General features: G+C 40.0%; 2 protein-coding genes and 3 long non-coding RNA genes across 7 annotated transcripts in view; 3 read left to right on the forward strand and 2 right to left on the reverse strand.

Annotated features, from left to right (window-relative positions):
* Nucleotides 1–6,590, forward strand: part of LOC145449099 (uncharacterized) — a 134,657-nt gene extending 128,067 nt beyond the window's left edge. Inside the window, exons 11-14 of one of the 2 annotated variants that reach the window (XM_080327573.1) lie at nt 5,490–5,578; nt 5,646–5,817; nt 5,878–5,963; nt 6,212–6,590. In XM_080327573.1, the coding sequence (XP_080183699.1) occupies nt 5,490–5,578; nt 5,646–5,817; nt 5,878–5,963; nt 6,212–6,291 (427 nt within the window). In that variant the 3' untranslated portion in view covers nt 6,292–6,590. The remainder of the gene's footprint in view (nt 1–5,489; nt 5,579–5,645; nt 5,818–5,877; nt 5,964–6,211) is intronic. The other variant, XM_080327572.1, reaches the window with a different exon arrangement.
* Nucleotides 6,591–31,285: 24,695 nt separating this feature from the next.
* On the reverse strand, nt 31,286–102,221 carry LOC145449103 (uncharacterized). Of its 2 annotated transcripts, XM_080327576.1 has the most exons (10): nt 101,991–102,219; nt 86,917–87,267; nt 86,000–86,185; nt 82,529–82,695; nt 71,775–71,910; nt 71,591–71,701; nt 58,005–58,093; nt 57,847–57,943; nt 52,807–52,953; nt 31,286–31,705 (listed from the first exon to the last, which is right to left on the reverse strand). In XM_080327576.1, the coding sequence occupies exons 1-10, from the start codon at nt 102,130–102,132 to the stop codon at nt 31,680–31,682; spliced, it is 1,452 nt and encodes a 483-aa protein (XP_080183702.1). In that variant the 5' UTR covers nt 102,133–102,219; the 3' UTR covers nt 31,286–31,679. The 2 variants fall into 2 exon arrangements, 1 of the variants encoding a protein (XP_080183702.1); XR_013918135.1 differs by lacking the exon at nt 31,286–31,705 and having other exon boundaries at nt 52,920–52,953; nt 58,010–58,093; nt 101,991–102,221.
* On the forward strand, nt 68,568–70,309 carry LOC145449125 (uncharacterized). Its single transcript, XR_013918141.1, has 2 exons — nt 68,568–69,608; nt 70,076–70,309. It is a non-coding gene; the product is annotated as an uncharacterized LOC145449125 (long non-coding RNA).
* Nucleotides 77,653–89,993, forward strand: LOC145449129 (uncharacterized). Its single transcript, XR_013918145.1, has 2 exons — nt 77,653–77,857; nt 89,519–89,993. It is a non-coding gene; the product is annotated as an uncharacterized LOC145449129 (long non-coding RNA).
* LOC145449131 (uncharacterized) lies at nt 89,169–93,760 on the reverse strand. The gene is made up of 2 exons (XR_013918147.1): nt 92,637–93,760; nt 89,169–90,768 (listed from the first exon to the last, which is right to left on the reverse strand). It is a non-coding gene; the product is annotated as an uncharacterized LOC145449131 (long non-coding RNA).
* Nucleotides 102,222–140,577: the final 38,356 nt, after the last annotated feature.

The raw sequence follows: 140,577 nt of genomic DNA on the forward strand, positions 1-140,577 counted from the left end.
CGACATAGATTGAGTTACCAAAGACTGAGCGGAACAATACTTATCGGTGATTGAGGTCTGTTGCTTTGTCTTTGGTTGCTTCTCCGGCTGCTTGAAGCTAGACCTCTTCAGAGTGTCCATAGTCGCCAATTCTGTTGCAATGAACTCAAACATTAGATCGGACGAAGCTATGGGCTGATTTTACGCATCCAACGCTCGGGTAATTTCTGAGGTAGCTGCGATTCCAATATCTGAGTGAACATTTGATCCCAGGTGATATTATTCTGAGTCAGTATGGACCTCTTAGCATTAGCCCGGTCTAGCATACCTCGTACTTTGTCGAGTTCGAAATCTACCCGGTTCCCTTCAAGCAGATCTTTAATGTGACTGCGAACGATTGCTTGCGTCCTGCCGAATCGTTTCAGTACCGCAGCAATCGCCGGCTCATAGTTAGTCGCATTAGACGGAAAGCCGTTTTGAACTCCAGACGCCGATCCCTTCATAGCAGCCTTCAAATAAGTCATTTTGTAAAATTTACTGACCGATGGGTTGTTATGAACAAGTGGTTCGAACGCTTCCCAGAATGAAGGGAAGGAAAGTATGTCGCCATAAAACGAGGGCGGATTCACACCGTTTGGTAGACTTCCAGCTGTCTTGTCAGCTTCGTCAATCGCCTTCAATTTCGATAGCTTTGACCTGGCTTGAGAAATGTTGGTTAAATAGAGTTGAGTAGCATCTTTCAAACCGTTAATAATCTCGGTCTTCAAGTCACCATCTTCCAATAGATCAATTTTGCCATCTACGTAGGATTTCAAATCCGTCATGGACGTCTCGACCGATTTCACGAACACCTCAATTTCTTCGATAGAGTTTGAAGTCGTGTACTTGAGTTCCAGTGCCTGCAATAGTTCGAGAAGATCTTTATTCATTCGCTTAAATCGCTTACCGATGACACTGGGCAGATCGGAGTGCCCGTTAGAGCTGGCTTTGTCCGCTTCTTGGCGCATTGTTTCCAGCTGAAGGAAGAATCTCTTCTTGGCTGCTTCTTGCTGAATGAGGAACCTTTTCTCCGCGGCCTCTTGCTGTTGCTTCATTAGTGTAAACATCATCATAAGGTCGCTGGGCTTATCGGTCTGTGTAGAAAATGGATCGGGCGAAGTCCCGCATTGATCTAGCAACGGTGAATCTGGCGGTTGCGTTCTAGATGTCTCCAAATTGTCGCTTACACTCGCGAGCTTTCTTCAGTCTTTCCGATAGCTCGGCCTTGTTCCCAGTGGTTGGCAGTTCGAGAGCAGCAAGTTCGATACGCATCTCTTCCACAGTCATCTTGGTGACAGTCTTGAACGAAGGAGCTAATCGAACTTTCTCGTCGGTCGGAGAGTGTTGAAGCGGCATTCTGATACTAATCGTTTGTCTTCAAAGATCAGGGCAGTTAATGGTGATTGCTGAATAGGTGCAATCGAAAGCCCTCTGACGATGAAACAAACCAAATCTCCGTTGAATAATACGGATTGGATTACTTTGACTTGCTTTTGTAATAGAAGCAAGCGTTGTAAATTGCAGCTGTTATAAATTGTTTCTGCGCGGCACGCGAAATGTTCGTGTGGCGACTACAGGCGCAGAAGCCTGTCTAATCTTGACGGTCGGTAACGCCGGTATAAATCAAACACAGTCCTTTACTACAATGATTGAATATATAATGGCACAAAGTAGGCAAGGGCAGAGTAAACGTAGGATTTATAACAATGCTTGACCGCAAATCTTCCAACCGTCCTTACACAAAGTAACCAACAAAACAGTTCTACCTATTGAATATATAGGAAAAGAAAAACGCGAGTGATAATGACGATTACACCAATCAGTACTTAAATAGAAATACACAAGAAACAAGGTAATGTCGTACGCACGCGCTAACATCCGGAGCCGCAGCTGGGGCAGCTTAAAATTTACGACTGCTCCAAAGCCCTGGTTTGACAGCCCTTCTATAATGTTAGGCCGGTGCATTTATGTGGCTGTGTGTTTCAACCAAGACCGAAACAACATTTTGCAGCCCCAAACCGCCCCCCCCCCCAAAAAAAAACACCGATCTTGGACCCACCATCGGGTAACCGATGTTACTTCTAGGGTGGTTAAATTTGTTGAATGAATTACGTCAATAGTATTGGTATTCTTCCCAGTGCTGGGGCAACTCGAGTCAACATTTCTCAGATGACATGAAGTTCCTCGATTCACTTTGCAAAATTAACTTGACTTGGACTTGACTCAGCGATTCAAAATATGGATTGGCTTGTGTTGTGACTTGCAGCAAAATTTTCGGGTCAATTTCAAGTCATCAGGTATTCGCAGACATGTCATTCCTCGGTTATTCCACCCATGTATGGGTTTTTCAAGCATCATCTGGGTATCTGTTTTTTTAACCTTGAGATCTGGGATATCGCAACATCATGTCCGTCGGATCAATTTTCCGTTCAAAAATTAATTGTCAGTAGTAATGTCGTAAAATGCGCTTACTTCAGTACACCATTGTCGATGGATTTAGCTGTTATTGTAGCGACGGAGTCTTGAGAGACCATGTTTCACTACTAAAATGAGAGGCTGTGCGATGCGTAGGAGCTTCATTGAATACTGACTGCCACGTCGCAGATGTTAGTTCATCTAGTGCCACTCATTGGAACTGTAGTCACACAATTAAACACGATTTGAGACTTTAATGTTTGTATCACTCCAAGAAATTCGTTCTATATCAATAAATAACATGAAACTGTAGAGTATATTGCACATGGGTAGACGAGGTGTTTTGCCGACTAATATATCATATTGTTTTTTTATTTTCACCCTCAACAAGTTGGTACGAGGAATTCTTCATTAGCACATCCAAATATACCCTGAAAATACGCGAATATCGCCCTCGGAGATGGGGAATGGCATTGTTTTGAGTATCGACACTGTGCTTCTATTGTTTTATAGCAATGCGCCGAGTGGAAAACAATATATTTTGGTGTGATATGAGAGACAAATCTACTGTATGAACTATGGGAATTTTAGTGTCGATGTCTGAAACTGACATCTATGACTGTGTGACTATAATTAATGACTGCCAGTTTCCAATTTCATCCGAACATCTACTGAACATACACGTTCCACTAGGGCACTAGATGCAGGAATTGACAAGCATTTTTGAACCACACTGAAGAACATTGAATACTCATTCTTTCTAGACGCCTAAAAATGAAAATATTCGTCGCCTTCAAATCTACACGTGAGCTTATCAGTCTCTTGACCATCTGAGTCATTTCATTGGCTCTAATTGAACTTTGCTTCAATTGTTTGCTTGTATAATTGAAAAGTCTTGAGTACTTTGATTGCGGAGGATCTATTACCTCTCCATCACTGGTTGATTTTGTACAATGCATTGTTAGTACCATTTTCTGTTCTTTTTACGGCGACATATCTGATATCAGACAAGTGCAACGAAAGCAGTGGTGACAAATAGCGATGTCGGCAGAATTCGTCAGATGCGTTGATCTAGCCATTATGATTCGCAAATTTCTTCATCTTCAAGTCATATAAGATAAGCCGAGTCAATGACTTGGGTCGAGTCATGCGTAATGACTCGAGTACAAGTCGAGTCAATCCAAATATTGACTCGAGTCGAGTCGAGTCATTTTCCCATTTCAAGAGATTTACTCGCGGCCTATTTTGAAAGCTGATCACGTTCAACATTTTCGTTATCCACAGAACAAGGGTGATAAACGATTCCCAGGTTGAGAACCGATGTCTTTGACTAAAGTATCCGAACGGCCTTTACCGTTCTCTTTTAATTGCGATTATAATACGACTCATTTCAATAAATCATGGTCAATTTTGTTTATTTCTGATGGTTTATTTTGGCGAGGAAGGATTATCTACATTTAAATCAATAAAAAGTAGGCTTCACTAAATCGCGCGCAGCGCTAAGAATCATTTCAAGTAGCGTATATTTGCGCAAAAATATGTTAATATTCCACCACATGACTTACTTTACAGTCGCTGAAGCATAAACACTGCAAATCGCTCAAAGAGTACAGTACACCGTCATATTCAATATGCCAATGGTAGCTACCAGAGGTGGTCAGTAACGAAGTACTTCTAATTTTTGAAGTACTTAAATTAGTTTTTTTTCTACTCACACTACTTTTTAAGTAGTTATGAGCTTAGACTACTTCTACTTCTACTTGACAGTTTTCAGTTTTGTAGGCAAAAGTAAGCATAAAATACCTACTTACTTACTTTCTGGTGAACCACCATTCCTACTTCTACTTGAGCAGAAATTCCGGCGTTACTTCTACTTCTACTTGAGTAGCAACGGTGACTAATTTGACCACCTCTGTTTATAATTCACTATACCCCTTTGGTGTCGACTTGAATTTTGTAACGACGTATTTATTCGATACAAAATAATGGATCAGTGTCGACGCCATAGTCTGCAATGTACAGTATACGCTCCTACCAATCTGCATGGTTACTATGCCGGGTCGGTGGACAACTGGACCGCCATTGCACATAACATAGCGTTGTGATACGTCTAGAATTTCCCGGGTATATCCAGCATTTCAGTGTTCAAGTTGCTCTCGGTAGGAAATCCTATAATCCATAAAAAAAAACTTTTCGAATTCAATATAATTCACTGCCTTCTATACATGTATTTAGACCAATCATATGTCATCTTTCCAGAAGAAAATTGAACAGTCCTCTGACGTAGCTCGGAAATGCCGAAGAGTCATCTTTTTACGCATTTCGAATTAGTTGCTTATGACTCCGAGACGAATTTTAGTCAGGACGTTGTATTTATTTCAATACCTAACTGTTGCCATGAAGGTTCTGAAAGCTACATTCAGTTTTCTCGGCAATTAGAGACACTGCTTGCCTAAGCCCAACCACTGGGAGTTGCGCATCTATCCTTTGGTTAGTTATCTATGTATAGTATAACGCTTCACTCGCACACCTCACTAGCACCACGCGAGCGAAGGAGCAGAGCGGAGAAAGAAACAAAGCTGCGAGTAAATTCCGATACATTGTTGTCGGCGCATCTGTGAAACAGGCAATAATCAAATTGTGTATAATGCGTACGCATCCGTCAAGATAGGGTAATAGTGAAGCGTCCGGTATTTTGACCGGTACGTCCTGTAGGTTCAATCGCCAGCCGGATCAGAGTAAAAACCAAACTATTGATGCCAAAGTTATGTATTCCGTCCTCGTTCAGCAGCATATGCACATCAGGTACTCATGGTATATGCATATGCAGTATGCACAGATCCTGTCTTTGTTTATCATGAGTCGGTGTGCATGCCGCAAAAACATAAACGACAAAATACATAGCGTCCTCTCCTTTTCTCTCCACAACGGAGATCAAACAAGCATTTCGCACTGAGGAAATAAATTGGTAACCCTCTTTAAGCATGATATTACCTTCCTTTTTGACCTCACAATATAGATATTTATCGTGCATTACAGAGCATTACGATTTACAGGGAAAATGAATTACCTATTACGAAGGAAATGCAAGACAATGTTGCTGCTGCTATTATTTCAAGCGTGAAGGACCTTGATATTTTCAACGGTTCGGCATTATTACTCCCGGCGAAGTAGACTTTGTTATAATATTTATATATACTCATTTTAAAAAGAATTTGGCGGAAGTGATGGATTGGTTGTGCCTGTAACATTCGACAAAGGAGATGAGGATACAATAATGAATATGGTTCCTGAAGCAGTACGCAGCAAAGTTGAAGCGGGATATTTGCAATTACGAGCATTTAATCAGGCAGGATACCCAAATGCATTCTGCCCGGGAGTCAAGTACTATAATTACATAAATTCAATCTCCTGTTGTGCATAACCATTCATTTGCAAATTCAGATTGGACACCTACTTTGCAGAATACGTGTGCATTGGCGGAATATCGAACAACATGTCGACAACGGGGACATGTGGAGATTTTGCAGGTGCATGTTTCCTTCTTATTCAATAACTCAATGCGGTTCCTTCTCCGGAGGTACACAGAGAGACACTTCGAAGTCCAGAATATCAGAATAACCGAATCATTGCATTCAAATGTTTATAATTGGTCATAAATTTTTCAAGCAGATACATTTCCAGTGTAACCGTAAGATACCAAGACGCTGATTTCACTCTGCATAAGTATATACAAACTAATCTTGACATTATCAGATATGGACTTTTATTTTCCAAGGCTGGAATGGAAAAGAAACAAGCGGTTATCGGCATTCCGATGAAGATATAAACACGCCTATACTGATTTTCTATCGCTGACAGAGAGGCAGATGTGATAAAGTGATCTCCAGCATTGGCATTTTGTGAATCTATTTCAAGGCACCGAATGGATCAATGAAGTTTTTTATATTCATATTCGTAACCAGTGTATCGATATAAAAATTTCTTGTTATACCGTATTATGCTCATAATATTCAAATCAAATCAATTTATTGATAATAATTTCATATCAATAAATCACAAGACTTCGATACAATGAAAGATAGGAAGGTGTCGAAACGATTTGGAGTAGTCTTTGAAATCAGACAGCCGCTAGCTTATGGGCTATGTAAAAAAGGAGGCATGCACACTGATTGAAAAGTAGTAAAAGAAGATAATATAAAAGGACAGCTGATAAAAAATGGTGGCATTTGTCAGATTGCGAGATCGATATGTCAGCTCGTGTTCCGGTGAACTGGATGGTTAGATAGTATTGATTCAGCAGATATTCTTTCTATTTTGACTTGAATGTATCGTGCTCGATGACTGTCGGATAGCCGGCTGGATACTGTTCTACAAATCAGGTTCGGCATATTTGATAAAGCGATGATTTTTTGTCGACCATATGATAGTTGGACGAGATGGACGCACGTGTGTCGTCATTATAGTAAGGGAAACTTATGAAAATCTGTGAACTATATTGTTACCAATAAATTTCTTCACCAATATGTTTGTTAAGGTGTGTAATAACATGTGGTAAAATGTTGAAGTTCAACTCTTGTGGGAAACCCCCAAAAAAAGTTGTTAAATTTTACGAATTAAAAAATAAAATAAATAAAATATAAAAAAATCTTTATCGCCTGTAAGTAACTTAGGACGGGTTTAATACTGGTTTTCCATGATTCTCAATTGATTGTTAACACTTATATTTCAATGAAAGCTCTGCTTAGTGGAAAACGCCACACCCACTTTTATATTTATGCGCAAAATAGCCTATATTTCGCATAGCTTGTTCAGTGCTCACTGAAGAGGTAGCCTATTTGTCATGCACAATATCAGACATTTCAACAGGCATTGCCTATGCCTTCATCGGACTCAACATCACCGTGACTGCAAATTTTGCGTTATAAGGCCTTTACATAGTCCACAGGCCGAAATGCATGTATCCTCATTCTTCTTGCTGCTGTATATTCGGTCGCTGCAATCTTTATGACAACTACATCTTGTAAACTGCGATAGCTCATCAGGAGCCAACGATTCCAGTATTGGAACTGGCTCATATCCCTGCACGTTTATTGTCCATCCGTAATCGCTGGGGTTCGAAGACGTGTTCTGTATAAGAATCCGATCCCGGGTCTGCACGTACTCGCGGAGTGAACGTTGCGCACTGTGCAGCTGCACCCTCTGTTAGAGGTGTCTCTGGTTTGATCACTCCTGCAGCAGTCTTCCTTGAGAACATGTTGTATCTTTTGGCGAACTGCAGTAACCATCGAAGCCTAGATACTGCACGTAGCTTGGGTAATTGTAGGCAATTCCCTGTCATGTCTGACGTTGTTCCCACTTCACCATGTACAGAAGCCATCCACCATCAATTATGAGGGTACAGCTTGGTTGGCTAGTCAAGTCAAGTCGGTCAGTTTAAGGCCTACAAGGTTGTATTTAAAATTTGGCCATGGTAGCCTTGTTCATCTTCTGATCTTTGTTGCTGAACAGGGACAGCGGGAAAGGAGTGAACTCATACTGCAACCTTGTCGCAACATCCATATCCCGCTGGGTGAAAATGACCAACTTCAGTGAGTTGATGTGAATGTTCTACTAGTAAATCTTAGGACATTTACTTCGCGATGACAGGACTTTCACCTTTGACATGACAACCACGGTAAACGTCACTGACGTTCCATCGAAATTGATCTGCATGGCCAACGGCCATCCTAACTTCAGCAGCTTCCTCAGCATTTCAACTACGTCATCACCCGCGCGTAGGCCTACTTTTGAATCCAGTTGAGAAATACACTAGCAAGCTGTTTTATCTATCGTTGACGAATGGCTTCTTTTCCTTAAACCACTTTAGGACAAGTTAAATGGTCCCTGCATCTCGCTTCATCTGTGTCTTGGTAAGGTCTCTGTCAACGGGTACAAGTCTGCTGGCGTCCTCCTCCATTCGCCGGTTGACATCTGACTGAGAGTGAGCACCCAACATCTGTGACCAGAAAAGCTGTTGCTCATTCTTCCTCTGCTCGGTTCGCCAACGTGGTTCCCGTGGGCGGCAGACGTTCTAATGCAGTGGTTCTCAAACTGGGGGTGGGGTTCGTGGAAGCATATGAGGGGAGGCGCGAAGCCACCTGAGAGAAATGATTTTCTTGAAATCGGAATGAGTTAAATTTGTGCTGAAACTTTCAAGTCTCAATAATGGCAATAATCGTGATTGGGCCTATATTTAGATTTGAAATGTCATTATTCCGCCGTACCATCCATGTACTGATACTAGATTTTGAGTGATACCCAACCTTGCACTACTATGAAAATGTCCCTGAATGAAGTGTAACTGGTAAATACGTGAAGCTGCCATTGATTTTTGATTTAGGTTGTGGTCAGGTCTGTTCGAGTTACGCTCAAGTGGGGTAACAGAAGAGGTTACGCACCAAAATGGCTAAAATATCTATGTGCTACATGTTATCATTGCACATGGTTATGTTTAAAAATTATTTAATGTATTTAACTGGAACTCCATAGATATTTGAGAAATGTGTCAACAGCCACAATACCTCTCGTGCCACCAAACAATGCATTGGGATTGCAAATATTCTGGTTGCTCTTTTTAATATTTTTCGTTAGGAGGATAAGATGGGGGATTTTTACTATCATCTAAGGGCGTGTTGAAACAGCTTGAGAACCACTGATGATGGCCTGAAGGTGTGAAGCATCTTGGTAACAATGCAGGACCGATTCCCATTGTGGTGTGGAAGTCACGCGGTTCTGAAAAAGACTTTAGGCATATCTACCATGTAGTGGTATCCACCCAGAGTGCAGGTGTTCTTCCTCGTTTTACGAATCGATTGAACGTTTCATCAAACCTTCGCTCAAATACTCGCACTACTGGGTCACAGTGTCTGGCTTACATTTCTCCATCAGTCACCTTTTCCATGAATGACTTTATGTCACCACGCTTATCCTCAGTTAAGGCAATTTCCATGGTATGTTGATAGATATAGCTGCATCGATGAGGAGGTGAGGAGGGATTGCCTTGTCAAAACGTCCTCCAGCCATGATGGGGATGGTTGTTGTGCTTCCAGCATAGATCAAATGGATCACATCTATTAGCCCAGAATATTCCATGTTGTCACCAATTGGTCCAAGATAAGATTTGAATAGGTGAAAACTACTCAACCTTGGAATGACGGGTAAATTTGTCTGCTTCATTTTATATATAGTCTTCAGTCGAATCGGAAAAATGACGGTCACTATAGCTACCCAACGCGTTGTGTGCACTCTTTAAGACTGGCGAAGAAGGTTTTGAGGTGATCAGGGTCTCATTCAATAACTGGAATGAACTCGATCTGTGTCCGCTGTTATGCATCATTAGCTTTGATTCTCTTCATCCAGCCATTCCAGTTGGAATGTTGAAACTCAAGATCGTAGGCTTTAATGACCCAAACCGAACCTCATAGTGTGTTACCTGGATAGATGAGAGGCTGATCCAAGCTGATCCATGAGCCAAGGATCGGAAATTATGGTGAAATAGCGATCGGAAATTATGGTGAATCATAATTCAGTAACAATCGACAATGAACTCACACATAGCCGTGCTGGGTTCATAGTCGCTTTTTTACTTCGGTACAATTGCGTCTATCTTATTAAACGGATTGATACAAAAATACAGTTTTGTCCCTTTATCCATTGCTTAGTACTGTATTTGAGGAATTACTGTACTGGTTTTAAGTATATATATTTGTGTTTTACCGAGTATTACAGTATACAGAATTTGTTGAATCGTTCGGTATCGAATTACTGAATGGTGTACTTATGACGGTATAACTATGTGCCATCAATGCCATTACTTTTACATATATTTCCACAAAACAGTCTGTGGTAAAATGCTAATTTTAACAATCAATTGAGAATCATGAAAAACCAATATTAAACCCATCCTTAGTTACTTATAGCCGATAAAAAAAAAAATTCAATTTTTTAAATTTATTTTATTTTTTCAAATTTGTCAAATTTAACAGCCTTTTTTCTGGGTTTCCCACAAGAGTTGAACTTCAACATTTTAACACATGTTATAAGAGACCTTGAAAGACATATTGGTGAAGAAATTGTATGGTAACAATATAGTTCACAGATTTGTGAAATATTTCATAAAATGCCCTTACTATTATGCACTTTTGATACCGAGGCAAAGAAGTCATTGAAGTAATCGGGGCAATGGCCGCAATGGCACGTATACATAGATTTGGCAATTTCTACTTTCCGCACATCTTCTATGTTTTGGACCGAATCTTTTGAGCAGTGATGTGTTGGACACATATCCTGGTCCCTTTGGGGTCCTAGCTATGATGCGGGGGACATGATGTTGTAGTTTTTGCAGCGGCTACAATGCAGTTTTACTGGCAGAATGGACATTACCAAGAATGGCCAATGCAAAGAATTTAACTTAGTGAGACGGACGTTGTCGGCATTTATACCCGAGAATCGACACCGGATGTGGCAACGCCATGATGCACGTATACACGATCCGTGCATATGCATGACATGCCTGCATTACATACCTTGCTTGGTAATGTCGAGTCTCAGTAATGTCATTCTCGGTAATGGTTTTCTTGGTATTGACCGGACATCAATATCAGACATCAATGTCGGACATCAATATCAGAAGCAGACTTGCTGTAATCGCGATTAGTAATCGTAATCGATTACGACGATTACAGCATTTTCAAGTAATGGTAATCGCAATCGACTACATTCGATTAAAATCCGAAGTAATCGTAATCGATTATTTCACATATCTAATCAATTTTTTTTTCTGAAAGAACGATTACATTTTACTTGTAAAAGGACTATGACAACTAACCATTCGTGGACAAGGAAGAGTGCGCCATTATTAGGGCTGGGCCAAATGATTCGAGTACTCGGATCTAAATCGAGTCGAGTAGCAAAAGACGATTTTTTCGAGTACTGAAATTATACGTTCTTCTCCACTGAAAGTTATTTTATCGACGAAAATTATGGTTTCGATACCATTTTCCACCGTGGAAGTGTTGAAACCTTGATTGACCGTATCGCAGCATACGGAAAATGTAGTACAAAGCTACGAACGTTATTGGAAATTACACATTTCCGAGGTCATGATCATCCTACGACATTGTCACAAAGTGAAATGAAATCGATAGGGTCGAAATAATACCAAATTATCTTTAATGTGATGGAAAAGAGACATTATATTCTTTGTGGTGACATGAACGGAATATATTTGAGGCTTGGCATATTATATACTGTTATTACGTCATAATGAGCGATATTCGAATATTCGACTCGACTCGACTCGAAGCATTATACAGGATTCAGAATCGAATCACTCGGGTACTCGATTTTGCCCAGCCCTTGTTATTATATCAGGTTATTGATAGCAAAAACGTAGGATTTTCCAACTCCCCTGCTCATTATTACGTCACGAGTATTCGCTTTGCTCGTCATTGCTTAACTTATTATCAAAAAACCGTAAATATATATTCGATATACAATGTACATGTAGTATAGTGCCATTCTTAGAACCACGCCGTCAGGGATATCTATAAGGAATTGTAGATATCCCGAGATCCACGCATGTCATTACTGGTAATGGCAGCTCGCAATATCTGTATCAAGTAGACTGCTGGTAATAGGTATGCGTATGTTGTTTGTCCAGCTGCTAGAAACATTATTCTCATATGACCCTACTTTGAACGAGAAACAATCATTATTTCGCAATTCTTTACTCAACATTTGGATCTGCCACCACAGTCAGCTACACCAGTGGTTCTCAATTTTTTAACCTCGCGGGTCGGTAGAACGTAAATACAAATGTTGCGGACCGGTTAACTTTCAAAAATCAAAATATACTGTAAATTTATTTACGACAAATGTATGTGGCTCAAATGTAATATTAGAAACCATATTTAGGGCTGCCTGCTGATAAGATATATTCATAAATGCTGGTTCTATTGAAGTTTCTGCAAGGCGAAGCTCGAGACGTCCTGGTAGAAGTCACTAATTTGATTGTAAGATTGTCCGGTATAGGCCTACTTTGATGAAATGCGACTTTGCTGTTTGCTATGGTCATTATTATATTACCAAGTTTCGCTTAATTTCAATGTGGGAATTTAACGTAAATTGTAAAGTGTCCGAAGCTTTCACCTATAACTTTTCGGAAACAGTTTTATTGAGCATTTGCAGCATTGAGACGTTGGCCTACTCCCAAAGTAAACTATGAACTCTTGCTATTACGACAGTCTGGAGAAAAATGCGTACCAAACTTCTAAATCATTTCAAAATTCGATGTTTTATTTCTCTAATTATTGGACAAGCATCCAACTGCTTCCTCTGACCGGCGGTTGGGAATCGCTGATCTACACGATATTAGCGTCGGCTCTGGCCACAATCAGTATTGATCAGAGTTGGATCAATTTCAATATTTTAATTCAAATTACAATGACAATACAATTACTTCCTTGCATGTATCAATTACATTACAATCACAATTACGCAATGCTAAAAATATCAAATTACAATTACAATTATTGGTAAACATGTATTAATTACAATTATAATTACAATTACTTTTAAACAGGTAATTGATTCAGTAAAGAGGTGTTCTTTGACAACCGCAGCGACGTTACACGTAATTGACAACAATCTCAAGCTATTCATGTTTCGTTCCTGATATGTAGAATACCCTTTACTTAAAAAATATCGAACGTATTCGAACTATTCCTAATCATGAGTACTGAAAACTACAAGCAAAGAAAAATGTTTCAAGCGACTTTTAAGAACCAAAGGTTTGAGCGACTAACAGCGAATAGGCTACAGGACAGTCAATGAAATGTAATCATACGATTAGGCTACTCAGAGCTGAGTCAGGAATATGAAATCTAATTGGTTAGGCGTCAGCGATAAGGAAAATACCGATAAGGTGCGTGAAATTAAAATAAATGCAAAAAGAAAGAACCTCCTGATAACTAGGAATTACAATATTTTAGGTCGCATTTACATTTTCACTTGCTCGGAAACTGTTAAATTGGATTTGATAAACATTAGGGTGCGAAAAGTTTCTGGCCCCAGTAAATTTGGCCAACATTGGAGGTAAGATTGGGATAACATCTCTACAAATGCGTGTTCAAGTTTGATGAAGCCTTGGTTGGAAACTTGAATTCATTTTGCTATTGTTGCAACAAGCCCCGGTACTGGTCAGGGATTAAAAAAACTTTGACCGTGGTGTAGGAAATGGTTCAGCACAGGTTTCAGAAGAGTTTATTTGCTATTCCTTAATTTTTGGAAAATTGGGATTTAGTTTAGCCCACTGGTTCTCTAACTTTTTTAGACACGTCCGCCTATATGAAAGTGAATATTTCGTGCCCCTCTTATCATCATAGCTCACAATGAAACCAGAAAGTTAGCAATCCTTACATATAGTTTGATGGTATGGAAGGTTATGACTGTTGGTGAGAGAATTCTCCAATACGAAATTCAGACTATACACCGAGTAATAACCATAAAACGGAGGTGAATCGGGCCAAGCGCGGAAAAGATTTCAGTTCACTGGAGCGTCGTGCCCCGTTCATATGCTTTCACGCCACCCAAAGGGGCACGTCCGCAGTTTGAGAACCACTGGTTCAGCCTATATTGTAATTCACAAAGTTTTCTGTTGCTACTGAAGTATGGGAAACAGTTTAGCGTGACTGAATTATCTAGTTATAACGCAGCACGCATAGACCACCTACGTAAATAGGCTAATTATTACACGTGGTGACTGTTTACTAAGGCCTTTAGGCCACTCGTCGTCATCCTAGTCCGTACCGGATTTTTACTGGTGCGACGAAAAAATGATTAATCAAATTATTATTTTACGTTGTGATTGTCAGGTTTCCATGAAAATGTAGTTGAGATTGTAATTGAGCAAAATTTTGATCAAATTGCAATTACAATTACAATTACACAAAATAGAAATGCTTCAATTATAATTACGAATACAATTACATGAAAAATGTGATTAATTACATTCAGCTCAATTACAAATTACAATTGATCCAACTCTGGTATTGATACAGCACTTCGCCAGCTCTTCCCCCTAACGTTGGTCTTGGACTCCCATAGGGTGATCATTCAAACTTCTGATTCATGATTGAATTTCGTCAATAACATTGGTAATTGAAAGTAATACTATTCAATTTTATCCTCTCTCAGTCCACGTGCTCAGATTTACCGGTAGAGCTAAGGGACGTGGTGAATTCGATCATCTATTCTAGAGCACGTCGTTAATAATTCTAACATATTCGGGCGTGCCCGTTGTTATTATTACTTCGCTGCATGTTATTAATTCGTGACCTCTCGTCTGCTAAAGGATATTGGAGATGTCCAAACGTACCAGACTAGGCTTAAAGAAAAACTTCTTTCGTGACACGCAAACATTAATCGTCATTTCCTCACGTGCGCATCATTTCCTCTGTGGGTATCCTTAGGTGGCATTTGTACTGTGGTCTAAGATTGCCATGACAGTACTATTCCTCACGTCCATTCAGTGCGGCTACGGACAATGGACATACTTAGATATAAAGTTTCGGCCATAGTCTATCTTTGTGGAGTAGGGGATGGGTATTATACTAGGGCTGCCATACGTCCGGAATTTCCCGAACATGTCCAGAATTTCACTGAAAAATCTGCGTCCGGGAGGAATTTCTAAAATATGCCGAAATGTCCGGAATTTTGAAGGCTTGAAGCAGGCTCAAAGGTTTTTCGTAAATCAACATAAACAATATCATTTTCAAGCAGATTTATGCTATTCAAAATTGTTCTTCGCGCCTCCCGCGAGTTAATGCAACGTATAATGATATTAGTATGGGCTCCTGGCACCACCCTCGCCAAAAATGCAATCAAAATAAATATAAATAACCATCATTTACTGAAATAAGCAGAGGTGGTCAAAGTAGTCAAGACATCTACTCAAGTAGAAGTAAAAGTAGCGACGAAAATATCTACTCAAGTACGAGTAGAAGAACTTTCTCCATAAGCAACCTAAAACTACTTGAAGTAGAAGTAGAATTGACTGACTTTAAAAGTACTCAAGTAAGTAAGTAGTTATGAAAACGATCCTAATTCGTTCACATGCATACCAGCAGGTATCCAATTTTCGATAGCATAAGTATTCGTGGACATCATGGGATGAAAATGATAGTATTGATATGGAAATGCGATGCTAGTCCTCTGTTTTCTCGAACAGCACGTTTTAGAAAATAGCATGGTATGGCGCCATTCCCCATATAATAAGGCCCATAGTTTAGTCGAAGAGCAATACGGAGAAGTTGTATAAGATACGGTGTATACACTTTGCGCGATTAGTAAACGTTAATAAAACATATGGTGGACCGTAAAAATGCAATATTGTGTAGCTTTATTTCCAGAAATTAAAGGCAATAATTACTACACTTGCTTTTATGCTTCAACATGTATGTTATCCACACAAAAGAACTGATAATAATTATAACTCAAAGTATATGATACTGGGAATTGAAAATGAATTATAAATACCACTTCTAAAAGGAGAGCATGTATTTCATGTTTTTAGTCCAAAAAGATTCAAAGGTGGTATGCTAAAACAGCTCTAAAACTAAAAAAAGTCAGAGTCCACTTTTCCAGATTTGGACATGCGATGGATATGCTAGATCACGATATGACAAGTAAATGCTAGATTGCGAAATATCAGTTTCAAACTTTATGATGAGCCATATATACTGTGATGAATTATTTGATATGGACAAAGGGCGGCAATGTGGTGTGAACGGAACCACGCCAACCCTCTACCTAAATTATATTCACCGATACGTTCGTGAAATCATAGTGGTCACTCCGTATCCAGCAATGCGCGCGAAGCGCGACAAAAATTCTGGGCTTTACTAAACTTTTTTGAAAATTTAATGTTGATATACTCCGTGAAAACAGCCCCGAAATTCCTCATACTATCTTCCAGATTGGAAGATTAACTACTTCTACTTGACAAACTGAAAATAGCGAAAAGTAAGTAAGTAGCTCACAAAATATTACGAAGTAGAAGTAGAAGTAGCGAAAATCGGATCTACTTGAGTAAGTACCGGAAGTAGAGGAAAACTACTTGAGTACTTCGAAAAAGTAGAAGTACTTCGTTACTGACCACCTCTGGAAATAAGTCTGATTATAATCGCAATTATAAGCTAACGGGTAATTCCTAGAGTTAGTTAAGGCCGATTGGATGCTTCAATCACATACAGTGGTTCTATAGAATGTAAACGTGGAATGGACTTCGCCCTCCAAGTCTGAATTATCGGCATTGTCCGAACAGTCGAAGAGCCGCAATTGATCATTGTTTTGCGGTCATCCGATTGTTCTGAACAATGCAGATTTCAGATGTCGACGGTGATTTTTCATCTGAGTGCGGATGGCTGAATATATTTTGATTGATATTTTCGGAATCAATGCGACAGTAGCTCTCGATCAAGACCAGATTCAGTAAATTCTGAGATCTGGAAGACAACTTTTGGATTGCCAGAAATCCTACAGTAGCTGCCGTAAAATAAGTCTGAGTCAAGCTTCAGCGAAGTGGAACGAAGCTGCGAAATCGGTCGTTGCCATTCCATGTTTATTTTCTATGGTGGTTCCAAATCTTGGGGTCGTCCGCCTTTATCTGGAGATCGCGATGATGTTGGACGTAATCAGCTTCCTGGGCCTTGAGTAAGTGTGGGCAAGCTGAATATTTTTAGTAATCAGCTTAGCAAGTTTTGAGCTTTGCCACGGAACATTTTCGTCGCGAGCACCGGATGTGCAACCTGCTGGTGCATTTTATAGTAGCCTAATATATCGATAAATCAATATTAATGACAGAATTCATACATAAAATTTAACAGCCAAATGCATATAGTAAGTGCCCAACAAGTTACATCGACTATCCTATGGTGGGCCAAGATCAGTGCTTTTTGGGCAAAAGGGGGGGGGGGGGATGTTGTCTCGAACTTGATTAAAACACATAAACAGATAGCCGCACTGACCTAATTGTATAGCAGGGCTGTAAAACACAATCCTGACAGGCCAGATGATTTCATCCGGCCCGTGGATGAATCTATTGCAAACCCTAGCAAGTATCAATCACCAGAGCTCACATTACAGATGGCCGAATTCGTGACCTATGTTCCACTTCATTCCTGTATAGTGTATACAGTCGAAGGACAATGCTTTGCTAGTGTGACGTCATATTGACGGTCACTGTGTTACACCTCATTTTAAAATCCGCTAGTGGACGCTAAAGAGTGTCCGCAATTTGCTTCACAAAAATATGGCCACCCTATATTATACATATTGAAACCAAGATATTTAGCGACCCTAAATCGGAAGCGCGAAGAACATTTTCAAGTAAAATATATCTCCTAAATATAATACTCTATAATTAGGCTGATTTACTAAATAATTGTTGTCGGACCACCTTCGAGCTTTCCTCTCCAAATTGTGGATTTGGAGTACGGTAGTTACGGCCCAGGCTGGAATATAAATCGTTATGTGAGATAAATCTCCAGCTTGAGCAATCGGTATATTGTGACGTAACACACAAATGACGTGAAATTCAAAATGATAATTGTTCTCTCATGAGGCCTTCGCATTGCTATTGTCATATTGTCTTCGAATATGCCTGCAAAGATAAATTCTTAGAAACAAAATAAATATGACCGTGAGTAATGGTGATTACTAGGGCGGTTTTTTTTGACCTAAAAAAAAGTAAATTTTGACCTAAAAATTCAAAATTTTGACTTTTTTTGACCTAAAAAAACTGAATTTTGACCAAATTTTGACCTAACGTATGCAAATTAGGTGTGTTCCCAAATAATGTCAAAATTGTACCAGTTATCTACATTTCCGGTTGTAACTGGCTGTCCCAACGTAGTAGTTTGGCCTGAAAAAACACTTTTGGCTTAGAAACAGGCAACTTTGTACATATAAAAAACAATATTTTACCGAAATCTGGCTCTATGAAGAATTCCAGTGGTTGCAATACGTATTATGGTGGAAATAATTTTAAAAAATTGTAGTACAACGAGAGATACTTTCCTATATTCTTGGGTAAAAAGTGCATGTCCTTACTTGCCAAGGACGTTCAACAGCAGCAGTTGTTGCCTTACAACACTCAAGTTGTGCAATGTGCATACACTACTGGTGACGCACCATGTTGCTTCATTCTGACAATGTTGTCTATTACAATTTTTCATCATGCGCTTCTCAATATAAGAATGATGCCCCAGTTAGGATATTGCGGTACGTTGACCATTGACCGTTGATGATTCAGTATGAGCAGACAATGCGCCGTTTACAACAGTAGGCCTATAAAGTAGACTACAAGCTGTAAAATATCAAATGATACGTTCACAGACAGTGCAAAATCTACGATACAAACGAAATAAAGACGTCAAAAAAATTTTGACTTTATGAACAATTTTGACAAATTTTGACCTAACGCTACAATTTTGACAAAATTTTGACAAATTTTGACATGTCAAAAAAAACCGCCCTAGTGATTACTTTTCCAATGTAATCGTAATCGACTACTTCCCGATTTTGCAATCGTGTGAATAAGAAGTAATCGTAATCGCAATCGAATACATTCATGAAGTAATCACCCAATGTCTAGATGTAACTCAGGATTGTAATGACTCGAGCAGACATGGGGTGATTACTTCATGAATGTCATCGATTGCGATTACGATTACTTGTGAATCCCGCGATTACGATTACGATTACGATTACAGCAAAATCAGGAAGTAGTCGATTACGATTACGATTACATTTCAAAAGTAATCACGATTACTCACGATTACATTTGTTTTGCTTCTTAGAGAACTAACTTCAGAAGACATATTGGAAGACAATATAAGGCTTGCGATGAAAAGGTCAAATGAGATAACAACTTTCTTTATATATCATACGTCATTTGCTTGTTACGTCATAATACACCTATTGCGCCCAACTCTATGCAGGACTATTCGTCGCACCCAACGATTTGCATTCTTGTCAGGTCCGTAACTGCAACACCCCAAACTCCCCAATAGGACCGGAAGCGAGCTCTAAGGGGACTCAAAAGTATTTCGTAAATCAACATAAATTAATTTAGAGTATTTTCAAGAGAGTTTATTAACTTGAAAACTTTCTTCGAGCTTCGGGATATAATGTCTATAAATAGCTTGATTTTGAAATGCATACCTCTCTCCCTCATGAAAAAAAGCCTGCATAATTTATAGGAATAGGCATTTCGGTGTCAGTAGCCGCGCTCTGTGGGCGTGACGAATAGTCGGGTCCTTCCAATCTGAGCCCCAACAATGCAAATGCCAACCGGGACACCCACAGATGAGTGAATACATAAGAATTTGTGTGTGCGTCTCAAGAATGTTTTTTTTTAAATCTGTTACGTTTGGGCGACTACAGTATCTTTTGATTATATAAAAGACCGGAGGTCACGAATTAACAACATACAATAAAGTAATTATAACAACATACCAGGTGCTATAGTTATGAATTACGTGCCCCAGCTCTACCGGTAAATCTGAATGAATAGCAATATAATGCAATTACCAATATTATTAACGAAATTAAGTCATCAGCTTGAAAACTGACCATCCTATGGGGCCCCAATACCAAGGGTTGTAATGACTCGAGTCACGATTTTTTGGTGACTAGACTTTACTTAAGTCATATTTTCAAATGCGTAAATTGACTCGTCTCGAGTCAATTTTTGTATTGACTCGGCATGTCCTCGATTCATTTGCATGAATCGAACCAAGTCATATGACTCGATACTAGAATGGCCAAGACAGACATTCCATGTAACTTCGAAGAATAGTAAAGTTACCACATTATTTGTATTTCGTCTCTCAGTTCTGATACTTGGAAATATAGGGCCGTAAACTGTGAAAACTGATGAAGATTACTATATTATGGAGGCGAGCCATTCTATATCACTCGAGCAGAGTTAAAAAAAGATGGTTAAACCGGATTGACCTGAAAACTGATCTGTGAACATAACGACTTGGACTCGGACTCAAACACTATGGCTCGGACTAGAACCTATGCTAGCTGACTTGGACTCGGATTTGACTCGGGGGTGGATTGATAATGACTTGACTTGACTCGAGTCAAAACTATAAAAGTGAGATTGACATTGTGACTTGGTTACAACCCTACCAATACCAACGTTTGGAGTGGAGGACGAATTGCTATTTTGGTCCTGATTGTACTTACAACCCACGCTAACATAGTGTATAACCGGATGGCTATTATGGCGACAGGTATAAATGTCGAGTGAAGAATTGTGAAATAACGATTAGCGCCCGTTTCAAGTAGAGTCATATGAGAATAAAATAAAGTGAACTCGAAATTCTACCATCACTTAATACAGATACTGCTGGCTGCCGTTACGAGAAACGGCAAGGAACGTCTCAGTTACGATATATATGAGCAGCTGTTGGTTTTAACCGTCGTAATGCTTTATTTGACGAGTACAAAATTTCAAATCTTGGTCCGGTGTGCGTACAATACATACGTATACTACATAGATAGGCCTGCTGCTCGCCAACCAGCAACGGTCAAACTGCGTTTAACGAAACATCACCAAACAGCAATACATAAATTATTATTTGAAACTAGGCGGAGTGGTGATTATTATCTTACGGCGAGGTAGTGGCGTGTGGTGTGTATTGAAAACCTGATATGCAGCATGGCTTACACCAGTGGTTCCCAACCTGTGGTACGCGTACCACTGGTGGTACGCGAAGGTCTTCCAGGTGGTACGCGAGTAGAATCTGTGTTTTTTTCGACCGAAGGGAGTTATTAGTTAAGGTGGGGTTTAACACAAAGATTGTTCTCCAATGAACTTCAGGCTTAGCCTATCGTCCTCGTACTCGACTCTAGCTTCTCACGCTATTCCCCAGCTGCTAATATTCCCTTCTACGTGGGAGTGCGAGCAAGGATTTTCATCTCTGATGACTAGGGCGGTTTTTTTTTGACATGTCAAAATTTGTCAAAATTTTGTCAAAATTGTAGCGTTAGGTCAAAATTTGTCAAAATTGTTCATAAAGTCAAAATTTTTTTGACGTCTTTATTTCGTTTGTATCGTAGATTTTGCACTGTCTGTGAACGTATCATTTGATATTTTACAGCTTGTAGTCTACTTTATAGGCCTACTGTTGTAAACGGCGCATTGTCTGCTCATACTGAATCATCAACGGTCAATGGTCAACGTACCGCAATATCCTAACTGGGGCATCATTCTTATATTGAGAAGCGCATGATGAAAAATTGTAATAGACAACATTGTCAGAATGAAGCAACATGGTGCGTCACCAGTAGTGTATGCACATTGCACAACTTGAGTGTTGTAAGGCAACAACTGCTGCTGTTGAACGTCCTTGGCAAGTAAGGACATGCACTTTTTACCCAAGAATATAGGAAAGTATCTCTCGTTGTACTACAATTTTTTAAAATTATTTCCACCATAATACGTATTGCAACCACTGGAATTCTTCATAGAGCCAGATTTCGGTAAAATATTGTTTTTTATATGTACAAAGTTGCCTGTTTCTAAGCCAAAAGTGTTTTTTTCAGGCCAAACTACTACGTTGGGACAGCCAGTTACAACCGGAAATGTAGATAACTGGTACAATTTTGACATTATTTGGGAAAACACCTAATTTGCATACGTTAGGTCAAAATTTGGTCAAAATTCAGTTTTTTTAGGTCAAAAAAAGTCAAAATTTTGAATTTTTAGGTCAAAATTTACTTTTTTTTAGGTCAAAAAAAAACCGCCCTACTGATGACTATCAAGTCGAAGAAACGAAACCGACTTGTTGCGCCCATGCATGACTTTCGATGCGCTGTGAGCAAACATATGTCACGCATCGACCAGCTAGTGCAGTGGTTCTCAAACTGGGGGGCGTGAAAGCATCTGAAGGTGGGCGCGAAGCTGCAGCCAAATGAATTTTTTTTTCGCGTTACGCGCGATTTACCTCCAATTCATTGTTTTTGCTCTGCTTATAGTCCTAATTACATATTTAAGAATTCTCTTATCAACTGCCATAACCTTCCATGCCATCAAATTATTCGTTGGGTTTGCTAGCATTCTGGTTGCATTTTCTGATATAACGATAAGGGCGGCGCGAAAGTTTTCACTATCATAAACGGGGGCGTACCTAAAAAAGTTTGAGGACCGCTGAGCTAGTGGAAAACAAGCAAATGCAGCCATCGCATTAACAACAATTGACGCTTGTTTTTGCTGTCATTTCATTAGGTTGTTCTTCTTGTGACTGGTAGTGATAAAGCCTAGTTTAATTTAGTTTAATAGAATTTGCTATTACGCTTCGTATACGTCAAATGCGTCATTATGACGTCATACACGACGGAAACATTTTTTGACCGCCTTCAGCGCGCGTAACTTATGTAGGTGGTACGCGAGCACTGCATAAAACCTCGAAATGGTACGTGGGTGAAAAAAAGGTTGGGAACCACTGGCTTACACTGTTCTAACAATCACAAAACAATGTAAAACGAATATATATTTACTACGCGTGGATACTTGTTACGCAAGGGCGAGCAAAGCTAATACTTTTGACGTAATAATGAGCAGTGGTGTTTGACAATCACTCGTTTGCGCTACCAATAACCTGGTATAATATCTCTTTCTTGTTCACGAATGTTCGGTTATGTCATATTCATTGTACAAATAAAAAGTAATCGTTCTCTCACCAAGAAATCGATTAGATATGTGAAGTAGTCGATTACAATTACGATTACTTTGGATTTTTTTTAATGTAATCGATTGCGATTACGACTACTTGAAAATGTTGTAATCGTCGTAATCGATTACGATTACTAATCGCGATTACCCCATGTCTGAATATGACCCATGTATCTTCCACAGGTATTCATCGCGCTACTACCCCATAAAGCAGTGGTTCTTAACCTGGAGGTAATTACCCCGAAAGGGGTAATTTAGCAATTTTTTGGGGTAATTCACATTGACGTTTTCTATATACTTATAATGATGTCCTGAATTATTTTCGAGCGTAAATATGAATGTAGGCTAACATATATTTTTGTGAGCTTCTAAATATTTCGTTTCTCTTAACACACCATGCCTGCTGTGACATCATAGTAACAATTAGTGATTATGAATATAGTTTAGTACAATGTAAGTCCAATTTATTTTGTGGTAGTGCGGATCATATATCGTTGCGCATGCTGACACATTGAAAGACAACAAGGGGCGTCTCAGTTTAGCTTAACACCTATATAATGCAGTAACAATATCGTATAAATTACTGTTAGTATTGAAAGTGTAGTGGTGGTCTAGTCGAGTCAGTAAAATTAAGTCTGAAATCATCAAAATGCTTTCGAAGAAGCGATGAGAAAATTTGGAACACTTTTGGGCTCGCCTTCAAAATGAATAACCAATATTTATCATAATGGCATTGATCTTTCTGATTGAATTTCCTTCAGCTTATTGTTGTGAAGTAGGATTTTCTGAAATGGTATCTATCAAAACGAAATAAGTTGCCGATTGACAATTACATGAGAGATGCCGTCCATTATCCTCTCCTTTGTCCAGATTTGACCACTGGATAACACAGCAACACAGCATCAACCTTCGCATAGACTTGATTTTTTTAACAGGCATTTCATTGTACATTATGAGGTCATCTTAGTGCTGTTTTACAATTACTAGAGTGTAAGTTGTAATTTATTATTTTTTGAAAAGGGGTAATTGAATCCCCTCATTCTCTTGTTGGTGGTAACGATATCAAAATGGTTAAGAACCACTGCCATAAAGGATGATGCACGTTAAAATGTACCAGTATTACGAATTTTGCTGTACATCCACTGAAACATCGTTGTAGGAGTGATGTTGAGATTTTTTGTTAGGAGGAATGTACACGTTCATTATTGTAACTGTAAGGCCTTGACTTGATATGATCTGGGACTCGATTGGCTGTACACTTTCTGTTGTCATTTCGGAAAATGGGATTCGCGACTTGATAAACATGCATAGGTCACCGCCGTGGATATTTCTGTCCTTTACCAGAATGACATAACCCGGTATTTTTGGAGAGTATTTTGGTACCAGATGGGCCTCTTGTAAAGCAATAATATCTGGCTTGCTATACAAGTCTAGAATGTACTTTTAGAGTTCGTCCATTTTCCTATAGATCCCTCTGCAATTCCACTGCATTATATTTAACATGATGAATTCGCTAAGTCTGATATGCTCCAATCCATGACTGGCACAAAATCTGCGTGTTCGTTGTTGTATGCTGTTGTGAGTTCTCGTTGCAGTGTTGGGATGACTCGAGTCATAACTTGACTCGAGTCAGACTCGAGTCAATTTTTTCGTATGACTTGACTTGACTCGAGTCACATTGCAAAAATGACTCGACTTGACTTGACTCGACGTTTCATAAATGCGGATTGATCGTGACTAGAAGCAAAATTTACGAGTCAATTTCAAGTCATCAAGTAATCGATGTCGACTAAATCGCTGTATCTTGTTTACGTTCGAATTGTTAAAGATACGCTGGTGTGACGTGTGAGAGCAATCAATCATTCAATGATTATGCGTTGTACCGCCCCTCGATTGTTATATCACAAATAAATTGATCGCAACCGCAGTTGTCGCAGCTTTGCTCACAGTTCTTAATAGGGCTCACCTTATCATGCAACCCTCTTGTATATGTTTATAATTGTATAGCATGGATAAGTACGTGGGTATAGGTTTCGTATTTTATCATGTGTTTTGGCGGATAATTCTAGACTGGGACTACCGCTACTTGCGTAGTTTAGCAGTTCTACGTATGAGTGATCGATACAGCGCCTTTATTGTGTGTATAAATGAACTCCTCATTCGTTTTTCGATTCGGAATAAAGAGGGACTCCATCTGTCTTTAAAAACAGCATAATGCAATGACTTATCAATCATGTCTCGTACTTTGAAAATTCAACTTGACTCGACTAGTGACTTGACTCGTGACTTGACTTGACTTGACTCGACTTGACTCAAGTCACCTCCAAAAATCGAGTGACTTGACTTGACTCGAGTCACCTTTGAAAATCGATTGACTTGACTTGACTCGAGTCTAGATGTCCAATGACTCGAAATGACTCGTGACTCGAAGGTAGTGACTTGATCCCAACACTGTACTAGTTGTGATGAAATCGATCGATTTGCCGTGCTTTCTGTATTTGACGCGGCTGTATTTGATGTCGATCGATTTGGGGTGTTTTCTGTAAATGACGAAGCTGCATGTATTGGGTAGAAACATACCGAGAAAAGATTCTGCGGACTTGGCCACAATAGATATTATTTTTCTTTCTGTCCATTCATTCTTGCAGATGACTGCACTTTTTGTCACGTCTGCATGCTATAAATTGGAAGGATTCTCTTGTGGCAATGGAGATGTAGCCAGCGGCTATCGTGTTACTGTGTTTTTGTGTCTTTGGGAGCATTATTAGTCGTGTGTCCATCTCTCCTTGGTGTGATGGCTGCGGGCATTGGTACTGCGCTGTTTCCTGCAGGTGTCGAGTTTTGATGATGAAGGCTAATTGCAGCGCGGCGCGGCAGCGTCGGGAATTCATCATATGATTGAGTGTTTGGCGGCATTTGTGTTGAAGTGTATTGTTGTCTGGCTTTTCAGTAACCTCTTCCCTGCTGTGTGATCATCGAGTTAATTTTCCCTTCCTGTCGGCAACGCACACAACCGCCGTAACCCGCAGAGTGTTTCTCACCACAACTCATACATCTTGGCTCTTTGTCGCAATTCTCGTATTTGTGCTGTTCTCCGCATCTAGTGTATAGGGTCGCCATACGTCCGGAATTTCCCGGACATGTCTGGAGTTTCACTGTCAAAACAGCGTCCGGAGAAATTTCTAAAATAAACCTAAATGTCCATAATTTTGAAGGTAAGTAAGCTCAAATTTTCCTGTAAATCAACATACACACTACTACTTTTGGGAATATTTATGCTACTTGAAATTTTTCGTGATGAAAATAGCATTCATTTACAAAAATAAATCTAATTATAATCGCAACTATACATGATAACGGTGTATTCATAGAGTAGGTCTAGGCCAGTGGTTCTCAACCTGCCCCCCCTCCTTGCAGGGCGCGGGAGGCTCTCAGGGGGTGCGCGAGAAATTGACAAATTCTATATGAATTGTGACTAAACATGTGTTCCACAACCATTCTGAGAAGACGGTTGTTGACGATGAAACGTATTTCGTATTTAAAAAATCTTGCAGTCGCGCTCAACGGAGTATAATTTGATTTCAAATTCATTTGAGCAAATTTTTGATAATATTTATAGATTTAGAGCACTTCCCACGTGTAAGTCATGCATTACTTCATAACTTTAGCAGTAGCATAAAGCTCAGTGCGCTTGGTAGCTGTTGGTAATAGCAGGCGAACTGCACTGCCTAAGACTGACTTAGATGCAATGCCCGGTTTCGCCCTCAATTGGGCTATCCTAAATCAACACAATTAAATTCAATTTCAAAACTGATCAAATTTAGCATGGCAGGACAGAACGACGCCGTGCACTCTGTAGTCAGTACCAGCATAGGATCAGTCGCAGTGCAGCCTACCTTGAAATAAATTGACGTCCTGTTCAATGTTTCTTGTTAATTTCAAACAAGTTTGGGGGAAATTCGTCAGAAATGTAAAAGACTCAACAACTGGAATGCAGATTAAAACTTGGCGTAAGATATACCATATGTATACTATGCTACTATACTAGTATCGTGCTCTTTTTGACATGACGATAAGTGCTGAGGGGCGCAATTTTTTCACGATCGCTAAGGGTGGCGCATGTCCAAAAAGGTTGAGAACCGCTGGCTAGGCCGTTCGGATATTTTAGTTAAAGATAGGGGTTCTAAACCTGTGGGTTGTGCGCTTTTCTTCTGGGGTTCGCAGCGATTTTAAACGTAATCAGCTTCCAAAATTGGCCGCGAGTAAGTCTGGGCAAATATGCCGAACCGAAATTATTAGTAATCAGCTTATGAAATGTGGAGCAGGGCTACGGAACATTCTCAAATTGGAAATGGAGTTGCGACCATAAAAGGTTGGAAACCACTGGATGTGCGGTGTTTATGTAGCTTAGTGGTGCAGTGCGCACCGGCATTAGGCTGATAAATGATCTTGTCGATGTGACATTATCGAATGCAGGCTAAACATGGAATGGCAACGACCAATTTTGCAGCTTCGTTTCGCTTCGCTCAGACTAGATTCAGAATTGTTTTGCGTAAGCGACTGTAGGATTGCTGGCAATCCAAAAGTTATTTTCTAGAGCAGGGGTTCTCAACTTCGCATGTACAACGGGCCGCATTTTACCCGCAAAAGACGCTGCGGGCCGCAAAACATTATTACCATGCATTTGTGAGCTTCCATCAAATTTAGGCTACTGGAGCCTATTTATTAGTCCTATACGGGCGTCTAGTCCATTTTTATGCATTTCAAATCATTAATGGACAGTAGGGCTGTTCAAAAATAGCTTTTTTTCCTGAATCTTGCTGGTTACGTGATTGAATCGTTAGGTTGCCTCAAAAAACGACGCACACCAAATTTTAATTCATTCCAACCAATAATCACGGATTTCGTACAGTTTGAAAATTTTGAATTCACCCAAAGATGCAAAAAAAAATTTCTGTCCGATTTTTCTGTCAACCCCATGAAATTGTTGCGCTGTCTTCAAAGACGATGCAAAACAAATTTGACCCAATTTCAACCAGTAGAAGCGGAGTTATTTGAGTTTTTCGATGATAATTCCTGGATTATCCACCGATCAAGGAAAGGGTGCGACAGTAGCTTTGGATCAAGAACAGATTGAGTAAATTCTGCGCTCTTTAAAATAACTTTTCGACTGCCAGTAATCCTACTGTCACTTACGCAAAACAATTCTGAATCCTGCCTCAGCGAAGCGGGACGAAGCTGCAGATTCGGTCGTTGCCATTCTATGTTAACATGCGATAGTGATATAAACACGACCTAACGATGTACAATTACGCTCCTTGCATTTTCGAAGTCATCATCCTCCACCAACTCTTCCACTAACTCTGATCATGTAGGCGGAGAGAGGATCAAAATTATATATTAATATAGGGAAGAACCATAATTCATTCAAATCATTTAATTAACTTGCAATATTACTGAAACAACAGATTCTCCTTGGCACCGATTCAGATTTTATTCGATTCGTTTCAACGGGAAAAATATTACATTCCGATAAACTTGATCGAGACCGGATAAACTGGTAACGGGTGCACAAATATCGAACGTCAAACCATTGGCTATTTGGTACAAATCTGATTTCTATTGATCAGGTCGTGATATGCGCCCATATTACTGCAGTTACAGTTGAATAATTATCGCACATTTGAAGATTGAATTCAGCGGTGAGGCTTAATGTTAACGAGTACAGTGACAGTGGTAAAACGCCGCATCAGAATTTTATTGCTGTACACAGCAATGGCATGGAGTAAAATGCGTTCTAGTGTAACTATGATGTTATCGACAATTGTCAAGTATTCATTATGGCGTCACAAGCCGGCACGGCGGTACCGATGTCTGCATTGCTGCATCCGATATTAGTGATGCCTGACAGACTCTAGATTACTATAGATAACTAACCTACGGGTAGATTAGTAATCTATATAGACCAGGGGGCTACCATTCGGCTATAGGGTCACATGCAATTGACGAACGAGTGCGTGGTCCACTAGCCGCGTCAAGCGCGTAAAATGTTAAAAGTTTATAAATACACTAGGTCAATAATATTATTACATGAGTATATCGCGGATCTACTGTATACCGCGCGCTGGGCTCAGTTTGTAAGGACGGGAATATTCGGCATCTGGACATATCAATATTGAAGGTTTCCACTGATAAGCGACAATCATTTTGTGTCTACATTTCATCGTCGACGATCCTTTTGCGAGCGCAAATGCGAAAAGACTTTCTCTCGTAATTGAGCATATAGTTAGACTCAAACGGGTTAGTTTTTTTTCATTTTCAGGTGGCGTAGGCTACCAAACAAGAAATCGTAGGACAATTAAACACGCGATGCGTAAAGAAAGATTTTACTACTATTTTAGGTTATTGTAATGTACGACGATTATTAAAAATGTGACTGGACCCCGGATCTGCCAATGGGTAGGAAATGATAATTTACTCATCAACATCCCAAGTGTCGCGTCCAGACTAATCAAATTTTTGGTTGGCCTTGCAAGTTCACAGTCTGAGCAATTCATTTTCGATAATATATAATAAATTTAGGAAATTACCTCGAAGGCCAATCAATACCTTCTCGCGTGCCACATATGGCCCACGGGTAGCGAGATAGCGCAGTGGTATAATTTACGGCTGCAACACTCATGGGTTGCGGGTTAGAGTCGGACCGAGGTCGACTTCAGAATTCTTATACCGAAAGCTTGGAGGTTTATCTAGGCTCCCCATCGCCGACCTCCCTACTACGGTAGTGAATTGAAAAGCCCAGACTGAAAGTGAGCCGTGCTATAAGTCGGCAGCAGAGACCACGATGGGGACGCATGGGAGTGAGAGACAATGAGAGACGTTCCCAACAAGACAAAAAGCAAAGACCAATGGCCTTTATGAAATTCATGTCATGGAGCACAAGGCCTAGAAAGGCGATAAGCTCCACTGTGTTGTGCCTATCGATACAATACAATAAAATCTAGGCTCCTTCTCGCCGTATCATCCGCGTAAGCAGTGTCTTACAAAAAGCGGTCCGTGGGTTGGCCACTCCTGATATAGACAGACCCATTCGACAGCTTTCAGAGCCGCAAGCGGAGCAGTGGTAATAATGCGTCTCCAGAGAGCTAGAGCCGGAGCTAATCTATGATAGAAGATAGCTCCGGAACCGGAGTTGGAGCAATTCAACATTTACGGCTGCTCCAAAGCCCTGGCTGTAACTAGGAACCACCAACCACAGCTTCGTAGTGTGTTAATCACAATATTCAATACAAACCTGCGAGGTCTTAATGTCATGTTTCTTTTGTTGCAGTATATCCTGCATCCTGTACCGTGTGATCTACTGTTTTTACAGTTCACGAAAAATAGATACTCGTACATGAATATCATCGGAGTTTTTAGAATCGGATCACTGTCCTTTCAAAAGTCCGGCCCAGCAGTCGGATCGAAGTCGGACCAGAGAATTAAAAACAGGATTGTTTGTCTTCACTTTTCATTAGGTCAGGATATATCAAATATCCAATTTTACATCTGACAATATCTCGCTGCAACGATTTTCATTGAAGCAACAACACATCTTATGCAAGCATATTGCAGACTTGGACAACTAGATTATTCCAGTTGTACAATTCCACTAACTTAGAGCGAAATGCCGGTAAACTAATTTGTAAAATCTTTATATGCTCTATTTTTAATTCTTATCTAACTTATTGCTTTCCTGAAAATGCCTCTTTGTCCCCGGCATTTTGCAGCAAGCTAACAAGAATATCCCTCTCGGGCAGGGAAATCAAGCGCCAATCCGCCATCTCATCACTTACATCATACAGTCAGTAGTTATTATGACGAAAAGTACCCATACTGGCATAGGTAGGAAGCGTAGCTAATCGATAAGACTCACCGGTGTTGCTGAAGACCGAATATCCTCTGGCGGCATATAGAAATGCTGAATATGCACTGAAGAAATATTTCTTCTTGAATTACTATTTACTACTCCCTCTTGTACAGAAACAAACGTATACAGACCTACACCTTTTTGACACCCGGTTTCCTCGTTTCGTTTTATTAGAATATTTATTGAAAATGACAATTCGAAATAACTACGCAGTCAGGTATATTTGCTGACCAAAACCTACTTATAGGAGCACGATAAACACAATAAAGTATAACGATATCAAAGTGAAATCACCAATGTCATAAAATTAACCGTACGATTGCGTGCGGTTCTTAAAACAAAATGTTTCATAAGCGATCGAAAGTTCTTCGATTTTATTCGCTTTTTAGATAACGAGTAAATGCATAGTATATCTTCTTGGTCAATTAAAGTGCGTCGAGCGTGTTGGGTCTGGTTTCTGCTAGAGAAATTGAAACTTGCGATATAAAGGCAAATATGTGACCTAATTGGGAATTTCACATCTTGGTCGACGCTGACGAATGGGAATCATGAGGTTGTCAACGCGGAATGGCCTGTAATCGGAAATCAAAAGATGCAATAGACGCAATCAGTGAAGGAACATTTCATAATGAACAATGTTACCTCTAAGCAACACGCGTGCGCGGCCACGAACCGCACAGAAAAATCTGTGTCGCACAAAAGAATAAAATCGAAGTGATGACGTTTTATTAGTAGTTACGCACTGATGTCCAAGAGACCGCGCAGTGAGTTGGTGAGTACGCGAAGACTCGTGAACATTAGAGGGAACATCGATAATGAATATAACATTTGAGATAGCATTTATATCAACATTGATATGAATATTGGGGTACTGTGTATCCAAGCTTCTTCGTTATCCAGCTTAGCTAGCCATAGTATCTTTCTACAATCGACAGTGTGTGTCTATACATATAAGTAGGTAGAAGGAAATGTTTTTCCAGGCAATGACAATGATCTTCCTTATCGGACCAACGTCCATTCTCATTGCTAATCTCTTACTCAATGTAGTGTATACCATGGCGTGTCGACTATAGATAACTGATCTTCGGGGATTAGATACCTATGTTTTGATGCCGCCTGTATCACAAACGTTATCTTGGTTTTAGGACACAGTGGAAATTATGTTGCTTTCAGAGGCGCCAGATTCCTGCCGAAACCGCCTATTTGAAAAAATCCTGTTTGGCCTCCAAACCGGTCACTGTCGCCTGGCGGCACACCTATTCAAAATAGGCTGCGCCGACTCCCCCCTTTGTAATGTGTGTTACGTCCCCGACACGGTTGACCACATACTCTTGCATTGCGAAAAATATGACTTTCACCGAACATTTCTTGCCGACGCATGTACTACGCTCAATGTACCGTTTACTTTAACCAATTTACTTACTATGCGGCAATTATTTACGCCGGTCGCCGAGTTTATTATTTCATGTAACTTGTATATATAGTTTGAAAGTTTATATAGTTTGAAATTTAACCCTATGTCCCAGAGCACGAAAACTAGATCCTTGATGACATATTTTGTCCGTGGTGCACAAGGCCGGAAACGGCGACACGCGCCACTTAAAACTCCTCATAAATAATAATAATAATAATAATGTTGCTTTCTTAGCTACGCTAATCAGTGCACTAAAAACATCTGGCCCTCTTCCCCTGCTGTGGAGATGTAGCGGGTAGGTCGTCAGTCTATCTTGTTTTTATTTATAGATTTTCCGTAACTTTTTTTAGTTTCGTTATTTTAGTATTATGTCAATTATTTACACAGTTTTATGCCAATGGTTTATTTACCTTTCGTTTTTTCGTTTTGCTGTTCTTTCTTTCTTTAAGAACAACGGCAACAATTTGACAGTTAAGTTTCCGGAAAAATTTCGACAGGGGTAGGCAGAATATATGATTTATCCATAGGGGTCCTTGGTAACAAAAAGGTTGGGAACCTCTCATTTAACTGTTGGTCAAGGACTTGTTGGCTCATTTTGGAGAAGAATGGGATGGAGTTAACATGTGTTCAGCTTGCGATATCGGTCTATAATGATTCTCGAGGAAACTGCTGCGATAGCTCAGAAATTTTGAATGGTACTTCCTGCAAGATGTTTACAAATAGTGCAATGTAAATAATAGCAGGGGGTTTCGGGGGTCGCGTTTAAGAACCTCTGAATTAGATGGTGTTCTGGTAACCTTGAGCCTCGATTAGTATTTAGAATTTCCTATCCGTTGCAGCTTTGTTCATCCACATTTCGATAAGACCAGGGGAGGCCAATAGGGTTATGACTAGAGCCCGACCGATATTGGATTTCTGAGCCGATACCGATAACACCGATATCCAGTACCTCCACCGATAACCTCGATATATTCAGCCGATATTCAAAATGTATGGAATCTAGCTCAAGGCCCATATTTAACACCTCAGAGCATTTATTTCAACAACTTTACAGCCATTGATATGCTTGAACATGAAGTAAATGATCTAGGGGCTATAAAAATATATCAAAAGCACCAATCCAGCAGTTGCAGATTACAGTTCACGAAGCACAATTTCTCGGCGCTTTCTCCAAGGAGTGAACTTCTGTGGTCTCTCATAAATGATGTATATAGTACTAAACACAGTGAGCAGTCTTTCACTTGGTACCTAGTGGCACAGCAAGGATTGGAAATCTTTCTTCATTTCGGTTCCACCGCTCCCTTGCAGGGGATCTTTCCTTCAATGGTTTCACCAAATATTGATATTCTTCTGGCAGAGCACCTGGAGCCTTCAGCACATCATCAACAAATAGCTGAAGAGAAAGTTGAAAACAACTCAAATTGTCCATGTCTGCAACTGCTCCACCCATCCCCCTTGGGCCTTGACCATGACCAGCATTTCAACAATCAATTGATCAATATTTTACGCTCTCTTGTCAGAATTGGCCAATGTCATCATGGAATCAAAAATGTTCGGATCTGTTATTGGCTTTACTCCACCTTTGCTTGATTTTCTTGCCCTCTATGCTCGCATATTTCCTATCATGGTGGCCCCGCAGGTCTCAGCCCTCAGTCAGAGTGTCAGACGACTTCATACATTACTGGTATAATTAGCTCTGTTGGTACCGAACCAATAGCACTATCTTCAGAGAAACGTTTCGACGCGACGCTTTTCTCTATCATCACGAGGGCCAGTCCAGCATGATTGAAGTTCTCATTTCTCTTACTGATTGAAATCTTCCGCAGACAACTATCCATCCAGGATCCAGCTGCTCTCTGTCTTTGGTGATCGATTGATTACTGCAGGGGGATTCCCACGAAGTCAGCGGGGCATAACGGTGATTAGTTATCTACAATATTTTTCAGATAGGAACGCCTACTGCCCTCTATGCAGCATGCACTATATGCAGCTTGGCCATTTATTTTTATAATTTACCACCCTCACGTCTTCTATCGACTTCTCTGACTCCCTGCCACCATGTTGTGACGTCACGAAAAAGGCCGATATTTTTTTACCTTCAATGGTCGATACCGATATTTCTCTCCAAGCGTGATATCGACTCGATATTATCGGCGAGCCGATAATCGGTCGGGCTCTAGTTATGACTGGAAAAAATTTTGCTTGTAGCAGGAATTAATGAAGATTTTGGTATAAATTACCAAAATTATAATTATTTTGTTCAAATCGTGAAAAATGTCCCGCACAAACTAACTTCAACTTTCGACAGTGGTCCAAATATAGAAACAATTTACAATTGAAAGGTTATTCTTTGCTACAAATTTAATCATCAAATATTTGTCCTTTTGCACTTCTGGTAAAGTTATTCCATCAATTTGACTTTCCTTTCAGTAATTATGTGAGTGCCAGAGAGATCTACAACGGACTTATCCGACTTCCAATGGTGTTGTAAGGCACTTTATTGCTGCAGGACATTCGAGCTCAAAGATGGCAGCAAATATTCTTTGTTGTATTTTAGAGTCCGACCGATAATGGATTTTGGGTCGATACCGATAAAACAGAAGTCTCACACCTTGACCGATAACACCGAAACATTCAACCGATGCTCAAAAGAAGTCGATTATATCTTAATAATGACATTTTCAAAGCATCAGTGCATTTATCTGAACAGCTTTACAACCATTGTTAAACTTGAACATGAAATAAACCAAAACACCTGTAAAGTGTAAGCCAGGGGTGTCAAAGTCAAGTTAGGTCTCGAGATGGATTCAAAAGTTTTGATCGCTCGCGGGTCGGACCAGTCAAATGATTCCAATAACAGCAACTCGTCACCCCTCCCCCCAAAAAAACATTGGTCTTGGGTCCCCCATAGGGTGATAACCGGCCTTCTGGGGGCTTAGTAGTAGTGAGGGTAACTGGATTTCGTGCCAGCCCTGAGGCTATTTACGTTTGTCGCTCTCCACTAGATTATCGCGATGCGTATTTAGCACTATGTATCAGATATTCTAATGTTTTATGAATTTCAATACCGATTTTCCATGTGTATTCAACAATATGTATTGATAATAACTTGCTTCCAAGGGATGAATAAATTCCGAGACTTGATAATAACTTGGTTTCGAGAAATAAATATAATTCAGATTATACATAAGTTTCGAAAACTATGATATCTATGCAAGACGTCGCCCTAATTGCCACGCCCATTTTCATGCCCTAAGGGTCCATTTTGTAAAAGTGATTAAATTCCGAGACTTGATAATAACTTGCTTTCGAGAAATAATAACATTCAGATTATACATGAATTTGGAAAACTATGATGTCTATGCAAGACTATATTCGCCAGATATTATATTATGTGTGTTTAGGACTGTGTATTTTCGCGGATAATATGATCTCTCAGATAGCACTCATCAGCGTTGAACTAGGCGTGGTTTTTATGATGATATATTAAAATTCTACGCACATTTCGCGCGATAAACATAATATTAATCCCTAGTAACGTAGTCAAACGCATAACGTAATTTACGTAAAATCGGTAGTGCTCTGCGAAACATTCGGTGCCGGCCATTTAGGCGCCTATGGAATATCATATATATATGTCGATATTTCGATGTTTTCGGTCAGCACAATGGCATTTCTTTTCGGCTAAGTTCTTCTCGCTGCTGATCGTTCTGGCACATTTCTCGGAGTCGCTGTTAATTGGCCTATAACTTCAAATGATGCGACAATGGCCGACGCCGAGTTGTCCATTTCTATGAATCATGCGTATTTCTGTTGGGGGAAGGGTACCCAATAATCAATAAATTTGTTCATAGGTAAACGCGCGCAGCGCAAAGTTTTTTTGAAAAAGTTGCATAAATCTCCGAAAAAAATTATATAATTTATGTTAATTCACGAAATAATTTTGGGCCCCCTTCGAGCTTGGGTGCCCCAATTGGAGTGTTTGGGGTGCGGCAGGTATGGTCCTCCTTCCAATTCGATACCGTCGTTTTCCACTATAATTGCATTATTATCAACGCTATGCATAATAGTATTTTATATTATATCACGGATTGTGCGGGCTCTATTGGAGCAACACAGTCAATTACAAACAATGGAATTGCCAAAATTCGATGATTGGCCGATTAAATGCACATATATACCACTGAATCAGGGTCTCTAACGACTATATAAGTTATAATATTTCTAGATTCCTTCTGTATTAATCATAATGCATCGTTGGCCCTACGTATTCGTGGTGAGGAACCCTAGAGATTGTAAACACGGGCGTTGGAAATGTTTCATTTTTCTTTTATATCACCTGACCAATTCACCATTCAAGTTTCTCTAGAGCAGTGGTTCCCAACCTGTGGTACGCGTACCACTAGTGGTACGCGAAGGTCTGTCAGGTGGTACGCGAGTAGATTCCGTTTTTGCGGTCGGATTGAAGGGAGTAATGATTTCAGGTGCGGTTGATTTTGAGTTTTTTGACGCCGTCGTCGTCGTGGTAAGGCACGTCGTGGCAAACGTCAAAGAAACGAAACCGACTCATGCATGACTTTCGATGCGCTGTGAGCATAGTGTCCTATATGGTGTGGACACAAGAAAATCTCACGGCTCAGTGAAATTGGTGTACGTCACACTTTCTATTTGGCTAAAGGCAATTTGACCGGATTGCCGAGCGTCAAATTTGATAAACTGGTATTAATCGATAACTACCGCGGTACCGATTGCGAAAATATATAATTTATTCTGTACGTGGCGCTGGAAACCCCCAAAATCAGCCTCGAATGTTGCGTAATGGAGTTTAGTATTGTGACGCAACGACGTCGTCTGAGCAGCTCAGGATCAAGTGCGTACGAGAGTGAGAGTGTGAATGCTTAATCGGGTGCGCAACAAATGGCCAATACGCTTGAGGTTTGCGCTGCTTCTCACCTGCTACCATTGTTGCGTAACAATATCCAACTCCGTTACAATGCAACATTCGAGGCTGATATTGCGGGGTTCCAGGACCACGAGCAGAATAAAATTTGAAATGTTTTAATGAGTACCGCAGTAGCTTTCGATTGATTTCCGTTTTATCAAAGTTTGCGCTCGGCAATCTGGTCAAAAATGACAGTCTAATTACCTTTAGCCAAATAGAAAGTTTGACGTAGACCAATTTCACTGAGCCCTGAGATTTGCTTGTGTCCACACCATAATTTACAGGACACTATGCTATGAGCTAACGTATTGCACGCATCGACCAGCTAGTGGAAAATAAGCAAATGCAGCCATTGCATTTTGGGTTTGTCAATGTTATTTCATTATGATGTTCTTGTGACTGGTGGTGAAAAAACAATTCCATGCATCTCATCAACCCTGGCTGATAATGCCTAGTTTATTGGAATTTCTTATTACTCCTCGCATAGGTCCAATAAGTGATTATGACGTCATAAATTGTGAATTTGAGGTAGGTGGTACGCGAGCACTGCATAAAACCTCGAAATAGTACGTGGGTGGGAAAAGGTTGGGAACCACTGCTCTGGAGACCGGCGCTGGGGCCTTTTGGGTCAGAGTAAGGTAAACAGAAGTGCAACCAAAGATATTTGAATTATATTCTTCGTGTAGCTCCGTGTATTTTACAACGGTGTGCAATGGTTTTGAATTGTAATTTCCGCCTCTGTGACTAGTATAATTTGGTCCATTTTTCCAGAAAACTCCTAACTCAGTTTGCACTTTTTTCCCTTCCCGCAATGTAATGTCAATGTCACCGACTCGTTCCTGATCGCTATTTATGTTAGAACCCAACCCTGACTGCATCTGGTTATGATGTAGTTTATGAGTATGCTCGACATAACTGTCTTGAGGGATTATTTAGTAGTTACGTGAAAGGATTTATTACTATAAATCTCAATTTCTGTTAGAAATGTGGTGGATTAAACAATAATTTTCATTTTGCTCAGAATGGCCCGGCGGGCCGCGTGATATGGTCTGGCGAGCCGGATAAGGCCCTAGGGCCGTATGTTTGACACCCCTGGTTTAAACAAAAACCTCCCGCAAAAAAATTTCCCAGTTTTCACTGCATGAAGGATAGGCTTTCTTTTGTAGATACAAACTATATAATATGTATATCGAGTAATTCGAATTTAACTGACACAATTCCAATTGCGAAGATTTAAAATAGTATTTTGGTAAATTATGATTGCCCAGATTGAATTAATCCTGTCGCGTTCTTGTTCACAGTCAATAATAAATATTTATTAAATATTTATTCATTTCGATTTTAGATGCAGACTGTATATATCATATAATTTTAATTGGTCTGATGCATATCGAACTGAATATTCGAATAGACGGAAGTAGAACAACTGAAGCTATTTTCGGCGGTCTAGAAAACCGATTAGAGGCATATGATGCATGGGAAAATTTGAAAATGTCATATCATATGGGACATAGCATCTATTGATACTGGACGGCGGAATGGCTTTGTTGTGAAACTGCAACATGCAATGATGGGCAATGGTTTTGGTGTACCAGAACATGCCAACATTATGTTATTGAGTCTTGAAGCATATATCAGACTTCTTCAATCCCACGTCTTAAACAAATCCAACTCTCAGCTCCAAATTTGGAGGTCAATTGGTAAAGCACAACGAAAACAATCCACCAAGCCAGAAATTCAGATGAAAATATTAGAAAACCGAGGATGGACGAATGGTTTTAAGTTTATTTTTGAGCTGTGCATAGCATGCCGCTCTTTCAAAGAAAACAGTAGAATACCACTAATCAAATGGCATAAACTCCACGGTCTGCGCAATGTGAGATGGAGCTCGTACTTTCAAATCCCCAGATAGAAAGTAATTCGGCAGATATCATGCCTATTCATCCCAAATGCGTGTCAGGAAGCCTGGTACTCTAAACAGATGTCGAAAAATGGAATATAGTAGAGCGCGGCCGATTATCGGTTTGCCGATAATATCGAGACGACATCACACTTTGAAATAATTACACTGGTCTACAAATTTCAAAAAAATATTTACGCCCAAATTTTTAATGATTTACTTAGGCTAATTTTAGGTTGCTGAATCCGATTATGTGCTCATAATTTCTCTATCACGTCAGATTTTTTCGGTATGAATTTTTTCTCATTTTAATAAATTAATCACATTTCGGCTATCGTTAGTGACATTACGGTGATCGTACAGCAGCAACAGATCAAATACTGTCATTGAAATTATCTATCATGAAACCTGGGTGGTTGTAGTATAGAAGGAAAGAGTTTTCGGTGAACTCGAATCCAGTGGTTTTCTATCTTCCTTCAACCAAGAGCTGTTTTCGACCTTAAAATTACACTGGTCAACAAATTTCAAAAAAGAAAAATTGCCTAAAAAACTTTAATGATTGATTAAGGCTAATTTTAGGTTTCTGAGTCCGATTATGCGCTCATAATTTCTCTATCACGTCAAATGTTCTCGGCATGTGTTTTTCTCATTTTCATAAATTGATCAAATTTCGGCTTTCGTTAGTGACATTACGGTGAACGTACAAAAGCATTAGATCAAATATTGTTATTGAAATCATGTATAATTATGAAACCTGGGTTGTTATAGAGCAGAATAAGTGAGTTTTCGGTGAGCTTGAATCCAGTGGTTCTCCCTTCTTTCAATCAGGACCTCTTTTCGGCCCATAAAATTATATGTGGACGCAACCATTTTTAGTCGGTAGCAGTTATCGCCTTTGTGTACCACTCATCGTAGCGATTTTAATTAGTAGCTCCATACTCAATATAGTTCGGCACGTTATCTTTATACATCTGTCCTGCTGACTTAATCGAACAATGCATTTTTGACAGTACACTGCTCTTTCGTCAGACGTAAAAGTTTGCAAACAATAAACATTATATTGTTAATATATTATGTAGAGGAGAGTTGTTCACTCAGGCACATGACTCAAATTTTTTGCCCTTTAAGCTTGTTTTGAAACATTAACATGCAGGCAGAGGCGTTCAAAGTAGTCAAGAAAGCTACTCAAGTAGAAGTAGAAGTAGCGACGAAAAAATCTACTCAAGTACGAGTAGAAGTACTTCTTTGATAAGCAACCTATAACTACTTGAATTAGAAGTAGAATTGATCGACTTTATATCTACTCAAGTAAGTAAATAGTTGTGAAAACGATCGTCATTCGTTCGCACGAATTGTCAAAAGCTGCAAATTGAGATATGCGAAAGTTGCAGATTGCATCATATTGATCGACAGCATAACCACTCGTCCGCATCATGGGATGACAATGATAGCATTGATCTGGAAATGCGATACTGATCCTCTGTTTACTCGAACAGCCCGTTTTTTATAAAATATCATGATATGGCGCCCTCCCCCTCATTATAAGGCCCGTAGTTTAGTCGAAGAACAATATAGAAAAGTTGAATCGGTTTTCGTGTAAACATTTACGCGGTTAGTAAACGTTACTAAAAATATGGTTGATCGTAAAAATGTCATATTGTGTAGCTTTATTTCCGAAAATCGTATTTCATGTTTTTTATCGAGACAATTTTAACGATGGTCTGCTAAAACAGGTCTACACGCAAAAAAAATCAGAGCCCGCTTTTCCAGATTATGATACGCCATGGACTGCTAGATTACGATATGATGGGTAAATGCTAGATTGCAAAACGGTAGTTTCAAACGTTATGATGGGCCATATATACTGTCATGAATTAGGTCGTATGGGCGACAATGCGGTGCGAAAGGGGCTACACAACCTGCTACCTAAATAATATTCACTTTCGTGAAAACATATTTGTAACTCAATATCTACTTTGTGTGAAGCGCGACGGAAATTCTGTGTTTGACTTAAATTCTCTTCAAACTGAAAGTTAGAACTCTGTGAAAACAGCCCGAGAATTCCCCAGTTTTTATTTCTATTTGGAGAGTTACACTACTTCTACTTGACAAACTGAAAACAGCGAAAAGTAAGTGAGTAGCTAACAAAATATCACGAAGTGGAAGTAGAAGTAGCGAAAATTCTATCTACTCGAGTAAGTACCAGAGGTAGAGGAAACTACTTGAGTACTTCGAAAAAGTAGAAGAAGTACTTCGTTACTGACCACCTCTGCATACAGGATATCTGCTTGTCCAGAGAGAAACGTGCTTATCACGATAACTTGAAAGAATTTTCTCCACCTGTACTTATGATGCTAGTTTTGCTCCAGTTTCCATATACTGTGACCTTTTATCGGAATCGAGGAAAGCTGTTTCTGAACTGTTATTCTTTTAGTTTTTGATCATGATATGAAGGGCTTCCTTTGCATTGTCAATGACAGACAGCCAGATGAATGGAGACTGCTTGTTCACAGCTCAACACGAAACCAGAAGTGCGTGCGTCGTGGTATACTCACAATTCAAAAAATATATATATTGGTTCCAGGACAGTCGATCCGTCTCGCCATAGGACATACTGTGGCCTACACCAACTTGGATGTTTTATATGCTGGAACAGAGCCAGATAAGAGCATTGGTTAATTTCCAGTGATGTTAATAATTGATTCCGGGGCTTTGTGTTTCTGTCTCGCATGAATAAACGCCAGGTCTACAGATAAAATTTTATACATTTTTGGCGGTTTCTGATTTGCCGTAATGCTTTTTTAAAACCAGAGTAGTTGGCGGCGTTGCTACTCAAGTAGAACAAGTAACGGCTTATATTTCTACTCAATTACAAGTAGACGTACTAATTTCTAAGACCAGTCAAAAGTGCTTCAAGTGAAAGACGAAACGAAAGGTCTCCGAAGTACTCAAAGTCAGTCAGTCTAAGTATATTTGGTTAGGGAGGTGCTCGCATTCAGCAGTTAGTCGGAGGTGGCTACATCCGAATTAGCAAAATGAATCTTCTCGGCGAATGCAAAGTGTCTAAAATGACACTGCACATTGCAAGAATATTCGGAAATATATTCAGTTACTAGGGATGGTGTGAGCCTCTGAAAGGTTCAGGTTCGTGTGAACGCGAACCTTTTTGAAACGTTCTGTGTGATCGCGAAATAGTCCTGTAGAATTTGCGCTCAACCTAGAAAAAATTCTTATAAAGACGTATTATATACCGTTGGAAAGATAATTTTATCAGCTTTTCAATGATGGGTTTTGTCATTTTTTTTACCTTGGGGAAAAAAAGTTATGACCAAAAACGTTCCAGGGGGTAAAGCACTATTTTGTCTGACATTAAAATACAATTATAAACTAAAACACGACACCTTCGTAACAGAATACAACACCATAACTTGGAATATCACTCTCAGTAAAGCAAACTAACAATCGAACAGCAAAAAAAATGAAATATAACTTTATTAAGAGGTATTTATCATAAGTTAAGGGGGCAAAAATTGACCGAGACGGAGATAACACTGATTTACGAATTTTGAAAATAAAATAGCGTCAAAAATTTTAATGATTGATTTAGGCTAATTTATGGTTGCTGACTCCGATTCTGTGCTTAATTTCTCGGTCACGTCAGATTTTTCTGTATTAATTTTTCTCATTTTCATAAATTAATCAAATTTCAGCTTTCGTTAGTGACATCACGGTAAGCATACAATAGCAACAGATCAAATATTGGTATTGAAATCATCTATCATGAAACCTGGGTTGTTGTAATACACAATGAGTGAGTTTTTCGGTGAACTTGAATACAGTGATTCTCTATCATCGTCCAATCAGAAGCTCTTTTCGACCCATACATTTACACTGGTGAACAAATACCAAATACCATACTTGAATAGAGGCAGATATGTTTTTAAATGGTATCGAGGCTTTTTGTTTGTGTTTTGCAATATTAAACGCCAGTTCTAAAAAGCTTTGCATTTTCGGCGGTTTCTGATTTGCCGTAATATTTTTACTATGAACTTGAGCAGTGGTTCTCAACCTTTTTGTATTCTCGGACCCCTTTTGGACCCCCCCGCCCCCCAAGTTTTAGTTCAAATTGAGCTCAAATATCGTACAATCGTCATCTGTCTTGTGCAACTGATAACTGTATGCTAGTGATAAACAGCAACAGAATTACTTTTCTTGAAAATAACAGCATTCTATTTATGTAGAAATTGGGTTGACTTTTATTATTTCAAAGCTAATTATTCAACTGCATTCATTTTTTGAAATACGTGGCCGTGTCTTTAAAATATGCACTTTCGATTTCATATCAACGAGTGCTGAAAATCCATTTAGACAAAGAAAGACGGTGGCGAATGTAATAATAAGGCATAACGGTTCCAACGACACATTTGGGTATGATCGCAACAATGATGACACCAAAATTGACAAACAATTTTTTTATTGAACATATAACGTCAAGCCTGTTAATTTATATCTAGCAGCTCATCTTGAAGTTATTAGTGAAATGGTTATGTAGGCCTATATCACAGGAGAAAACGGATTTTTGCGAACATTTCAAAGTCTCCGTGATTGACTTTACGTATCAAACCATTTATTTTTTACCCAATGCCCAGCAAAACACCTCTATACAGTCGAATATTTGTATCAGTGGGCTATTGGCAATTTAGCAACTAAAATGAGTCCACACAGCAAGATATTCAATCTCAGACAGCCATCCTGTTGATGTGAGTTATACTGTAATGAAGCAAAACTGCCTCGTGATTTTCCTAATTTGAAAAATATAAATTAGCTTATCAACCATTTTGTAAATTCGCTTCGCTTCGTGAACCCCCTGGAAATGCTTCACGGACCTCCAGGGGTCAGGGGTCCGCGGACCCCTGGTTGAGAACCACTGAACTATAGTTTGTAGTGATTGGCGTTGCTACTCAAGTAGCACAAGTAACTCCCTATATTTTCTACTCAATTAACAGTATAAGTAGTAATTTTTAGGACACGTGAAAACTACTTCAAGTGGCAGAAATATCTAAGGGGGAGGGTGGTCGCATACTTTCGACAGTTATTCGGAGGTGGCTACATACGAAATCGTCACATGTATCTTCTCGGGCAACGCAGAATGTTTATAATGACACAATACCCATTGGTATAACATTTGAAAATATATTCAGTTACCGCGCTTTAGGGACTGTTAAGTCTACTACATTCATGAAATCATTTGAAGCCAACATCGTCGCGGAGCGGAGCTTTGTTTGGGATACATTCGTGTTAAAATTAATAATGTGGGCAGATATCTCCATGACATTCCCAGTTGATTTACTAGACACACAAAGCACTAAAACAAAACCCAATGCAATTAATTTCCCGTATTGCCAATCACAAATGGGAATTCGGATTGCGTACATCTGGTTCGAAGCACATGGTATGAACCCTTCCCCGATGACTGTTATAACAACCTTGATTTGACCCCGAATATACCACATGCAATTAATATATATATATATGCGATTGAAGCGCAAAATATTTCCAATGGTAAAATCTCAACAGGAAAACAGCGACCGGACTTTGACCTCTTACCAGGACCGTAACTGCCGCACCCCAAATCGTCCAATTGGGGGTCCCGAAATTATGTCGGTGAATGAACATAAATTATTTATACATCACTTATCGACAATTTATACAACTCTTTTCAAATTTTTTTCGCGCTGGTCGCGATTTCATGTTGCCAAATTTTTGATTATTTAGTACCCTTCCCCCACGAAAAAAGCATGATTTATAGAAAATAAAAAATAGGCATTTTGGCGTCGACCATTACCACGCCGCGATGCTCGAAAACATACGAAGTATTTGCCAATATGGTACTCTGAAAAGTGTGCCAATAGATCGCCTGCGATAAAACCTTAGCCGAAAAGGATTGCCCTTATGTCGACCGGGAACTTCGAAATAAATATAAGCCTATCTAATTTTCCATAGCTGCCTAGATGGCTCGTGTCTAATTATTCTATCGTGGCAATCTGAACCCAACAGGTCAAATAACATTTCTCAGAGAGAAAATATTTGCCAGAGAAGAAATACGAATTTTCGATAAAGCCTCCACAAACGTTTCTTGGATCTCGCATGGTTTCTCAATAAATTACGGCATGGTGTGTGGATGTACTGTAGGTCTTATGGCCATTTTCTTAATTTTTCTGAAAAGTTGTGATCAGCGTTTCACAATTCAGTTTCAAAGCATGACCAATTATAGTGTCTAAAGTAGGGTTTCATTTAAAACAAACGGTGTTTTGAAACACTTTTTTTTAAACATATTTTAAACGAAAGCGTTATTAAAAAACAAAATTGTATTTTTTTTCAAGTTATAAAATTATGCCATAATTGTGAATTGTGTAAATACTTTCCAAAAACATGTTGTATGAGCACACGGACAATTACCACCAAATTTAGCCGACGTATATCGTTGGGATGGTTGGAACCCTAAAAAATAGTCGGTTCAACAGTTGTAGTACAGATATTTTGTCAAAGGGGCTATATTTACCCTATATTTTCAACGGTATCCATATACCATCCATATATCCATTATGACGTCACAATTCAATATTCATGACGTCATGGCTTAAAAACAAAAAACCAATGAAAAACATGTTTTAAATTAGGGCCTTGTTTTAAGTATGTTTATTTTTAATTGATTTTTGTTTTAAATGCAACCCTAGTCTAAAAAGTGTGTGGTATACTATCACTCTCGCAGAAATGAGCTCCCGAATGACACAGTGAATCTCCAGTACGATAGCCTTTTCTACACTAACACAAACTGCTGGTTTCTTTTTTGACTAAGCACTATCTAAAAAACAAGCAAGGTAAATGAAACAGACTATAGTAAGTAAACAATAACATAATGAAGTTATAACGGACAACGACAGCTCTACTTGCGCCCCCCCCCCCATCCCCTGTCTTGCTCAGTCTTACTCCCTGAATCAGATATATAATTCTATTTTATTTTCATATATTCCTTTTGCATATATATCCTGCTTTATATCCTGCTTTTCTGTTGATAATTCATTACTTTCTTGCACTTTGTTCATGTTTATGTCAATTTTTTCCCTAATTTCAATTTCTACCCCTTCGCACGTTTTTGGTCATAACTTTTTTCCCTCGACGTAAAAAAAATGACAAAACCTATCATTGAAAAGCTGATAAAATTACCTTTCCAACGGTATATCATACGTCTTTATAAGAAATAACAGAATGAAGTTATAACGAACAACGACAGCTCCACTGGTGCTCCCCTCCCCCAACGTCCCCCCCACCCCGTCTTGCTCACTCTTTCTCCCTGAAACAGATATATCATTCTACTGTCATTTTCATTTATAGCTTTTGCATATATATCCTGCTTTATATCCTGCTTTTCTGTTGATAATTCATTACTTTCTAGCCCTTTGTTCATGTTTATGTCAATTTTTTCCCTAATTTCAATTTCTACCCCTTCGCACGTTTTTGGTCATAACTTTTTTCCCTCGACGTAAAAAAAATGACAAAACCTATCATTGAAAAGCTGATAAAATTACCTTTCCAACGGTATATCATACGTCTTTATAAGAAATAACAGAATGAAGTTATAACGAACAACGACAGCTCTACTGGTGCCCCCCCCTCCCCCAACGTCCCCCCACCCCGTCTTGCTCACTCTTTCTCCCTGAAACAGATATATCATTCTACTGTCCTTTTCATTTATAGCTTCTGCATATATATCCTGCTTTATATCCTGCTTTTCTGTTGATAATTCATTACTTTCTAGCCCTTTGTTCATGTTTATGTCAATTTTTTCCCTAATTTCAATTTTTACCCCTTCGCACGTTTTTGGTCATAACTTTTTTCCCTCAACGTAAAAAAAATGACAAAACCTATCATTGAAAAGCTGATAAAATTACCTTTCCAACGGTATATCATACGTCTTTATAAGAAATAACCGAATGAAGTTATAACGAACAACGACAGCTCTACTGGTGCCCCCCTCCCCCAACGTCCCCCCCACCCCGCCTTGCTCACTCTTTCTCCCTGAAACAGATATATCATTCTACTGTCATTTTCATTTATAGCTTCTGCATCTATATCCTGCTCTTCTGTTGATAATTCATTAGTTTCTAGCCTTTTGTTCATATGTTTATGTCAATTTTTTCCCTAATTTCAATTTCTACCCCTTCGCACGTTTTTGGTCATAACTTTTTTTCCCCAAAGTGAAAAAAATGACAAAACCTATCATTGAAAAGCTGATAAAATTACCTTTCCAACGGTACATCATACGTCTTTATAAGAATTTTTTCTAGGTTGACCCATTTTTAGACCAAATTCTACAGTACTAAAAGTGAACCTCATGACGTATATTGCTAATTTCAACCCAACTTTCCAGTGAAGTGATAGCCTACATTAATGTACGTACACGATAGGCCTACCTAGCGACGACTCGGGTCACATTGTGCCTCAATGCTGAAGTACAAATTGACGCTCTAAACGTCACCAAATGTATCAACTTGGGCAATCAAATGATACAAGAATCCCATAACATCAATATCTTCCGTCGCTTTGCCAACAATATCGACGAGGACTTGCAATTGACTATAAGCTTATGCCTTAACGGTCTAGGCCAGACCGGACATTGTATTCGACGTCTGAGTATTGCTACGCTGATATTGATCAGATTGTAAAACGGGTTTCTATACTTGCTACCGATATTACCCCATTAAAAATTCATACAGCAGTAGCCAACACCCCAATCGCATAGATTTGGTTTTAATGGTGCAATATAGATATGATATCAAGATTGACCCCTGTATGCCAGCTAGATTTTTTTACATCAGAAAACGATATCAATTCATTGATTGGTTGAATAAGCATCATTCGGTGACTACTCGCATCTCGCATGTAGCGTATTTCGCTCTTGGTGTTGTGTGATTGCAGGTCAAGCTCACAGCAGACAATCACGAAATATTCGAGCAAACTTTTGTAACAAGCACGTACAATCTTTCAGATTGTCAAGGCGCATGCTCGTATAGTGTTGATTTATATTATGCTACCAGCGCCACGCATATATAGTGACCCGCAGTTGAAATGCAATAAATTACAACCAAAGATGTGATAATGCAGTGAAAAGTGTAACATACGAAAAAGGTTCACAGTTAAGAACCTACCAAAGTTCGTTTGTGAACGTGAACCTCTAAATTTCCTAGGTTCACACACAGAACGCGAACGTGAACCTAACGTTCAGACCATCTATATCAGTTACCATTCTTCAGGGGCAATGTCACGCAGCTCGAATGATAATGAAACACATGAGAGTGGTACAATCTTTTGCTTAAACTGCTTTCTACTTTTCAAAATCCAGATTGCAAAATTAAATAAATTATCCAAAATACTGTTCAGGTAGAAGTAGAAGTAGTCTGAAAACATATCAACTTTAGTAATTACTGCAAGTAGGTTTAATCTACTTGAGTACCCCGAAAAAGTAGGTAAAATCAACATTTACAGTATCTCCAAAACGTGACGTGATAGAACAAAAATAACGCCATATTCGAATTCAGCGCCCCTAAATTAGTTAAAATTGACCCAATGGAATCCTGGTGCAAAAATAGTGCTGACCATTGTTGTCTGTATCGGTCATTGGAGGTGAAAAATCATTGGAAATTTTAGTACCATGACAACATGGTGGTAAGAAGCCAGAAAACTATATTCTTTGACTGCTAGACTGGAAATATTGATATATTTGTTATAGCTTACACCAGGGGTGTCAAACGCGGCCTGCGGGTCTTATCCGGCCCGCCAGACCATATCACGCGGCCCGCGGGGCCATTCTGGGCAAATTGAAAATTATTGTTTAATCCAGCACATTTCTATCACAAGTTGTGATTTTTAGTAATAAATCCTTTCACGTAACTACTAAATAATCTCTCAAGACAGTTATGTCGAGCATACTCATTGACTACATTATAACCAGATGTTGGCAGGGTTGAGTTCTAACATAAATAACGATCAGGAACAAGTCGGTGACATTGACATTACGTTCTGGAAAGGGAAAAAAGTGCAAACTGAGTTAAGAGTTTTCTGGGAAAATGGACCAAATTATAGTAGTCACATAGGCGGAAATTACAATTCGAAACCATTGCACACCGTTGTAAAATACATGGAGCTACACGAAGAATATAATTCAAATATCTTTGATTGCACTTCACTTCTGTTTACCTTACGCTGATCCAAAAGGCCCCAGCGCCGGTCTTCAGAGAAACTTGAATGGTGAATTGGTCAGGTGATATAAAAAAAATGAAAAAATTCCAACGCCCGTGTTTACAATCTCTAGGGTTCCTCACCGCGAATACGTAGGGCCAACGATGCATTATGAATAATACAGAAGGAATGTAGAAATATTACAACTTATATCGTCGTTAGAGACCCTGATTTAGTGGTATACATGTGCATTTAATCGGCCGATCATCCAATTTTGTCAATTCCATTGTTTGTAATTGACTGTGTTGCTCCAATAGAGACCGCACGATTCGTGATATAATATAAAATACTATTATGCATTGTGTTGATAATAATGCAATTCCAGTGGAAAACGACGGTATCGAATTGGAAGCAGGACCATACCTGCCGCACCCATAACCCCTCAATTGAGGGCCCGAGCTCGAAGGGGGCCCAAAATTATTTCGTGAATTAACATAAATTATAGAGGATTTTTCTTCGGAGATTTATGCAACTTTTTCAAAAAAATTTTGCACTGCGCGCGTTTTACTGTTGACAAATTTATTTATCATTGGGTACCCTTCCCCCAACAAAATTACGCATGATTCATAGAAATGGCCTATAACTCCAAATTTCTTGGTGCGTCATGGTGCGACAATGGTCGACGCTGAAGTATCCAAGTACAAAGCGACTCCGAGAAGTGTGCCAGAACGATCAGCAGCGAGAAGACCTTAGCCGAAAAGGAATGCCATTGTGCTGACCGAAAACATCGAAATATCTACATATATATTGGATTTTCCCTAAGTGCCTAAATGGCCGGCGCCGAATGTTCCTGTCCTGGCGATCTGAGCCCTACAGGAGAAATGCCATCCCGCAGGGAAAAATTATTTGCCAGTAAAGAAATATCAATTTGAAATCGTATGCGTCCTGTAATTCAGTACGTTTTTACGATTTCAATTTCGTTTGACGTAGCAGATATAGAAGGTCACGAAATAGTATCACGTAACGAAGTCATTATACCATCCGAAAGTGTTTATTTACTATATAGGGACCCTACCTTTTCCACCACACCTCACTCAGCACCACCGGTAAATCTGATCACGTGAGCAGAGAGAGGATAAAAAACTGATACCAGCACATATGCAATTCCCGATCATATCGACTGAATCGTGAATTATAGAATTTTTTCCGCTTCGCGCGAGTAGGCTAGGGTTGGACACGTCCAGAATTTCCCGGAGATGTCCGGAATTTCACTGTTCAAAATAGCGTCCGGGAGGAATTTCTAAAATATGCCAAATGTCCGGAATTTTGAAAACTTGACGTAGGCTCATAATTTTTTCACAAATCAACATAAAAACATTATTTTTGGGAACATTTATGCTGATGCATGATATTTTTCTTCGCGCTATGCACGATTTACTATCGCATTTATTGGTTTCAATGGCGACTACCACCCTCGCAAAAACTGCAATAAAATATAAATAAAAACACCGTCCATTTACTGGAATAAGCCTAATTGTAATTGCAATTATAGAAGTGCGGTATACTCCTAGAGATCGTTAAGGCTGTGTAAATGCTTTATTCAAAGATAGTGGCTCCAGACGTGGGGGTCGTTTGCCTTTATTCGGGGGTTCGCGAATATGTTGAACGTAGTCAGCTCGTGAGTAAGTCTGGGCAAAGGTGCTGAGTTCTTTTAGCAATCAACTCGTCAAATTTTGATCCGGGTAACGAAACATTTTCACATTGGAGATGGACCCGCGACCATAAAAGGTTTGAATCCACTGGATGTGGGGTGTTTATAAAGCTCCGTGGTGCGCACCGGCATAAGGCTGATGAACAATCTTATCGGTGGGACATGAACATGAACATGAATTAACGATGTACAATTACGTTGTTCCCTTAATTTTTGAACTCGTCATCCTCTACCAGCTCTACGGCTAACTCTGATCATAGTAGTAACTATATTGTAATATATGAAACAACCAATATTCTTGACAGACTTCATTCAAAAAATTGAACGACCAGCTGTATATAGAAACCAGATTCATATAGGAAGCCCCCCTCCCCAGAAGTTGTATCGATTACCCAATGTTGGGCTCAAAATCATTGTTTATTTGGGCGAAAAATGTGGTTTCGGTCCCGGTTACACAACACACTGCCACATACTCCTGAACCGGATCGTGACCACCTCTGGTCTATGAGCAAAGCTTTGCTACTATGACGTCATAACTCATTTTGAAATCCACTAGTGGGCGCTAAAGATTGTCCAGAATTTGGGTCTCAAAAATATGGTAACCCTAGAGTAGGCTAACTAAAATGACTGACCAAACAGTACATGAAATGTACCTGATAAGTAGCGGCAAAATGCACATAGGCTAAGGAGGATCTGGGGGACTAAGTCCCCAAGAAGGCCGGTTATCACCCTATGAGGGACCCAAGACCAACGATTTTTTGGGGGGTGACGAGTTGTTGTTACGGTCCTGATTGGAAGTAACACATTGGAATCATTTGACTGGTCCGGCCCGCGAGCGATCAAAACTTTTAAACCCGGCCCGCGACCTAACTTGAGTTTGACACTTTCTGTTTAAACAGTTGTTGTTTGTTATAAACTATTTCCAAGTTTCAAATATGTGTGTTTTAAAATGATTTTTGTTCCAAATGCAGTTTTATTTGTATCAGACCAAATTCAATATTTGGGCAGGTAGAGACAGTATAGAATCGAATTTCGAAAGGATTTCGAAACGATGCAGACGAATGACTGCTAATAACCAGACAATACAATCTATAAGAATCCGATTTTCCACGGATTTTATTGATCAATTGATGCAAATTGAGCAGAAAAGGGAAGACTCAATACCAAAACTTTGTACCGTGATCACGTCTTACCATGGTCAGGATTGGATATTCTGGGTCCACATGGTCCATTGAATGGGTCTGACACTTGGAGGAGAATATCTAGCCCTAAAGCAGAGGCTGTAAATGTCATTTCGCTCCGCAACCAAGATCAGCGTCGTAAATGCATAGCATGTTATATTTTAGTCCTACCGCAGATATTTAATCTCATTTAATTTCAGCTAATACAGCGCCATGGGTTACTCAATAAAATAAATTTATTGTGGTGTGCAAGCAAGTACGAGAATACGATCATGAGACTGATTACTTTTGATGCGCCGTTCCCACACCAAGCATCCGATGAGTATGATCAGCAGAAGACCAGCCACTACAGAAAGTGAAGATAGTAACATTACTTCACTTTCCCCCGCTTCTTTCGCTATCCACCGCGCTGTAGTAGGAATCGCTGTCGTACCTGGAACACATTATGTCAGATGTATGTTTGATACAGATATGGGTTATTGCTACTGTCATATGCTCCCTTCAGTCATATATTGAAATGGATCTTGGTATTCCATAATTAGAAACTCCAAACTATATGCATATTGCTCTATAAACAATAGGGTTGTTCAAAAATAACTTTTTTTCCTGAATCTTGCTGGCTACGTAATTAAATCTTTAGGTAGCCTTAAAAACGACGCACACCAAATTTGAATTCATTCCAATCTATAATCGAGGATTTCGTAAAGTTTGAAAATTTTTAATTTGCCCAAAAATGCAAAAAAAAAAATTCAAATTTTTCTGCCAACCCCATGAAATTGATGCGCTGTCTTCAAAAACGATGCCAAACAAATTTGACTCAATTCCAAGCCGTGGAAACGGAGTTATTTGAGTTTTTCGAGCATAATTCTTGGATTATCCACCGATCAAGGATAAGGCAAGAAAAATTCAAAATTCAAAATTCAAATTCAAAATTTTCAAACTGTACGAAATCCGCGATTATTGGTTGGAATAAATTCAAATTTGGTGTGCGTCGTTTTTTAAGGTAACCTAACGATTTAATCACGCAGCCAGCAAGATTCAGGAAAAAAGTTATTTTTGAACAGCCCTAACAAACAAATTTACTGCAAATGGTACGATGGCGATATCAAGGAAATATGTATGCGATAAAAATGATGCAAACCCCTGAACGGTTCTGGTTTGTGTGAAGGGGAACCTTTAAAAGGTTCTATGTGCACGCGAACCTGAACACGAACCTGTGACATCACGTGACGTTATTTGGCTAATTCCAACCTTACATTTCCGTAAAATGATATATTATTGTGCCCAACACCTGATGACAACTCATGTCGCATTACGCCATAGTGCTTAAGTTCAGGCTGACTTTTTGAGCATCACCAAAGGTATCAAATGCTATATCAACTCCATAAAATATATATCTTTCGTCCTTCTGCCAACAATTTCGACAAGGACTAGCAAGGGCAGATTGTTTGTTTGTTTGTGGTATTCATGGTGTTTGTCGACTACATTTGTCATTTAGACCAGATCGACTTTCTTTATTTTGATTCCGTAGCTACCGACTTGTAGCATGGCCCACTTCCAGGCTTTTTAAAACACTGCTTACGCTGATGAGACGGCGAGTAAAAGAACATAAACATAGGTTATACCGGACAATGAATTCTTAAGGTGTCAGCTACATTCATATTTATCAGACTGATAAAAACGGTTTCTACACTTGCTACCCTACAGATGTCACTTCGAAACAAGCTATACAGCAGCCAGCATTCGAATCGGACGGATATAGTTTTCATGATACTATAAAAATATCATATCAAGATATATAGAACCCTACGTCTGCTAGACCAGTGGCTCTAAACCACCGGTCCGTGGCAAGTTTACTGCGGGTCAGCCGAATATATTAAACCAGTGCTTCTCAACCGATTGGTCGCGACGACGTTTTAAATGTTACATATGCGTATTCAATTTTTCAAATATTCCAATCACCTTATATTCTCAAGCTTAGAAAAGTAAATGTACATTGTACATTCTCCTCCTCCTCCTCCAAATTAAATTGTTTTGCACCCATAGGCGCCACAAGCCACGTTGCCGTGCTCACAGAAATTCATGAGCCAGATATTCGTCACGGTCATATTGATTGGTTCGAGAAATCTGTGCGTTATTGTGCATGCGAGAGATTGAACTTTATTCTTTCCTCTAAAGTGTTCCCGAACATTGATCGGGAAATGCAGCAAACCGGCCCGATTTGACATTATAATCAGAAAACAATTGCAGCATCGCAAGTTCCTTATAACCTCTTTGTGTTCTACGTAATACACAAATTGCTGATTGGATACGCACTTACTCGCCTGTTGTTGTTTGTGATATTCTGGGTGTTTTTCTACTGCAATGGTCATTTACACCAGGCCGATATTTTTTATTATGATTGAGCATCTGCTGACTTGGAGCACGTTCCACTTTCAGACTTTTTTAAAACACAGCTTAAGGAGATCGGATGGCGAGGAGCCTAGATAATACTTTCACGTAGGATCGCATTTAAAACAAAAGGTGTTTTAATATTTAAAACACTTTGTTTAAAACAGCCCTTTTAACGAAAATTGTGTTTTTTTTAAGTTGTAAAATTATGCCATAACTGTGTAAATACTTTCCAAAAAACATGTTGTATGAGCTTACGGACAATTACCACCCGCTTTAGCCGACGCATATTAATATGGGATGGTTGGAGCCCTCAAAATAGTCGGTTCAACAGTTATAGTACATATATTTCGTCAAAGGAGCTATTTTTACCCTATATTTTCAATTGTCAGTGTCAATCCATTATGACGACACAGTTGAATATTCGTGACGTCATGGTTAAAAAGACACACGAAAAAAAACAATAAAAAACATGTTTTTAATTATGGCTTCGTTTTGAACATGTTTGTTTTTAATTGATTTTTGTTTTAAATGCAACCTTACTTTTACGTGTGTAATCATCTTTTACATGCAGAACCTTACCTGCCGCACCCCAACACCCAATTAGTGCATCGAGATCGAAGAGGGGCCAAAATTATCTCATTAATCATCATAAATTTTGGAGTATTTCTTTGGAGAAAATATTAAACTTCTTTCAAAATTCATTCGCGTCAGGCGCGATTTGACATCATTCGATGTCTTGGTTTATATAGGGTACTCATCTTCCTAATAAAATTCCTTCCCTGTCGAAAAGGATCGAAACCTTCGGCCGAATTTTCCATTGACTATATGGGCGCCTACGTGGCTGTCGCAAAAAATTCAAAGTGGTATATGCAATTGCCAATATCATTAACCCAGTGGTTCCCAACCTTTTTCCACCCACGTACCACTTCGAGGTTTTAAGTGGTGCTCGCGTACCACCTACATAATTTACGCACGCCGTAGGCGGTCAAAATTTTTTCACCGTTTATGACATCATACTCACGTATTTGAGCTATGTGAGGTGTAATAACTAGGGCGAGTTTTTTACTTAAAAATCGGAGGATTTTGCCCTAAAAAAACTAGATTTTGATCAATTTTTGACATCATGTACGCAAATTAGGTGTTTTCGCATATAATGTTATATTCATTTCTGGTAGGGAGTGGGACTGTCTGTCCTTACGAAAAAGGGTTTTTGACCTAAAAACTGACAAATTTTGACATGAAAAAACTTTATTTTAACAATATCTGGCCCAGTAGTTACACCACGTATTATGGTAGAGTAAATTAAAATTTGTTGTAGTACAACGAAATATACTTTCTTAGATTCTCGGGTAGAAAGTGTTTGTCCTTACTAAGTAGCTTGCCAAGAATGGAGAAATAGCGTTTAACAGCAGTAGTTGTTGGCTGGCAACACTGAATCTGTGCGTACACTGCTGGTGACACAACATGCTGCTTCATACTGTCAATGTTGTCATGCATCACAATTTTTCATCATGCGCTTTTTGATAAAATAACCATGCAATGTCAAGCAGTCTTGCTTCAGTTAGGATATTGCGGTACGTTGAGTATAACACCATATCAATTGTCAACCTAATTGTTTCGTTTAACAGTTTATGATCCACGATGAGCAGACAATGGGCCGCTTACAACGGTAGGCCTATGAAGTGGGTACAAGCTGGAAAATATCAAATCTACGATACAAACGAAATGGAGGTGTCCAAAAAATTTTGACTTTGTAAACAATTTTGACAACTTTATGACTTAACGCTCAATTTTATAAAGCAAAATCGCCCTAGTAATAACAAATTATATTAAAACTAGGCAATAATCAGCCCGGGGTGATGAGATGCATGGAATTGTTTTTTCACCACTAGTCAAAAACATTCAAAAAATTCAAAATCAACCCAACTGAACTAATAACTTCCTTCGGTCGAAAAAAAACTGATTGTACTCGCGTACCACCTGGAAGACCCTCGCGTACCACTAGTGGTACGCGTACCACAGGTTGGGAACCACTGCATTAACCGAATGCCATCATGAATTCGGCAAAATATTCACGCTAGGCGAGACCAGATAACTGTTATGCCACGAAAACTGGTGCCCACGAGCAGCGGTTTAAACGTTAGTCGCGAAAACGCCTCTGGTGTGTCGCGCAATGAAATTTGGATGAAAAGTGGGTCGCGAACTGAAAAAGGTTGAGAAGCACTCTATCAAACTGTTATCTCCCAAGTTGCACGTTTTTCCAATAATATAATTAGATAAATGAAACACCGAATTTTCATTTGGTTTCGAAATTTGGAATGTATTTTTCTGCGTGGTGTCGTAATACAGACTTCATGGTGGACTTAACGCGTGTCACAATGCTGCATGAAACGGTTTAAAACCATCCTGCAACTCGATTAGGAACAGTTGAATGTGAAAGTTATAGGAAGTATAAATAAATTCGGTAAGTTTCGATAGTACAATGTATCGGTAGAATATAGCCTATCAAAGAGCTAACTCGCATATCTTTCAAAAGAAACCGAACAATCTGGCTCAGGTTTAGAGGTGTATAACAGCACTTTATTAGAACCACTTACAACACGTGTAATATAGAAAAGGTAGCAATAAATGAAGTACATTCCATATTTACATAATTTTTATTTGAAGAGCTTCTTGATGGTACCTAACTTCAATATACAATTGAATAGTATCTTCATATTGAAATAAACCCGAATATTTTCGGCTGACACTCGTCAGGGGTAATCGTCAGCAATTAGTAGAGAATTGGAAAGAACATTGTATATCAACAATCGGGTGGTTTGCCAACCTCCAAATTTCTGGGATTCACACACCGAACGCGTACGTGAACCTCACGTTCACACCGTCCCTAGTATGCGCTATTCTATATGTAGGCTAATACAGCGAACGCTACCTGTGATAGTCGCATCGTCCTCGCAAGGCACCACAGCATAATACTCTACAATTGTATCATGATTTGTCCTCAATGTGAAGTTTCCGCGTTCAGTGATCTAAATGCATATGTGTAGACTTGACACTTTGGCATTTTCGAAATCAACAATTCAAGCTTACGTTACCACGAGGTGTGATCATTTGTCCCGACACGCCATAACTTATTTCACAGCATTCGATCACGTCTGCAGCAATTATTTCATTTTCACCTAGCGCAGAGAGTAAATTTGCAAGTAAAATATGCGGTTCACTTTGTTTCGATATTGATAATCAGATAATCTTTATAACACTTTGTCAACAGTACTATATACATTGTTGATTTGTATTTGGAGGCTTTCCAAGCAAGGGCATGCAGGGCAACCCATCATGAGCAAGATGCGAAATACTTTACCAGAGTCAAAGATTTTATTGATACAAGCGTTGCGCTAGTAATCGGGTGCCGACTGGGGGCTTCAGAAATGACATTTTTTCTCAAATCGCACTGGTTACTTGATCGAATTGATAGGTTACCTAATTTAAGCCTACACACCAAATTTGGTTGATCTGATGATCCCCAGAAGGGCCTCGACGAAAATTCTCGATCAGGAAATGGATACCAAAGGGAGACTCATTAAGGTTGGTCTAAAATTTGGTGAAACTACGCTAGATATAGTAAACTATTACGGACATAACAATAAGACAAAAAAGAAAAACCAGATAAGACACCTGGCCACAGCCAACCAACCCACAGACACAGAAATAAAGAATCGAGATTATTCAGATCGATTATGAACACGATAGATGTTAAAGACACCTTCAGGGAATCCAATGTGGACAAGAAGGAATTCATCCACTTTTATAATAGTGGGAAATCCAGATTGGACAGACTTTATGTATCAAGAGAAATAGCAGCAACCTATTGCAAATACAGAATTTATGTATCAAGAGAAATAACAGCAACCTCTTGCAAATACATCCCTTGCATATTATCTGATCATGATGCGGTAATGGCAACGATATCCATAGGGGTAAACACAGAAAAAAAAGATTTGAAAAAACAATGTGCAGATCTACCACACAGACGAATTCGCGAACGAACTCCAAAAGAAATGGGATAGGTGGGCAACACTCTACCCCATCATATACCCCACCAGGGTAGAAGGGTGGGAAGTCATAAAGATGAGAATTAAACAACTTGTGATAAAACATACAAGGAAAGCCACAGCTGAAAAAAGGAAACAGATACAGAAACAAGAGATAAAATTACCGAGGAAAAGAGAAAACGTCACAAAACATAACCACTCCAGCATACCTTACAGAAAGGAAAAAAAGATCCTCTAGCTAGAAGATGAAGGAGGATGAACTCAAAAAACTGAGAAAAGAGGCAAAGGTAGAAAAAGACACACTGCTAAATAACAACAAATACACATTCTGTAAAGCCCTTCAGGAAAGGAGAGAAATGGCGTCAATACACGAGCTGAACACCCCCACGGGGTGCACCACCACAGATAAAGAAGAAATAAGAGGCCTAATAGAAACATTCTATGAGGACCTGTATAGCAGGAAAGAAACGAACAAAACGACAGCAGATGAATACCTCAGCTACCAAAATAGAGCCCTCACAGCCGAGCAACGTCCAAAAATAGATCGAAAGATCGAAATGGATGAACTTAGGCTAGCAATCCTCCAACAGAAAAAAAAAACGAACCCTGGGAGAGGATGGTTTATGCTCAGAACTGTACATGATTAACATCGACATGGTGGTGGATGAATGCTCGAAACTTTCAATAAAATATATGAAACGCAGAACATCACCCCGAGCCTAGCAAGGGCAGTACTCAAGATAATCTATAAAAAAAAAGGCGACAAAAAGGACATCCAAAACTACAGACCAGTGAGCCTTCCCAACACGGACTACAAAATTCTTGCAAAAATCCTGACGAATCGACAGAAGCGAGAACTGCCAGATATCACCCACGGAAATCAAAACGCCAACCCGCCCAAAACCATAGGGCAACTGAACCTCCTGATAAGAGAAATAACCTCTGAAATGAGAGAGAAGGAAAGAGGAGCGATCCTCTCCATAGACTTCAGAAAAGCCTATGACTCCATAGACCATGAATTCCTGAAAAGAACGATGGAGGCAGCAGGTCTAGGGAAAAACTTATGTAAATTATTTGAAAAGATATATGAACTCGGAGAGGCTAACATTTCGGTTGGGGGAAGAGTGGGGAAGAACATCAAGATAAAAGGGGAATAAAGCAGGGGGATCCCATCTCGATGTACCTCTTCACAATCGCGACAGAACTCCTGCTGCAATGGCTAGACCAAGACCTGACAGGCTTCAAGCTACCTGGCATGAGAAAAGCGATCACTGCACCGTCCGATGCGGATGACGTCAACATAACGCTGGCGAGACAGGAAGAAACAAATGAGGCGATTGACATAATGTCGAAATTCGGAGAAGCGAGCACCCTAAGAATAAACAAAGAAAAAAGCAAGGGAATAAACTTCCAAACGAGTGAAAACAACCCACCCAAACCAATATTCAATTGGTAGAAGAGCTGACGATCATGGGGCATATAGTAGAAAGAAACACCCCAAATAAGAAAAAACACTGGAAAGAACCAATGAAAAAGACGAAAAAGCTAGTAAATGAGATCCAGCAAATCCAACTCAAAAGGTAAGAGAAAATCATCCTAGTAACGACTAACATACTACCATTGTTCACCTACCCAGCAGCCATAACAAAGATGCCAGGCGAAACAAGAGGCGAACTAAGATATGCACTCACCAACCTGATCTTCCGAAAGGACAGAAGAGCTGACTATAACAAGATAATTCAGAGACAGGAAACGGGAGGAAGACAGCTGATCGACATACCCACAATAACGGATATGATCTTTATAAAGCCGGCAATCGAATATATGAAGAAAAAAAAACAAGCGAACACAAATGGGGACTGGGAAAGAAGGATAGACCACCAGCCAGCATTCACCCTGAAAAGATATGGGACGCAAAGAACATCAAATACCAGGCCACACATCTTGCAGCCACATTCACTTTGGAGAAATAATAAACAAAATAATGGAAGAATTGGTATAGAAAAGAGACACATTGCAATGGAAGAAACAAGAAACGATACATTGACATAATAAAAAAGCGACACAGCAGGGAAATAGACGAAATGAAAGGGCCTAACTGGGAGAATATACATCACCCAACCCTTACATCAAGACAGAGATATCTGAATTGGATGGTAGCAAACCAAATGCTACCAACAAATGACAGAGTGCAAGCAGCTGGGATGATCAACAGGATGGAATGCGAACTGTGCTCGAGCCATACGGAAACACACGCCCAACTCTTCATGAAATGCGAACAAACAGCCAGAGTGATACGGAAGATAATAGACGCGTGGAGTACGGTGACAACCCAGAAAACCCAGCCAGCAGAAATAAGAACGATATTCAACATGGATCCGGAAGGAAACATACCATGCTCAGGAGGTGGCACTGATGAAAATGATCACAATGTACAAGAAAGCCACCTGGATGGCAAGGAACAAAATAAAGTACGAAGGAAGGAAATTGGGATACAAGTGGATAGAAAAATCGGTGAAACAGAGACAGAGAACAAGAACAAGACTCCAAGGATAAGACCACTTGGAAGAAATCCTAAACATCATCATGAGGAAGATATAATCCAGACAAACAAAAGAAAAGAACGAACTAGGAACCTACCCTCAGCTCGCTCGTGCATAGCCTATAGTAGGATATGCATGGCGAGATGTAGCGGATACGTAAATGTTGGCTTAAATTAGGTAACCTAACAATTATATCAAGCAGCCAGTACGATTTGGGAAAAAAGTCAATTTTGAAGACCTCTAGTGCCGACCGAACAATGGTCGGTCACATGCAAGCGCGGTTGATTGACAGCTCACAATTTAAGATTAACCCTTCCGTAATCCATACCAACAACAAAAGGAGGACTGTATAATGCTCGTCGCTCAGTCACTTTTCGTCAAAATGGAGCCGAGCAGGACCCGATAAAAATGAGCATAACTCTTTAGTGCTGGCATGTTTCAGATAGGCCTAATCATAATTATCAATAAGGACGCAAACCCGACAGACAAGGTAGCTTCCAACAGATTAGTTCAAGCCGTAGCGGAATACGTCACTTTCTCTACTGGAAGATAGTTTTCTGGCCACTTGAATTAATAAAAAGGGAAGAAACACTGATGAGAAAAAGTGGTACTTTTCAATGTTCCCCATAAGCCTCAACACACCGAATAGAATTTTGCCCTATACTGGCGACAGACTGATCGACGGTATTTTGCGGCAGTCAGAGCGTCCGTCCTTCAGGAAGTGTCTATAATATTAATAATTCATAACCCTGATCTTCATTATGCATAATATGACTTTATAGGTGGGCAAAATCTGCCTGCATCTCGGCTGCATACATGGGGTAATCGTGATTTGTAATCGTAATCAATAACGACGATTACAGCATATTCAAGTAATCGTTATCGATTACTTCGAATATCTTATCGATTTCTTTGTACAACGGACAAAGAATCGAAAATTTGTACTCGTCCAGTAAAACGTGACGATTTCCTCATTGAAGCACTAGAAGTCCACGGCTTCTAATATAATTCAGAATGGAGCTGTTCTTCGCCTTTACTCGCAACGGTGGCTCGCATTGACTGTATTTCAGTGGATTGTGAGCAATAGGCATACGTATGCTCATTGTGCAACTACGAAAATCATTACACTGTTCAACTAATATTTTTAGGCAGACAAGTTGAGAGTGGTTTTGGAGGTTCTGAAGATCGCGGATGCTGAATACGACCTTATTTTTTCAAATAGGCTCTGATTTTGGAGATAGTTCATGCAGCTATTTTGACTAAAATCTCAAATTTTCGCTGTATAGGAGGGATAAAAAAAGGTCCGTCGTATTATACAATTCAGAAATTAAATCTAATTGTTATTTGTGCACACTGTAGACCAGGGGTTTCAAACTCAAATTGCGTCGCGTGCCGGATTCAAACTTTCAAATCGCTCGCGGGCCGGACCAGTTAATAACTCCATAATGTTACCGCATCCCCTTGCTTTTCATTTGAATACTTATTATCACGCACGTATACATTATTATCATAATAGCATATATTATATTGTATCCCGGATCATAGTGGGTTTTATTCTAGCTGCAGTTTTTCTCAACTATTTCCCGTCACATACCACTAATTTGTTTTTCTCTACACGACGTACCACCTGAATTACATATGTTACTTAAATGTACCGGTGTTTATAGGTTATTCGTGTTAGTACTACAACACATCACCCACACACCACATCATTTAATGAAATATATGTAACTGCTTCCAGATGCTCGTAATTCTGGAGTGTGGGTATGACATTAATCACAACACTCTTCATGTACCACCTGAAAAGCTCACGCGTAGCACTGGCGCAGTGGTTCTCAACCGGTGTGCCGCGGCACAATAGTGTGCCATTTACGTAGCGCAAGTGTGCTACGAGAGATGTCGTCGAAATTTTGAAATTAGGCAAAAAATTATACTAGTCCATAGCAAACGATCAACAATCTAAATCGGGCTCGATGTGAAGTTTGTACATTCGACAAATCAAAATTGCTGTCATGCCCGCATCCAATATCACACCCTGCGAATTCGCTTTACCCGAGATATCGCGTGCCTTGAAGGCTGATTTCAGTTTATCACGTCCGGGAGCAAGTGAGGAGCAGGGCAAACCACAAGCGTATTAGCCATTATTTTCGCAATCAGTACCGCGGCAGCTTTCGATTGATGTCCGCTTTATCAAATTAAATGCTCGGCTAGCTGGTCTAAAAATACCGTCAAATTGCCTTTGATCAAATAAAAAGTGTGACGTAGCCTACACCATATCACTGAGCCGTGAGATTTGCTTGTGTTCACTTCACATCATATAGGACACTATTTATGGTCAAACAAATCTTATGAAATAGGAACTATAAGTGCAACTCGAAGTTTTTGTAACGTCGTAAATCGCTAGTAAATAAAAGTGATCCCTTTACTTTGGTCTGAATACACCATGATTTTTGTAATCCAGAAGGAACGATTAACATACAAAAAATATTGAGAACCACTCTGCTAGTGTGCCGTGAACTATTTTTCATTTTCAAAGCGTGCCGCGAGGTCAAAAAGGTAGACTACCACAGTTTTAGAACCTCTCTCTAGCTCTAGCAACTAGCAAAACATTTATTCGCGAACAATACAATAAGGTAGAAATACAATGGTTGGCCGATTGATTACGACTATTAACCTCTAAAAGAGTGATACTATCGACGATATTTGTTGGCCATTTCCGCGCTACCTTAACTAGCCCTGCGTACGCTTTGTGAGGAATACAAGAGATTTAATTGCAACCGCGGACGTTGGAATTTGATTTATGATTATTAAATCGCAGGTTTATCCGTAGTCCGGGGACCTGCTGAGTCGGAAGTGACGGAGCAGTGTGACCACAGATATTTGAATTCTATTTTTGTGTATTTATTATATTTTCCGTGTAAACTGCATATCACGGTTCCGCATAGGCGTTTTGTCTTATGTGAATAACTGTTTTATGTTCCATTACTCACTGAAACTCCGAACTTATAGTGCACATTTTTGCCTTCTCGAAATTGGTTGTCAATATCACCAACTTGTTCCTAGTGGCAACAAAAGTGAAATCACCATACCGCGGTCGGATGTTTATAATCTGGACTATGAGCATTGCACATGCTCGACATTTGCTGCTTTAAGGAATTATTTAATGGATGTATCTCCTATAAAACATCTTAAGTTTAGATTCAAAACATCTGTTCCGCATGCGCTGGATATTATAAGCAATCTACTCAGAATTAATTCGCGGGCCGGATGAAACGGTGTGGCGGGCTGTAAGTTTGACACCCCGTCTGCAGACTGTTTAAAATCATAACACGGCAACATCATTCGATTTTAGGGGTATACGTATTACACGTATTAGATTTATCCATGTTGAAGGCTTTCACGGTTATCATGTAGCCCAGTGGTTCTCAACCTTTTTGATTTCCCAGCACCCTTTGGAAATGGAAAGGGGTTCACGGCACACCATCACAGTGGTTCTGAAATTTTTTAACTTATGGCATCTGCAAACTACCCGAATACTCATTGGTACCCAGTAGTAACGCTGACTAATGTGATCACCTCTGCAGTCAATCCAAAATGTTTCTCTGCTTCCTTTCATTTGAAATAAACTTTTCCATTTTAATATTTCTATAAGAAAACTTTTGTGCGTATACCTCCATCATATAGCTTACTTGGCCGTGATAGAAGGTCGTCGTTTTCTTCGGGCCAGAATATCGTCACTTCGTGATTACAAGAAACAGGACAGGCTGCCCGTAGATACTATTCCATAAGATTTGTTTGACAAGAAATCTGCCCACTGACGCATTGGGTTGAAGAGGTCAAGCACGATCGCCGCTAACGAATTCGGAGACGTAGAGGTGTAGGGTTCTAGGGCAGTGCTCTTCAACCTTTTTCGGCGTGGTACACCCTTTTAACGTTTGCTCAAAACTCGTACACCCCTGTTCATTAGGGGTCTTCAAAAATGACTTTTTTTTCTCAAATCGTACTGGCTACTTGATAAAATTGTTAGGTTACCTAACTTAAGCCTACACACCAAATTTGGTTCAATTCCAACCGATAGCCGCATTGCTACGGGAGAAGAAAGTTTCTATTTATTATATAAAATAAATAACGAAAAATTTGAAATTTTTCTGTTCCCCCATGAAAGTATTAGGTTGTCTATAAAAACGATGTTCTTCAAATTTGGTTCAATTCCGACCAGTAGAAGAGGAGTTATTGCCGTCAAAAAATTTGGATTTGAATAAAATAGTATTTGGTCACAGAGTCTATTCGCAGCCAATTAAGCCGCCCGCCACGCAAATTGGAATTTATTTCGTGTCAGCCCCCAAACAGCATGACATTACGAACGATAATCAACCTAAATGTAACAGTATTGGGGAGATAGTAGGTAAAGTTACTGCTGCAGAAGCGGTAATTCAGATCAGCGATGATAGCAGGCGCACCAGCCTACTGCGTATCAGGCCTGCCCCACACCACACACAGTCGATAGTAGCACTTGGGCTGCAAAAGATGTCAGTAACCCCAGATCGTATGCCGCTATACACAGTCTATTGTCGCTAATTTGCATCACCAATAACAAAATACTAAATTGCAAATGTATGGCGAAATATTGGACATAAAATCGGCATTTTAAAACAAAAGGTTTTCGATTTCAACATGGAAGCTGTTGCGACCCTGGCTGGCTACGTCACTTCATTTATGTGCATTGCGGTATTTATTAACGTCGGGTAAGAAGTACCGATTCAAGAAGTCTGAGCTATCGCGGCGGTTTCCTCAAAAATCACTAAAAGACATATGACTAGCTGAAAACATGTTTGTTAACTGCATACTTTCCAACACCAAACGGATCCATTGGTCTATTGCCGACGGCTAAATAAATAGGAGAAATATTTGCTTATGACATCACAATCAAGCGGTGTACAGTTTACACTTGAGATAACATCGTACCATATTGCTCATTAACCTGTGCGTCAACCTGTACTGGTCCATAAACCTGCCTTTGTGATAGCTAGCCATCGGCTCATTGTAATTCGGATCTGGTACACCCCTGTACACCCCATCCGAGTGGTACACCCTTTGCAAATTCTGGTACACCCCAGGGTGTACGACAACCCCGGTTGAAGAGCACTGTTCTAGGGTATACCAGGCCATACAATGTATTTTCACACAGATCGTGTATCATGCGTGAGGATATGATAGCCATGCGTCAATAGTTCTACTGGCAGCCACCCGCAGTTTAATTATACTTCCAACAAACCAAGATTATAACCTAAGCGGCGAAGAGGTTTGTTGACTGATATATTTTGATCCACCTTACTTCTCCATACTTCTATTCGTCGACAGTGACACAACGTTGTGCAAGTTCTACAAGCCTATATTTTAACGGAAGTGCCGGCACGATAATCGCAATGTGGATTGCCATGTTTGTAATTCAAATATGTAAACGCGAACATCAATTCCAAAGGAGTTCATTTCTCGCTGGTAATTGGGGAGACAATGAGGATTAGAAAACTGTATTGTCATACAGGATCTGCCATGTCTCCTCTTCTCTACGATCAATCAACGTATTGTGCAAAACTGAATTCAGCCTTCAAGTCACGCGATATGTCCGGTAAAGCGAATTTGGGGGGTATTGATTGCGGGCTTAACATCAATTTTGATTTGTCAAATGTACAAACTTCACATCAAGTTCCATTTTGATTATTGATCATTTGCTTTCGACTAGAATTATTTTGCGCATACTTTTAAAATTCCCCAAAATCGCTCGCGGCACAATCGCGAGACGTAAATGGCACACCGGCTGAGAACCACTGATGTAGCCTATACAGAAACATCAATCTAGTATATGAGTATCTGTATAATAGTCAGCTTTACGTCATATAAAGTATCTATTGTAAATTCGAAGTGCTCACATGGAATACAGTAATAATAATTTATCTTAAAATAAAATTGTTTCTTATGTGATTTGCGCTAGTCATCAATAGAGGGGATTTTCTCGAAAGGTTCCAGCAATAGTCTGCGATAGTATGTCAATCTTATTTTCCACGAAATCTTTTTTTTTATGTATTGGTGGAACCTTTTCCCTTGCTCCTCACTGTCATAACCAAGATGACCAGAAAATATATCAAGATCGCTGAATTGCTGTGCAGATGTAATTCAGGCAATTCCTCTCTGCGTTTAGTGCTTTGCCGAACTCCATCATTAAGCCAACTTCAATAAATTTTATGTACTGTGGAAAAGAAATTCCATCTCTGGGTATACCAAATACCCATTAATTACACAGCTGTTCCAACTTAAAGACTGGTTCATTCTAACCAGTTTTTTCTACGCCAGTGCCGGATTCTTGCACCTCTGTCTCACACACATAAAAACAGGGATGCTCGTTTACCCACATTACTGGCCCAACAGAAAATTGACCATTTAAAAGTCAACAGAGAGGAACTGTAAATAAGTAATGTATAGGTATTTCCAACAACAAATTTACATCACTCCATACTTTTATTTGGTCTTGGTAGAACGACCAATTGGTATAGGAGAAAATATATTTCCTTATTGCAAAAGTACAATTTTTAAGGCTTGGCTGACCGCTCTTTTGACAAACATAGATCATGCACCAGGTCAAGTTTAGATTGAATAAATAACTTAGGACCACATGAAAATTCTTCATGTAGTCAATTAGCTATTTATGCGCAGTATAAAGCTGCGATTCACTTCCTACCACGTAAAATATTTGGTGGTAAATGCATTAATTTAAGCTTATTTAGGGGTATAAGTATCTTCAAAAGTAGAGTCAATCTGGTAAAGATAATGTTATATACGCAATCAGCAATTTTGAAAGCCCCGAAAAACATTCCTGGAGGTTAAGCCATTTTTTTTTTCATTTTGTTGGCCAGTGTTATTCGTTATGGCAGAATTTGGTGTCCCGTCATCTTATTCGCATACGGCCCGACTTGAAACTATCGCTAATCATTTCTTCACTCAGCATTTTAATCTGTCATCCGTACTCATCCACTTTTACACCATGTTATCGTGGATCATAGCTACACACAAAAAAATCTGGTAGATTTACAAAGAAATTTCTGTAAATTTTACAACGAATTACCGGTCGCAGCCAATAGCAGCGTGTAGCTTGTCATTTTACATTTTGATATGTAATATTACATTAATTTAGCTGCTAAGTCAAGTTACCAGAATTTCTTCGCAAGGTTACTGACAGTTACTCGCTACGGCATTTTACCAAGCTATTGGCAAAATTGATTAGCTTCCAAGCCCCAGCAACCAGTGGATACGTGGAAGTGCATGTCACTGTGATATCATTCTCGTTGCGATTTGACCTGATTCAACCTCGTTTGCGAGACTGGATTAGGTCACACGGAACTGGTTGACCCTAGTACCAATTTCGGTATAGTGCATAGTTGGGTGCAAGAAGCAGCTGACAATGTAGTTACACCATGGACATTATATTATAAGGCTATGGCTACACGGTCGGTCTCGGCGGTTAGATTTGTTGTAACAGATAGGGCTAATGAGTTACAAAAATCAGTTTAGGATATATAATCTTATCCCTGAAACTAGAAATATCAGCACAGCAGCAGGCTCAGTTGACCATTTCTTAATGGTGGACACGGCGACCTATAATAGGTTACCTTAGGTTGCGCGTTGCGGGTTTTTCTGAGATTCGTAGTAAACAACCAACAATCAACTGTGACATCACAAATAGCGTCCGGTCAGGTAAGTAAGTAGGGAACCACACGTGGAGCAATAAATATCAATATATACGAAATTAGATGCAAAAGAAAGGGACTATAGGTGCTGATAGATGTTTCTGTATGAAAAACCAACCTGGATTGAACATTATAACGTGGACAGTAAATATTATTGGTGGCATATGTGAGCGGATGAATATCACTTATTTCAAAGTCGTCTGCTTGTCGAGCCGAGTAGCCGACTGGTCGGCCATTAATATTAAGCTTTGGGCATGCAAAGGCTGAGGGTGCGAAGCTTGTGACTTGTGATTGAAGAAAGTAGAGACTTTCGTTGAAGATTCTCAGGACTGATGAATGGGATGCGCATCGTAAAAGGTACAGTAGCCTACTGTATAGTATTAGTTACCGTGAATATCGACGACTGTGCACACCACCCGGATGACTTTGGTTTTATGATTTAAATATTTCAGTCGCCCCATTCTCAGTTCTATTTTGGGATATTAGTCGACTTGTATAATGACCTGCGACACCACATACTCTGCCGCGGAGTAGTTGAAACTGTTAGCTTGTTATTGACATTTATCGGGTCATAGCTTAGATATGTTTTCATCCACTGCTCGATGTTTGGCTCACATGCCGCATCAAATGAGGCACCTTTTCTTTCAATACATTGATCATTCTGCTATATCATGTCAAATGAGGAGTCGTCAACTCACATGTACCAGTACCGGTACTTCAAAACTTGTTATATTTTTGTTAGCCTATTTGTCTTCGTCTTTATAAGTCATGTCTAGGTTAACAACTTGGCTTAGTATAGCGACTTACGCATGAATTATTTTTAGTGGAACTGCAAGATACTAGTCACACAGAAGGAATGAAGACGAGAAAAAGAAACAATTGGAAGTTCATCCGGCGTTGGAATTAATTCACCTTTTCTTAGGACAACTCGTGCTATATTTGCCTGCCTCCTATACAGGAATTATACCTCCAGCAGCAATACTTTTTCATCGTGAATCATGAATGAATATACAGTTGTCCTAATGTCGTCTTGAGAGCGTGAAGAAACTTTTGCGGTATTGGATAGGTATGGATGTAGGCTGAGACGTGAATTTACAAGCTGGCATGTAATCTGATTTACAAGGACAGCATGTAGGGTTGTAGATAGGTAGGTAGGTAAGGCGGTAAAATTACAGTCTCGGTGGTAAATGTACAGAAGAAAATGTAGATTGAATATACCAGAGGTGACTGTAACATTACAGTCTGGCATGTAAAGTTAGATCATCGGACGGTTGTAAGTTGAATTTACATTGAGTGACGGTAATCTTATATTACGGCGAAGTGGCTGGCCACCCTGTTTCCAGACATTTCGCGGTAAATCGAGGTAAATTTTTTTTTCAGTGTATAATGAATTTCAGGGGTGAGAAATCGTCAGCGATAAAGTAGGACAATGCAGATATTGTGACGTAACAAGAATATGGTATTACATTTACAAATAAAACTGTTCTCTCATGAGTAGGGCAGTTTTTTTGGACATGTCAGAAAAAGTCAAAATTCTAGCGTTAGGTCCAAAAAATTTTGCAACCGGCATTTCGTTCGCATCGTAGATGTTAACACTGTCGGTAAACTATTTATTCGGCAGTTTACATCGTGTAGCCTACTTTATAGGCCCACCGTTGTAGTCGGCCCATCGTCTGCTCATTGTGAATAGAATAGTATATTTATATTGAAATGAACCCGAAAATATTCGGGTTCATTTCGGTATGAAGGCTTTCTCATCACAATCGTTACATTGTGTGACGAAATGTGTTCAAGGCCCGAGTTCTAATGAGCAAAATTAATGTTATCTTGCGAAATCGCGATTACTTATTCATTCAATCGTAATTGTAATCGACTACTTAAGGAATTGACTGTAATCGTAATCGTAATCGCGTCATTCAGAAGTAGTCGTATTCGATGAAATTATCTAATTGACCCAACCTCCAGGAATTGTTGGGATATACTAATTGTGACTTCGGATTGTATCGTTCAACTTCACTTCAACGCCCCGTAATAATTTCGATGCATGCTATTTAAAATTTTAAATACAATGAATTGCGTCGTCCTACAGGCTTCGCTGTAGTATTTCTCCGCTATCGCGAAAAGCGTATACTGGGTTGCCTGGCATGCAGGTTTCGCTAAACGCCGGATAGGAAAGTCCATATCGGTTGAAGCCGCTTAGAGACAAATAAAGTTTTAGGGATCTATCGCTAAATACAATTGTAGTTCTGATAATAAATGCAAATTAACAATATTGTAATTTTGAATACGCAAGTCTGAGCTGGAGCGAAAATGAGGATATTTAATTTATCAATGTCTACCGTCGAATAAAGTTGACGAATATCCTATTTCGGGAGGATTTGAGTAGAATCTTATAGAACCATTTGGAAACGAACACAGAGATTCAACGCCTTTCGGAGGATACGGTCCAACTGAAAATAAATAATAATTTCTTAATCAAATTAGAAACCACAACAATGACAATGAAGATGTACGTGTACTTACATGAAATATTAAGGGTGGAAGTTGACAAATAGCTGGACGTAGACTTGGGAAAGTAATTCGTGAAGTTGTTCTCGAAATAGCAAGATACATTTGCTCCATTAAGTTCAGGGTGAATCCGTATTATAGGAGTGTTTATCTGAATATAAGTGAAATTGCGATGGCGGTTCGGAGATCCGTGAGCGTGAATGTGACATGTAACGCGTATAACAATAATAGCAGTAAATTCCAAGATTAATAGCAGTGGCTATCAACCGGTGTGCCACTGTTTTGCCGATTGGACTGCACAGGGGCGCAGCTTGAAAATGTAATAAATATAATCGACGTATTCCAAAAATTGAGGAATCCGAGTTATGACTGTGGCATTACGGGTAGTTCTATTAGTTTTACCCAATCAGGACACGGAATGTAACCTGTGATAAAATGAACAGGTAGGAGGATGTCGAAACGACCAAGTAGGGACTCTCAATCTGACACACCCTCAACCTAATGCCTGTAGTGTATTAGTGCAGGCTTATTGCGTCCATGGCTCTAACAAATTCACGGCATTCCGAGTCACTTCAAGTCCACTCAAATCATTTTCATTTTGCCATCGAGTTAGCCCGAGTTTGAGTAATTCTAAGAAAGGTCGCGTCTAAGTCCAACTCACAAATTTCAGTCACAAATCGTCTAAGGGTCCGGTTTTGTCATCATGAATTGGAAATGTGGCGAAATAGTGAATCTTCCACTGCATGGTATAGCGCAGGGGTCGCCAACTCAAAACGAGTCGCGGGACACTTTTCAAAATTCGTGAAGGCCGCGGGCCGCAAGACTTCAATATCGAGATAAAAATAGGCAACGCAGTTTAGCAACCACGTTTTGATAACTCTGCGACAGTACAACGCTGTCTACATTGTCCAATTGCCCATCATATCGGCTTACTATGCGCTCAGAAATCGTGAGTAGTCAAGTCATGTTATGAATAAGCACAGGAACCCGTATTCAAGTCGCTCGAAGCGCGAAGATTTTTCTCTTATTCATGACTGAATTTCGTCGTTTATATCAGTATATAGTTTCACATATTACTATCAAATATTTATCCTTTCCCAGCCCATTTGATCAGATTCACCGGTAGAGTTGATGCAGGGGTGTCTTCGAAAATTTAAGGAAGTTAGTAATTCTGTGCTGCATCTTTGGGTGGACCAATTGTTGTAAGTCCGCTTTGTTGCATGCTGTTATTTCTCGACCTCCCATCAGGATTGTCGGTACAGTGGAAATATATTGGATTCGCCAAACGTAGGCATACCGGAAACAAATTTCCTTCGTGATGAAAACACGCTTTCAAATTGGCATTTCTTTATGGGGCGCAGCATTTTCCTCTGCTGTTCGCATCTGTACTGTGGGGTTCGGATTACAAAGGACACAACTATATTAAAATAAAAAATCGACTCGCGTTGAACCGCGCGTGTCTCGAAGAAAATGTAAAGAATAATTCAAACCTCTCATTAATTAGGGAGCCAATTCGTGAATTCAATTTGCATATTGACGGCCGCACGATTTTTTTTCTACTGCCGATATTGGGGTTACCTAGACACGGACACGGTACTTTCTGGAAAACTATCTTCTAGTAAATCTAGGTCTTTTGGGGAGCCTGAAGTTGTTTTCGAAGCGTGTCGGTCTTGGCAGTGGTGGGCCATTGCACGTCAAGGCAATATGTTCAGCCCATTCATATCAGCAAATTCTCCCTCCGTGGAATAATATTACCATCACCTAGTAAGAAATAGCGTTATTGGGCACAGGAGAATGGCTTACTTCGAACAAAAAACAGCAATATGTTTAAACTGAAATCAACTTCAGCATTTCAAAATGCTTTACTAAGCGTTCTTCTGAAATTTAAAAATCAGGTCGCGGGCCGCGTGTTGGTGACCCCTGGTATAGCGTTTGCAATTGATGTGATAGTGAAGTTTGATGAATAGTTTAAGGCAGCGGTTCTCAATCGGGGGTCCGCGAAGCATTTTCAGGGGGTCCGCGAGACTTCCGAATTTGCAAAATGGAAATTTTTAAATTTTTTGAATTAGAGAAATCACTATGAATCTTCGCTTCAAACTGCTAATGCTTCAGTAACTACATCAATAAAATGGCGGCATAGGAATAAATATCCTACTGTCTAAACCAGAGCTGTCTAACTAAAATTACGTCGCGGGCCGGATTCAAACCTTCCAAATGCTCGCGGGCCGCACGCTTAGCTTTTCACTTGAATGCTTTATCATCAAGCATATATATATAATAGTATAGTACAGTTGTATCACGGATCATAGCCTGGGTTTTATTCTAGCAAGTATTGCAACACCTTTATTCGCGACCATTGGAATTGACGATGATGATTATCTGGTTGAATACACTCATGAACCGCTGCTAACACAGTGGCGGTAACGACGCTACAAGTTCACTTACTTCTATGCTCCCTTTGCTTAATTCGTAATCTGGCGTTAGCCGTGTGTATGTGCTGTGAAAAATACAGGAGCTTAAACTGTAAACGCGGACTTTGGAATTTGTTGTATTCTTGTTAAATCACGATCATCGCGACCGCCGACCGTGCACTGATATTTGATATATATTTTTGTGTGAATAGTATATCATCCATATAAAGTTCATATCACAGCCCAGCATTGTCGTTTTCGCTTCTGTGAATATAATTACTTTTTAACACATTTTCCCATAAAACTCAGCTCACCGTGCACTTTTTGCCTTTCCGAAATTGAGGATAAATGTCACCGATTTGTTCCTAGTGGTAGCAAGTCAGTCAAAACACCGTAGTCAGATCATTCTGATGTGACCTATGAAAATACTCGACATTTGCTGTATTGAGGGAATATTTAACAGAAGTATTTTCTTCAAAACAAATCAACATTTGTGACAAATGTGCTGGATAATGCAAGTATTTTTCAATCTACTCAGAATGGCTTCGCGGGCCGGATAAAATCATCCGTCGGACCGTATGTTTGACACCCCAGGTGTAAACTCATTTTAATTAGCATATTCCTAATAGAATACTGCGGCAAACATATTGCTGTTTATAGATGTTTTGTTGAGGTTTGTTGAAAATAGTTTTTTTAAATAATCTGTATCAAAAAATGTATCAATACTTCATCACGGAATCCATTTTCTCCTGTGATATACATAACCACTATTTCAGAATATATTGAAGATGAGCTTCTATATAGAAATGACTACAGTATGGAAGTGATAACTTTATTGAAAAATCTGTTTCTCAATGTTGGTGCCATATATGTCGCGGTCGTGCTCGAAGGTATCGTCGGAAGCGTTCGCCACCAGCTACCTTTGTGGAAATGGATTTTCGGCGCTCGTTCGTATAAAATTGAAGGCGTGAATTTTCAAAATACGACCACATATTTCAAGCAATAAGAAATACAGCTGCAGAAGTCCCTTTGAAATAATAAAAGTCTATTCATATCTCCACATATAGAATGATGTTATAATTTCAAGAACGGTCATTTTGTTGCTGTTTATCACTAGCCTTGAGTTGGTATTTGAACAAGGTAGATGACGATTGCACAATAATTTAGCTAAATTTGAACTAAAACTTCAGGGGGTCCGCGGGATCTGACACGGTGCAAAAGTGGTCCGCGACGGCAAAAAGGTTGAGAACCACTGGTTTAAAGCTTTCGGAGCAATTTAAGAGGGAATTTTCACTTTAGAACCTGAAATGATATATGTGATACTTATTCATTGTCAAATTAACAAAAATCTAAATTGTCGTCGCGGGCCGCACAATATGCTATGGCGGGCCGCGTGTTTGAGACCTGTGATTTAGAGACTATTTTTTCGGAAGATTACTTCAATTAACACCACCTCCTTTAAGCTACAGAAAGAGTCCAATTACATTTATTTCATCACCGTTGATTAGTGGGCTCAAATTTACCACGATTTCCAACGCTTTTTAATATTAGATACCGTACCTTGCAATCATTTTCAGAAATTTTAATTCATGGGTGTTTTAATAACTCTTACAAATTGAGAAATAGCTAGACAGAGAAAATGCCGTACAGACCTAGATTTGTTTTGCTACATAGGTTAACAGAGCACGTTGAACATGAAGCGATTCAATATGTGAAATGTCACCAAGTGCACTAACAAGGAGTACTTTGGTATGACGTTGAAACGGTCCGCCAGCATTAGGCTGAAACTTCGTGCTTATGGACTCAGGTAAAGTCTAAATGATGCAATTTGTAATCCCCGTAGTTTTGTGCGAGCCATGATGATTGGTATTTTTACATGAATGAGATGTAAGGTTGGACCAAAAACGAAAAGTCATAGCACTTCCTCAACATTTACCCTGTTTTAAAGCCATTTAGCCATTCCCCTTAAATTCCAGTTGCAGCTTTACGTCCCTGCCAGATCTGATTTCGAATGATGCTACGAAATTGGATGTAGTGGAATATGTAGACGGCAATAGCATATGCTGCGGAAAATCCAGTACCACCGACTCCTCAACATTATTACGAATACAGAGTGAACCAACGACTTTTTACTCGGGATCAGCTCAACAACGAAGGTCTTGACTTGTGTTGAGGCGACAAAAAAAACGAAACTGTGGGGATAACGTGGAGGTGATGTTCACGAACGTTCTTGGATCTAGGATAAGCATGAGCATAGTAGTTCAGTATCATCGCTTCCCCAAAAGCAGGGAAAATGTGAGTGAGGAACGAGGTGGAAGGTTTCTCCTATAAATCAAATAAATGGCAGATAAATATCAAGATAGTTAGGGTGCTCACTTTATGACTGCCAGCTGCCTGTTACGAATCTATCCCCATCAAAATAGTACATGAGGACTTTTCTGCAGATGACTTCAAGCTAATTGGAGGTAATAACAAGAGTTGTATCTAAGAACTTCAGTAATGTTTATCCAGTTATTGATTTATTTCTACGGGAATATTTGAATACTCATTGGCAAACAAAAATATTGCTTGCTTTTCTATTTCGTCTGTGCTTACAAACTGTCGACGTTTTGTAGATTCAGGCATAATTGGTTTGTTATTACCGAATTACTGCAATTTGTTGTTCACTTCAAGCACATTAATCGGTATAGGAAGCTTATTGTCACAAATTACAATATATTAGGAGAATCCTATGAAAGGGCGAATAAATTGGGTGTTTTTGTGTTCGATATGCGGAAAAGAATAGATTTATGCAGCACAGTTTCATTCCGCCGATTTAAGGTGTTTTACATTTCTCGCATGCTCATGATTTCAGCACAGATATATAGGCTGTTAGGATAAAATGTAACCTAGTTCGAATAAAATAATAAAATAACATAAAATTGTTCAAATTCGGTAGAATCTTGAAAAATAGAGCCAATCTGCAGAAACAGTGCCATTTTCGAGCTTAATCGTTAAACCTTAAACGTTCGCACCTACCATGATGATTTTTTTTGTTATCCACTGTAATCAATGAAAGTTTTCAGAAATGTTCCTTTACTCATACTGACAACAATGCATGCACCAGACTAGGGGGAATCACGATTAGTAATCTTAATCGATTACGACGATTACGCCATTTTCAGTAATCGTAATCGCAATCGAGTACATTCGGAAAAAATCTGAAATAATCGTAATCGACTAGCTCCCATGTCAAATCGATTTCTTCGCGAAAGAACGATTACTTTCTATTTGTACAAAAAGTATAACGTAAACTATTGAACATTCGTGAGCAAGGAAGAGATGTGATATAAGGTTAATGATTTTCAAGCACCACTGCTCATTATTACGTCAGAAGCATTAGCGTCACACGTCATTGCGTAAGAAGTATCCACCACAGGTGGTCAAGGTAGTCACCGTCGCTACTCAAGTAGAAGTAGAAGTAACGCCGAAAGTTTTACTCAAGTAGAAGTAGCAGTGGTGGTTCACAAGTAAGTAAGTAAGTAAGTAAGTAGGTATTCTACGCTTATTTTTGCCTACAAAACTGAAAACTGTCAAGTAGAAGTAGACGTAGTTTAAAATCATAACTACTTAAAAAGTAGTGTGAGTACGCAAAATCTACTTCAAGTACTTCAAAAAGTAGAAGTACTTCGTTACTGACCACCTCTGGTATCCACACATAGCACATATATATATTCGATGTATATTGTAGTGTGATTGTAAGAACTCCCTCCATGCTGTATATCAGGTTATCAATACAATCCGGACGCCACTACCATGCAGCAGGATAGCAATCACTACTCTGCCTCGTTTCAAATAGCAACATATTCATTCATTGCATTAATGCTTGGTTATGCTTAGTTAAACACAGTTTGACCGTTGCTGGTTGTTGTGCAGTAGGTCACCGGACAAAGATTTGATATTTTGTACTCGTCAAATAAAACTTTACGACTTCCACAACGATGCAATAAAAATCAACACCTGCTGATATATATGATAATTGGGCCGTTCTTTGCCGTTTCTCGTAACGGCAGCTTACAGATCTGTATTAGGTGGAAGGCAGAATTTTATGTTCACTTTATCATATTCTCATATGACTCTTCTTGAAACGTGCGTCACTCATTATTTCGCAATCCTTTACTCAACACTTGCACCTAACGCCGTAGCCATCCGCGTATATACCATGTCATCGTGGGTTGTAGCAAGAATCAGGACCAAAACAGCAATTCGTCCCTCGCTACGTTCGTTGGTCTTGGACCTCATACGGCGGTCCATTTTCAATTGAAACACGGAAATTTTGTCAATAATACTAGTTATTGCATTATGTGGTCAGATTTGCCTGTTGAGCTGGGGGCACGCAATTGATAATAATTATAACATCGGGTATGTTGTTATAAATATACTTTAATATGCGTTGATAAATCGTGACCTCCGGTTTGCCATGCCTTCATTCATCCATTCATCCATGCCTTCATTCCTCTATGGATGCCCCGGGTGGCATTTGTATTGTGGACTCGGATTCAGAGGATAGATGCGAGTATCAGTCTTGCCCACCCATCGCGGCTATTGACAATGGACACATACCTAAAGTTTCGGCCAAGGTTTTTCTTTAGCAGCACACTTCGTGGAATCGCATGTTGGCCGAAACTGCATATGTCGTTTGGCGTGTCGTGGCGCGGTAATGATCGGCACCGAAAGGCTTATTCCTATAACATGCTTTTTCATGAAGGGAGAGGTTTGCATTTAAAAATCATGCAATCTAGAGCCATATAAATCACGGAGCTCGAAAAAAAATTCAATTTAAATCCTTCGCAAATACTCTCTAATTTATGTTGGTTTACAAAATACTTTTGAGTCCCCTTCGAGCTCGCTCCCCACCCTATTGTGGAGTTTGGGGTTACGGACCAGGCAAGAATGCAAATCGTAGGGTGAGGTGAATTGTTCTCCATACAGTTGAGCAATGCTAGTTTCATTATGACGTAACAAGCAAATGACGCGTCATCTATTAGGAAAGTTGTTGCCTCATTGGGCCTTTCATTGCAATCAATATATTGTAATGTAATATATCTTCTAAGATTAGTTATAAGAAGCAAAGTAAATGTAATCGCGAGTAGTCGTGATTACTTATACAATTTAATCGTAATAGTAATCGCGTGATTCAGAAGTAATCGTAAGCACAATCGATTACATTCGTGAAGTATTCACCCCATGTCTGTCAGGCACTGCTTCACTTTTCTCTTCTTACCGCCACTGTTGTACATTTACACCTTACTCCACTGGTTCATACAAATGGCTGCAAAAACAAATGTCGTCCACACCTTTTTTTGTTCCCATGCTGTGGTGAGGACCTATATAGACCACATTCAAAACTGCCTGACTTCTCGTCAGTGTGAAATGGTATCTATCCCAACATCGACTCAGCGATAAGACATGTGCCATATCATGATTCAATATCCGCTCTGCTTCCGCCTCATGGCGGTCTTGTATCTGTTCCTTATGATTTTGAACACAGCGGTGGTATAGGAAGTTTGAGATACACCACAGTCATAGCCGTGTCATAATACAATCTAGAAGAAAGTTGGAAAGCAACTCTATTTCCCAGCAACGTTTCAACGAGCTCATAAGAGATTTGCCTTCTTCCCAAGAGAAGACAGAATTGTTTTCGTCTAGTTTAAAAGAAAGTAATTTGCATGAGGGAGATGTAGTAGCCGTTCAATTCAAATGAAACTTGGACCTTAGCGCCGCATTTAAAGTGTAGATGGATATCGTCGCTCCGTTCCAATATTGATAACTTTTTGAAAAACGCGGCGAAACACAATTTTGATTGCTGGGATCCTTTCGTCGACTATTTGAAGAGACATTGAAAATCTATTATTGATTCATGATGGGATCGATTTTTCGGAATAGCGTTGTAATTTTCATGAAGACAAGCTCTCACCGTTATACATCGTACGATTTTCAAGTTGTCGCAACAACTGAATGAATGAATTTATATCAGCATACAATTTACAAATCACGTAAACCTGATACGGACGAGGGGTCTCGTTGATGGGACAATGTATCTTGGGAGATCACCAATTCCATACCGACACTCAGTAATATTTTAATATGTATATCAACGTACAATGCAGTGGCGGCTCGTCCTATAGGGCAACTGGGGCATTGCCCCACCTAAAATTCTGTTCAATAACAATTCTTTACCATTTATAGACGCACACCTATCTATATAAACCGAAATCACAGCGAAAATCGTATACTTCTTGTCCTTTCGCTTGTAAATGCCCATATATAGCGAAGTCTATGCGAAAATCAAATTCTCTTCTGTGTTTTCGCTTTGCGAATGCCTAGCCGGGGCTTGCCCCGGTAGCGCTCATAACAAGCTTTCACTGTCTATTCTCTCAAAACCGCGCATAATAAAGAAACGGTGATTTACTCTCTCCTATTCATAAAATTACCGAGCAACCGGGGCACGATAGCTCTGTGCCCTTAATGTGTGATGTAACAATCGTATCTATAGCTGAACTCTGTTACCGTCATATGCGTTTAGTCGACCTTTGTTGGTATAGGTCGATTTTAATGGGGTTTCACACCATGAAAACTCTTAAAACTTGTTATGTCATGTCGTGATGGTGGTATTTAACACTGCCCCAAGTTTCAGGGTTTCTACTTAAAGTTTAGGGTAGTAATTCCGTTTCCGAAGTTGAGTGTGTGCTGATCCGTCATGTATCGCAAACAGATTTTACTCAAAAGCCGGTATTGGTATCCATTGGTTTTGACGGTGTTCAATACTGAGATCGGTTATGACATTTGGCACGGTAAGTCTTAATGTTAGTATCGAACGCTGTACCAAGTTTTAAGTTTGTCACTGAACTGTGTTAGTGGTAATTTCGTTTCCTAATTCGAGTGAGAGCTGACTCGTCATTTATCGCTAACAGATTATACGCAAAGCCGGTATTGGTCTCAATTGATTTTAACGATGCTCCTTACCTAGATCCGTCATAAGCTTTTGCACGGTATGTCTTGATTTTAGTAGCGAACGCTGTGCCAAGTCTCAAGGTTGACACTCAATGATTAGGGCAGTAATTTCGTTATCAAGGTCGAGTATGGTAAAGATGTGCTCCGATCTGACACTTTAGCCTACAACACATTGCGGATTTCACGCAAAAGCCGGTGTATCTGCGGTAACGTTAAGTGAGATGATGATATCATTCTCAGTTTGCATTCAAATATTTACTTTGATCGTATATTCTCCAATGTCAATTTCACCGTGAAATTGTGGCCTTCAAGCCATTTGCGTACAACCCCTCGTCACTTGATCAGCCTATTCCTCAGTAAATTTTACGCAAAATTCGGTGTTGGTCTGTTCGCATTAATTTTGACAGTGTACCATACCGAAAAGGGCCATGAGGCCACTTCTCGATAATGTCATGTAACAGTGTACCAAGTTTAAGGCTTTCATCCACGTATTTATTCGGTAATATATTTTTCAAAGGCGATTTCGCAGCAGACCTATAAGACAGTAATAAAAACGTATGTGTCGTGTTACAGTCTCCAGTTTCAAGGCCAAAATCTCTTATGCTGTACCGAGACCAAATTTCCGAGGCTGCTATTCTTAGTCCTTTGCAATGATGTTTTGGATTCAATAGGACAGGCCCAATCTATGAGATAACAATTGCGTATCTGTCCGAATTCGTTGACCTTTCCAATTAGGCTTATGCTATCTCTCGAGTTATAGTCATTTCCATTTCTGCAGATAATTAGTCAGATCTAATGCGAACATGAACCGTGTTGAATCTTTGTTCCGTACGCCGTTTACGCAGTTACCACACTTCAAGTCACAGCTCACCAGCGGACCTCTCGTGGCACATACGTTAAAATCACTGTTGCCGGGAATTCATGTTACCGTACCATCATTAAGTTACTTGTTTACGTTGGAAAACGCCATTGTGACGTCATCTTGATAAAAAGTCGCTTGCAGCCCTTGCCCCACCACCCGATATTGTCACGAGCCGCCACTGGTACAATGGTACACACATAGTAAGGTGAATGATATTTAGTGGGTCTCTTCAACGATGATAAGAGTTGAGTTGATTTTTGGGAATATTTGCAAACAATTTGTAGTAAATATGCAGTTGTATTTGCTATAATTTGTACGCAGACATCGATTACTTTCCATGTCAGCGAACGGTGGAGTCAACACTTGGAAAATGTATTTGCGTGAGATAACTTCATATACACCAACAATCAAAAAACACCAGACGCAAACCTTGCTATATTATATAAATATAACCACGGATATTGATATTCAACAGCATCCATAAAGGTGTGAAGCAGACTAACCATTTGTTCTCGAACCAGGAATTTCGCAACATCACTTATGAGCCTTCCTCTCTTCGCCGAACATTTAAAAAAATGCAAATTGCTCAGATCTGACGCTGACCGGATATATTCCAAGTTTAATGTTCGTTGATAAGGCTTATCGCGAATTACCAGCGAAGCAGAAATAGCTGCAATACAAGGTAATGAGCGAATGCTGAACATACAATAAAAACATTCTCTGATGCATTTATAGGCTATAGATAGAGAGAGAGTCTTAATAACCGCGGTATTCAGGATTTTACCTGCGAGTTTTTGAAATTGATTTCTCGACGCTTGGCAATGATCTGCTCCCCTAGTTAGTACTCCAACTTTACTACTCAATTATGGTCTTCAATATACATAATAAATTTAAATAACATTATCTATCGAGTCAAGATGGTGGTGCCTAATAGGTGGATGATGGATCTGATCCTTACGGGCCACGCATACAGGGCCGTAACTACTGCATCGTAAACTGCCGAAGGGGGCAAGCTTGAAGGAGGTCAAACATTTTTTATGCAAATCAGAACAAAGTATATAGTACTTTCATAAGAATCGTTCTCATTCAGAAAATATTTCTTGCACTTCAATATTGCTAGATTCCTGAATATTTCTAACGTCACTGCTCCCAATAAATGATGTATGTAAAATTTACAGAAATTTTACTCGCGATTTAATAAGTATATTCCTAATATCGCTTCAGGTATGGTTGGATTCGATTTAGTTCAAGGGTATAAAACCTGCGGATGCCTAACTATTCGGGTCCGGTTTATTGCCGAACATTGCTGCGGTACTCAGACTGATGCACATGAAGTTTCGACCAACATGCGACTGCGGGCGCAGTGTTGTTAAAAAGGCCGGCGGCAAGAATCCTGTTTGCAACAACAGCCTCCGCGTGTTGGCTGAAACCTGCGATATTATATCGATAGTATGTATAATATAAATGTCCAGTGAGGTTCGATCAGGGAACGCAAGTGAGGCAGTGCCTCGCCTCAATCACCTGTCGTCTGGATGAGTAAGAGAAAATGGTGACACCTTCAATGTTTATACCACCAGTAATTATGTCTATTTTCATGACTAACTATCTTCGTGTAATTGCGGATCAGGCTCACAGCAGAGAGTCACTAAATATTCACAAACGAAAAGCTCCCCTTTAGATCGCCTAGGCCAGGGGGTGGGCAATTATTTTTCTCCGCGGGCCAAATAAGAAACCGAAAATATGTTGGCGGGCCAAATCATAAATTTTAGCTGTATTCTCCAATGTATTGATTTTATTTCAAAATTGAAAGCAGTGATTTACACTAAATGGTGCTCAGTGGATGTGTTGATATTAGAGATTGAGGAAGTGACGGTTAATTACCAATAACATTTTTATTCGCCGTCATATTTCGAAACAATGTTAATCAGGATACGTTTTGAACTCTCTTTAATCCCCTATCCACGTTTTTCTACCCATACATTAAAATGTATGTGGGATGGTCGAACAGCACTTCGTCAGCTCCCCTTCAAAAAAACGTTGGTTTTGGGCCCTCTGTCGAGGTATAAACCAAAGTTTCCCCAGACCAAACCCCCATCGGGATGCACGTTTTTAACACTACTTTTGAGCGATTATTTTTGTATCGCCAAAGTGTCATAAAATAAAAGACCCACACGATTCCAAATTGGTATTTCTTTACTGCCAAATATTCCCTATGGACAATTGGACATCGTGGTTTTCGGTCAACATAAGGGCGGTCCTTTTTTGCAAAACTTCATATGTCTTGGTGCGTCGTGGCGAGGTAATGGCTGACGCCGAAATGCCCAATTCTAACATCCATTGATCACTAAATCGCAGGTAGGGCGAGAAAAAGTTGAAAGAAGTCGCATAAATTAAGAAAAAAAAACACTCTATAATTTATATTCATTCACGAAATAATTTTGAGCGCCCTTCGAGCTCGCCCAAGCCCAATTTGGGGGGTTTGGGGTGCGGCAGTTACGGTCCTTAGAATACTATGAAGCTTATTGTCTGAGTCAGTGGATTCCGAGCAGTGTACAGCTGGGTGAATTGGCCTTGTTGTTGAGCCAAGCTTGCAATTCTTCCAAAATTTGCCGTCCCTTGACCGAGTATATGGATGTCTTCGTGTTTTTATCATAGAACCGACTCATATTATACTCGTTAAACACGGCACAAACTACCAAAAGGACTGGATACCGCTGACTCAAGTAAACAAATATTTATTCCTCCGGACTTTCTTTGAATTTCAAAATTCCGCTTTCTTTTTTTGACATACTTGTGGGTGATGATGACTCATAGAAATCACGAGCATTGATTGAATTGTTTTACGAATTAGGGATTCGGAAACGCATCGCGTAACAATTTGAAACACAGACGGTTTAATGCGTAATGTGGCAATGACAATAGAGAAGATTTGGTGACTTCTTGTGACCTTAATTGTAACGGCACAATTTTCTGCATTATTACTTTATTTCGAATCTGGATTAAACATGTGAGGTAGCCAGTGGTGGCCCTACGATTGGGGGGGGGGCTGGGCGAGACTTCCGGGGGCCCTATAAGTATGTAATCACAGCTTCTAATTGGTACAAGGATTTCCCCGTCTTTCCGCTACAAACCCCTGAAAATAGCGCTAAAACCAAAGAGGGGGGCCCTTCGACCAGGAGGGGCCCGGGCGACCGCCCACCTCGCCCACCCCAAAAGCCACCACTGGAGGTAGCCTACGTATAGGCTGCGTAATCACGTCATGTTAATGAACAGGCTTGCTAGTAAACAAATTTGCGGTTCAGTTCATACATCCTATGGTTTTGGTCCACGCAGCAACATTAAAAATTAAGTTTTATATTTTGAATTTCAAACAACATTTCGCGGGCCGCACAGAATAGCTTCGCGGGCCGCACTTTGCCCAGGTCTGGCCTAGGCCCGGGCAGGTGTCTGACTTCAGCGAGTTTATTCCAAGTAGTTTCTACATCTTCCTATCTTTTTATTGTATCGCAGTCTTGTGGTGTTTTAAATTGATTGAAATTATTATGAAACTAAAACTTTTGAGATTGGCGATGAGCATGGTCGTTTATTGTTGCCATTGCCATACATAGAGTGGTCCGAAGTTGAATTGCAAAGACTTTCAATCAAAGATGTTAAAATGACGTGAAGAACTGTAATATATGAAAAAGGTTCACATTGCTGATCCTACCAAAGTTCGTTTGTGAACGTGAACCTCGCCTTCGCACCATCCCTAGTGCGAACCCCTGGAAATTCTGGTTGGTGTGAACGTGAACCGTTTTCAAAATTCTATGTGAACATAGTGAACGCAAACCTGAACACAAGCCACAGTCACCCTTCGGCAGGAATTCCGGAGTGAACGGGATCATTTCAGTGATTCCAATCGTTATATCAATGGAGATTTTATTTAACGTTCATGTTCACTATAATTTTAGGATGTGTAATGATACCATACTCACGATAAAGGCAGATGACATTATCAGCATCTCTCCAAGTAGTATTAATAAGACATTGTGTCTGCAAAGCCATGCTTCCATTATTGAATATAGCCCGGCCATTCTCGGGGCACACAATATCAACAACGTCCAAATACCGTGCAATGGAATCGTTGCGTATGGAAACCGCCAGCATTGTATTTTCACAACCTATGTGCAACAATTTAATCACGTTATTTGGATTCGCCAATCATCAACTACAAATGAATACATAGATACATAGCGATGTTAAAGTTTATCAAGTCAATCTTCAATATGGAGCTTCTTGTCAGCAGAACAGGTTAACAGTAAAACGTAGTTCTTGAAAAATTTCCACAGGAACACGAATTAGGATTTAATTCTTTTACTGTGTATGCTCTAAAAGCAATCATGTCTAAATCTTTGATTTTGTAGTTACCGTCCAGATAGGCCTGTATCTCTGGCTTACTTGTTTTAATTATATAGAGAATACGTGGCTATTCTTTTGCAACAAGTTAACGCATGTGTTTTCACGGTGAATTGGTCTTCCCTTATCAAGCATCTTTTTAAATAATATTAGGTTTCAAACAGCAATGTTTTCAGATTACTGTGTTTTGAGTTTTAGTCAGTATTATAGTTTGATTCGAAAAATATTCGGAATTATTTCACTGGTAAAAGTCATGGCGTGTTATGGATTCGCTGTTTTTATATCTGACGTAAATTATCGAACATGTGTGAGGCAACATAATACGAGTTGTAGGCCTTCATACTGGTTTCGGGTACCATTCGCAAACGTTGGAATTAATTACTCATTATTCGCAATTAGAAAACGACATCACATGATTGAATGCGTGATAATGAACACGAATTTAGTGTGTACACATCGGAAGTTGAACCTAACGTATCAGGAAAAATTCCATTACCTTTAAAAGAGATCCATGCGAATAAAGTATACCTGGAACATCCTCGCCGGCCACGACTCAACAATCTGATAGTAGCAGGTAGATCAGATGTTTCAATTGTTAAATTGAAAATCACCGACATATTCCGTACGGTTCCGATTTGGTTATAGGCATAGTAATATGCCACTCTGTCACCTGTTTCCTGACCAGTTGCCGCCGCATTTACTACAGCGATTTTGATTGTTGAACCTACATCAGTTCCTGGATGTAATTCTTGAAGGACGTACCTCTTTTCACATCCGTAAGGACCCACGTCGCAGGCACTTACGAGACTGACGGAAAAATTTGATCCGACAGCTCTCGTTACATTTTCTGAAACGCGTAAATGATTTTGTCAGAATGAAATTGCTCTAAGAAACCGCGCAGTAGCCTCCAAAAATGCTCATGAATACGGGATTTTCATGGAATGACAAGGCTCAGTCATACTACTTCCCAATACTTCAAGTCAATAACAAATTACTATAAAAATATTTATGAAAATCATATCTCACAATTATATCAATAGCAATTTCTGACTATAACTATTAATCTGGAATAATAGGAGAATCCGCCATACATCCTGCCAGGCCGGTAACTTCCGATCCCAGTCAACAAAAGTGTGTGTATTCAATGCCGAACCAGGCGAAGACAGTGCAGGAGAGAAGTGAACACACCCGCTTTGACATTACAGTGAGGCGGCACCTCTGATGTACAAAAACTGATCGCTCTCGAATTCGAAAGATCGATTGTTCTCCTTTTCCATCGGTCGGGCAGAGAGACTGATGTCAGCGTTATTAACCAATCTAATTGCGCTTGATTATCACGCGGCTTCAGCGTGACGTTTCTTCTACCTAGCATTGCCAGGTTCGTGAGCACTAGAGCGTGGAGTGATTATGATGTCATAAGTCATCGGATGTTGTTTACCGCTGCAAACTTGAAGTTTGAATTATATTATAGATAACTTAGGCTTACCATATTTTGGAAATGTAAAAAGAGGACACTTTTTCAGAAATTTCAGACATGCAAAACTGGAGAAGAATTCTCAAAAACCGGTAAATTTTTCCCACTTCGTGATCGGTTGACTAAAAAAAAAAAAAAAAAGGTCATCACTTCCGCTTTCCTCTCTACATTGCCAGGTGGATGACTAAAAAAAAGGTCTTCTTTTCGCTCAGGGCTTAAATCACCACTTTTCCCTCCGAAATAGCTTCACTTCTGCGCTAATTTACGGCATATCACTCGCGATTTCCTCTAAATCTGACCTAAATTTTCAAAAAAGAGGACAAAATCTCAAAAAAGAGGACAAAAGGGCGTCTTCCGAGGACACTTTCAAAAAAGTCAAAAAAGAGGACGTATGGTAAGCCTAAGATAACTAACCTACGGATAGATACCAGGGTTGTAACCAAGTCACAAGTCAATCTCAGTTTTATAGTTTTGACCCGAGTCAACTCCGAGTCCAAGTCACTGAGCAGAGGGTCGAGTCCAAGTCATAGTATTATGACTCGAGTCGAGTCCAAGTCATTGTGTTGACTGCCAGTTTCGAGTTAAAGGCTTGTTAAATCCACTTTTTATAACTCTGTTTGGTGATATCGAATGGTTCGAATTTATAATATACTAATTTTCGTCATTTTTAGCAGTTTCGGGACGCATTTTTAAGTACCAGTACCAAGAGACGAAATCCCAATAGTGTGATTACTTTACTATTCCTCGAAATTACAATGAAACGTCGGTCTTGGCCTTCAGAGTCTCGAGTCATATGACTTGGTTCGAGTCATGCGCAATGACTCGAGTCCAAGTCGAGTCAATACACAAATTGACTCGAGTCGAGTCAAGTCATTTCAGGATTTTGAGAAAATGACTCGAGTCAAGTCGAGTCATCTGAAAAACGGGACTGGAGTCGGACTCGAGTCGAGTCATGACTCGAGTCATTACAACCCTGATAGATACCCAACACCCGTCGCCACGCTTGCTTGCTCGGAGGAAAATACAGCTCAGCAATCTGAACTCAACGTAATTGCCAATCCCATACCTGACGACCCGAGCGCTCAAATTAAATAAAGTTGATCTTATTAGAAAGCTACTGTCGCACTGATTCCGAAAATATACATTAAACTTTCATCAAGGCAAAAGAACCAGTCCGAAATAGCGTTCAAAGTCTGAAAATCGGCATTGTTCCAGACAATCGCATCGACGCACCACAATGACCATAACAATAACCCTTGCGTGAGAGAGAGAGAGAGAGAGAGAGAGTCTTTATTTTCATCCAACCGAAATACATAACACACGGCAGTGATGGTGGTACAGAAAATATGCTTGCACAGTATTCGGTATTAGATAGGAATGATCGATAAGACCGTGAAGGTCATCTAGTCTGATCACACCAACATCAAACAGGTACACTTGACTCTACGCAGTCTGGCTGTAAAAAAGGTTACAGTAGTTGAAAAAATGAAATAGAAGAAAAATTAAACGATGGTAGCAAATGATCAATGAAGCAATGTCTGGGCGAGGTAGGGCAACAGTGTTAGTGTAACGACAAGAGGTGATCAAGTAGGGCTTTTTTGAATCTATTATAAGGCAATTCAAGGATGTGTGGTGGTAATGCATTCCAGATGATAGGTCCCGAGTAGTCGATAGATCTCTTAGTTAGGTTGCTATTGGGTGGGGGTAAGTAGATATTTCCTTTAGACGAGGATCTCGTGTAGTGGGAGTGGACATTTTTGGCAGGTATGAAAAAGTCATTAAACACAGGAGGCAAACTATTGGAAAAATATTTGTGAATGACTTTTGATACTTCGAAGCGATATAGTTTGTCAACTTGCAAAATTCAGTGCTTACGGTAGTAAGGCGATAGTTTGGTACGTAAAAGTACAGATGAGATCAGCCGTATCGCACGGTTTTGCAGGGTTCGAATTCTGCACAAAAATGTTGTGCATGCACTTTCCCATACTACGATTCCATATTGCAGGTGAGAGTGGAAAAGAGAGAAATAGATGGTTCGTAGTACTGATCTGGAAACCAAAGATTGCAGACGGGTCATTATTCCCACACACCGAGCTAGTTTTGATATTGTGCATTCAATATGCTGCTTCCAGGACATTTTGGCATCAATGGTGACGCCAAGATATTTTGCTGAGTCACATATGGAGATTTGTTTATGATTGATGTCCACAGTGAAACTATGAATGGCATTATTTAAAAGGAGCATCTCGGTCTTATCTGCATTCAAACTTAGTTTGTTTTCTTGCAGCCATCTCGACACTTTTGGGAGTTCCCTATTCACAGATGCATGCAAATCATCGACAGTGTTGGAGGTAATGAAAAGGTGAGTATCATCAGCAAATAGGGTTGTGCGGAATAAAGATGCATTAACAATGTCGTTAATATAAATGAGGAAAAAAGTCGGTCCAAGGACTGAGCCTTGTGGCACTCCACAAGTTATATTTCTGGTAGTCGTTCTTAATGTCCCCAGTTTACCAAATTGTTTGCGGTTTGCCAGGTAGCTTTCAAGTAGAGTTGCTGCAATACCTCTGATTCCATAGTGCTCTAGCTTGTATCTTAAGATTCTGTGGTTAACTGTGTCGAAAGCTTTGCGGAGGTCGATAAAAATGCTGCAGCCACTTTCTTTTTGCTTGATGGTTTTGTAATAGTCCGTTACAATTGATAGTATTGCATGGTTGGTGTTGTGGTTTGATCTGAATCCATGCTGAGTCGGGGACAGTACTGCATTCAGTTCAAAAAAATTCTTGAGTCTGCAGTCAATCAGTTTCTCAAAAACCGTGGCAAGATTTGGCAAAACAGATATTGGTCGGTAGTTCGAAATTAGCTTTTTACAGCCTTTCTTAACCGTCTCCCGCTGGCGTGGGTATTTTTACCCCTTGCCGTTAGAGGGAAGTGTACTGTATTAGAACCACTATATATATCCCGTTCTAATCGTGCTAGGTCGCTGCTGTTCATGTCTGCGGATAGATATTGTTTGTGCAAGTTCATTGATACCATATAATTTGATATATATTATATCTAAGACGTCGAAATCGGATATCAAATACCGTAGATAAATATGTTGCAAAATACACTGTCTCGGTAACACGCGCGTCATTGACCACTCTCAGATAACGTACTGTATGTTTTGTTCTAGCCGTCTTAGAGCATAGTTGTTTCTTTCTGTGAAAAGCTAGTGTCCATACAAGTTCACACATATCTTCGTATCTGATATTAGTTACATATAAGGTGTTATAAATCTATGTGATAGGCCGCGTGACAAAGATATCCGCCGACCGCATCATTTCGCGGAAACGCGCGTTCCCGATACCCATCATATACCCTGTCGTATATTTGGTTTTACTCGTCATAGCCAGTTGTTGTAGTTTGTTTCTATGAATAGTGCTTGTCAGCCTCTGATTTTCTTGCTAAAACAGCTATACTAGTCATGTCTGCATCGCTCAAGGTTGCATTTGAAAACCGGGAAGAGTATTCTCGCTGCCTACCGTACCAGCTTCAAGCAGATGGATGAATACTGGTCACAAAACGGGATATGTATCGAGTTCTAATAGTGATATACCTTCATAGATTGTGTCTGTGAATAGTTGCTGCCTATACGATTCTAAATAATGGCTAATAGTCAAGTATAATTCGGAATAAACACAATATTACTCAGCGCATATACCTACGCAAAAGTGTTCATCTGGATATACAAAGAGCTGTCGTATAACGATATATATCTTTCGTTGTAGTAATGAAAGACATTTACGGATTGTCTCTTTCAATAGAACTAGCCAATCTCCACCTTCGAGGCCAAAATAAACAACATTAGTTATGCCTATGTCACCCCAAGGCCGCTTCTAAAAATCGTGAAGAGAATTCCTGCAGACTACCACACTAGTGTCAAACGCAGGGACGAATATCTGTAACATAGTGTGTTATATCCTGAATTTTATCGGTAGTAGACATTCTTAGATTGTTTCTGTGGAGAGTACATGCCCATAAGATTATATCTACATCAGACTAACAGCTAATAGTGATGTATATATCGCAACAAGACCAATTCGACACGCTGTGTATTCCCCGCAAACGTGTGTATCATGTCTGTATGAAGTGCTACCAACTAACGTCATAAACCTTACGTAGTAGTAAGATATGCGTTTGTGGTTTGTCCTTATGGTTAGGTCTTGACAATCTCCGTTTATCAATACTAAAGTGACCCATTTACGTGCTCTATAAGCTTTGTAAATGCCCAAGAAGGCTACGCTACCTAATAAATACACGCGCGTCACTCACCCACTCGCCGATGACTCATTCACTCTGCGGCCTGGCGCGTGTTTATTGTGCAAACCGTCAGTATTGTATCTATTGGATAATGGCGATATTATGGCGTATCAGATCGACTGAGCCATCTCCATAATCATGATTTCCTCGCCGATATGATTCACAAGAAGTCTATGTCACCAGATATCCATGTTAAGGTTTATAAAGAGTACAGCAAATGTAATACGTTTCTCATCAATGAATTCTCGGCTTGCTCTTGATATAAGTGGCCAGACACAGCGCTCGAAATGATTTGAGTGGCGCAATCGGATGCGCGTTGAAGTTCTGAACCGAACGACACCCCGCTTGACGTGGTCCAATCCCATTAAGGTACAGATTTTCGACTTCGAAAATTGAAGTAAAATTTTTCGAAAATTGCAGCCGGCGCCAATCGGTTAAACACTGGCATTACTCTGGCAGTTTTCAGTGCATCTGGAAAAATGCCTAGACGTATCGACTCATTAAAGAAAATGCATATAACATCGCCAATAATATTAAAGACTAGCTTCAGAAAGTGTGTTGGGATGAGATCGGGTCCTACTGCTTTGTTACTTTTCATTTCAGATAATATGATCGCAACTTCTCCTTCACTTGTCGGCTCAAGAAAAATGGATTTCTGAGGGCCAGGACTCAAGTACGAGAGAAAGTCATCGGAGGAGTTTGGTATTGAAGCTGCAAGATCCGGACCAATGTTGCAAAAATACTGATCGAACTTTTCTGCCACCGCAAGCTAGTCTTTGATCATGCTGCCATTCTCGAGTAGCTCGATGTCAGCAGCACTCTTGGGAGCATTGCCTTTAGTTAGGTTGATAATTTCTCCAACGGTTTTTCATGTGTTCTTGGGATCTTTGGAACACTCTTCGAATCTTTTTTGGAAGTATGCTTTTTTGGCATTTTCTTTCATATGCGTCACTTGGTTTGCATATTTTTTGTACACTTTTTTTCCTTCGCTTGTGCCTTGCAGATAGTAATGCTTATGCATCCAATCCCTTGTTTTGATCGCAACTAGTATGTCATGACCAATCCAGGGTTATGATTTCAAGCGCCTTGCATTGCGGTCGACTTTCCTAATTGGGAAAGATGTGTCGAGGGCTGCCCGCAGTTCCTCAATAAATTTTTCAAAGTGGCGATTGTAGTTGTCATTGTGAGTGGAGGAATTTTGTAGTTGTTGAAGGTATTGCTGACAATTTCAATATACTCCTCAATACCGCGTGTCTTCGATTGTTCAGAACAATGCCAATTTTCAGACTTTGAGGTGTATTTCGAGGCGGTCCCATTGTCCCGATCGGATTTTAATGTATATTTTCGGAATCAGTGCGACAGTAGCATTCAAATAAGATCAACTTTATTCAATTTGAGCGCTCGGGTCGTCAGCTATGGGATTGGCAATTACGTTGCGTTCAGATTGCTGAGCGGTATTTTCCTCCGAGCAAGCAAGCGTGACGACGGGTGTTGGGTATCTATCCGTAGGTTAGTTATCTATAATTATATTCCGTCCATACCGGCGAATTGTATTTCCGAGATTATAGCGTTGGAAGGGAATATGAATGAAGTTCTGCGTTGCGTTGTCAAACGACGCAATTATGTACAATAATGAAAAAAATAAAATTAACTGGATATTAACATCAATCCTAAAGAGAAAAACCATAAACACGAAAATATCGCTCGACATTAACAACGAAAGAGTAGATCGTGAGGACATTGAAAAGAAAACCCTGAAAAAAATGAAAAAAAGACTCGAGAGAATAACGCCGAACCCGGAAATACGCGAATGGGTTGAAAAAATAATACTGTATCTAGAAGAAATATCGTAAATCGAAAAGAAAACACAATATTAGACCAACTCGGGTTCCAAACGAGAGTCTGGTTAATCTAACAAACACCAGAGAGAAAAAAAGTGAAAAAAAACCCTCAGGGGGGGAGGGGGGGCTCGACAGAAAGCCACCAAACCACTCGCTTCCGGCGGTCAATCTCTGATCCGCAAACGGAAGTCTGGAATACACTACACTCTTTTGATGTTGGAGTAGTTGGTTGTAATAAGGTACATACCAACTACAAAAACAGCTATCTAGAAACAAGAGTACGCAAATAAGAGTAAAATAAACAAGAAGAAACCTTTAAATTATGTTTATAAACTGTTTGAACCCTAAGTTTGGAAAAAAAAAAAATGTAATAAAGACCCCGGCGGGAGGCGGCCCTAACCTAAGAGAGGGCCGCCAAACGCCGGCGGATACGGAGAGCCGTATAAAAAAAAAAAAAAAATAAGTTGAGCAAGAGATATTTCGGGCTATTATTGGCATTTCAACTGTTCAGCCAAATACTATATTTGTAATAACTTCTGATTACAGTTTGTGATACTCATTTCAGTTAATCTACGAGTTATTTTGTTGCTATATTTAGCCTTTATTTTACGATGGAGACTGAAGCCAAGAAGTGATTGCGATATGCCCAAATATCCATATAAGTCTGATGGTGATTTGAAAAGAATGCAGCGTCGGCGAAGGCAACAGTTGATGAGGTATCGTCCTCTAAGCATTGGTTCAACCTGCAGCGGCTGCTAAAGATATCTGGCTGACAGTACATTGCACTAATATGAGGCCAGTGGAATTACCCAGATAACCGAGACTACGCCAAGTCTAAACTTATTGGGAGACACCATTCACAATTGAGCTCTGAATGAAGTTAGCGTGCCACACAGTGAGTAGGCTGCTGATGGTAGCTCCGCGTTGCTTGATCCTATTCTTGCCGCCAAGGCACAGACTTGTTTGATAAACCAGATTTTGTCTGTATTTCAATGCAAGAGCAGGAATAGTTGTATAAAACTTGTCCCGGAAAGAAGATCTTTCTGTATCTCGACTGAAATCAACATGTTGTTTTATGCATTTTATTTGGCTGGCTGTCCGTCTGTATTTGACCGGTATTTTGTATGTATGCTCGTGATGGATTTTATTATAACTAAAACTATAATGAAAAGATATTGTCAAATAGTGATGTCTTACAACATAAGGGTCAGTATGTTTGCCAGAAAGCAACAGTGATTCAGGTAGCGATAGGGCTGATAGCGGTTGTAAGATGCAGTAGCGAGAGGGTTAATGGACGGCAACAACGGGTTAATAAGTCTGGGGCAGAAGTGCGAACATTGTTTCTTTTGAAGCATCATTTTGACATCGAATGCGCATTATACGCCGGGAGATCGCTTCCCGTTTTGTTGACTGGGATGGCGATACCGACGATCGCACGGCGTGCCGTACCCTCGCGATCTGGTGTAATTACGACATTGCGAACATAAAATTTGTTGACTTTGATCAGACAATTGTTTTGACTTACTTTTGATCGCTGAAGTAAAAGTGTTTTTCTCTATCAAGTAACATTTTTCGGTTAGGTAGGCCTACCTATACCACATTGTCTCGTAATCCCCATAGAAGTACCACTTTTATTATGTTGCATTCATTGTATAAAACGTTTCGAGAACGACTAGCAAACATTCTTGCTCTAGTCGTCATCGTGTAAGGACCTCTTTTCCAGCCTTCGCAGGAGCAATCACCTATCTCGGGTTCGTCAGCAATTAGCAGAAGTCCTCTCTAAGCAGGGGTCCATCGAGGCTCAGTCGTCTGGGAAGCGTAAACTGCAGAGTGATGCAGCAGATTCGAGCAGCGAAAGTGATAGTGATGTCTACGTATCTGAGGCGAAAATTGTTGCTAAAGATTTCGCTAGTCAGGGATCAAGGAAGACTTCTCCTACTCAGCAAGTTCCGTCTACTAGCGTAACTCCTGATGAAATCACTGAGTCAAAAGACGTAAATTCAGTTGGCGAATTGAGAGTTGTCATATCTGGTGAAGGTACCTCGATGAGGCTCATCCCCCTACCGTCGTCCACAGAGCGCTTCTCGCGCTAATCGGTAACTATGAAAGCCCTCGACCCTCGAGTTCAGGTTATTGTTGTTGTTGTTGTTGTTGTTGTTTATCAGAAGAAAAATTTGGCGCTTATCACCTGTTGGTCTTTTGCATTCAGGTGATCTCCCGACAACTTGTAAAACTACAAAGCAAGTACAAACGCGTACTTGCTATTACAATGTTGCAGCTTATCCGATAAAGTGAGCAACAGTATAATCAACATCAAAACGTCTCTGCATCCTAGCGGATGTTATAGAAGCAGAGCAGTTATTTCGGGGGTACCTCTGGGTATCTCCGACTCCGAACTCGTCGAAGAACTTTCCAACGTAGGAGTGTCATCTGTTAAGCGCCTGAAGAAAAACGACACGAAGGGGTACTCTGCCTCCCTTTAGTTCTCCTGCGTCTTCACAGTGAGAAGGTACCCGACAGCGTCAGCTAATCGTATCATAGGTTTAGGACCAGGCCCTATAACCAGTGTTGGGATCAAGTCACTATCTTCGAGTCACGAGTCATTCCGAGTCATTGCACATTTTGACTCGAGTCAAGTCAAGTCAATCGATTTTCAAAGGTGACTCGAGTCAGGTCAAGTCACTCGATTTTTGGAGGTGACTCGAGTCAAGTCAAGTCAAGTCAAGTCACGAGCCAAGTCACATTTCAAGTCAAGTTGCCTTTTCGGAGTATGAGGCATGATTACGTCATTGCAATTTGCTAGCTGTCTGAAATAAAGATTGAGTGATCATTGAGTCCGAACCAATGAACGAATGTAGAGTGAAATATACCGGCAAGAAGGCGCTGTATCGCTCACATACACGTAGAACTGTTAGGCTACGTAAGTTATTGCATAGCCTTAGTTTATATAGTTACCAACCACAATAGAGAATAGCGAAACGAATTGATAAGATGCAATACATTACTTATTCACACATAGATATGATAAAATTCGAGCCTGCGCTAATGGTTGAGGACAATGTACACTATATTCGAATTCAATTTCAATAAAACAAGAGGTTCGGTAAAGGTAAGAACAGAGAATAGAAATAGACATTTTGCTATTTTATCATTTTAATACTAGAGTTTACGACAACGTAACTGTAAGCTTCGATCACTTCGTTTGCGATCAATTTATTTATGAGAGAACAATCGAGGCTCGGTGAAACGCTCGATCATTGAATCATTGGTCGCTTTCAAGGGTTACACCAGCGTTTCGTGAACAATTCGAACATATGCAAGATACAGTGATTTTTATCGACACCGATTACTTGATGACTTGAAATTGACTCGTGAATTTTGCTCCGAGTCACGAGTCAAATCGCATTTCTGATACGCCGAGTCAAGTCAAGTCGAGTCATTTTAGCAAAGTGACTCGAGTCAAGTCAAGTCATACGAAAAAGGTGACTCGAGTCTGACTCGAGTCAAGTCATGACTCGAGTCATCCCAACACTGCCTATAACCCGTCACCGTTACGCTGTCACCGATGCGATCGGTTTGGCCACCATTGGGGTTTCTGAAGTGGACATTCATGCAGTGGTAAATGTAGTGGTCGGGATAACTAGTATCTCTTTTGCACCAAGAATGAATTTTGGTTCAACTGCAAAAATCCTCACAGTGCCGCATATGTCGATTGTTGCGTATATAAAACCAAAGCTGAAGTGCAAATTATTAAAGAACGTAAAAAATTAGTTATTCCGATTGACATCTAGCATAGGTAAATCTCTGATGACTTCTACAACAAATTTCCGAAACGTTTACAACCAGAAATCAACAGTACACTATGCGATATTTAGCACTGAAGCAGGTGCGCGAGAAAGTAGCTTGCTAACCAATTTGCGGTTGCTATGCGTATCTAGTCACGTGATCGAAGTCCTGCAAAAGGCCTATTAGGGGGGAGATCGAAGGGGAGCCTAAATTATAGAGTATTCCGTGGGAAATTTCGAACCACATCAACTTTTCCTCGCGCCCTGCGAGATTTAGTAAAACCAATTATCTACTTTTGTAGCAGCGCCCTAAGTAAAATACGCAATATTTATGAATAAAATAAGTATTCCTGCGCCGGCCATTACTTCTTCACGACACAGATCAGACCAGAGACCAATGTTCCCTCTAAGCTGCGCACGTGCGCAAATGCGCAGTGCTGACAAGGTCTCTTGCGCACAGAAAATCCAAGTTGCGCACAAAAAATCCGAAGAGATGACTTTTTTTATAGTCGTTACACACTGTTGTCCAAGGGTCTGCGCAGTAAGTTGGTGAGTGTGCGCAGACTCTTCATAAATTAGAGGGAACATTGCCAGAGACCCTGTATTACAACGTTTAGTTTATTTTTTTGTTGTTTCCTGTGCTAATGTTATTTTATTTACGGTGGGACGAATCAATAAACATTTCTCTCTATCTCTCACCAAGACTTTTGAAGTTTCAGTCAACATGCGAGTTCCGGAATTGTGTTACCATCCAATTAAAACCTTGGCCGAAACTTGCATCCGCATTTAGACGGAAAACATCACTATATATAGCCCATTTTGGGATCCGGGAGGATGACACTTCGTCGAAATCACAGAAGTTGGATTACCGGACATGAAAACTGCTTATTCGATGACTTTCACGGGAAATCCTGCTGTGTTTTAAAATAGCTTATTTTTCCAGTCTTGATCCCTGAAGACCCGTTCGAACATCCACGTTGCAGATTTTGCATCATTTATGGCGTTTGTAATTGTGCGTGTTCATTAGCCTGGCTGTCAAAACTGTATAGGATGATGAATTCCAAAAAAGGAAGACATTTAGATGTCCTCGGAGGATATTTTCGATTTCAAGAAGATTTAGGACAAATCTTTCTGATGGAGGACAAATCTGGTAACCCCTGCCTATTGCCAATTGTCCATGGGCAGCAGATGCGGAATAGTCTAATAGCGATTGCCATCTGAAGACAGGTTTACGATCATATGTGGGGAAGACCAACGTTTTGAGGGGGGCCTTGCAAAGTAATGTTTCGGCCGTGGGTATGGTAGTAATACCGCAAATAACTAGTTTATACGGGTAAATTTGAGTAATGTTAATCATGCAAGAGCCTAGTGGTACGCGATCGATGAAAGTTTGAGAAACACTGGTGGAGAGATGACAAGAAAAACCACAAAAATAGCATCTACAGGTGCAGTTAAAGGTAATAACATGTGGTCTAAGTGAAGTAGTGGACGCTGACTCTAGTGGTACGACTGAATCGATTCAATGTCATAAGGCACACATATCGTGGAGGATGGTATACTCGTAGCGAAAAGATTGAGTATTTCCACCCGAGTATCACCCTTGATATATGAGTGTGAATATACACCCATAGCACACGAACCCATGCAGAACCTACCTCAGACTTATACCGCGGTTTAAATCGAGTGGAATATCTTAATCCAGCATACACGTATAGGCACGTAGGATTTATCACCGCGATGTATAATTCTGAGTTATTAGCTTCTGTTTTCGTGTGCCACCCTTTTCTACCCTCTGGGTGTGAATACACGCTCTTTTCGTCTTTTCGCTAGGAGTGTATGGTGTCGCTGCAAGGTGTGAATTCTACGTCCGTCACCAATATAAGTCATTGCATAAGACAGGAGTCGCCAACTCAAAACGGGTCGCGGGTCGCGGGCCAATTTTCAAATTTCGTAGCGGCCGCGGGCCGCATGAATTCAGTATCGATATAAAATAGTCAACGCAGTGCTACTAACATATAGGCGATTGGCATAGTGACCACAAAAGAAGTAATATTTTATTAAATGAATACAAATACAACAAAAATCATTGTCATCAATTTCATTATATTTTGAACTCTGAGCTGTACACGATACCCGGAAACGTTTATCAGCGACTAAGGAATCGATACTGGGGCTAGGGAGATAAGTTACCTATCGGAATAACCATCTCCATGTAGAGCAGTGGTTCCCAACCTTTTTGTCTTCATTCCCCACTTCAGATTTATTCTGAGCCTTCATTCCCCACCAGGACCGTAACACCACTTCGTCAGCCCCGCCGAAAAACGTTGATCTTGGGCTCTCACAGGGTGACAAACCCAACTTTTTGGGGGCGGAGCCTCCCACAACCCCATCAGCCATGCTGAGCCTGTACGCGTTTTCCCCGCTACTTATCAGCTACATGGGTCTACTGTTTCGAGCGACGCCTTATTTCGACTACTTTCCACGCGCGAAGCGCGAAAAATTTATATAACTCATGTTTAAATCGGTAAATCTGATCGGGAATTGCATATACCGTATTGGGGGAAGGGTACCCAATAATCAGATATTCGGCAAAATTGAATCGCGCACCTAGCACGAAAATTTTTTGAAAAGGTGACATAAATTTCCAAAAAATACTTTAATTTATGTTAATTACCGAAATAATCTCGGGCCTCTTCGAGTTCGCCCCCCTAAATTGGGTGGGTTTGGGGTCGCGGCAGTAACGGTCCTGTTCCCCACTATCCAGCACTTTTGTCATCACAGAGCATCTATCGGTATCTGCTGGTTTGACTACACAAGACACATAACCACACCAGTACGCAATACAATCGCCTATAAGTGCAACATAAAACGTATTGTGAACCGATACCAGTGACGCTCAAAATTTCGCGAAAGCGTTATTTCACGTCAAACTAGTCGTGCTGGATGCGTTTGTGACGCCATCATTGGCCAGCCAGAGTTGAAAATGAGGTTTTGTGAACGACACGCAATATAACGTTCGATACATACATTCCAGAGCACTTAACTGGTAAGGGTAATTGCACATGCACATGTGTCTCTGTGAATATGTAGACTGTCTTGTATATAATTTTGAACAAATGCGTCTATTCCCCACCAGAAACCATTGAATTCCCCACCAGTGGGGAATTCCCCACCGTTTGGGAACCACTGATGTAGAGCTTGATCTTGTGGGTGGACGCCCGAAGCCAGTGATTCTCAAACTTTTTTAGTACCCCCCTCTTTTATGACATTAAAAAATGTCATATCACGAAATGCAACCAGAATGCTAGCAATCCCAACGAATAGTTTGATGGCATGGAAGGTTATGACTGTTCATGAGAGAATTCTATAATATGAATTCCAAACTATCCACAGAGCAATAACTATGAATTTGAAGTAAAACGTTCCGAGCGCGAAAATTTTTCAGTTGACCGCATATCCGCGCCCTGAGTTTGAGAACCACTACCTATGCCATTTTCTAAGTGTCACGGTCTTGGCAGTGTTGGGCCGATGCACGGCATGGCAATATGCCCATTCATATCAGCTTATTATCCCTTGGTGGAATGCTGTTGCCATCGACAAAGCCGTTTCAGCTAGTGACGACGAGTGACGTTCTACACAGGAGAATATCTTATTTTGAAACAACAATATGTTAAAACTGTAGTCGCAATCTCAGCATTTCAAAATGATTTTCTAATCTTTCTTCTGAAATTTCAAATCAAGTCGCGGGCCGCAAAATATGACCTCCGGAGCCGCGTGTTGGTGACCCCTGCCATAAGACGTGCAATGTGCGTCTATGGAAAAAGATAGCTATTTGACATCACTTTTTTAATCATAATTCTGCGGCAACATTGCATTCAACCAACCAATACAAGTCATTTATATATGAGCGACAGAATTAATATGACTAATATGCCTTGATTACGGTTGATGGTGGGGTTATGGATTTACCTACACTGATTTGGATTATAGAATGTACCTTTATGACCCAACGTAAATACCACGGTCATCGTTTTCGCTGTGGTATATCATAAACAATTGAATTGTATGATAAGGCACAATTTAATGAGTACAGCTCAGGTTATTGCATCTTCATATCAGATTTGGTATATGTAATTTTAAACTTCATTGCACTAGGCTACTTACTCACCAAATGTATTGCATTTGATTTCCCAAAGAGGCACATCGTTTTCCGTATCCCCTGCAACGACTGTCCCCATCCATATAATTACGATATACACGATCATACTGCTTGCGATATACATAAATTCCCTACCCTTCTCCAATGGCATATATTAATCATTGGTTTCTCGGAACGGCGCTGTACACAATATAGTTATTACTGCTTACTTGCAATACAGCTACAAGTGAGCATATCTTCGCAACTGAGTCATGGAAGGACTTTTATGCACTTACACACAGTGTCATAAGCTACGTACAAGGAAGGAGGAGCGATAATATTAGGCATCTCGAGGCTAGCATCGAAAGGAGATATATGTGTATATCATTATCAGTCAACCATATCATCAAACATATTTTGAATCCAGTAAATGCCCTTCAGTCACATTTCATTTCGAAGCATTGCCTATTTTGACACGAGTCAAGTAAAGCGGCCTGATTTAAAAAAAAACTCTTATTCCAGTTATCACTCAAGCCACAAAACTTTTCAAAGTGATCCGAGCCAAGCGAAGTCCTATCAAATTATTTTCCGATTCCGATTGAATTTAAAGTCAATATAATATTTTCAGTGGAAATCGTATTACGTTTGTAGCGATCTTATATGCGTATAGAAGACAAATTATACTTGAGCGTGTTACTAAATAGTTACTACATCTTCTCGAATTGACCACGAAAAGAACAAATTTTGTTGCTAGTAAAATAGTAATTTTTATACATCTATCAAGTGTTTTATATAGTTTTGCCTTGAGTTGACTTTCTGCAAATCTAAGCCACGAAATGATTCGCGCAATACCTTGTCATGCCTCTCAGAACAACCTTGACCGCGGCAATACTGTTTGGTGCGATGTTGCAGACTTTGTTCGATTTTGCGTCGTCATGCAAGATGTTAGAATTATGATCGTTAATCTGCCGATTGCCGGTCAAAATTATTGTGGTTTATTGCAACGCTTATTCAAACTGTACGAAATCCGCGATAACCGGTTGGAATGAACTCAAATATGGTGTGCGTCGTTTATTAAGGCAACGAAACGATTTAATCACGTAGCCAGCAAGATTCAGGAAAAAAAGTTATTTTTGAACAGCCCTACTGAAGAGTCATTTGTTCAAAATCAGTTGCGTCCTCCCCTCCTTTGTGAACGTTGTCGTGTGCCCGAAACGGTACACCATCGCTGTTGTATGTCCGGAGTATCGATTCCAATGCATATTTCTGTGCGACGAGTGTACTGGGCTCAATCCTCATTCTACTCTGTTTAATTGTTATCTAACCCGCGGCCCTATAGCCCGCTGTTGTTGAATTCGTTCCATCCAGTAGTAGACTCATCTAAGTGCCATTTACAAATGTTTTCCTGGATTGATCCGCGTCCGAGGCACACAAGACCCTAACAGGTGATAAAGTACCAATGAAAACGTTTGATGTTTGGGTATGTATTTCTTCGTGGCGATAAGACTGGCCAATAATTCAACTCTCTCTGTTTGGAATGGAAGTCAAGGTGTGCCATCCGCATAAGTTACAACTCATTTGAGCAGTACAATGTGGTTTGATCTTGCAGTGTTAGCGAACAAGGTGTCTATTATTACCCCACCGTAAAGTGTGAAAACGAAAACAGAACGCATTCTGTCACTAGGATAAGGGTTTTAAATCGGTGGATCCTGACCCACATGGTGGGCAACAGGAGTATTTTGAGGTGGGACACAGAGCGATACGGAAAATTGTGGAGTTAGCGAAATTTAGTTATTTTTCATGTTAACCCCTACTAAGCTTTTCAGTTTACTCCTGCAAATCAGACGAATGAGATGTATGGCGCCACAATATACAAGTCGAATATGAAAGGTCGACGGAATCGTATTTTGCCATGGCTACGCCTATGATTACCCTGAAAACTCTCGACAGACTGCAAGCATTAAACATAAACTATGAACCATATAAACTGGAAATTGATGCCGTTCAAAATAGTATCCAGTACTACTAAAAATAGTGGGTGTAGTCAGGGCCGTAACAGCACTTCGTCACCCTCCCCCCCCAAAAAAAAACGTAGGTCCTGGGCCCACATATGATGATAAACCGAACTTCGCCCCCCAGACCTCCCTCAGGTATATACGCTGTTTATCGCTACTTATCATCTATACATTGGGGACCGTTAGCTGAGTCAGCTTTTCACGTCGGCACGCGAGCGGGGTCCTACGTTTTCTAACACACCTCCCTCAGCTCTACCTGTAAATCTGAATTACGTGAGCAGGGAGATGATAAAAAGTGATAGTATTATATTCCCAATTCCCAATCATATTGACCGATTCAATCATGAATTATAGAAAATTTTCTCGCTTAGCGCGGTTAGGCGGTAAAAGCTTACCCAGTCAACGTATCCCAATGTAGAGGATAAATAGCGGGAAAGAGCACCAAGCGTGAGGGAAGCTTCGCCCCCCAGAAATTTGGTTTATCATCATATGGGGGGCCTAAGACCAACGTTTTTTTGAGGGGGCCTTACGAAGTGCTGTTACAGCCCTGCTTATACCTGTTGGCGGGGACGAAACAGCACTTCGTCAGGCCCCATAAAAAATTTGGGTCTTGCGCTCCCATAGGGTGATAAACCTACGCCAATCACGTTGTTCGCTTTTGCCACGTAATCAGACGTAGGCTACTGTTCAGTGAGCCAGCACGAAGCGCGAAAATTGATAATTCATGATAAAATCGGTCAACAAGATCGGGAATTGCATATATATTGCTATCAATTTCTTGTCCTCTCTGCTCACGTAATCAGATTTACCGGTAGAGCTGAGTGAGGTGTTAGGGAAACTGTAGGGCCCGTTGGTATGACTCCGTAACCTGATGTTATTTCGTGATTTCTGATATATCAAAGATATAGAATCACCTAAACAACTACTAAACTTCTAAACTAAACTAAACATAAACTACTAAACTAAACATAAACTACTAAACTAAACTAAAAGGCGCACACGATTTCAAATTGTTATTTTTTCACTGGCATATAATTTTTCCCTGTCTTGTGAGGTTCAGATTGCCAAGACAGGAAGATTCGGCGCCGGTCATTCAGGCGCCTAATTAAACCTATATGTATTTTGTATATATAGCGAAGTTTTCGGTCAGCATAAAGGCAGTCCTTTTCGGCCAATGTTTTCTCGCTGTCGATCGTTCTGGCACACTTCTAGGAGTCACATGTTACATGGCCTAAAACTTTATGTGTCTTGGTGCATCGTAGCCCGGTAATGGCCAACGCCGATATGCCCATTTCTATAAATCTTGGGTATTTTTTCTTGGGGGAGGAGTACCCCGAAATCAAGATACTTGGCAACTTGAAATCACGCACAGCGCGAAAAATTTTTGAAAAAGTTGCATAAATTTTCAAAAATACTCCATGATTTATGCTAATTCACGAAATAATTTTGGGCTCCCTCCGAGCTCGGACCCCCTCCAATGGGGAGTTTGGGGAGCGGCAATTACGGCCCTGGGTGCAGTTATACAGTAGCCTACCATGGTAGGGCATGATATATGGTAACTCATGAAAATAACCATATTTAAATAGCCACCTTCCGGTAAAAATATACAACACTAAATGCAACGCATCGCTGATTCGGGACAGCGCTTTAATTTATGATGAATGTAAAAAAATTCCAGCCTTGACATTAATTCAATTCAAAATAAGTTTGCATAAATTTAAGAGCCGCATGAATTAAATTCATCACTGGACAGAATGCTATAGCATAGTGATGTCAGTAGTTTTGCTTGTAGTGTACACGCTACATCACATAGTCCGATTGTAATCACGCACAGGAATGCTGTACGAGAAGGGTTCCTACTATCTATTATGAACTATCGAATTTGTATCAAAGTGTTGCAACGTATGAATGGACTATTTCTTTCGTCCATCATGCGATATGAATGAAGAGTCGGTTCCTAAAGCTCCGGATTGCTTATAAATCTCTATCATTATTAGGTGATATATATATAAGTATATCAAACTAATTAAATCATAGTCACGTCTTTATGAAAATCGTTCCTTCCAATCGATGCTCGTCCTAGTTTCAAGCATCTCTAGATCAGTGGTTCCCAACCTGTTTCGGTGTGAGGGCCAAATTTAAAATTTTAGATTACGGTCGGGGCCGCACGGATACTAGGGCAATGAAACGGACCCAAATAGTCATCAAAATATGAAGATTTGCATTGTTCCGATCAATCGCTCGACGCTATTAGCGATTGTTATGGTCATTGTGTTGCCGCGCTCCCATTGTTCAGAAATATCGAACTTTGACGGCTATTTCGGAGTAGTTTTATTGCCCTGGCGAGATTTCAAAACTGTACACTGTTTACCGCTATACTTATCTGCTGCATTGAGTGTCCATCGAGTTTGCTCGTTTTTGTGGTATTCATGGTGTTAGTCATTTACACCAGGCCGATATTCTGCATTATTATTCCTATAGCACGGCCCACCTCTAGACTTTTTTGTAACACACCACTTTCGCGGATGAGGGGGCGAGGAGGAGCCTAGGTAAACCTCTAACACTTAGGTAACGGATTGCGGAAGCCCATTGAGTGAATCAGCTTTTATCGCGTAAACGCGCGAAGCGCGAGAAATTTCTTTCCTTCATGACTGAATCGGTCAATATGATTGGGAATTGCATGTAATGCTATCAATTTTCATCCTGTCACTGTTCACGTAATATGATTTACCGATAGAGCTGAGTGAGGTGTGTTTGAAAAGGTATAGGCCCCCTCAATAATAATTGAACATCTCCGGGGTATACCCGTTGGCAGGAATGTAACAACACTTCGTCAGTCCCCGGGCTCCAATAGGGCGATAAACTGACCCCGCATCACGTTTTTAGGTTTTGCCACGAAATTAAAGTTGTATTGTTTAGTGAGCCAGCGCGAAACGCGAATATTTCGATAATTCATGATAAAACCGGTGAATAAGATCGGGAATTGCATGGTGGTCCTCTCTGCTCACGTAATCAGATTTACCGGTAGAGCTGAGTGAGAAGTGTCTTTGAAACTGTAGACCCCGTAAAATGGAACATCTTCGGGCGGGCGGACCCCTTGGTATGACTTCTTTACATGATGTTATTTCGTGACCTCCTGTCGCATGTGACATGGCCTGAAACTTTATATGTCTTGGTGCGTTGTGGTGCGGTAATGGCCAACGCCGATATGCCTATTTCTATAAATCTTGCCTAATTTTATTCAGAGGAAGAGTACCCAATAACCAAGATATGTGAAAAAGTTGCATAAATTTTCAAAAAATGCTCTATAATTATGCTAATTCACGAATTGATTTTGGGCCCCCTTCGAGCTCAGCCCGCCTCAATTGGGGGGTTTGGGGTGCGGCAGTTACGGCCCTGGCTATAGGACTACCAACTATGCTGCTTTTAGCCGGCTCAGCAGGACGCATCTCGGCGTATTCAACCGTGAGTCACGTCCAGTTATCATTGGGTTACCATACGTCCTCTTTTAGGAGGATTTGTCCTCTTTATTGACTTTTTTGAAATTGTCCTCGGAGAACGGCCAAATGTCCTATTTTTTTGAGATTTTGTCTTCTTTTTTGAGAATTTTGGTTGAATATAGAGCTAAATCCGACTGATATACATTAAGTCAGCACTGTAGGAACGCTACGGCGGCTATTTCGGGAGCTGCGCTGAAAAGTCGACCTTTTTTCAGTCAACCACCAGTTAAAATGTGAAAGAAAAACTGTATTTTTCGAGAGTTGAGTCTATTTTTCTCTTTTAGTCAAGCGACCACGAAGTGGGAGAAATTTACCATTTTCCAGGATTTTCCTCCGGTTTTGAAAGTTATCAATACCTTTATATATATATATAGCTACTGCTCGTTCAACTGGAAAGTTAGGGCATATTGCATTGAAACAGCAGTGACGTAACTTAGCAGTCTACTCACAACTGTCCTGCAATTCTATAATTAAAAACTACAGAGGCCAAGCCAAGCAAGAGTATTTTATAAATATTTTTTTTTGTTGTCATTTATCGATTTCTTACTATATTTTGGGGGCCGCAAGAAGGCTATCTGGGGGCCGCGGTTGGGAATCACTGCTCTAGATTCTATTATTATTATTAGCAACTTCTGGTGGAGGTATACTGCACCACCGCAACGAATCGTAACGGATTGTTTCTCGTTTTTTATATCGTTTCAATCGTTGTGCTTTGGTGCATATTCTCATTTTCAATTCCTCTTGCAACATTGTTACTTTTTCTGTTGACTGCAGTTTTGTTTGGTGCTCCAGTTCTATTTTTTTTTACTTTATTTCTTACTTTGCGGGAAACATTTCCTTTTTTTAGTTCTGAGAGTATCGCAACATCACACCTTAGTTTTGCGATTTTGTTTTCAAGCTGGCGTATGGCTTCCCCTTTCTTTGTTGACAGGTCTTAGTATTTTACAGTGCCTTTCTGAGATAACTGCCGCAGTGCTGTAAATGAGGTTGTTGATTGTCGTTAAGAGACATTGTGGTCTTTCTCCTTTTTTGTCATTTATTGCAGGTAGTATGGTTTCTGTCAAAATTTTGTTCGCTACTGCAATATCAGTTTTCAGTTTCTTTGTAATTTGTAGGTCAGGTAAATTCACTCTGTCATTTATATCCAATGTGGAGTTCATTCGGTCGATAATTTGATTTTTGATCTCCAATTCTAATTCCGTGTCCATGTCATCAACGTTAGGTGATGTTGGTTCATTCGGGTGCCGGATGGTGTTTTGTGATTCTACCTCTGGGATGTTCAGGTCGTCAAGTGGTTGTTGCGGATACAGGTCATCTTGGCCGAATTGAAGTTCTAGTGCCTCAGAGTTTTCTGTGTTTTTGTTACTAATTTCGCTCTCGATTTCTGCGAGTTCTTGTTCTGATAATTTTTTCATTACACAGCGTCTCATAGTTGCCAGGGTATTGGCAGTCATGGTTGGAGAGTTGTTTGTTCTCTTTTTCCATTTTTGAAAAGTTCCTTCGGTTACTCCTGCCGAGTTTTCAAGTTTGGCTAAGAAGTAACATCTCATTATTTCTTTATACTGTTCTTTACTCCATCTGTGTCTCTTCTTTTTTTCTTTTGCAGCAGAGCTGTTTTGTGAGCCACAGTTCGGTGTTGCACAGGCGCCATGTTGAGAAATATCTTCTCTTTGGTGTTCCTGTGTGGTCGGAGTTGACGAGTCCTCTGGGGTCATCCGCTTGGTCCCACGGCGGGTACGTCCAGGTGCGATATATCCAGATCGTTTCGCAGGCATCCACAGCAGTGATGCGTCAGTGCAGAAGTTAGGTTACGTTAAAGTAATTAATTATTAATTAACTATTATTATTATCATTCCTTATTCCTTATTATTATTGTGGTCTTTTTAATAGCCCGCTCGGTCCGCAGTTGCGCTTAGTCCGTTGTTTAGTATTGCGAGTTCCGCCTGTTCCGCGGTCCGTCCGTCCACCGTTTAGATTTGAGCTATTGCGTCTTGGTCCGCTCGGTCCGCAATTCCATTCGGTCCGCCGTTTAGTATTATTATTATTATTAATGAGGAGTTTTAAGTGGCGCGTGTCGCCGTTTCCGGCCTTGTGCACCACGGACAAAATATGTTATCGAGGATCGAGTTTTCGTGCTCTGGGACATAGGCTTATAATGAATTTCAAACGATATAAACTTTCAAACTATATATACAAGTTACATGAAATAATAAACTCGGCGACCGGCGTAAATAATTGCGGCCTAGTAAGTTAATTGGTAAAAGTAAGCGGTACATTGAGCGTGGTACATGCGTCGGCTAGAAATGTTCGGTGAAAGTCATATTTTTCGCAATGCAAGAGTATGTGGTCAATCGTGTCGGGGACGTAACACACATTACAAAGGGGGGAGTCGACGCAACCTATCTTGATTAGGTGTGCCGCCAGGCGACAGTGACCGGTTTGGAGGCTTTATCTGCAGATGACTTCCAGCTAATTTGACTTAATAGCAGGAGTTGCATCTAAGAACTTCACCAATGAACATCCCGACATTGATTTATTTCTACGAGAAGATTTGAATACTCATTGGTAAACAAAAAAATTGCTTGCTTGTTTATTTCGTCTGTGTTTACAAATGACCGTCTTTTTATAGGTTCAGGCATATAAGTGGTTTGTTGTTGCCGAATTACTGCTATTTTTTTGTTCACTTCAAGTAGCCAACATTGATCTGTATAGAAAGCTTATTGTCAAAATTTACAATTTATTAGAAGAATCTTATGAAAATACGAATAAATGCTGTATTTTTGCGTTCGATATGTGGGAAAGAATAGATTTATGCAGCACAGTTTCGTTCCGCGGATCTAGTTGTGTTTTACATTTCTGACATGCTCGTGGTTTCAGTACAGATGAACCCACTAAAACATTTAAAATAGGCTTTTAAGATTAAATGTTACCTAGTTTGAATAAAAAGACAAAAAAAAATAGAAAAAATAAAATGTCGGAATTCCGTGATATCTTGAAATATAGAGCCAATCTGCAGAAAACAATGCCATTATCGATCTCCGCGCCTCCGATTTACCTTACAATCGTTCTCATCTACCATGATGAATTTTTTTGTTCTCCAGTGCAATAACTCCATAAAATCAGTATCTTCCGTCACTTTGCCAACAATTTCGGCGAGGACTTGCAAGAAAATATGAGCTTACGCCTCAACGGTCTAGGCCAGTCTGGACAACGTATTCGGTATCTCAAAGCCGCGCACAATAAAGAAACAGTGATTTACTCTCTCCTATTCATAAAATTACCGAGCAGGTAGGGCAACATAGCATGGTTGCCCCTAAGGTGTGATGTAGCAATCGTATCTATATCTGAACTCGGTTACCGTCATATGCGTTTAGTCAACGTTTGCTGGTATAGGTCGATTTTGATGGTGTCTCACACCATGATAATTCTTGAAACTTGGTATGTCATGTCGTGATGGTGGTATTTAACACAGTCCTAAGTTTCAGGGTTTCTACTCAAAGTTTAGGGTAGTAATTCCGTTTCCAAAGTTGAGTGTGTGCTGATCCGTCATGTATCGCAAACAGATTTTACTCAAAAGCCGGTATTGGTATCCATTGATTTTGACGATGTTCCATACCGAAATCGGTCATGACATTTGGTACGGTAAGTCTTAATGTTAGTATCCAACGCTGTACCAAGTTTCAAGTTTAACACTGAACTATGTTAGTGGTAATTTCGTTTCCTAAGTCGAGTGAGAGCTGACTCGTCATTTATCACAAACATATTTTACGCAAAGCCGGTATTGGTCTCCATTGATTTTAACGATGCTCCTTAGCTAGATCCGTCATGGTACATGGTATGTCTTGATTTTAGTATCGAACGCTGTGCCAAGTCTCAAGGTTGTCACTCAATGATTAGGGCAGCAATTTCGTTATCAAGGTCGAGTATGGTAGATATTTGCGCTGATCTGACACTTAGCCTACCTAACGCATTGCGGATTTCACGCAAAAGCCGGTGTATCTGTGTTAACGCTAACTGTGTTCCATACTGAGAATTGTGATGAGATGATGATATCATGAAACAGTTTACTAACATCCTCGGTTTGCATTCAAATATTTAGTTTTATTTTATATTCTCCAATGTCAATTTCACCGTGAAATTGTCGCCGTCAGGCCATTTGCTCACAATTACAACCCCTGTCAAGCGCGATAGCTGTTTCGTTTTCGATGGCGGCTAACAGCAGCTGATCGCTTGATCAGCCTATTCCTCAGTAACTTTTAGGCAAAATTCGGTGTTGGTCTGTTCGTATTAATTTTGACAGTATGCCATACCGAAAACGGTCATGATGAGGCTCCTTCTCGATGATTTCATGTAACAGTGTACCTAGTTTTCGGCTTTCATCCACGTATTTATTCGGTAATATATTTTCCGAAGGCGATTTTGCAGCAAACATATAGACAATATAGACCAGTGATTCCCAACCGCGGCCCCGAGGGCCGCATGCGGCCCGCAGATAGCCTTCTTGCGGCCCCCACAAAATATTAAGAAAGCGCGTATTGACAAAAAATAAAATTTTATATTTATAAAATGCACGTACTTGGCTTGAAGTTTTGAATTAGGATGGCAGGAAAGTCGTGAGTAGACTGCTAACGTCACGTCTCTGCTGTTTCAATGCAATGTGCCCTAACTTTCCAGTTGAACAAGCAGTAGCTATAGATATCGGTATAGACAGGACCGTAACTGCGGCACGCCACACCCTCCAATTGGGGGGGGGGGCGAGCACGAAAGGGGCTCAAAATTATTTCGTGAATAAGCATAAATTATAGAGTATTTTTTGAAGATTTGTGCATCTTTTTACTCTAGGTGTGATTTCATGCGGCCAAATCCTCCCCCCCCCAAAAAATATATTTATCGAAATGGGCATATCGGCGTTTGCCATTACCGCGCCACGACGCACCAAGACACAACGACGCATCAAGTTTTACGCCATGTAACATGCGACTCCAAGAAGTGTGTCAGAACGATTTGCAGCGAGAAACCTTGGCGGAGAAGGACTGCCCTTATGCTGACCGAAGCTTCGTTATATATACAAAATACTGTCTTGGCAATCTGAACCTCAGAAGACACATATCATCCCGCAGGGACAAATTATATTCCAGTGAAGAAATACCAATTTGAAATAGTGTGCGTCTCTTAGTTTAGTAGCCTTCGTTTGGGCTATTTTATATTTTTTGAAATAGCAGACAGGAGGTCCCGAAATAACATCATGTTACGGGGTCATACCAACGGGTTCTATACAGTGTCCAAGACACCTCACTTAGCTCTACCGGTAAATATGATTACGTGAGCAGCGAAGACAAGAAATTGATCGCAATATATATGCAATTTCCAATAATATTGACCGATTTTATCATAAATTATCGAAAATTTCGCGCTTGGCGCTGGCTCACTTAACGGTACAGCAAATTTCGTGGTAAAAGCGAACAAGGTGATAGGGGTAGGTTTTTCACCCTATGGGAGCCCAAGACCAAAGTGTTTTGGGTGGGAGGGGGCTCACGAAGTGCTCTTTCGTTTCTGCCAACGGATATACGCCAGGAGATGTTAAATTATTATTTAGGGGTCCTACCTTTTCAAACACACCTCCCTCGGCTCTACCTGTAAAACTGATTACGTGAGCAGAGAGACGATAAAAATTGATAACAATATATATGCGATTCCCGATCATATTGACCAATTCAATTATGAATTACAAAAAATTTTCGCGCTTCGCGCGTTTAGGCAATAAAAGCTATCTCACTAAACGTCCCCGAAAGCAACATAATTGGTAGTCCTACAGCTCACGACCCAAGACGCTGAATAATTTGAAAGCTACTGTCGTACTGATTCCAAAAATACGAATTGAAATCTCACCAAGGCAATAAAACTGCTCCGAAATAGCCACCAAAGGTCGATTGTTCTGAACAACGGGAGCGCAGCAACACAATGACCATAACAATGGCCAATGGCTTCGAGTGATTTATCGGAACAATGCCAATTATTATATTTTGATGACTATTTTGGGTCCGTTTCATTGCCCTGGTATTCGTGCGGCCCCGACCGTATTCTGAAATTCTAAATTTGGCCCCGACACCGAAAAAGGTTGGGAACCACTGCTATAGACCGTAAGCCGTATGTGTCGTGTGACAGTCTCCAGCCTCAAGGCCAAAATCTCCCAAGCTGTACCGGGACCGAATTTCCGAGGCTGCTATCCGTAGTTCTTCAGAATGATGTTTTGGATTCAATATGACATGTCAAATCTATGAGATAACAATTGCGTATGTGTCTGAACTCGATGACCTTTCCAGTTAGGCTTACGCAATCTCTCGAGTTATAGTCATTTCCATTTCCATTTCTACCAGTCAGGTATAGTGCGAACATGAACCGTGTCGAATCTTTGTTCCGTACGCCGTTTACGCAGTTACCACACTTCAAGTCACAGCTCACCGGCAGACCTCTCGCGGCACATACGTTAAAATCACTGTTGTCGGGAAGTTCGTGTTACCGTACCACCAAGTCTTTTGTTTACGTTGGAAAACGCCATTGTGACGTCATCTTTATAAAAAGTCGCTTGCAGCCCTTGCCCCACCACCCGATATTGTCACGAGCCGCCACTGGCTTAAGTTATTAGGTGTGTCACTAAAAAGGCGAATTTTGCCGCTCGTCTTGCTTGCAACTATTTCACTAAAACCCTTTTCGGCCAAACAATGTTGTTGGGTTTTGTACAAGAACGTCTACTATTGCTTGGATGGCCAGGTCTTAAAATCTATTCAGCACTCCTATCAAAAATACAGCGTATTTTTCGCAAGTGAAAAATGCTGTCTGGCAGAAATCTTTTTTGAGAGCCGACACAAAGGCCCCAGAGGCTTCAGTTTGTCTAAAGCAGGGGTGGGCAAACTACGGCCCGCGGGCCGCATGCGGCCCGCAACACCGTCCTGTGCGGCCCGCGAGAGTCAAAAAAAAACTTTGTGAATATTGATAAAATGCGCACTAAAAATCGAATTAACGCAGAGACTTGATTGAACTTTTTCTTAGTATATTTCACAATGATAATTCCGAGACAGTGGTTCACAAACTGGGTGGCGCCCCCCTTGGGGGCGTGAAAGCATCCGAAAGGGGGCGCGTAGCTGAGCTAAACTGAAAAAAATTTCGCCCTCGGCGCGATTTACATCCAATTCACAATTCTTGCTCTGTATTAGTCTGAATTTCATATTTCAAAATATCTCATCCATAGTCGTAACCTTCCATGCCATTAAACTATCCGTTAGGTCTGCTAGCATCCTGGTTACGTTTTGTGATGATAAGGGGGCGCGAAATCTTTCACCATCACCACCATAAAGGTGTCTTAAAAAATTGAGAACCACTTAAGTAAGGTAAATACTTCCTATGTTATTTTAAGAGCTTCTTGGAGGTACAGAACTTCAATATACAATTGAAGAGTATATCATATTGAAATGAACCCGAATATTTTCGGCTGAAAAAAAATACTATTCAACTATATTATTTATATGTTTAATTTCTGGCGCGACACCCCGATCTCAAGGCCCACGAAGTTTAAACGGTTTCAACTACTAAACATCACAGAAATCCTAAACGAGATTGACATAATTCGGATCACAAGTGTGATTTCAGATTGGCCACTCCAGTTCAGTGATTATTTCAGTGATATGCTTATAAAAACGATTTGTGCGTGTTTTAGGTAGATTCGTTCCCTGTATTCGTTTAATTGGGGTGATAATATATTATATCTACACATAGTAGAGGCGCGTTTGAAGCTATAACATGGATATGATGCTGTCAGCATTGTGTGTCATGGAACTGAACGAAAACTGGAATTGGTAAATCAATGATCAGATCGCTGCTCACAGATTTAAATTTCAATCCTGTTCTAAGAATTGGGACAACCGACTTTCATCTCCATAGTTTTGACAAATTGGTTATTGAGGTCGAACAGCCTATGAAATCTCGCCACTCTGTTTCAGACGCGTGTGCGATATCTTCAACGCATTGTTTGGTTCGTTTTAAATAAGCACATATATTATCTCTATGTCCTCAACATGTAATGAAATACCAATATTGCGTTTATGTTAGGCTTACCATACGTCCTCTTTTAAGAGGATTTGTCCTCTTTTTTTACTTTTTTGAACGTGTCCTCGGAGGACGCCCTTTTGTCCTCTTTTTTGAGATTTCGTCCTCTTTTTTGAAAATTTAGGTCAGATTTAGAGCAAATTGCGAGTGATATGTCGCAAATTAGCACAGAAGTGACGCTCCGGCGGGTATTCCGGAGTGAAAAACGGTGATTTTAGCACTGAGCGAAAATATGACTTTTTTTTCAGTCATCCACCTGGCAATTTTGGGGAGAAAAACGGTATTCTGAGTTCTGAGCAGAAAAGAAGACCTTTTTTTTAGTCAACCGATTACAAATTGGGAAAAATTCACCGTTTTTCGAGAATTCTACTCCGGTTTTGCAAGTTGCAAATTTCTGAAAAAGTGTCCTCTTTTTAGATTTCCAAAATATGGTAAGCCTAGTTTATGTTTATAATCCCAATTTTATATAGTGCGGCCCGCGAATGGATTCAGATGTTGAATGCGGCCCGCGAGCTCAAAAGTTTGCCCACCCCTGGTCTAAAGGATGAAAACCCACATGTTTGTGTTGAGGCTTTTGCCTCATATCTTGGAACATGAGGTGCAAAACGATGAAGGATGTAATATAGTTCAATGTATTTAAAACGTTTCCGTAAAAACCACACAACCAGTCCTCTCGCCTTCGAGCCCGTTCTGTCGATCGCGTGACAGGAGCGTCGGGAGCACACACATAATAATTACGTTAATCACAATCACACTTCCCCTTGATCTAAAGATCACAAGGGAAACCAACACATAACGCAACGATGTAACTTCAAACGTGAAAACCAGGTGAACAATTCTAAAACAGTGTATACATGAAACGGCAAACTTCCCCTTGGTCTGAATATCGCACGGGAAGCCAAGTCATCGTGATAAGTGTGGGACAAAAAAAACTTATACGCAGTGTACACCAGAGTTGGATCAATTGTAATTTGTAATTGTAATTGAATGTAATTAATTACATTTTTCAATGTAATTGTAATGTAATTGTAATTGAAGCATTTTTATTTTGTGTAATTGTAATTGTAATTGTAATTTGACAAAAATTTTGCTCAATTACAATTTCAATTACATTAAATTGCTATTGAGACCTGACAAGCACAACATAAAATAATTGACTTATAATGCATTCTCTTTAAATGTCGACAAGGAATTTGATGGATCCATTCGCGGAAGCCCTTGACTGCGCCCTTGCAGGCGAATTTTTTATTTTTACCGCTATGCTGGCCTCGGCTGCCATTGTATACAATTATTAGATTACTAACCAACGGATGGATTCGCAACACATGACTCACGATTGAATACGCCGAGAAGCGAACTGCTGAGCCGGCTAAAAGCAGCAGAATTGAGAGTCCAATTGCTGGCGATCCAAGCGTCGAAATTTGATATGTATGGTCTTAATCGCACTGATTCCGCAATAAAAGTATATTTCCAGGCAATGGTACCATCCCAAAATAGTCGTGAAAGTCTGGAATCGGCATTGTTCTGAACAATCGCTGGGCGTGATTGGTCATTGTTGCGGTCATGCTGCTGCGGCGCTCTCACTTTTCAGAACAGTCGGCCTTAAACGGCTATTTTGGAGCAGTTACATTGCCCTGACGAGATTTTAATTTGTATTTTCGGAATAAGTGCATCAATAGCTTACGATAAAGACCAGATGCATCAAATTTGGACGCTTGGATCGCCAGCTCTAGGACTACAAAGTTTGCTGCTTTTAGCCGGCTCTGCAGTACGTTTGTCGGTGCATTCATCCGTAACTCACATATTGCGCATCTATCCGTGGGTTGGCAATCTACAATACGATTTCAGATCACGATGCTGCATCGTTACTTCGTCTGGCTAACCAACCAGACCACTGGATATTATATAACGTCTTATCTGACAAAGCACGGTTTTGATTTTACTCCTCATCCTAATTCCTACGTCCCTCGATAAAAATAATATTTCTTTAATTATATACTATATATGCAAATCCAACACGTGCATATATTATAATACTTTTTTCAACGACATGCTGCATACTGGAATAGTTCGAAAACGTTTTTTCTTTTTATCAATTAACGGGTATTTGCGCATCATGAATGAAACATGAATACTTGAATTGTTGTTAATTACGACGCTACGGTTGTCAAGGAGCACGGTTGAATTTATGAATATTCAATTACATGTTGAACAGCAGCAATTGTAATTGTAATTGTAATGTAATTGAAGCTTGCAAGGAGTAATTGTAATTGTAATTTGATATTTTTGGCATGGAGTAATTGTAATTGTAATGTAATTGAAACATTCATGAAAGTAATTGTAATTGTAATTGTAATTGAACTGAAATAATGTAATTGATCCAACTCTGGTGTACACATATCGATACATCAAATTGAAAGTTAAATTTCGATATATGCCTGTGATCTATTGACGGGGACGGGGAGTCAATTTGAAAGTTAAATTTCGATATATGCCTGTGATCTATTGACGGGGACGGGGAGTCATTTGGTCTTCCTACCCCCGTGATCTATTGATCACTGAACCAAATTCAAAGCTTTTGAGTGTAACCCCGCAGTGAGCCTATATATAAGATTGTCTGGCCAATGGGCTAATTCTGAATAAATTAACACGTGTCGTTTGCTATTAGAAGCACACAAAGTAGATCCCACAATTAAAAAATACTGGCGTACAAGAAACGAAAAACTGCGGTGTAGGTGTGCCTCAAACGATGGACGAGAGCGATGATAACTGGAATTTGTAGCATACAGAATTCGTACTTGAAGGCTAAAACTTGCAAGGTATATGCAATCATCACAAGGCATAAGCATTACGCGCGAACAAATCAAAACGTAAAAAAAAATCACTTATTCTTAGTACAGATACACTCAACATCTAGCCTACATAAAAATCAGCCAACCATTGTGGCGGCACTCGATCCCGATTTGGTCGCGAATGTTCAGAGTTATTACTCTCAATATCTTGATCGACATTGTCATCACCAGGTTGATCCAGATTAGCCGAGTTATTCCCATCGGTGATATTCTCTTCCGTACCGACTGGACCATTAGCCTCACCCGAGTTACCGCTGTTTTCCGTATCAATGGCATCATCTCCTCTGCTACAATTCAAGTCGATTTCGCGCGTCGTAACACTTCCTGCTGGGTTAGGTAGATCACCGACGGCGAGTCTAACGTCAGAAAGATGTCGATTCATCCCGTCAACCTCAACCACCACGTCGGCGACAACCCTGGTAACGACACCTCTATTCCATGGAGTAGTACATCGAGCATTTGGTGGCTTCACGAACACTACATCACCGACTCGGTATGGGTTGGAACTATTTTGTCGGTCCAATCTCTTTCTGCTTGCGCGGATCATTGAAGATGGCAAACCAGATTCATAGCGAAACACCTTATCCGCAGGTACAATATCCCCCGAATTCGGAGTGTGATTGTACCAATACACCATTCGTTCAACACTACCTCCAGATCTCGCGGCCATTCTTTTGATAGTTCTGTGATTCCGCTCCACAATACCGTTTCCAGAATGCCGGTAGGCGCAGCTGAACACATGTTCCACCCCCAAACTGTTCAAAAACTGGCGCATTTTCCGGCTAGTAAAACAAGGTCCGTTATCAGTCAGAATTTCACTCGGCGCACCTCTTTCCGAGAAGACTTGTTCAAGGATCTGGATGATTTGATCGGCCGTTTCATTTCGCACTGCCCGCCATATCGCAAATCGACTAGGCCCGCAGTCGATCAAACTCAGGTATGGTCGAGTGTTGACGTAAGTAATGTCAAGTGCCAGGCGCTCCCAGACAACGGGAACGGAAAGTTGCCCGTGTTCCCATCTCACGGGACTCGGATCAATTCTGCGACAGATGTTGCACTCATTGATTACTCGTTGAACAACATCACGAGTAACAGCTTCGCCAATGCATCTTTTGGCCACGAAAAGCGTCCGATTCACACCTAGGTGGTGCACGTTATGAAGAGTCCGTACCTGTTCAATCACGTTCTCATTACGCCGGTTTACTCCAAGACACACCTTCTTTAGCCAGCGTTGCGGGACTCTCGTTAGTGCATCTGCGAGATTCTCCGACGATGGTACCCAACGAATTGTAACCTCCATGCAGTATTCCTGAAAGAGCTGCGCGATAATTCCCAATCTTCTTTTAATAATCATTTCACTTAGCCCGCTGACTCTAGGTCGGCGCGAATCTTCCAATATTGACGTGACCCAATGGAACACACTGACCGAGTCGGTCACAACTTCCACATTTGTGAAACCCCATCTCAGCACCAAACTCAATCCCTTTACGACAGCGTCGAGCTCCGCGACATTTATATGCGTTCCGTCGTCCTCTTTCCTCATCCATGCTGCATCTTCGACAACCTTCCCATTTACGGTCAAACAGCATGCCACCGCCATATTGCTCGCATCGCACCATATTTGCGCTCTGCCATCACGATATACTCTCCAGTCACCTCTTACTGGATCGCTCTCTCGTACCTTCGTCAAGATTTCTTCAGCCAAATGCCTAACTGGATTCGGTATTACCGCATCCCACGCTATTTCGTTAGTAAGACGTTTTACATGACTGCAGGCAGTTCTCAACCACCCGGCCACGGGATAATGCCCTGTGAGCTTGCCGAACACAGAAAATAGCCCCCTCTTCGTCATGTGGCCGTTCAAACTAGGCAGATCACCATCTCTCTTCCACTCCAGTACTCCATCCTGGGACTTATTCACCCGCAATCCAAGTACACGTGCATCACGCAACGGAACTGGATCCTTCGTCGCTAACCCATAACTTGCCAAATGCCTGCGCACTTTCTCAACCACCACAACATTCTCATCAACCCATATGTCGTCGATATAATTGTCGGTTCCCCTTGCTATATCGTCTTCCAGTGACAATACGGTAGAAATGATCTTGGTCATCACCTTTGGGCCGATGTTCAAACCGAACCCCATTCGTGCCATAACGTAAACTTTTCCTTGATGTTGCACTACTTGGAATTTTTGCAGCCTCTCTGACACGTGAATCTGTAGGTATGCCTTCCGGAAATCCAAGATAGATGCGCGATTACTTCGTTTGCGCCAATTTCTCAATTTATCTTGGCATACAGCCGCATCCATTCCGGGGTGACTCATGACATGGGAATTCAGCTCGCGGTAGTCCATCACCGGTCGTACCTTCTGCTCTTTGTTCGGTTGCTTGACCGCCAGCAGTGGGATTATTCCCTCGTGGGACCCGTGACGAGTAGGATCGTACTCCACCAACCATCCGTCTCTGATCCATTGACTCAGTTCATTATCAAACGATGTACGACACTCCGATGGTATCTGATATCCGGCACATTGATTCGTCAACTCCGGCTCGCCATTTTCCCATCTCCACTCCATAGTCCACTTCGCTCCATCAAATTTTGCAATGAAATCTTTATCGTCAATTTGCAACTGTTTATTCGTCCCGACCACCGCACTTGCTACACACACCTTTGCGCCAAACCACACGTCCAGGTTTGGATCAACGAATACCCCGCCCAGTTGCTGGATAACATCAATACCGAGAATCAATCCAGCAGCACATACCAGCTCGGAGGCCACCAGGCATCGCACCCTGACGTTGGTCTCGCTTACAACCATCGTTACCATGGTCTCTCCGTAACAGCTAGTACTTTCTCCATTTAGCATCTCGACAATCCTTTTAGGACCAGAAGCGTTATATCCCATACGACGACACACGTCTTCAAGACCAACAGATTGCTGACACCCAGTATCCACCAGAGCCTTGAGAGGTTTTCCACCAATTACAACTACAACAAACGGAAGCACCTTTTTCGCTACTTGTGAATCCGGGAGAACGCGTCCGGTGCTGACGGTTCTCCTTGGTAGTTTTCCTGCTGTTGTTCGTTACGTTCATCAGTTCTGCATTGTCGGGCTACATGGCCAAGCTTCCCGCAGGAAAAACATCTTGGTTGTCTCCGGACCGTTTCGTTACCGTCATTTCTCGGCTCTTTCATGGGACATTCTCTAGCAAAGTGACCAAGCTTCCCGCAGAAAAAACAGTTGTACTTCCGCTGACGCGAGCCGACCGCGCACGATACACTGAAGGTGCTGCGGACCGACATTATTACTCGTGCCCGTGCAACAAGATCACTCAAATTCATTTTGTCCAATCCTGCTACAGACTTTAACTGGCCTGAAACTTCTGATGGGAGTCCATTTACAAATGCGCACCGAATTAACGCCTCGGATGCATCCACCTTCAACCCAATCAATAGCGCCAGCCTTTTTAGGTCGGAAAGGTACACATCGACAGGCTCGTCATCCAGCAGTATTCTTCGCTGGAATTGGCCATACGAGTCGTAACAATTTAACCCAAACGCATTCAAAATAGCTTCTTTTGACTTGCTGCAATCCTTTCTGTCCGCCTCTGGCAACTGCTTGAACACTGCAAATGCAGCACCATCCAATAGCAATGGGAAAATAGTTGGCAATTTGTCCGTCAGTTCTTGAAGCTCGGCAACCAGTTCTAGTTTCTCAACCCACTTTGCAAAATCCCCAGACGTTGGATAATCTACGTAATTCTTCACAATATCAGTTAACTTCATATTCGCCATTGGGCCGCGATAGCTTGTAATATAGTTCAATGTATTTAAAACGTTTCCGTAAAAACCGCACAACCAGTCCTCTCGCCTTCGAGCCCGTTCTGTCGATCGCGTGACAGGAGCGTCGGGAGCACACACATAATAATTACGTTAATCACAATCACAAAGGAGAGTAGGCACAGTATAGCTCGGTACCTTATGATACGTTGCCCCAACTTCTGTCTCGCGAATATATGAGAAGAGCAAATAAACTCACGATATTGTGTCACTGTGTGTTCTACTCTTAGCTGAATCTCACTTGAGAATTCATAATAGTTTAATAACGGTAAAGCAGCTTAAAAGCAGCTTTTAGACTAACACCAAAATCTGAGTTTTTGTGGCATCTCCCAACCCGAGCCTAACCCATGAAAAGCAATTCATTTTCAATAGTATGGTTGTAGGCTATGCTACGATTTACGGGCATGTATGTCATACGGAACGCGCACACCACATTCTACCCAACACAGCTCTCAAAACATGTCTGACGCACGCGATTTCAAATTAGGGCGAATTAAATTCCTCTGTGTGTAGCAGTTGTACTATACTGTCTACTCAGATTGCTAGAACGGGACTATTCCGTGCCGACAACGGAGGATATCCGATCCATCTCGAAAAGTTTTGCCATCTAGCTAGCATCGGTCATTCTTAGACCAAGGTTTTGTCGCCGCTTCTGTTTTTGGCCCCACATTTTATCAGCGATTTGTTGGCCAAAACTTTACGTCTTCATGTGCCCCGACGCAGAAGGGGTTAGCCTCGAAATGAATGGGTGTATGTCATAGGCCTGAACTCGCTCGTTGCACACCCCTACGCTAGTTCGTCCCAACGGTCTTCGACCATGTTTTCTAGAAAAAACAGTTGGACAAATCTTATCATAAATTCTCATGATAAAGCCCTATTTTCTGCGTGTCTCGCTTATTGGCTACAAGATCCAACACAGTGACCTTGTTTGTATATGCAATAACTATCGCAATATTTTTTCAATAAATTCAACAAATATTACACACATATCAACATATAACTCTGGCACCGTGCCGAACCCGAATTATACCCTTTGCGGTCCATACTTTAATAACCCTTGAAGGGGTAAAAATTTGCGTTACAGTAACTCGCAAATGTGAGTCCGTAATTATGCTATTTACTACTATTTTCGTGCCTCGCGCTATTCGAACAGTTATTACAAAAATATAATGATTGTTTCGCGCAGGGGTGGGCAATCATTTTCTTCCAAGGGCAAATGAGAAGCAGAAAATACATCGGCGGGCCGGGTGAACTATTTTAGTTATATTCTCGTGCGTATTTTAATTATATTTCTAAATTACATTGTAAATAAATGCTCCTCAGGGAATGTGGTGATAGTAGGTAATGAGAAACTTGCGGTTGTTTCTCTACGTTTTTTAGGCACGCCCCCTTTGTGATAGTGAAAAATTTCGTGCCCACCCCCATATCATGATATCACAACAGTAGTTATATATATCGCTCGCGATTCGTAATGGGTTCTTATGGGCCCGCTGGTGATGTGCCTGGAAACTCGTGTTGGTGATGGTACCCTTTTGACCCCCCCCTTCCGCTCGTGATGTGCCATGTGTTCTTATGGGATCTCTGGTGATGGTACCCTTTCGGGTATAGGCTGCGTCGGTGATGTGCCATGAAAACTCGTGTTGGTGATGGTACCCTTTCAGACCCCCTATCGCTCGTGATGTGCCAATGGTTCTTATGGGATCTCTGGTGATGTGTCATTGGTTCTTATGGGATCTCTGGTGATGTGCCATTGGTTCTTATGGGATCTCTGGTGATGTGCCATTGTTTCTTATGGTATCTCTGGTGATGTGTCATGTATTCTTACGGGATCTGTCGTGATTCGCCATGTGTTCTTATGGGTGCGGTCGTGATTCGTACTTTCAGGCGTCTCTCGCGCGGTGTTGAATAGTCACCAACAATAACCGCACAAACGGAAACGTGACTTGTAAGAGGATTAAGCAGTGCGACCTATATTCCGAATGACCTGCGCGCTGAATTATTTCTCGTCCAGCCGCTACTATCGCTTATTACACTATTCCATTCATTGCGAAATAGTTTGATCGTAAATTATGATATATGATGTCGTAGTTTAGTCGTATCAAATGACCGATCGTGTTCTCTGTCCTCGCTATTGATTGCTAGCTGAATAATACTTTCGGATTATTCGCTGTTTCGCACCTACAGAATAGTCTGCTGTTCACAGTCGCAACTTCATCGCGATAGCACAATTTTCACACCTCGATCAGTAGAACAACACCGCGCTAACCCAGTTGTCGAAACACATAGGTCATACATTTTACGTGAAATGAAATATTGTATTGTGGTATACAAATATGCAAACTATTCTTTCAATTCAACAAGTCTAGTTAACGAATCGATTTTCAAGCTGCCGACACAGTTTTTAACACGAGTGAGTTGATATTTCTTCCCGGGTACGAGCGAGGCTTTGTTCCATTGGTCCAAAACCACCTCACCAGTATCATCCTTCAATGTAAAACTGTATAATTTCAACTCCTTTCCGGCACCAGAATTGACCGTCTTCTCCTCTCGAGAAACACAAGTAGCGGCGATCGAGACGTATTCATCTTTATTTCCGTATACCGATTCACAGGTCAACAATGGGTATTCTTCAGTCGTATGTCTCGATTTTCCATGCAGAGTTACTGACGAAGCCCGTCCCAGTAATACAGCAGGTTTTCCAGTAAACTTGTCAATTTGGACCCAACCGGATTTGACCATGAGTTTTTTTCGTTTGGAGAATGCTTTCTCAATGACCCCGAACAATTCACGATTGAAACACGTGAAAGATATCTCTTCGTTATTGCCGTCGATGAATATACCTTTGAGATATTGGCTAACGCCACCTCTTTTGGGTGATGAGACGAATTTGACGCCGACGTGAAAATTTGAAGTTGCTCCGACTTGCATAGTGTTGACGCTGTTCGATGTCATATCGTTTGATAAAGTGGGAGTCATCAGTGTAACTCACTACACAAATCAAGTTGAATCGTATTTGAATGTATTGATTCGACCCAACTCAAATCCTATTAACGCGATCTGTTGAATCGAACGTAACCTGAATATTACTGACGCCAACATTCACCCTCATCGGATCATTCACACATTCCACGCCGCTGTTTTAACACTTATAAAATCAATACCAACTATCTCTGACCCGATAATATTCAATCATTTTGGTAATTTGCCAACTTTAAATCCATTAGCGGGATGTACTAAAGGTAAATCCAAATAATCCAGAATGAAATATTTGGACTTTGACATTGTGTGAATTGAAATATATTGACAAACATGACTACCAACTTTGATCCAGTCACATTTCAAGATCATACTTTGAAACAATCCTTGAAACTTACAACTCTATTCACAATCCTGCTTTCCGTTTGTCAAAGAGATATTTTAACATCTTACCATACTCAAAAGAATTATTCACAACATTACCAATTGTTAAAAATCTAGTTTCACTTACTTGATTATATCATTACAACTCACAAATTTGAATTAATTCATCCTGGTTGTATTCGTATGCTCTATCTTTTTATTCAATTGTAAAGGCTGTTACTATTCTGAAGACAAAGTATTTACTAATCGGCGCATATACGATTTGACTTGGACATATTATATTTTGAGTATACGAGATTTGAATGTCTGAACAATAACTGAGAATTAATTTATCACAATTAAATCCGTATATTACAGCGTAAAAGATATTGGGTGTCAGCAACTCTGTACGGTCGTAGTTACAACCACATTAACTAATCTACCCAGGCAACTCGTCATGATCATTCCTGAAATCAACACAAACACGACCACTGACTGGAGTTAACCGCGAAACACCATCAAGTTTTAAATCCGCTTGCAGCTGACGGATTATTCGAATGCATCGATGGGGAATATTATTGAACTCGTCGGTATTGTTACTTCAACAAATTACACCGACTTCGAAAGTTAATATCGAATGGTAAGACTTGATCACATATTTGTTGATCACAGACATGACGAAAAAAAACATTACCGAGATTTTATAAACTAGTCATATTACTCTACACATCTATCAATATCAAAATGCGAGTCATCCAATTTTTCTACTAAAGTAACATTGCACTTTCGGATTCGGATTCGGTATAGTCATACAAATTGTATTAAATCCAACATCAAAACAAAAGGAATTTTTTTAGTTTATTGAAATCAAATCATTCGTCTTCGACTTGTGCTTTTCTAGATTACCCGCGACAATTCGTTTCGAGTGAGTTGTAACCAAAGTCAAGATATCTTTGTGTCCACAGATATGGAAGATGAATATAGCTAACACAATCACGAATCGACGTTTCAGAGTATTTCACGGGTGTAATAAACTTGTTAGTGTCACCTATCTAAAAGTACGCACGCGTTCGATTTCCATACCGACTGTTGCGATGTTTAGGATTCACTTACAATAACCACGGGTGAGGATTTAACATCAATGTCGTTACTGTCGGAATTTGCGACAGAGAATTGAAACATATGCACTTTACAGAGTGTGAAAATATCACTTTGAGTATCGAGTACCGTTCGAAGCTAGCGATCAATTCTTAATCATTTCAGTAACTCCACATTGTGCGTGCTAAATGTAAAATATCGCGAGATTATACACTCTAAGAGTTTGATTATTGTGAAAGTAAATTGTGATATGTTTGTTAGATGCATCCAATTCAACTAGAAGTGTCTAGTGCCCAACACTCGTAATATCAAAAAAGTACTTGCTACACTGTTATTTGCTAAACGTGTTTTGCATTGTTGTTCATTTCTAGTATTGATTGAAATTGTTTTTGAACCCTCAAATAATAATTCCCGACATCGACATGAAACTAAGCCGCCGAAAGTCGTTACCATCACAAAGAAACAATTTGCACGATGTTTACTAAATGTATCCTATAGTTAGGTGTACTGGAATTATTTGTAAAACACACACACACACACACACACACACACACACACACACACACGATCAGAGAAATTGGAAATTTTTCCGTTGTCATTCACTAAAGTAAATGTCATCACAATACTCTGTCACTAAAAGACGTTACTTGTATGTGATTGAATCCCTAACAATGATCTCACTAAACCGAACTCCAAAGAAATTTTACTCACTCGACGGATACGAAACAGCGTCGCTTAATCGGTCTATATCGTTTTTCTAAAGGTAAATCATATCCATCCAATAGAAAACAATTTTCACTAGCTTGGTAATGAAACCGAAGTCTTCAGTCGATATTTTGTTTGTGTCAAATACTTTGTAATAAACACATTTGAGTGGTTGAGCTTTACATCATCAAGCTGTCATCTGTAAATCGAGATTACATCCGACTTGTAACTCTATCGTTTAACTAACCGAGTTGTATGCACAGTTTGATATTTTGGTCATTTAGTGATTGCTGAACATACCAAACGATGCACACCCACCGCCGAAATACTGCGTTGATCTTAATTTCCATCATCGTGATAATCGAAGTACATTTCTTTCGAATTCGTAACAACCGACTACGACATGATAAATTTTTGACAAGTTTACTTAGAAGGTTTGTTGCATATCGCGAAAAATAATATACCACTCATATTGATACTGTTACTTCATTGATCGATATTTTCAAACGAGTAAAATTTATTACTTGAGTTTCTCCGCTTAATGTAAATGTAAACTCAGTCGTCTTTTAACATCACAAATACATTGATAAAAAGTAGGCAATCAAACACAACACTTTGTACGACACTAATTATTGTTCCACACATCTCATTTCATACTAAGTGTATACGAAAGATATTCACGACACATGAAAATATTCGCTCATGCTACGAACATACGCAATGATTGGTGGTGCTTTCAAACTGTTTCGATATCACAAGAACTTTCTTGTCTGAATGGGTGTTCATGTATCTTAATAATCAAATAGCTCAACACAGAACTAGTACTAACAGAAACATCAGAGAGTTGTTTACACAAAAGTTTGTATGTGTACAGTATGCGAATACCATGTGTAAGTCCAGCACAATTGCAGTACCCAACCGAGTTTAGTCAACACACATTTATTACAACGGAGCCACGTAAACTTTCGTGAAAGAACAGCATACTCACTTCCAGAGGGTTATGTCAACACCATAGCAGTAAATCAGCTACTCCAACAACAAAGTACATATGTTTCAAGCCACGATCCTTACATCTTTCACATAGATCAATCTAGTTTGCTAACGAAAAGTGCTGAGTCATAACATGATCGACCTCACAACAAAACAACTAGTAGATATTATCATTCAAAATATGCCTAACCCTTTACACACCAGTGACAAATCATACAACGAATATGTTTTGTGGGTCGAATTGTTGTTCAGTGTCAAGTCTACCTGTTGAAACGTACATTAAAACAGCGCAATTCAATTAAAACCACGAATCTATTTTCATTTCCTCACAAACTGTCACATACAGAAATATAAATTTTATTCCGCAAAAACATACTTGTAACCAATCGCTTTCATTAAACACACAACACCATAAAAGTATTTACTTTCTACAACATAGACATTCCGATGTAGTCAAGAAATATTTTTATTAATCAAAATCATCGACTTCTGTTTACGGCGTTAGTGTGTGCATGTCATACATGTGGGATCCGTATTAAAATGGACACGACACGACTGAATGTAAGGAGATAGAAGTCTATCGCATAGATTTACATGTGGTCTTCGCTACGGTTTCAAAAAACGAATCATCTCTTTTCCATTGATCGAGACCGAGCAAGTTAGTTAATGGCCATGATTGTGTTTGTCATATGCGAATGATAGGGTTACTGTCAAATCTACATACAACAACCTTCTGGCACTCATAATAGCAATTTCATTCTCTCCCTTCGTAATTGTAGACTCACGACAAGTATATTGTACAACTCGACAGCTACGTTTAACAACACCAACGACACTCAACATACGATACCTACCCAAGTAAAATTACCATTTTCACCTGGAGGTCAGTCGTTACCTGAGTAAAAATACCATTATTCTTTGGAGATTTATCGTTTAATCAGAGTAACAAAACATTTTCACTTGGGGGTCTATCGTTTCCAAGAGTAACAAGCCCCCTTTCCTTTGGAAATCTATTTTTTCCCTGGGTAACAAACCTTTTTCACTTGGAAATATATTTTTTCTCTGGATAACAAACCTTTATCACTTGGAAATATATTTTTTTCCCTGAGCAACAAACCTTTTTCACTTGGGAATATATTTTTACTCTGGGTAACAAACCTTTTTCACTTGAAAATATATTTTTTCTCTGGATAACAAACCTTTATCACTTGGAATTATATTTTTTTCCCTGAGCAACAAACCTTTTTCACTTGGGAATATATTTTTTCTCTGGATAACAAACCTTTTTCACTTGGAAATATATTTTTTCTCTGGGTAACAAACCTTTTTCACTTGGAAATATATTTTTATCCTACAGCAACAAACCATTTTCACATGGAAAACTACTTTTACCTAGAGTAACTAATCATTTTCTTTTGGAAATATATTTTCTCCCTGGGTAACAAACCCGTTTCGTTTGGAAAACTATCATTTACCTGAGTACCAATACCGTTTGCACTTGGAAATCTATCTTTTCTCTGGGTAACAATACCATTTTCGTTTTGAAAACTGACAACCACACCCGACAATTTGATATTTTTGTATATTGTTACAACGGGCAGTGACAAAATATACACCAACAACGACTCCGATACATTTGTGCAATCGCATATGTACTTGTGTTGGTGCATCCCATCAAAATCATCGGTTACCCACATGCAATGTGCTCTTGTATATCGAAATGTATGTTTGGGAAATTGGACAATAGGTTTCGATAGGTCTGTGATGTCCACCTATCGAAACCTATTCGTCCTTGATTTCCAATCATACATGTCTGATATACACCGCGCACATTGCATGTGGGATAACGGTGTTCGGAAAACGGTTGGATTTATGTCACCCATCGCGATAACAATTCCAGGTCGAGTTTTCCCCGCATGTTTACTATATTGTGTCTTTATTGGTCATGTATGTCTCAACATTCAGTTTGAAATCGGAAACTCTGATAAAGTACGTAACCGGATCCGGATATCAACTCTGAATCGATAAACCAATGAACAATATTCAAAGTAAACATGTTACACCCTGTGTTTCCACGAAAAAATACCATCCAGACATACGTCGCGCTTGTTTGCCCACACCAGTATATGCGTAAATGGAGGTGTGTGACATTGCATGCAATGTGTTGGTATACAAACATCGATCCACAGACATTATCATAGCCGGTAGTTTTGATGAAGATCGAATGTCATCACACCCGATAACAATACCAATAAGCCACATTGCAATGACTCTGAGTCCGCGCTATGACATCGATATCTCGACACCGTTCACTGATTTATTCGATGGTGTTATCGCGTTGTAACATTACAAGATAGTCATGTCCCTATCTCCGGACAGACCACCCAGATCAATTGGATACATCGGTCAATATCCGTCGTGTTGTCGACACCGAAGTTTTCTGCTGCAGCGTTTGACCAATGTGAACTATCGAAGTACGGGTGCTCGAAATGATTGCGATCAGTCTTTCATTCACGATGCATGGATATCGCTACTCCCACATAACGACTCCAAATAAATATCGTGCAAATCTCGGACTGACACTGTGATCCAATAAGGTGTGTTTCTGTGGAATGAAGACTGCAATCGTACACCACAATAGAACACTACCTCGTGATTTCACACGCAAGCATATTACACACTTTCGTAAGGGTCCAGTTCGTCAGGCGACATTTCGAAACGGTCATCGCCACAGGAGATCGAGGTTGGTCTCGTCATATCGGAGCATTTTGAAACTGTCATCACCACAAGGTTATTGACGTCGATTCTGTTGGTCATGTCAATCCGTTTCACAATCCACCGTTTTTCAACTCCCCGCACCATAGTGTTACGACACAGACAAGAAGCGTCGGTGGAAATAATAAAACACGGAAAGCACACTTTGGTGTTATTTGACATGGATTTTACACCCGACGAACCTTACATTCGAGCGATGCATTGGAATGACGCTTGTATTATTGACGTAGAAGGAACAGAAATGTATCGATTTATTGGTTTCGTACATATCCAACAAAAACCAGGGTATGTGATTGTGCGTGGTTCGCATATTTGACTGTGAACGCTCTATTGGTATATGCTGTATAGTTCACTTTCACCGTCGTGCGAATAACCCATGTTACGGTTCCATGTTTGTGTGTCTGTATGTCATGCTTCAGATTGACTCAGAGTCATTGCAATGTGGCTTATTGGTATTGTTATCGGGTGTGATGACATTCGATCTTCATCAAAACTACCGGCTATGATAATGTCTGTGGATCGATGTTTGTATACCAACACATTGCATGCAATGTCACACACCTCCATTTACGCATATACTGGTGTGGGCAAACAAGCGCGACGTATGTCTGGATGGTATTTTTTCGTGGAAACACAGGGTGTAACATGTTTACTTTGAATATTGTTCATTGGTTTATCGATTCAGAGTTGATATCCGGATCCGGTTACGTACTTTATCAGAGTTTCCGATTTCAAACTGAATGTTGAGACATACATGACCAATAAAGACACAATATAGTAAACATGCGGGGAAAACTCGACCTGGAATTGTTATCGCGATGGGTGACATAAATCCAACCGTTTTCCGAACACCGTTATCCACATACCAACCATCGTCGAGGAGGTGTTTTATTCAGACATTTTGACTCTGGAAAATCCAAAGCACGAACCCGGACATCACAGACCTATCGAAACCTATTGTCCAATTTCCCAAACATACATTTCGATATACAAGAGCACATTGCATGTGGGTAACCGATGATTTTGATGGGATGCACCAACACAAGTACATATGCGATTGCACAAATGTATCGGAGTCGTTGTTGGTGTATATTTTGTCACTGCCCGTTGTAACAATATACAAAAATATCAAATTGTCGGGTGTGGTTGTCAGTTTTCAAAACGAAAATGGTATTGTTACCCAGAGAAAAGATAGATTTCCAAGTGCAAACGGTATTGGTACTCAGGTAAATGATAGTTTTCCAAACGAAACGGGTTTGTTACCCAGGGAGAAAATATATTTCCAAAAGAAAATGATTAGTTACTCTAGGTAAAAGTAGTTTTCCATGTGAAAATGGTTTGTTGCTGTAGGATAAAAATATATTTCCAAGTGAAAAAGGTTTGTTACCCAGAGAAAAAATATATTTCCAAGTGAAAAAGGTTTGTTATCCAGAGAAAAAATATATTCCCAAGTGAAAAAGGTTTGTTGCTCAGGGAAAAAAATATAATTCCAAGTGATAAAGGTTTGTTATCCAGAGAAAAAATATATTTTCAAGTGAAAAAGGTTTGTTACCCAGAGTAAAAATATATTCCCAAGTGAAAAAGGTTTGTTGCTCAGGGAAAAAAATATATTTCCAAGTGATAAAGGTTTGTTATCCAGAGAAAAAATATATTTCCAAGTGAAAAAGGTTTGTTACCCAGGGAAAAAATAGATTTCCAAAGGAAAGGGGGCTTGTTACTCTTGGAAACGATAGACCCCCAAGTGAAAATGTTTTGTTACTCTGATTAAACGATAAATCTCCAAAGAATAATGGTATTTTTACTCAGGTAACGACTGACCTCCAGGTGAAAATGGTAATTTTACTTGGGTAGGTATCGTATGTTGAGTGTCGTTGGTGTTGTTAAACGTAGCTGTCGAGTTGTACAATATACTTGTCGTGAGTCTACAATTACGAAGGGAGAGAATGAAATTGCTATTATGAGTGCCAGAAGGTTGTTGTATGTAGATTTGACAGTAACCCTATCATTCGCATATGACAAACACAATCATGGCCATTAACTAACTTGCTCGGTCTCGATCAATGGAAAAGAGATGATTCGTTTTTTGAAACCGTAGCGAAGACCACATGTAAATCTATGCGATAGACTTCTATCTCCTTACATTCAGTCGTGTCGTGTCCATTTTAATACGGATCCCACATGTATGACATGCACACACTAACGCCGTAAACAGAAGTCGATGATTTTGATTAATAAAAATATTTCTTGACTACATCGGAATGTCTATGTTGTAGAAAGTAAATACTTTTATGGTGTTGTGTGTTTAATGAAAGCGATTGGTTACAAGTATGTTTTTGCGGAATAAAATTTATATTTCTGTATGTGACAGTTTGTGAGGAAATGAAAATAGATTCGTGGTTTTAATTGAATTGCGCTGTTTTAATGTACGTTTCAACAGGTAGACTTGACACTGAACAACAATTCGACCCACAAAACATATTCGTTGTATGATTTGTCACTGGTGTGTAAAGGGTTAGGCATATTTTGAATGATAATATCTACTAGTTGTTTTGTTGTGAGGTCGATCATGTTATGACTCAGCACTTTTCGTTAGCAAACTAGATTGATCTATGTGAAAGATGTAAGGATCGTGGCTTGAAACATATGTACTTTGTTGTTGGAGTAGCTGATTTACTGCTATGGTGTTGACATAACCCTCTGGAAGTGAGTATGCTGTTCTTTCACGAAAGTTTACGTGGCTCCGTTGTAATAAATGTGTGTTGACTAAACTCGGTTGGGTACTGCAATTGTGCTGGACTTACACATGGTATTCGCATACTGTACACATACAAACTTTTGTGTAAACAACTCTCTGATGTTTCTGTTAGTACTAGTTCTGTGTTGAGCTATTTGATTATTAAGATACATGAACACCCATTCAGACAAGAAAGTTCTTGTGATATCGAAACAGTTTGAAAGCACCACCAATCATTGCGTATGTTCGTAGCATGAGCGAATATTTTCATGTGTCGTGAATATCTTTCGTATACACTTAGTATGAAATGAGATGTGTGGAACAATAATTAGTGTCGTACAAAGTGTTGTGTTTGATTGCCTACTTTTTATCAATGTATTTGTGATGTTAAAAGACGACTGAGTTTACATTTACATTAAGCGGAGAAACTCAAGTAATAAATTTTACTCGTTTGAAAATATCGATCAATGAAGTAACAGTATCAATATGAGTGGTATATTATTTTTCGCGATATGCAACAAACCTTCTAAGTAAACTTGTCAAAAATTTATCATGTCGTAGTCGGTTGTTACGAATTCGAAAGAAATGTACTTCGATTATCACGATGATGGAAATTAAGATCAACGCAGTATTTCGGCGGTGGGTGTGCATCGTTTGGTATGTTCAGCAATCACTAAATGACCAAAATATCAAACTGTGCATACAACTCGGTTAGTTAAACGATAGAGTTACAAGTCGGATGTAATCTCGATTTACAGATGACAGCTTGATGATGTAAAGCTCAACCACTCAAATGTGTTTATTACAAAGTATTTGACACAAACAAAATATCGACTGAAGACTTCGGTTTCATTACCAAGCTAGTGAAAATTGTTTTCTATTGGATGGATATGATTTACCTTTAGAAAAACGATATAGACCGATTAAGCGACGCTGTTTCGTATCCGTCGAGTGAGTAAAATTTCTTTGGAGTTCGGTTTAGTGAGATCATTGTTAGGGATTCAATCACATACAAGTAACGTCTTTTAGTGACAGAGTATTGTGATGACATTTACTTTAGTGAATGACAACGGAAAAATTTCCAATTTCTCTGATCGTGTGTGTGTGTGTGTGTGTGTGTGTGTGTGTGTGTGTGTGTTTTACAAATAATTCCAGTACACCTAACTATAGGATACATTTAGTAAACATCGTGCAAATTGTTTCTTTGTGATGGTAACGACTTTCGGCGGCTTAGTTTCATGTCGATGTCGGGAATTATTATTTGAGGGTTCAAAAACAATTTCAATCAATACTAGAAATGAACAACAATGCAAAACACGTTTAGCAAATAACAGTGTAGCAAGTACTTTTTTGATATTACGAGTGTTGGGCACTAGACACTTCTAGTTGAATTGGATGCATCTAACAAACATATCACAATTTACTTTCACAATAATCAAACTCTTAGAGTGTATAATCTCGCGATATTTTACATTTAGCACGCACAATGTGGAGTTACTGAAATGATTAAGAATTGATCGCTAGCTTCGAACGGTACTCGATACTCAAAGTGATATTTTCACACTCTGTAAAGTGCATATGTTTCAATTCTCTGTCGCAAATTCCGACAGTAACGACATTGATGTTAAATCCTCACCCGTGGTTATTGTAAGTGAATCCTAAACATCGCAACAGTCGGTATGGAAATCGAACGCGTGCGTACTTTTAGATAGGTGACACTAACAAGTTTATTACACCCGTGAAATACTCTGAAACGTCGATTCGTGATTGTGTTAGCTATATTCATCTTCCATATCTGTGGACACAAAGATATCTTGACTTTGGTTACAACTCACTCGAAACGAATTGTCGCGGGTAATCTAGAAAAGCACAAGTCGAAGACGAATGATTTGATTTCAATAAACTAAAAAAATTCCTTTTGTTTTGATGTTGGATTTAATACAATTTGTATGACTATACCGAATCCGAATCCGAAAGTGCAATGTTACTTTAGTAGAAAAATTGGATGACTCGCATTTTGATATTGATAGATGTGTAGAGTAATATGACTAGTTTATAAAATCTCGGTAATGTTTTTTTTCGTCATGTCTGTGATCAACAAATATGTGATCAAGTCTTACCATTCGATATTAACTTTCGAAGTCGGTGTAATTTGTTGAAGTAACAATACCGACGAGTTCAATAATATTCCCCATCGATGCATTCGAATAATCCGTCAGCTGCAAGCGGATTTAAAACTTGATGGTGTTTCGCGGTTAACTCCAGTCAGTGGTCGTGTTTGTGTTGATTTCAGGAATGATCATGACGAGTTGCCTGGGTAGATTAGTTAATGTGGTTGTAACTACGACCGTACAGAGTTGCTGACACCCAATATCTTTTACGCTGTAATATACGGATTTAATTGTGATAAATTAATTCTCAGTTATTGTTCAGACATTCAAATCTCGTATACTCAAAATATAATATGTCCAAGTCAAATCGTATATGCGCCGATTAGTAAATACTTTGTCTTCAGAATAGTAACAGCCTTTACAATTGAATAAAAAGATAGAGCATACGAATACAACCAGGATGAATTAATTCAAATTTGTGAGTTGTAATGATATAATCAAGTAAGTGAAACTAGATTTTTAACAATTGGTAATGTTGTGAATAATTCTTTTGAGTATGGTAAGATGTTAAAATATCTCTTTGACAAACGGAAAGCAGGATTGTGAATAGAGTTGTAAGTTTCAAGGATTGTTTCAAAGTATGATCTTGAAATGTGACTGGATCAAAGTTGGTAGTCATGTTTGTCAATATATTTCAATTCACACAATGTCAAAGTCCAAATATTTCATTCTGGATTATTTGGATTTACCTTTAGTACATCCCGCTAATGGATTTAAAGTTGGCAAATTACCAAAATGATTGAATATTATCGGGTCAGAGATAGTTGGTATTGATTTTATAAGTGTTAAAACAGCGGCGTGGAATGTGTGAATGATCCGATGAGGGTGAATGTTGGCGTCAGTAATATTCAGGTTACGTTCGATTCAACAGATCGCGTTAATAGGATTTGAGTTGGGTCGAATCAATACATTCAAATACGATTCAACTTGATTTGTGTAGTGAGTTACACTGATGACTCCCACTTTATCAAACGATATGACATCGAACAGCGTCAACACTATGCAAGTCGGAGCAACTTCAAATTTTCACGTCGGCGTCAAATTCGTCTCATCACCCAAAAGAGGTGGCGTTAGCCAATATCTCAAAGGTATATTCATCGACGGCAATAACGAAGAGATATCTTTCACGTGTTTCAATCGTGAATTGTTCGGGGTCATTGAGAAAGCATTCTCCAAACGAAAAAAACTCATGGTCAAATCCGGTTGGGTCCAAATTGACAAGTTTACTGGAAAACCTGCTGTATTACTGGGACGGGCTTCGTCAGTAACTCTGCATGGAAAATCGAGACATACGACTGAAGAATACCCATTGTTGACCTGTGAATCGGTATACGGAAATAAAGATGAATACGTCTCGATCGCCGCTACTTGTGTTTCTCGAGAGGAGAAGACGGTCAATTCTGGTGCCGGAAAGGAGTTGAAATTATACAGTTTTACATTGAAGGATGATACTGGTGAGGTGGTTTTGGACCAATGGAACAAAGCCTCGCTCGTACCCGGGAAGAAATATCAACTCACTCGTGTTAAAAACTGTGTCGGCAGCTTGAAAATCGATTCGTTAACTAGACTTGTTGAATTGAAAGAATAGTTTGCATATTTGTATACCACAATACAATATTTCATTTCACGTAAAATGTATGACCTATGTGTTTCGACAACTGGGTTAGCGCGGTGTTGTTCTACTGATCGAGGTGTGAAAATTGTGCTATCGCGATGAAGTTGCGACTGTGAACAGCAGACTATTCTGTAGGTGCGAAACAGCGAATAATCCGAAAGTATTATTCAGCTAGCAATCAATAGCGAGGACAGAGAACACGATCGGTCATTTGATACGACTAAACTACGACATCATATATCATAATTTACGATCAAACTATTTCGCAATGAATGGAATAGTGTAATAAGCGATAGTAGCGGCTGGACGAGAAATAATTCAGCGCGCAGGTCATTCGGAATATAGGTCGCACTGCTTAATCCTCTTACAAGTCACGTTTCCGTTTGTGCGGTTATTGTTGGTGACTATTCAACACCGCGCGAGAGACGCCTGAAAGTACGAATCACGACCGCACCCATAAGAACACATGGCGAATCACGACAGATCCCGTAAGAATACATGACACATCACCAGAGATACCATAAGAAACAATGGCACATCACCAGAGATCCCATAAGAACCAATGGCACATCACCAGAGATCCCATAAGAACCAATGACACATCACCAGAGATCCCATAAGAACCATTGGCACATCACGAGCGATAGGGGGTCTGAAAGGGTACCATCACCAACACGAGTTTTCATGGCACATCACCGACGCAGCCTATACCCGAAAGGGTACCATCACCAGAGATCCCATAAGAACACATGGCACATCACGAGCGGAAGGGGGGGTCAAAAGGGTACCATCACCAACACGAGTTTCCAGGCACATCACCAGCGGGCCCATAAGAACCCATTACGAATCGCGAGCGATCTATATAACTACTCACAACATATTAAAAAGAGCAACCAGAATGCTAGCAGTCCCAACGGATAGTGTGATGGCATGGAAGGTTATGGCTTTTAATGAGAGAATTCCGTAATGTAAAAGTCGAACAATATATAGAGCAACAACTAGGCCGGGGGACATCGCGCGGAGCGCGAAACATTTATTCATTTGTCTTCGGCTTCCCGCCTTCCTTCAGACACTTTCACGCCCCACAGCTCGAGAACCACTACACTGAAAGGTATATGGGATAGTACTGAGCTTGTCTTGGTCGCCGCATTCCGAGCATAGTGAACGGCTCAAATAGCCTTGACGTTACGCGAAGTTTGCAGTTTTTTCTGAAATTCGCCCTCCCTTGACCGAGTGTTTCGTGTTTTCGTCATAATTAACACCCATAATCTCGGCGACATGCTCGGCAAAAACTAAAAGGACAGGTTTACCCCTAACTCAAGTATACAAATATTTAGTGCTCCTAACCTTCTTCGAATTTCATCTTTCGGCTTTCTCTTTTGGAAATGCTCGTTCATCCATCATGGGTGATAGATATGATGAGTCATATAGTAATCGCGAGCACTCATTGACTTGTTTTACGAAATAGAGATTTTGAAACGCCTCACGTAACAATTTGAAACACGCACCGTATAATGACAATGGCAACAAATGTTTGACCTAAACTATATGGAAAGAGTGATTTCTTGTGAATTCAATTGTTACTCATACTTTGCCATTGCCTTTATTTTGAATATGGATTACGCATGCGCGGTACGTAGGCAGCGTAATTGTGGTATACTAATGAACAGGCTTCAAAGTAAACGAATTTCCTGTTTAGTTGATACAGCCTATGGTTTTAGTTCGCGCATCAACATTTAAAAAGCAGGTTCAATGTTATAAATTGCCATCAACCTTTCGCAGGCCGCACAGAATGGCTTCGCGGGCCGCATTTGGCCCGCGGGGGCAGCGCTTTGCCCAGGTCTGGTTTAGCGAATGAAGGCAGAAAGTTAATTTGACGTCATTTTTTCAGCCTGTCGCAGTCTCAGACGAGTCAGACGGGCTGATATACTGCATGCCACTACACCAGCTTCCAAACCAGGCTTTTGGTTACGTAATAATTATAGTGCGAATATATTAATTCACTACGGCTTGTGAGAGCTACGATTAGTTGTGCGTCGTATTAGGTTTTTACTATAGCGTCGCAGCAGCAAAAGTTACACTGACCTTGAATTTCCTAACAGGTTTATATGAATTATTCTACGTCAGAAAAATTAACAATTAACCACGATTTTCATTCGCACTTGATCTGGATTTTCATTCGCACCATTCGTACCATCTTCGTCATTCGCATTTCATCCGTATTTTCATTAGCACTATTCGCAACACCTCCCTGCGTCATTCGCACTGCGATTATTTTCATTCGCACATGTGCGAAGCGTCACACAGGTTGCAAAGCACTGGTGTATACCTTTATTTTCGGAAAATACAAGGCATTCACGTATGTTTTCCAGACAAAAGAACTGAAACTATAATTAGAACTGAACGTATAAATCTCGTAATTGAGAGAAAAATACAAATAATACTTGAAACTTGAATGTTGGCACTACGTGAAAACAGCCTCGAAATTCTTTAATCCCTAAACTACTTCTACTTGACAAACTGAAAATAGCGAAAAGTAAGTAAGTATAGTTTACAAAATATTACGAAGTGGAAGTATCGAAAAAAACATATACCCGAGTATGTACCAGAAATATAGGAAAACTATCGAAAAAGTAAAGTACTTTGTTACTGACCTAGCTGTGTTTAAGCCACAGTCCGAAAGATGACCACCTTGTAATTCTAAGTGATTCATACTGTTGGCCACCTCGAGGCAAAAACGCGCACCCCTCCCTTGGGGAAAAACACCCATTGCGCCTTACACCTAAAACTGGTTACTTAGCTCACACGACTCGTCATTGCACGTCGAATATTTTTCGTTCGTTTCATCAGACCTCGTGGGGGGTCGCAGAATGAAAC

Source organism: Botryllus schlosseri, chromosome 10, assembly GCF_051294905.1.
Source record: "Botryllus schlosseri isolate E-star chromosome 10, Bs_hap1, whole genome shotgun sequence".
Lineage (NCBI taxonomy): Eukaryota > Metazoa > Chordata > Ascidiacea > Stolidobranchia > Styelidae > Botryllus > Botryllus schlosseri.

Coding starts and splice junctions, on each gene's coding strand:
- LOC145449103 (XM_080327576.1), bottom strand. CDS start 102,132: ATGCCATTGGAGAAGGGTAGGGAATTTATGTATATCGCAAGCAGTATG. Junction 82,696..85,999: donor TAATGTCATCTGCCTTTATC/GTGAGTATGGTA, acceptor CTTGTATTGCAG/CTATTTCTGCTTCGCTGGTA. Junction 52,954..57,846: donor GGACGATGCGACTATCACAG/GTAGCGTTCGCT, acceptor AATGTGTTCCAG/GTACGACAGCGATTCCTACT.